This window comes from Ambystoma mexicanum, chromosome 9, assembly GCF_040938575.1.
Source record: "Ambystoma mexicanum isolate Mex_15411 chromosome 9, UKY_AmexF1_1, whole genome shotgun sequence".
Classification (NCBI taxonomy): Eukaryota; Metazoa; Chordata; class Amphibia; order Caudata; family Ambystomatidae; genus Ambystoma; species Ambystoma mexicanum.
The window spans coordinates 1,552,747,542-1,552,891,720 of NC_090931.1; the positions used below are offsets into that span (position 1 = coordinate 1,552,747,542).

The following is a 144,179-nucleotide window of genomic DNA, read 5'->3' on the forward strand; positions in this document are numbered from 1 at the left end:
TCCCGAGTCCCATCCTCTAGTCCATAGTCTCCCCGAGTCCCATCCTCTAGTCCATAGTCTCCCGAGTCCCATTCTCTAGTCCATAGTCTCCCGAGACCCATCCTCTAGCCCATAGTCTCCTGAGTCCCATCCTCTAGCCCATAGTCTCCCGAGACCCATCCTCTAGTCCATAGTCTCACGAGTCCCATCCTCTAGTCCATAGTCTCCCGAGACCCATCCTCTAGTCCATAGTCTCACGAGTCCCATCCTCTAGCCCATAGTCTCCCCGAGACCCATTCTCTAGCCCATAGTCTCCTGAGTCCCATCCTCTAGTATAAAATATGGGTAGCACAGTAAATTACTTGTTTTATTTTGTCCCTCCACCCGACTCAGCATATTATAGAAATATTCTTGTCGCTGCATTATAGTTAAGGTCTGCTCCTCGCTCCACAGGAAACCCGAAAATTGAATTGCTGATCACTTTTGGTGGCTTACAGGACGGATTCAGCTGCAGTCTGTATCAGCTATGCCACCCTAGCCCCCCTCCGGTCTGTAATGAAGGATTTGATTTTCGGTAAAACAGAGTTGATAGCAAGCTGCTACGTGTGGCTTGAAGGAGCGCTGGCTGCCCATGTGGTGGAGTCTGGAGTGGTACGGGAGAGGAGGAGGAGGAGGAGGAGGAGGAGGAGGAGGAGGAGGAGGAGGAAGAAGAAGAATTAGGCTGTTGTGGGGTTGAGTTTCAGATATGCACTGGACATTCATCCACGATTTTATCCGGATGCAGCAGTCCTTGAGCTGGTGGATGCGCACCTTAAGAACATCATCTCTGTAGAACCTAACCAGAACATGTGTTTTTACGATAAGGCCGTGAGAGGGCACATTGAGAGTACAGCCATTGTACATACAGATAAGATATCCCAGGATTCATTTGTATCCAGGCCATGTTCCTATAGGAATAGTGGTGACAGAGCCCCTGCACGGCAATTTACAAGCCCATGTGTAAAGACGGGGTCACTGTAAAAGTACCGCTTGGGTTAGGGGGCAACACCAAAACGTGAAATGTAGGGGTGTATATTGTGTAATCCTCCTACATGCACACAAACAACACAGGCTGCCAACGTGTTTTTAAAACTTGAACTCAAATTAAATTTAAGAAAAACAAATGCAAATTACCAAACAAATATTTAAAAAATAAAATGTATGAAAACATTGCGCCTCATTACAAGTTTGGTGGTATTTCAGCAGAAAAGCCACTGAAATACCACCAAACCAAATGGATGTACAGTTACCACCACTTGGCCGACAGAATAACCGGCTGGGTTAAATCCCCCTCCGGCTTGTGCAAGACTGAGCACAAGCCGGAGGGGGATTTAACCCATGACTTTCTGTTCTACTGAATTGAAGACTTTTGATTTGGAATATAGTTTTATCACCAGCCCTGATTTGAAAAAGACACTGGTGTGTCGAAACACGTGTTATCCAAAAGGGCATTATAATTAATAAATTTCAGTTTCCACAAAAACGTTGTGGCACAGTTCCTCAAGTCTGGAGCATCTTTTCTTCAAGAACCACTGTAACTCAGCCCCCCCTCCCCCTGTACTCTGATTCTTCACAGGATGACCGGTTGATGGAATAAGGTCTGAGGTCGCTTTTATCAGCCTCAGCCCTTGGTTCGCAGGGGTTGCAGGTTCGAGACGATCTCCAGTCAATGTCTTTGGCTGGTGCAAGGACTTTCAGTGGAAGAATTCAGCAAAACATAATGCAGGACCCCTCTCAGGACTGGACTCCACTCAGGCAAGCTGTTTGGAATGCCGGTAACAGCAGCAGGGTGATGCAAAGGAACTCACTTGTAGCGGTCAGACTTTCCCTCCTATCTCAGCTCCCCTTGATGCTAGGACTGAGAAATTTTGCTGAGGTAAGTCTTGTAAGACAAGCGGGGAATCCACCAAGTTCCAGGTCTCAACTCTGAACAGACGGCGTCAGCAACACGGTAGCCCAAACTCAAAGCTGATCAGTCACAGGGAGGTGTCGGGGCACTTCCAAAGGCTCTTCTTCGCAGGGTACCGACCAGATGTCAGGAATGGATGGTACGTCCACTCCAAGGGTCACAGCTCCCTCGCAGGACTGCTGGAGATCAACAGAAAGATAGGGTTCTTCCAGGACAGCAGCAGAAGTTGGTCACCAGGCCTCCTTCAGACAGGTCACTGGTCTCGTCACAGGTCTCACAGCTGGACAGGAGTCTTGGCTCCTTCAGGTATCTCCAGGATCTCTCCAGAGTGGGTGCAGGGGTCCTCTTTTTATCCCAAAAGCCAGGAAAGAGCAGAACCTTCCACTAGCATAGACTAGCCAATAGTATAACTAGCCCCCACACACCACAGCAGTGGTGCAATCAGGACCAGGTCCAATCAGGACCACTGGCGGGAACACTCATGCATATCACTCAGACACACTGAAACAAGTTTGTGGATTGGGACAGACAGTCCCAGCCCACAATCTGCCAGCAAACCCACACAGCCCTGCAGTAGCCCGCCAAAAGCTTCTACTTTCCCGGGCACTGGAAGTCCTTATAAGGATTTTCCTGGCCACTCAGGTCAGGAGGAAGGCTAAAGGACAAGCAAAAAACCATGTGGCACAGCCATGTTTGGGCACTAGCCACAGTTAGTAGCCAAACGTGGTAAGGCTAAAATGAAAAGCACCAAAGAATTGTTAAAAGTCACTGCTGCCACCTGCTTGTCCATTTAGCACACCTAGAGTAACCAAACATCCTCTGAGTGTTAGTCTACTGCAAAAACAAAAGTGTACCCCATTGTAAGATGCATGCTACTATGTTAAAAGTTACCAACGTAGTAACAAGCGTATCAAGGCTAAGGGAAACAATGTTTCCCAGTACTGACCGCCTGAAGGACAAGTCAGTTTCCCCATAACAGAGGAGCAAAAGCCAGTGTGGTGAAGGCTTCACTGCACTGCGCAACAGTAGGTCAGATTCAAAAATAAAAAGCCAAAAGTTTGGGGGTCCATTAAAAATTGAAGGAAAGGTGCAGTAAAGGGAAATCTTTCCTAACACCCCCTCCTTCCCCCTCCAGACTAAGGGACAGGGGGAACTAATCCACCCCTGGATGGGTGCTCTGTTCCAGTCGGTTATCCCTGTTGGACAGCCCATCAGAATTGCTAAATTTGGGGTCTGGCCTATGCCCAATAGTGAAGTTCAAGGACTGCAGACTCATGAACCACCTGAGCCACTTTGGATTCTCTCCCTTAACAACCATAAACCACTTCAAAGGCTTAGCGGGAGCATACACAGTGAAGTGAGTGCCATGGAGGTAAGACCTCAACTTCCTAAGGCACCATACAATGGAAAAGCAACTCTTCTCCACCTGGGGCCAACTGAGTTCTCCACTCCTAAACTGGTGGCTGACTAGACCTATAGGATGTTCCTCACCTTTGTCATTTAGCTGTGAACGTTTTCCAACTATCCCAGTGTCATAGGCATCTGTCTGCACTAAGAAAGGTCTCTTCCAATCAGGTGCCCTTAAACCAGGGGTCTGACCTAGGGATTCTTTCAGGCCAGTGAAGGCCTTCTCACACTCAGGGGTCCATAAGAACTCTTTAGGTCCCCTATGAGTAGTGAGGGCAGTTAGAGGAACAGCTATATTGCCATAGGCTGCCACTTTGCTCCTGTATTGCCCAGTGAGACCCAGGAAAGTCCAGACTTGGCCTTGGGTAGTTGGGGTTGCCCAGTTATGTACATGAAGTACTTCACTGACAAGAGGCTACTTCTTGTCCCCACATACACCAACTTTATGCTCAAGAAAGGCCAATGGCTCCTGTTCAGTTTGACACTTGGTTGTCTCCCTGAACAAGTTGGCCTGTTCAAGGTCCTGACACCCATGTTCTTGGGTTTGTCCCAGCTCCTTCCAAGCGGGGTTAGAATTTGCCACATCGGAGGGGCATGGCCAGTGACCAAACAAGATGGCCACATAATTAATGAGCTCTCAGACAGAGCTTCTAAGAAAAGGCTTTTTCTGCGCAGAACGTGATGAAGTTTAAGCTGTTACCTATGAAGAGCGAGATATGCGGGTGCTTTTCCCACATTGAACAGTTCAACGTGCCAGGAACTTTGGTGGTGTGTACTTCGCTGGATACCGGTATTAACTGCGAGGAGGATCAAAGCAGCTTTGATAAACACTGACACAGATTCTGTCCCGTTTGTGACCCGTCAATTTTGTTCATGGCAGTGAGTTGAATGAAGACAGCTAATACAGGTCTCATCGTTCATCTCCCTGAGGAAGTCCATTCAGCTAATCTGAGTTACTGATCCCTCCCACTGACCCCTATCAACGGGATTAAGCTGCGTCAAGTATAAGGTGAGAATGAGGCTTCCTGGTTTACAGCAGGCCTCTCGTGCCTGACATCAAGTGGCTAATGCTGGTATTGCACCTATTAAAACAGCATTTTGCTTTGAACTTTCATAACTCTGCATCACTTCGAAGATAATTTACAAACTTTGTAACAGATAAATAACTATGGATGCGTGGCCGGCGACTAAACAAGCTGGCTGCATAATTGGTGAACTCGCAGACACAGCGTCTTATAAATGGACATATTTAAATTTTATAACAAAAGTTACACACTTATTGCTGTGAAATCTACTGTGGATGCCTTACTGTGGGTTCTGGTGCTGTGTCTGCCTGTATACGTCCTGTTCGGTACTCGGAAACAGCGGACGCCTTTGAGCCTGGACATTCTTCATGAGGATTCACTACAACGCTGGTCTGAGGAATAAATGTTTCCATTACCTTGAGCTTTCTGGCTGATATTGCTTGAGTGAAGTGGAGAATACAGCTTTGGCAGCAGTCAGAAGTGTGAACGCGACCCACCTACGAACGTCTGGTGAGCAAACAAGGTTATTTTAATGTAGATACGTCACCTCCTCTGAGGTTGTAAATTCACATCACACTCTACGAGAGTCTGCAGCTTCAACCTTAATTGCTCTAATGGCAGCCCAAAATGCTTCTACAGATTTATCTTCCATCAACAACCGTATGGAAAAGATACAAGAACTCTCGTCCATCCAAACATCCATCTCTGTTTTGGACACAAGAACCATGGGGATTCAGGATGAATTGAATATTTAAAAATGATATGAAAACTATCAATTCCAGATTAACAGAGGTTGAAGAGTGTGTTTCTTTTACTGAAGACAGAATGGAAGGTCTAGAACAAATGCACAGCAGAATTCAGCACCTTGAAGTGGAAGTAGCGAACCTCGTAGATAGAAACAGGAGGGATAATTTAAGTATATACGGGTTCCCAGAAAATATCATATTAAAAGACCCCATTAAATTCCCCACTGAATGGCTTCCAAAAATGTTAAATCTCACATTCACGCCTCCTCTTGAATTTCAACGCGCTCACAGAATGAAACCTCGATTCACCTCACATAACTCACCCAGGTCCTAAATTGCTGTTTTATTACGACATCAATAAACTCGACTACTTCTCCTGATGGCAAAGAACATTTCACCTCGCACCTTTCAAGGAAACAAGATATTTATCCCCCCTGACTTTTCCAAATCCACACAAGATAAAAGAAGAAAATTCTTGGAACCAAGACCAGCACTGAAAAAACAGGATATTAAATATGGTTTGCTTGAACTGGCAAGAATGCTGATTACTCCTCCAGGAGGCATTACGAAAGAATATTTGAATCCTGAAGACGTATATGATTTTGTGAAATCCCTTCAATCTTCTGATATAGACACCATGTCCTGCGCTTCGACCTGCAAAGATCATAATTATTACAATCAACCTCCTTAACTTGCCCACAATCTACTGGTCCGGCAAAAACTCAAATCCGGTAAACTCTTCCACTCCAGGAATAGATCTGAACTTAACCCATCTGCCAAGGTGTTTGACAACCACGAAAAACAAAGGGATAAATTCAGGTCCCTGATTAAACATAGTGGGTTAGAAGTCGGTCCAACTTTATGAAGGTTTAATTCCTCCATTCACTACTCCTGGTTTATCTTTGCCCAGATGTTGTTCGTATTTACTTATTACTAATTAGCCCATCTTGTCATACATATAGATTTTACTTCGTCCGCCTCATTAATGCAATGTGTGTCGTCTTTCTACCTCCTACGGCAGCTCCTAACAGATTCCTGTTTGGTTTGCATTTCAAATTCAGGATCACTTATTTCTTTATGTTCTGTTGTACGGTTGTTACCATTTTTAGAATCAAATATTTTTTTGTTCTGGTTGTTACCTCTCCTCATGCGTTTTACTTACCCTCCTTTCATATGTATTATATCGAATATATTGTTATGTCAGAGGAGCTAACAACTAATCTATACAAACTGACTCCAATCGTTATTTCCTTATTTTTTCTATTTCATTTTATCATTTCTCTTTTTATGTCCTTTTTTAATATCACTACATAGCTTTGTAGCTATGAGTATTAAAGTCTTATCTTGGAATGTTAAAGGGCTTACCAACCCTATTAGACAATGAATCCTTACCCATGTATGAAAAAGTAACCCTGACATTGCATGTATTCAGGAAACACACCTAAATTTGATAGAAGAAAATAATAAAATGATTAAACTTTGGGACAGGCAGGTTGGAGTTAGTATCCTTATACATTAAAAAACATCTTTCAGTTAATTGATGAGCAACATGATTCCTCAGGACGATGGTCTATTATTGTTTCCATTATCAACAAGGTAGCGGTCACAATTCTTAATATCTATGGCCCCAATACTCCTGACCCACCTTTTTGAAACCATTTAAAACACACTATTTTCAGCAAAAATTCTGACTGTCTCATTATTTGCACAGATTGCAACCAAATTTGTGATTTTACCTTAGACCGTAAATCCAAATCCAAATGTATCAATACGAAAACACACAAACAATTCCTCAGTTTTATAGAAGATCACGCCCTTGTTGATACCCCACACAAATCATTTTCAAGAATAGATCATATATCTATAAACTCACCTCTTGCAGCCAACATTCTTCATTCTGAAATTGGCCCCATTATTATTTCTGATCATGCCCCTGTGTTTACTGTCCTGGAACGGGATCCCTTGGCTTTCTATTCATCCAGATGGATATTTAATTATTTGTTACTGGATGACCCAGATTTTATCCAACAAATGAATATCTTTATTACAAAATTATTGACCCTTAATAATCCCCTTGATACATCTATACATAAGAATTGGGGTGCCTTTAAAGCCACATTGCGTGGATTAATTATACTCTATACATCCTTTAAGAAAAACAAAATGAAAAGTTCTCCCAAGACCTTATTTGCTCCATCAAGTCATTAGAACAGGCGTACTTCAATAATACCACAGAGGACTCCTTCAAATCCCTTCTTGCAAAATGTACAGAATTCAACAAATACAGCACAAATAACGCCTGCTCCTCTTTATTAAGATCCAAAGCTACATTGTATGGCAGATCCAATAAATTGGGTAAATTATTAGCCACTTATCTAAAAAGAAAAAAAATGTCATAACTTCAGTAGTTAACCAACAAAATATCAGAGTTTCTAATTTGCAACAAATTTATGATGCTTTTCTTGAGTTTTACTCCCAACTTTACTCTGCAGATCAAACCATTTTTAACAATAATATTCTTAAATATCTCAGCTCTAATAAAAAGATCACTAAACATCCAATAGACATTTCATTCCTTTATAACCCAATTTCATTGAAAGAAATACAAAAAGCTATTTTGGATCTTAAAATCCGTAAAGCCCCTGGACCAGATGGTTTTCCTATAGAATTGTATAATTATTTTTCATCCCTACTACCTCCTAAACTTCTCAAACTGTACAATCATTTTCTTGCCTCGGGTTCTAGCACGGGATCTTTTAGAGAAGCACTTCTTATTTTATTTCCCAAACCAGACAAAGACCCCTCTTTAGTTAAAAATTACCATCCCATCACACTAATTAATTTAGAGTTAAAAATCTTAGCCAAGATAATTGCCTGCCGTCTGGACAGTATTATGCATAAACTAATTAACGTCAATCAAACAGGCTTCATTAAAGGAAGGTTTGCCTCCTTCAATACAAGAATTCTTTTCAATACTCTTATACATATACGCAAGATTCTACTGATCCTCTTCTCCTCCTTGCTCTAGATGCTGAACAAGCTTTTGATAGAGTCTCTTGACCCTTACTTTTTCAATCGCTCTTATGGCACGCGTTCAGCCCTACCTTTATCAAATGAGTGTCACTTAAATACTCATCTCCCTCAATCAGAATGTACATTAATAACACATTTACTAAAGCTTTACCCATCTCAGGAGGCACTAGAGAGGGCTATCCACTGTCCCCTACTCCAAAGTATCTCCGTCAATGATAGCATTAAAGGTATCACAATTAAAGATTTACTTTTAAGTTCATTGCTTATGCGGATGATATTCTACTTTACGTGTCAGATCCCAACTCTTCTCTCCCAGCACTTATGTCTTCTATGGATCAATTTGCCTGTGTCTCTGGATATAAATTAAACTATGACAAATCAGAAATGTTGCCCATTACAAATTCATGTACATTAGCGAACACACCTCTTTTTGGAATGAAATGGTGTACTTCATCTGTTTAATACCAATGGATCCCTATCGCTAATGACCTCGAGTCGATCCTAAACCTAACCCAGAATATGATTATTGATCAAATTAACTCATCCATTAATCACTGGTCTCCAATGTTCCTCTCTTGGTGGGGCAGACTAGGCTCTATTAAAATGACTCTTGGGCCCATTATTCTCTATTATCTCTCTATGACACCAGTACTACTCCCAAATTCACTCTTTAGAAAAATAGACACAATTCTAGTTCAATTCCTGTGGAAAGATAAATCTGCCAAAATTGCTCTCAATAAGTTGAAATCCAGTAAACGGTGCAGTGAATTTTCCAGACTTCCTTAAATACAAGAAATCCTTTTTACTACAACAAATTACCTTATGTTTAACTTCTGAACCCCAATGTATTAATAACCCCTCATGGATTATTTTGGAATCAAAACTCATTACTCTTTTGTCCTTTACTCACTTTCTCAAAACATCCTCATGGCCTGGAATCAAAAACACTCCCCTTCTATACTCCTTCAAAAAAGGATGGAATTCCTTAATTACAATAAGTGATCATATCCAGGATATCTACAGTGCCTTCTTGTGGTTTAATAAAGCCTTTTCTCATAAACTCAAATATGACAGCCTACATAAATGGTACTCAGCTGAAATGTTGCTAGTCTCACATTTATTTAAGAATAGTGTTCCCATACCTTTCCAAGACCTCTGTACTTGCTTCAATTTTAATGAATCAGATTTTAAAAACGTATTCCCGTTTCACTAAACGTATTGCTAAAGCTATTTCTCATTATACACCTCAAAATATTTAGAACACATTTTGTACTCTCACTCCACCAAAGCATCCAAATTCTATTCCATTCTCAATCAGCCCACTGATGCTACCATCAAACTCTATACCCTGTGGGAATCTGATTGGAACTTACAAATCACTCAAGAAATGTGGACAAAGATATGTCTGCAATGCTTTTCCACTTCTGTTGCTGCAAATGGAGCCTATCTTACACCACAAAGGGTTGCCAACATGTCTAACTCCAGGCAAAGTGTATGCTGGTACTGCCAGTCTTCTCCTGCAGATTTCATTCATTCATTCTTTAACTGTAATTTTGTTTTTACATTTTGGACTCATATGGAAATGCTTACAAAAAATGTTTTCATTTCAGGAGCCTCTCACATTATGTAATGTCATGATTGGAGCTGTAGCAAATCCCTATATGTCACATATTACTTCGTCTGATTTATTACATTTTCTGGTATATATTGCCTTCTATCTCATTGGGCCTCATTACAAGTTTGGAGGTAGCCATGCCCTTACTAAGGGCATGGCTACCCCCAAACTTGGGTCTGGCTCCGGGTCCCGTGAAATGGGAATTACCGGGCCATTCCGACCTCGGCGGGCCCAGTAATTTCCCTTTTGCAGGACCCAGAACCGGTAAGTCCCCATTCCCATTTGAGCCCCCATAGGGCTCAATGGGAAAGGGGAGGATGGTAGCAGCGGTACCGTTCATAACGGTACCGTAGCTACCGTCCTGTACTGCTCGCGGGTGCCGCTCTGCACGCCTGGTCTGCACGCCTGGTCTGCAGAGCGGCATCCGCAAGCAGAACTCGAAATGTGGCGGCATGGTAACAACGGCGCCAGTAGCACTACCGGCACCGCTGTTGCCTTACCGCTACTATTGTAATGAGGCCCATTGTGTCTAATTGGAAAAATGCTTGAAAATTAACTTAGAATTTATGGTGGAACTCTGTTTGCTCTTTTCACAGAATTGATCAAATGTATGCCTTATCAACAAAAACTCTACTAAGTTTCATAACAAATGGAATGCCTTTAATGATTACCTAACATAGAATGCTCCTTTCATTGCATGTATTGCTCTGCCCTCTCCCTATTCTTCCCTTAATGTTTCCTATCCGTCCTCCCCTGTATGTCCCGAACCATGCTATGATTTTACTTCATATTATTATGACATTTATTACATATTATATTGCATGTAGTTAACTACAGCATCACCTACCATAGCTATGATGTACCTCACTTTTCATGCAACTTGCTGAACTGTCTAATTATTCTTAACTTTCAACAAAAATCAATTAACTTAAAAAAAATAATGTGCCACATCATTCAGATGTGCATTCAGAACAGGGTCTAATCTCACTAGACAGGTGCCCGTTGCAGCCACCAATCCAGAAGTCCATACACTGAAGTAAGGAGCTGAAATGGCCGGAACTGCTGTCTCCTCCTTAGCATAGACTGCCAGGCATATGTTTCCATACCCTGCAGAAACATCAAAAAGGCTACTGTACCTTTCAGTACAGAGCTGATCCACCAAGGTGTTACCTCTTAGTGGGGAGTGTGTATCTGTCTTGGGGACAGAACACAGAGCTCTAGTGTCCATCCAGAATCCCACACTGGCTGTGCCTGTATGTCCCTCCAGAACATCAGAACTGGGCCCACGGCAGAGTGCTTAAACACCCCTTGTTCCAACACAGGGTGCATCTCACACCATCGCTCAGAACTGGGCCCATGACAGAGGGCTTAAACACCCCTTGTTCCAACACAGGGTGCATCTCACACCATCGCTCAGAACTGGGCCCATGACAGAGGGCTTAAACACCCCTTGTTTACACCAACCTGTTATCAGGGGTCTCAGTGACAAGGAGGGAGAATGAGCTCATCTTGCTGATGTGGGGTCAGGTGAGGAGACACTAGTCATCCTCACTGGAGCCATTAGAAGGGCTGTTTTGGCACAGGGCAGGGAGACACACAGATATATCTGGCTCCCTTCCTGTAACCATAAGCAGGGTTCCAACGCTATCTCTCAAGATGGAATCCTCCACACAATTCATAGGAAACCTTATGGTAACTTTTCCAGGTCCACCAATGCCTACTTGCCAAGCTGTGTAGCATGGCAAGGCCCAGACCACTTACTTGTGTTCAGGGATTTACAAAGTGAGTTTGACAGAAGAAGGTCCCACCCCCTTCTTTGGGGATCACTGAAGGCTCCAATCAAACGTAAGAGATCTTTGACAAGTCTTGCTCTCAGGCCGTCTTCCTGTGAGTGAAAGTTCAGTGACACTTGACAGGGCACGTCACCATCCTTCCACTTGGTCTGACCACAACTGACCACAGCAGAGGAGCTACCTCTAGGACTGCCATTTAGTAAGGTATCAATGACTGGCTTGGCACACATTCTCTGTGGGTTGGCACAACGACATATGGGATTGTAATCAGCAATCACCAATTGTAACCTATTGCCCGAGGCCTCCAGAGTCAAAGGGCTAATGCAATTAGGCCTTGCCTCTGGTAGCAAGGAGTTCACTCCTGAAAGTGAACTCTGGAGTAATTGAACTCCTCTCTAACTTCTGTCAACGTGGTGACAGAGAGTGAGACTCCTACATTGGTTTTCCTCTGGGACCCCCATCATGCGCCAGCAGGAATGATGTGTGTTAGACCACACAGGTGATATCCTGACACTAGGATGCATCACAAGGGGAATGTCACACACCAACTGTAGGAGGAAGGGCCGCACAACCTGAGCAACCTCCAACCTCTCAAGGTTTGCTCTGGTGGGCTAAGTGGGCTTACCTTTTAGTACCCCATTTTCGTGTTCGATTCTTTGTTTCTCAGGAGGGGCGTTTTCCCAATGAAAGCAGGCCTTTCTCCATAGCATGGTTTTCGTTTCTGTTGGGCCATACTCCTCTCTCCCCTGGGGATCTCCTCTACCAGCATGCTAGGTAGCTCAGGGGTCCTATAGGATCCAAGATTTTCTGGGAGTCTTTCTTTCAAACCTGGAATAGGGACTCTACCAACTACCTCAACAGATGTTGTAGGGAGGACAGGGGGAATATTCTCTTTCCATCTGCCTCTTCTTCTGACTCCTCTGGCCATGGGTTGCCCCTTAGGCCTAGGCTTTCCCTTAGGCTTGGCTAAGGCAGCCTGTTTCTGAGACCAAGTGTTTGAAGGGTCTGGTGAGTGTCCATCAGGACCTAAGAATGATCTCACCCAGAACTCTTCTAGGAACAGCCCCCCCCTAATATTGACAGATGCCCTGACCAGTTCACTACTCACAGCTCTACTGACAGGTGCTACTGGAACATTGAGAGCGGACCTACCAGTCTACTGGGTATCCCCCACAGGACTTCTGGCAAAGCTCTGGGGGTTTACCATGGAGGAAGCTACTTCAGTAGGACTGGGCCCAGTGTTCCTAACAGTAGAGGTACTTACACCTGCTACCTGAAGACTATCCTCAGACAACACATGACTAAGGGGCAGGTCTGGGATGGGAACAGAGGCTCCAGCACTACTATTTTCCAAATAATCGTATCTACCTTCAGACTCTTCACCTGTGGGGAAGGAATCTAAAGGGAAGGTCAGACTTGCAGAGTGGACCCCTAAGGTCTTACCCTTACACCTGGGGTGCCCCTTCTTATAGTCACTGGCTCCAGAAGTGTAACAGGTCTCTCTGTGTCATGACACATAGGGAGGCTTAGAGAAACCACTTTCATGCTTGGGAGGATTCGTCCCACTGACCTGGCTCTAGTGAATTCCCTGTATTAAACATTTTTGGGCCTTCTTGGACATAGTTTTATCAGTACCCCAACCCTCTGTCTCTGACCCCTCCCAACCTCACATGGTGGTCTCGCCCCACCTCCAGCCTCATACTTTCTTATACTTTTTCCCTCCAAATAGCTTTTTCAGTGCTTTTTGTTTTTGGCAAACCCTGATAACCCCGATATAACCGCGATTATCTCTTGCATCGAACAAAAAGGAAAGTGGCAGATTTGCATTTCTGGAAAGCCTCTCTTGTCCCAACTTTCTCTAGTTTCCAAGTACTCAAAGGGTGGTGTTGCATCATTAGCAGCCATGCGGATCGCCGCGGAAGAGATTCCTCTACTCCATCAAAACGTCTCGACACAGTTTTGTGATAGAAACCAAATCAATGTAAAACACCTTTTAAATGCATGAAAGATGGGACAAATTTATCCCAAGAATGATGAATGTGGAGCACAGAAACCTCCTTGAAAAGAGGATGCAATGGAATATGAACATTAAAATACTATCTTACAAACAATAATAAGAAGAATTAGTCCTGATGTAAACCTGTGAAAGGTTCAAACACGTGTCGGCTGTACCAAGCACAACGTGCTTTAAATAAATAATATTTAGTTAACAATCAGGAAGTTGAACTGTTGAATTACTATGGTTATTGGCGCAAGTGGGAGGTTGGACGATTGGAAACTATACACATCATCAAATGACACTGCACACGTGATCACATTATGCCCACACTCCTCAAACCACAACGGCTGCCAATACAAGCACAGATCACCTTCAAAACTAGCTGCACAGCTTACAAATCACTTTGCATGCTACCTCCTACCCAGCCAACAAGATCACCACCTATGGCATACAACACTCCACAAGAAACTAGGACCAGGTCAGCTTTTAGCTGCAATAAAAAGAATAAAACAGGAAAGAGTCATTCTCAGTCTGTGCCCTCAGGCTCTGGGACTTCCTATTGGTCCACATTAGAGTCGCACCCACTGGCATGGGATTCAGAACAGGGCTCAGAAGGAGTTCTTCTTCCACAATGACACTCCCAGCTGACCGCCCCCTCATCTCTAGTTACTGCTCCTGGTGCTTCATTGTGATGTAACACAGCCCTGTTGTAACTTTGTCATCCTCGCTATCAGGCAGCATTTCACCTGTTCCTGGCATTTCAACATGAGGCATAGGGGATCTGAAGCAGCCTGCAATGTTTCCCCACCACCTCGGGTCTGCACATAATCCCACACAATGGTAGCTCCAGGGATTTCATAATCTCATCGCACTCTTTCCAAGGGGAGGACAGAGCGATAACTAGGAACTCTTCTACTGCATACATGTTTACACAGTCGTTTGTCTCCAGGGCCTGGTGATTCACATGTACTCATAAAAAACCTCTGGGTCATCTTCGACTCCACACTCTCCTTCTCTCCTCACATCTCTGACGTCTCTAAGAAGTCTCACTACCATCTGCACTTTCTCAGAGGTATTCTTCCTTTCCTCTCCTTCCCCCTGAAGCTCACTGTCTCTAGAGCCCTGGTTCTCTCTAGGCTGGACTATTGTAACAGCCTCTATCTAAATCTGCCTGCCTCTACTCTCCGCCCTGTGCAACTTATCCAGAACAGGACTGTGAGACTTGTCATTGGCCTCAAGCCCAGGGATCGTATCTCTCCAGGACTGAAATCTCTGCACTAGATCTCTCTCTTCGGCAGGGGCCTCTCTCTGGAACAGCCTTCCTGCCTCCCTGAAACTTGAGGAGAACCATCTCCGGTTCCGGAAGCACCTCAAAACCTTCCTCTTTGCTTCTGCTTTCCCTCCTCCTCTCCCCTGCTGATTTCCTGGCTGAAACTGCACTGGTTACATGGCCACCCTTTCTGCTCTCGGGCCCAGGACCCCCCAGTTGCTCACCTGCACTGCCTCCCTGGCAACCCCTGCCCCTGGAGACTATTTCTGTATCCCTACAGTCCCCCTACCTGCACTTACCTTGCACTTGCCACCAACTGGCCGTTTTATTTATTCTTGTTTATCCTACTATCCCATATACTGCACTTTCCCCTCTCTCTTCCCCCTCACACTTTTCCCTTTCCCCCTTCCCATGCACTTGCGCGATCTGAATGACACCTGGACTAGTAGGATCGTTATCTGTTTTCCCCCTTTCCCCCTCCCTTGCCTCGTCGCGCCTCAAAACACTAGTGTATAGGTGCATTATAAATGCCATATCATACCATATCGAGACACAACGTCTGAGGCCACCGCAGAATCTGCACAGACGCATTAGCCTGTGCATTTCCCGCCGCCCTGACCCGATGTGGTCATGACCACATTCAGTTCTTGTGTTCATTCTTGATCTTCATTGCGCCGCGTCTGTATTAGTCCTTTGTATTTTCTGAAATACGTGAATTTAGTTTTGTAGTCTTCTCAGTGGGTACCTTTTAATAAGATTGATTTTCTTTCTACCATATGTATCCCTTCTCTTTCTTTTCTTTTTCTTCCCGTGGTTACTATCTCCTTGTTTTATTCATGTTTGTGTGCATTCAATGATAGAAGGGAACCTGATGAAAGGCACGCTGAGGTAATGGTGTGCGCTGTATGTAGAAACATGTCGGTTCCTTGTAACCTTTCTGTGTCCAGTGCAGATTGCAATCATACAGATCTAAAGGCACTGGATTCTATTTCACTCAGCTGTTGTAGGGCGATACACCAGGTATACTGGGGGCAAACATCACAGCACGAACATCCCCGCGGTATGTTCACATTCATGACTGATCAGAACACATGCAACTGTCTCAAAGCAACCATGGGTTATGTCCTATCCTCTGAAATGTCATTGTGTTGATGCACGCCTGGATGCCTACAGGATTTTGGCGTGTGGCAGATAAATAAACCACCTCAGATGGCATCTCCTGCCCTCCTGCCCTCTCAGGTTTGTTGCCAGATAAATGTGCTCACCACACCCCATGTACGCCTAAGTATTCTTCCCAGCGTGGGTCTTTCGGTGGTTGTACAGATGCGACCTTTGAATGAATCTGTTCCCACACTCTGTACACTGGTACGGTCTTTCTCCTGTGTGGGACCTCTGATGTCGCTTCAGTGCTGATAATGAAATGAAGTGCATTTCGCATTCTGAACACCCATAGGGTTTCTCCCCTGTATGTGTCCTCCGATGGCTGCTCAAAGATGACGAGTCAGTGAAGCTTTTCCTGCACTCTGAGCAACCGTAGGGCTTCTCCCCAGTATGGATTCTCCGATGGCATATCAGATCGTAGGATTGACTGAATCTTTTCCTGCACTCTGTGCATTCATAGGGCTTCTCGCCAGTATGGATCCTCCGATGTCTGCTCAGAGATGAGGAGTCATTAAATTTTTTATCGCACCCTGTGCATTCATAGGGCTTCTCCCCAGAATGGACCTTTTGATGTCTCAAGAGAGAGGACTTGTGAGTGAAGCTTTTCTCACACTCCGTACACTGGAAAGGTCTCTCGCCTGTGTGGGATTTCTTGTGCCTGTCTAGGCTATGTTTGTAACAGAAGCTCTTCTCACATGCACTGCATGTAAATGGTTTCTCCTTTGTGTGCGTCTTCAAATGCTTCTTGAGTTGGGAGTGTTGGGTGAAGCCCTGATCGCAGTATGTACATCTTTTAGGGTTGACTTGCAGGGTCTTGGTTTTGGGAATGGCCTCATTTTCTGTAGAAAGAAGCAGATTACAGGTATTATTTTCATTCACCATAAACTTCAATAGACCTATAATACAGCTGTGAATTAAGTTTCCAGTTTCTTAATAACGTACTGTGTGAGCTTTTGGAAATCTGTTTGTTTACATGTCTACCGAAATGAGATTTGCGAGTGAAAAAAGCAATATTTAAACCTAAAGGATATTGTACTAATCTTACAGAGATGCAAGCCTTCCAACAACAGGAAATAATAACAGAGAAACCGTACTCTCTGGGTGCATTCTGCAGGCAAAGGCCCAATGCAATCATTCCATTCCCTGCTCTACACCGCATTGCATTGTGGGGTGACGCTGTGAGAGTTTGGTGCACCTGCCATTATTTGATGCAGAATTCGCTTTATTTTACAAAATAAATTGAAGAAAATACTCTTAATGAAATGTGGAAGTTACAATTCTGTCAAAGATTTTTTGGGGAAGAAGACGTACTACCCTGTGTGCTCTCACATGTGAGCAGAGGGGGCTCAGAAGATGCACACCCATCAAGTCCGTTCTGAATAAGGTTTATTAATTATGAGAGAAATAAAGTGTGACATTAAAAGACTTTAACAACAGGAGACTTTAAAACATATTTCATATAAACTCCACATGGTGTTTCAGCACAGGGCGATGATTTGCTCCATGGCATTGCAGAGATTCTCACCAAGTCCTGTTTTTTTTTTCCTTCCCATTCTGGCGCTCGCTCTTTTCATTTCCCCGCCATTATGAATTCAGCAGCACAGGTCCCAGAAGACAAACACAAAGAACGGCGAAAGGAGCATCTTTGCACATGTGTGTTTGCATACACTGAAATTGGTCAAATATATGACATTAAAACGTGTAGTTGCCAGGCAGCGTTAAAGCCAGGTGGCACATGTAGTATTGTGGGAATTAGGGAGCACATGTGCTACTGGGAAGGAGTGAGGCAGCACATGTGCTACTGGGAAGGAGTGAGGCTCGCATGTTCTGCTGGGAAGGAGTGAGGCAGCACATGTGCTACTGGGAAGGAGTGAGGCAGCACATGTGCTACTGGGAAGGAGTGAGGCTCACATGTTCTGCTGGGAAGGAGTGAGGCAGCACATGTGCTACTGGGAAGGAGTGAGGCAGCACATGTGCTACTGGGAAGGAGTGAGGCAGCACATGTGCTACTGGGAAGGAGTGAGGCTCAACATGTTCTGCTGGGAAGGAGTGAGGCAGCACATGTGCTACTGGGAAGGAGTGAGGCTCGCATGTGCTGCTGGGAAGGAGTGAGGCAGCACATGTGCTACTGGGAAGGAGTGAGGCAGCACATGTGCTACTGGGAAGGAGTGAGGCAGCACATGTGCTACTGGGAAGGAGTGAGGCTCGCATGTTCTGCTGGGAAGGAGTGAGGCACCACATGTGCTACTGGAAAGGAGTGAGGCAGCACATGTGCTGCTGGGAAGGAGTGAGGCTCGCATGTGCTACTGGGAAGGAGTGAGGCAGCACATGTGCTACTGGGAAGGAGTGAGGCAGCACATGTGCTACTGGGAAGGAGTGAGGCTCAACATGTGCTACTGGGAAGGAGTGAGGCTCGCATGTTCTGCTGGGAAGGAGTGAGGCAGCACATGTGCTACTGGGAAGGAGTGAGGCTCGCATGTGCTGCTGGGAAGGAGTGAGGCAGCACATGTGCTACTGGGAAGGAGTGAGGCAGCACATGTGCTACTGGGAAGGAGTGAGGCAGCACATGTGCTACTGGGAAGGAGTGAGGCTCGCATGTTCTGCTGGGAAGGAGTGAGGCACCACATGTGCTACTGGAAAGGAGTGAGGCAGCACATGTGCTGCTGGGAAGGAGTGAGGCTCGCATGTGCTGCTGGGAAGGAGTGAGGCTCGCATGTGCTACTGGGAAGGAGTGAGGCTCGCATGTTCTGCTGGGAAGGAGTGAGGCAGCACATGTTCTGCTGGGAAGGAGTGAGGCAGCACATGTGCTACTGGGAAGGAGTGAGGCAGCATATGTTCTGCTGGGAGTGAGGCCAGTGCATTCTGGCACATTTGCTACTGGGAAGGAGTGAGGCAGCACATGTGCTACTGGGAAGGAGTGAGGCAGCACATGTGCTGCTGGGAGGGAGGCTCGCATGTGCTGCTGGGAAGGAGTGAGACTTGCATGTTCTGCTGGGAGTGAGGCCAGTGCATTCTGGCACATGTGCTGCTGGGAAGGAGTGAGGCTCGCATGTGCTGCTGGGAAGGAGTGAGGCCCGCATGTGCTACTGGGAAGGAGTGAGGCTCACGTGTTCTGCTGGGAAGGAGTGAGGCAGCACATGTTCTGCTGGGAAGGAGTGAGGCAGCACATGTGCTACTGGGAAGGAGTGAGGCTCGCATGTTCTGCTGGGAGTGAGGCCAGTGCATTCTGGCACACGTGCTGCTGGGAAGGAGTGAGGCTCGCATGTGCTGCTGGGAAGGAGTGAGGCTCGCATGTGCTGCTGCAAAGGAGTGAGGCTCGCATGTTCTGCTGGGAAGGAGTGAGGCTCGCATGTTATGCTGGGAGTGAGGCCAGTGCATTCTGGCACATGTGCTGCTGGGAAGGAGTGAGGCTCGCATGTGCTGCTGGGAAGGAGTGAGGCTCGCATGTTCTGCTGGGAGTGAGGCCAGTGCATTCTGGCACATGTGCTGCTGGGAAGGAGTGAGGCTCACATGTGCTGCTGGGAAGGAGTGAGGCTCGCATGTTCTGCTGGGAGTGAGGCCAGTGCATTCTGGCACATGTGCTACTGGGAAGGAGTGAGGCAGCACATGTGCTACTGGGAAGGAGTGAGGCAGCACATGTGCTACTGGGAAGGAGTGAGGCTCGCATGTGCTGCTGGGAAGGAGTGAGGCTCGCATGTTCTGCTGGGAGTGAGGCCAGTGCATTCTGGCACATGTGCTGCTAGGAAGGAGTGAGGGTCTCATGTGCTACTGGGAAGGAGTGAGGCTCGCATGTTCTGCTGGGAAGGAGTGAGGCTCGCATGTTCTGCTGGGAAGGAGTGAGGCTTGCATGTTCTGCTGGGAGTGAGGCCAGTGCATTCTGGCACATGTGCTACTGGGAAGGAGTGAGGCAGCACATGTGCTACTGGGAAGGAGTGAGGCAGCACATGTGCTACTGGGAAGGAGTGAGGCTCGCATGTGCTGCTGGGAAGGAGTGAGGCTTGCATGTTCTGCTGGGAGTGAGGCCAGTGCATTCTGGCACATGTGCTGCTAGGAAGGAGTGAGGTAGCACATGTGCTACTGGGAAGGAGTGAGGCAGCACATGTGCTACTGGGAAGGAGTGAGGCTCGCATGTGCTGCTGGGAAGGAGTGAGGCTCGCATGTTATGCTGGGAGTGAGGCCAGTGCATTCTGGCACATGTGCTGCTGGGAAGGAGTGAGGCTCGCATGTGCTGCTGGGAAGGAGTGAGGCTCGCATGTTCTGCTGGGAGTGAGGCCAGTGCATTCTGGCACATGTGCTGCTGGGAAGGAGTGAGGCTCATATGTTCTGCTGGGAAGGAGTGAGGCTCGCATGTTCTGCTGGGAGTGAGGCCAGTGCATTCTGGCACATGTGCTACTGGGAAGGAGTGAGGCAGCACATGTGCTACTGGGAAGGAGTGAGGCAGCACATGTGCTACTGGGAAGGAGTGAGGCTCGCATGTGCTGCTGGGAAGGAGTGAGGCTCGCATGTTCTGCTGGGAGTGAGGCCAGTGCATTCTGGCACATGTGCTGCTAGGAAGGAGTGAGGGTCTCATGTGCTACTGGGAAGGAGTGAGGCTCGCATGTTCTGCTGGGAAGGAGTGAGGCTCGCATGTTCTGCTGGGAAGGAGTGAGGCTCGCATGTTCTGCTGGGAGTGAGGCCAGTGCATTCTGGCACATGTGCTGCTGGGAAGGAGTGAGGCTCACATGTGCTACTGAGTAGGAGTGAGGCTCGTATGTGCTACTGCGAAGGAGTGAGGCTCGCATGTGCTGCTGGGAAGGAGTGAGGCTCGCATGTGCTGCTGGGAAGGAGTGAGGTTTGCATGTTCTGCTGGGAAGGAGTGAGGCCAGTGCATTCTGGCACATGTACTGTTTTATGGTCGGGTTGTTCATGTGGACACATATTTCAACCCTGGTGGCCTTGCTGCTCCAAAAAAAGGAATTCTCCTCAGGGCGAAGATTACAAAAAGTAACCCTTCTATCAACCCGGGGGGGGGGGGGGGGGTTCTATTTCATCTTTCACTTTATCTGACCCATCTGAGAGATAGCTCCCTGAATAGTTAAACGTAAAATTGTACTAATCCATTTGTAAAAATTCATTAAAAAAATGAACTGTGATCATTTGATCCTACCCACTTCCTCCAAACCATGCATCTTAATTAGGCCACGCTTCTGGTCACTTCCGTTTTGTGAATGGGAAGGATGTTTAGAAATGCGCTTTTCTTTTTCTTTTTTTATTTACATTGTAACAAGAACATTTCATCAAACAAAGCCACACGAATAGTAATAACAACTTCAAGCGTACCCCTGACCCTGTGCACGCCCCACCCTGCTTTCTCCCCTACCTAAAGTAACCGTCAATCCAAATCTCAATACAATGTTAAGAATCTTTCCCAAATATCTTCAAACAGTTTCGACTTCTTCCAAGTCCTGTAGAGAACCCTCTCCATCACAGACATCCTGTGCGTCTTCTGTATGCATGCTTCCACCGAAGGGCGGGCCGTAGACTCCCCCACCCGCTGAGAATCAACTTCGTGGCCACCTGTGGCCTGGAAAGATCCCCTGACAGAGAGCCTTTCCCCAAGGTCAAGGACTCAAAATCACAATCCCAACACAATCTCATAACTTGGTTAGAAATCAAGGCAAATCACTCCAAAAGAACCCACCTCTAGTGCACTCCCATAACATGCGTTCCAAAGCACCCGTCAAATGTGGGCAACCCCAGAAAGAGTCAGAATCAGTCAGCCCTCGCCCAGCCCTACAGAAAAGGGGTGTATAGGCCATTTCTACTCCCTAAGAATTGGCAAATCCTCTCAAACAAATCAAAATAGAGAGTAAAAATACTGCCAACAAAAAATAGGAAAAAGACAAGTAGAATCTTGCGCCCCTGCTTTCACTCTCACAGCTCCGTGGATATGTTTATACCAGTAGTGCACGTAGTACCACAGGAAGAAACCACTATTTTAACTGCCTGATTGGAAGAAGGAAACATTTATCTTTTAATGTCCATGAATAGCAAGATGCAAAGAATTATTACAAAAACATTACTGTTGCAACCTATTTTCACGGTGTTACCCAAATTGACCTTTTACAATTGACCTTTTGCACAATTGACCTAATTATAGTGATCCTAATTGACCTTCTGCACAATTGACCTTTATATTATTTTATATATGTATTGGGTTGGTTTTGGATTATAAATAATATAAGGAGATTGGGTGGAGAGTTGCAAGGGGTTTTGGGTTGTGGGGGGGTTTCCCCCTGCATATATGCCCTAATTGACCTTCTAAATTAGGTCAATTCTCCCGAGGTCAATTGTGAAAAGGAGTATACAACCATTTTGACTCGCTTATACAATACTCTCCTGGAGAATTGGACTTACATTTTTACTCCCTAAAAATCATTTTACTCACAATCTTAAAAATGAGGGTGTAAAATACGCCCACTTCCAAATCTTATCTGAAGCACAGCCCTGGCCTATACAGCCGTCCAGTACACCCTATGTAGGATTTATATCTGCCTAGCTCTCTCATAAGATTCAACGAAGAGAGGGCCTCATCCACAAATCCTCTTCCACCGCTCCTCAGTCATCTCCTCACACAGTCTCTTAGAACGACTCTCCAATAAATGTTTATTCCCTTCCCTGCCCCGATAATAAGTTTGTATATTTTAGAAGCCAAATGTTCTTCCGAAGCATTATTCACAATTAAATCTCTCAGACCACTCTCCTCAAATCCCTTACTAGGATCAACGGCTCTCTTGAGTATACAATAATCACCCAAAGTACAACAAAGCAGTCCCTTCTCCGGCCCTCAATTGGCTAAAGCTAGTCCACTTTCCATCCACAAGCAGATCACCAATCACCCTGATACCACTCAAGTACCATTTAGGCCAAAACAGAACTTTATTTCTCTCCTTAATTCCTGGATTGTACCAAATGGGCGCGTCCAACTTCCTGAAGCGGTTGCGGCCCAGGCTACGGGCAATCTTTACCTAGGCCTCTCTTAAATACTCTGTCAAAGTGCTATCAACGAAATGTCTTATTGTCTTAGTAGAGAACATCTTTGGTTCCAGTAGACCAATTTGACTAGACTCTGCAAGGCACCATTCATCTGGGGTTTCTTTTAGAAAAAGTGAAATGTGTAACCGCAAATGCCAGATGGGAGGCAACAAAATCAGGCACCCTCAGGCCCCCTTGCTCCCCAGCCACCTACATCTTCCATAGTTGAAAACATGGAGGCTTATCGTCTGGGTCTGTGCTCAGTGGACTAATGCATCCACTACAGGGGCCTGTAGTCGGCATCATGGTCACCGGTTCAAATCCAGGCAGGTCCACTCAGCCCTTCATCCTTCTGAGGTCGATAAAAATGAGTACCATTAAGTTGGGTAACAATAAACATCTGTTATCTGTCAATAGTGCCAAGAAGCCACTCTGGGTGTGAACGTGCGCCCTACAAATACACCCGTTATGTTATGTCCCGTAGGAACTCCTCGATCAACCTGTTCACCCCATGCCACACCCCACTCCTGCGGAAAAAGGGGATCATACTCAAAACATAATTTATTCTAGGTGTGCTTATCATTTATCATTCAAGGGTATGTAGCTCCCCCCACAAGGACAGGTTAAGATGTCTCCATCTATCAATGTCAGCTCTCTGCTTATCCTTAAGTGGCTCCATATTCTCGCCCATCATTTTGTCCACATCATTTAGAAGCTAGATTCCCAGCTACTTAAAACGACTGCCACACCGTTGAAGCTGCTGGAGGTCCGCCCTTAGACAGTTACTTTAAGCCAGCAAGACTTCTGACTTTGACCAGTTAACCTTATAGCCAGAGACCTTTGAAAATGAGTCAATAAGCTCTATCAAAGCTGGAAGGGAGCTATCCAAGCCTTTAAGAATCAACAAGTCATCCACATATAACCAAACCTTTTGGCATGCTCCCCCAACATCAACTCCAGCAAGACTGTCACCTCTCCTTAGTCCAGCAGCTAAGGGTTCCATCGCAAAGTGGTGATATTGGACAACCCTGGCGTGTCCCCTTCTACAAACTAATAGGATTGAGAACTTATCCCATTAATTGAGAAAAACGCAGTTGGCCAGGCATATAACAATTTAATCCAGCCCAAGAAACATTCACCAAAGGCCATCTTCTTCAGAAACTCGAACAATTAATCCCATGATCGAAGGCCTTCTCCGCATCCAGTGATAAGTTCACAGCTCTTTCCTTCGTACTATGTGCCTCATTTGTTGTTTGAAACAATCTTCTCATATTTGTTGCCACATTTCTGCCCTTTACGAATTGTGCCTTGTTTGGATGAAGCAAATGAGGCAGGACATCTTCCAACCGCTTAGCCAACACCTTTGCCAAAATCTTATTGTCAGTATTCATAGAGCTGATTGGTCGATGATTCCCAGGAGATGTTGGTGGTTTCTCTTTTTTCAGAAGGACTGAAATTACCACATAGCGCATGGATTGCAGATGAAGGCCCTTCTCCATGGATACATTTAACAACTCTTCCATCGACGAAAACACTTTGGCATTACTTTATAAAACTCCATAGGGAAACCATCCGAACCATGACACTTCCCAGCATTGAGGGCACGCATAGCATGCTTCAATTAATCACATTAGGTCTGCCTCCAAGGCAGTCTTTTCATGCTCTGTCTGCTCTGGAAGGTTTGAGGCGCATAGAAATTCCTAAACATCCTCCGACCTGACACCATCTGACAAATACAATTGTGCATAAAACTTCTGAAACCTTTAATTGATGTCCTTAGGATTAAAAGATGTGCCTTTGGACTCCTTTTCAATCTTTCATTAACTGCAGACGATGGGCCAACAAGCTGTCACATTTTTCTCCTTTCTCATGATAAGAACATTTGGTTCCAGAACAGTACGCACTCTGCCTTATCCAAGAGTAATTTGTTCAAGTAATATTTAACTTTTCTTAATAATCGTTTCATCTCATCTGCAGGCAAAACCATCACTGTACTTTCAAGCTCCTTAATTTCCATTTCCAATTTCTTGATGGACTAATAAGGAGCCCTGCATACTACACGTCAAGGCCTCCCACAACGTTCCAAACCTCCACCTCCCCAATTTAAAATTAGAATCACAAAAATGGAACCTCTCTCACAATCTTCTCCACCGTCTCGTCATCTAACAAAGAAGTATTCATTTTCCATAAATTGCTTCTGCCAACTGCGAAATCAATAACTCACATGTGCATGATCCGACATAAAGAATGTCCCTATTTTACAACTCAGAAAATTAGTTGAGGGAAGTCCAGAAATCAAAAACATATCCAATCTAGAATAAACTGCGCACACCTAGCGAGAGTACCAGCAGAGTACTGACTGCTCGCCTGGCCAGAACGCTGCTCCGTCGCCCTGCGGATTGAAGTCTTCACTTTCATCTACAAATCAACCTTACTGAACATTCTGGGTACTCCATCTAATACCCTGGACTCTAACCATCAAGTAGACTTAATTGGAAAAGTTAGTCTGAACGCTAACGCTGTATTTTTCTATTTAGCTCCTGTAGCCACGCCCACTACCACGTGACATCTACAAATTGAGCCGGCAAATGCACCAGCGTGCCGCACCTAGCGAGAGTACCAGAAGCGTACTGACTGCTGACCGCTGAACCGGGGTGCTGCAGTGCGGTACTCTGCTCAACTCTACGTCGGTGATTCCAAATCCTGAATTCTCTAAATACAACCCTAGGCCTTCCGAGCCTATCATTTAGTAAAGCAAAGCGGCTGTGCTATAGGAGTGCCCTAGCTCTTAATCCTCCTTTGAACACCCTGACCATGCTCCGCCTAACATCAGGCATGCCGCTGCCCCCCCTCGTCTTTGCCAACGAAATTCCCTACTGAAAATACCTGGGCAGCAACCCACCTCGACTGCTACAGCGTCCTCGAGGCCCAAAATCCGACAGAAACGTCCTTGCTCACAATGAGGATTTTCAGGCGGCTGCCTTCAGGACCTCCACTATGACGGGATTACATGTTCAAGCTGTTATCAACTGAGTTCCCAATCCACTTTGTCAAATGGATAGTGAAACAAATGCATTACTCTCAGAAATAACAATGCAAGCATGTGCTACATCAACTGCTCTGCCCCTCGATTCTGACTCCTTCCAAACTCCGAGTTACTTGCCTGGAAATCCCCATGAAGTAAGAGCCCCGGCCTCTATTCATATTTTGGACTCCCCAAACATCCCCATGTTATACTCTCAAGCTGTCCAACAGCAGTTTATGTCAAGTGAAGCGGAATCATTTTCGATGAATCTAAGCGCTAAAATGCTCAACTTGACCTTTGCCCTCCCTCTGCCACTTTCCCACTCGACCCAAAGCCCTCTCCCTCCTCAAATGGTGTGCGACAAAATCGCCTCCCAGCCCAATCTATTAAGTGCGGGGCAACCCAGACTCTCTAACTCCCCTGAATTATATCCCACAGACTGCCCGAATTACATAATTTCGCCTGCTGATTCAGAATCATCTATGGTTGCCTCATTTTTTAAACCCATCCCGCGTCCCACATTTGGCTTCCCCCCTACAGCAAATCCGTCACTCGATTCAGCCCTTACGGCTATTAATACTAGCATTTTCACATTGACTAAACTATTTGAAGTGCTTGACCTAAGGGTTTCCACTCAGGCCTCATCTCTAAACATTCTGACCAACAAATTAGACTGGCTTGTGTGGAACTTGCCAAATGTTTTGAAAAATCATTGTTGTAATGAGGATCCGATCATTACGGTTCCAGACTCCTCTGTTGATCTGCCTATGGAGATGCCACCGACTGAGCTGGGGGGTATTAACAACGTACATACCCTTTCCGTGAATTCCACCACAGAACCAATCTTCCCTCGTTCTACTCATTCGGATCCTCCTGAAGAGGAGCCCGGGTCTCGAGACGTGCTTGGAGCCCCTAATTTGGAAAGCCCTCTGTATGATGTTTTCTGCCGTGCTGCCCAAAACGAAACAGAAAACGTACTTCCCAAACTTGGCCTGACTCCAAAATTGAACAAAAGAAAAAAAGAAAATCTGCCTCTTCCGATAAAAAATAAAAATGCTAAATCTAAGACAAAAACCTTTGTAGCGAACATCTTGACCCTTCCAGCCACCTCTGAGGACATGGATGTAGGGGACAGAAACTCTCATCTTCACAAGCCTTCAACCAAGCCCCCCGAAATTACTTCCCCTCTCAGTATGTGTGTGGCATCATCCAAAGGTAGGAAATCTGCATACGTAACCTCTTATACTGAACCAATTGCTGATTAATCTGCTGCTGATTTAGTCACTGATGACAAAAGCATTTCAATCGATGATCTCATGAATATGTCAGTCTATTCCAATAATAACATCTCAATTTCTGAAACTGTACACCATAGTCTGCACAACGCTCATGCAGACCCTTCAATGTTCAGAACACTTGATCAAAAACGCAATGACATACTTGTACGAGCTTCCTCATCCAATGGGCCATCTAACATGAATATTGCTCCAAGCACTTCTGGCTCGATAGCGCCCTTGACTGCAATTACTAATCTCTCTGCCCCCATTGCTCATTTGGATCCAGCTCCAAGCAATAATGATTGCATTTTCTCTGCCCCCACCCCCGGGTACAAGCCCAAGTGTTGCTTGAAGAAAATCCCAAACATCTCAATGTTTATGAACCGGATCCTACGATATTACAAGACGAAACAATACGGATCACAATGCTTGATAGATTGCACTCTGATCCGTTCCCCAATCGATCAACATTGTTAACAGTCCTTAATTCCATCCCAACACTAAAACACATCAGCTCATCAGACATTCACTCTGTAAAATACCCTTTACCAGCTCACCAGGACATTGTTGAAGTTACCATTGCTTCTCAAATTGTAAAAAATCTAGTCTGAAAAGAAAGACATATGCTACATCTCAGAGGCCTCCGCATGGAAGCGATAGTGCCCCCTCCACCGATAGAACTTCAGCCCCAACAACAGAATCAACCCCAAGGGCCTCTTGATCCAAACATTCGCAAAAATCCAACATCTGCCGAGCAAACCTGCTGTAAATGCAATAATGATCTCCAAAGTCTCCCCCTGGCACCTGAATCCAAATGGTCATGGGTCACGTTAGCAAGGGACAAAGGCCTTCTTCCAATCTCACATTAGCACAACTGCCAAGCTACCACTCATGGCATGCTGGAATACGAGAGGTTTCTCACATTTAATAACTAAGAACCCCACAATTCTAAACAACTTCGGCTTAGTTTTACTCCAGGAAACCTGGATGACGATCACGCCCATCTGGCCTGATCATCAAATTGCTGCGCTAGCTGCCTCAAAAGCCGCCAGAGGGCACCCGGCTGCTGGCCTATTGATAGCCGCTCGAAATGGCTCCCACCTAACTCTGGAGCCGTGGTTATCGCCTGCCTGATGCAAGCATTGAAGCAGTTAAAATGTCATCATCAAATGGAATCCATCCTCTTTTCACGTTTACAGTAATTAGAAACATTTACTGGAATCCGGCATCCCCCACTGAAGCTCAGTTCACAGATAGAATTGAAGTGCTAGATCACATTTTGTTGGATCAGGACATCCAGACTACCATCATCGCAGACGATTTCAACATGAACTGTCTGCCCCCCCCCCCCATAGCCATCTCAACCCTCGAGCAGCAAAGTGGCTATCGCTAATGAAAATTAGGCAGCTCTCCATGCTAAATGACTCCTCTGATAAAGACTCTGCCCCGACCACCACATAGTCTCGAGGTATGAGCTCCTCTGTATTCGACTAGATTCATCACGACTGACTCGAATAAACACATATGGGCCTCATTACGACCCAGGCGGTAAGTTACCGCCTGGGTCGTACCTTTACCACCATGGCGTAAACTATGTTTACGCCATGGTGGTTGGCGGACTTACCGCCCCATTCCGAGTTTGGCGGGGCGGTAAGTCCCCAATCCCCATTTACCCTTCCCCATTCCCATTTTTGCCCCATAGGGCATAATGGGAGTGGGGAAGGCGTTAATTACGCCACCGTAAATTACGGTGGCGTAATTAACTCCATGGTCCCTTAGTGCCATGGATTTTAACACCTGCTAAAAGCAGGTGTTAAAACCTCCATGGCGCTAAGGGACCTCGTACTCAGGCGGTAAGGGTCGGCGCTGTTTACGGCGCCGTAAACCCCTTACCGCCTGAGTTGTAATGAGGCCCATAGCCATCCCTACAACCCCTAGTGACCATAATATTTTGGAAACATGATGGTCCCCCCACAAGCAAGGAAACTCCCACAATTATAAATATTCCCTTGAGTTAAAAAATACCAGAAACCGTCTTAGATGGAATCCTCGGCTCATAGCTTTACAAATAAAATAAACAAACAAACAAACATAGCTATCTTGCACCAGAAGCTCATTCAAACTGACCAAAATAACGAGGGAAAGGCTCAAATATTTTATTGCGACTGCATACAGATAATTAAACAAACCACTTCAGGCACAGCTCGTCCTGTATTTACACACAAGTATGCCTTGAACTCGGACGTTCAAAATGTCAAACACAACCTACGCCGAGCCTTAAGATCCCTCCCCTCTACAGCGCTTCCAACACTAAGATCATCACTGAAAAATAGATATAGAAACAAGGTTAAACACATTTTATTGGTCCAAAAACAAGCAGAGGCAGAGGCTATGCTAAAAGTTCTTGTCTCCAAATCCTGTGGCAAAATATGGCACGTCACTAATAACGTGCCTACTAATGCACATAAATCCCTTCAGATAAACATAGTATCTGAAACGACATGGACCAATCACTTTCAAAGTCTCCTTATGATTCCAGAGCCCCACCGTTGTCAGTCAACTGCTGGGAGTTTGTGCTGGTGCTCCTGTTACCAGTTTTTGACCTTTCCTGGAAATCCTCTTTTGGCCTTTAATTCCTGTTGTTGTTGATGCTTGCAGCTCGCTCTCCAGTCTGCTGCAGGCTTCTGCCCTGCTCCACTTGGGCTCCCACCTGGCGGCTCTGCCGCACTCCGCTGCCTTCCGCCCTGTTCCTTTGGGCACCCACCTGGCGGCTCTGCCACACTCTGCTGCCTTCCGCCCTGCTCCTCTGGGCTCCCACTGAGCGGCTCTGCCACACTCCGCTGCCTTCTGCCCTGCTCCTCTGGGCTCCCACCTGTACCTCCTGCCCTGCTCCTCTCGGCTCCCACCTGACAGCTCTGCGACACACCGCTGCCTTCCACCCTGCTCCTCTGTGCTCCAGCCTGACGGCTCTGCCGCACTACGCTGCCTTCCGCCATGCTCCTCTGGGCTCCCACCTGAAGTGCCACACTCTGCTGCCTCTTCTGTCTTTCTCCTCTGGGCTTCCCTGCCTGGCAGCCTTGCCACACTCCTCTGCCTTATGCCCTGTTCCTCTGTGCTCCTTGTCTTGCAACCTGCCTGTTCTAGCTTCTGATATACTATCCTGTCCTGTACCTGGTTATTTCTTTCAACACTGCTCTCTACTTGTATACATCTTGGTCCACTGTGGTGTCTCCACTTGAATCCGTTTTACAATGTGACCCTGGGTTGGTCTCCGTTCAGATCAGATAAGGGAAGACTTCTGTTGCCTTCACCTAGTCCGTTGAAGTCGTACCTGCCTAAGTATATGGTCTTTCAGTTTTACCCTTGCACTGAGTACAACAGTTTCCTCGGCACGCCCAAGTCATGACGTTGCTCTATGACTGTTGTTAAGAGTAATCTCTTGGCACCTATCCCAAGGGCTTTCCTTAATCCCTGGAGACCCCTTATCATATTCCAGTACACCCTTATTTCTGATCAATCCAAGTTGCCCAGTGTACTTGCTTGTCTTTGCCTTTTCTATGTCTCTTTGTTTACAGCCTGCTCCTGCAGTTCCTGAGAATACCTGTTTCAACTAACAGCTTGGTATGTACCTTTAATCTGTTATTTGCTAGCATTGTCTCTGGAATCTCCCTTAATCTACTTGCATACAGTGAGAGATAGCCTCTGCCCTGTGCTCTCCGCTTAGACTTGTGACAGAGAGGTCAACTTGATAGCGAATTTGTTTATAAAACATAATGGCAAGTTGCACATTGGTTGATAAGGAATCAGACATGATTTTATTCTAGTGTACCGTAATCCATGCCGCCATCTGCTGCAGCCTGCATTAGCTCATCTTAATATGCTTAGGTAATTTAAACGTTCCCTTCAGCTAAGTGGCCTTATCTTGCTTCAGATTGTTTACTCATTCGGATCTTGTTCTTATTCCTTGAGAGTCGAGAAAAGAGAAATTCTAAAAGGGACATCCCTGAATTCAATTCTAAATGTACTCCAACATAAGCCTTTCACTTTTCAATGGTCATGGCATACCTATAGATAATATGCAATTTGCTTCTAAATGCAATATTTATGTTAAACAGGTTTGCAGTGTTCTCTTATACAGGTCCTGCCTTTCCAAGAACCAGTCTTGTATTTGGATGCAGTGAAAAAAAATGAAGCTCTATGGCTGTAGATACTTCTAGGTGCTATGTAAATGCCAATTATAGTAACCACACTGTTCAAAATGGGGCTTGCTGATCCATTCATGTTGATTATAAAATGACACACTCTTTACTTCCTAACCATCCAGGTATTCTGTATACTGCTTGCTGTTCAAGTGTGGTATTTAGGGGCATCAAGAGCTTGCTGTTACCACAAAAACCGGTGAATATGTGTCAAGGCTGGGAGTCGGGTAGAGAGCATTTCTGGTGCATATACTGCTTTGCAGTCAGGATCCTCTATACTGCGAGTGATGTACATTGCATTCTGGAAGGTTTGCTGCTTTGTGGTCGGGATCCTCTATAGTGCGAGTGATGCACATTGCATTCTGGAACGTGTACTGCTTTGCGGTCGGGATCCTCTATACTGCGAGTGATGCACAGTGCATTCTGGAACGTGTACTGCTTTGCGGTCGGGATCCTCTATACTGCGAGTGATGCACATTGCATTCTGGAAGGTGTACTGCTTTGCGGTCGGGATCCTCTATACTGCGAGTGATGCACATTGCATTCTGGAAGGTGTACTGCTTTGCGGTCGGGATCCTCTATACTGCGAGTGATGCACATTGCATTCTGGAAGGTTTGCTGCTTTGTGGTCGGTATCCTCTATATTGCAAGTGATGCACATTGCATTCTGAAACGTGTACTATTTCCGTGAACGCGGACAGAATTGTACAGAGCTCGTTTTTTGAACATCGGAGGCTGGGATTTAACCCGTGAATCTTGTTTGTAATGCTGAAAAGCAACGTTCCAAATTGGCAATCAATAACATTGGCCCTGATTTGAAAAAGACGGCACAGTCCGTTGAAACACGTGTCATCGCAAAGGCCACCAGCTCTAACCAATACTAAATCGTATTTATCATATTCCAATTGAGTGGAGTTTTTTCTTTGATCCAGTTGGCGCATGAATGAAAGAGGGCAACTACTCTATTATTTTAGTTTAGTAAAACGGAGTTGAGGAGCCACAATTTCTCCGGGGTTGCAAAATTCATGCGACAATCAGTATATATTATTTTGTACAAAACGAAGGGCGCTGAGGTCTACCTTGAGAAGTGCCCATTTGAAAGGTTCCTCATCAGGAGTTGCATTTTGTACTATTTTGTGGTCAGGATCCTCCATACACCGAGTGATGCACATTGCATTCTGGAATGTGTACTGCTTTGCAGTCAGGCTCCTCTATACTGCGAGTGATGCACATTGCATTCTGGAATGTGTACGGCTTTGCAGTCAGGATCCTATATATTGCAAGTGATGCACATTGCATTCTGGAAGGTGTACTGCTTTGCGGTCAGGCTCCTCTATACTGCGAGTGATGCACATTGCATTCTGGAATGTGTACGGCTTTGCAGTCAGGCTCCTCTATACTGCGAGTGATGCACATTGCATTCTGGAATGTGTACGGCTTTGCAGTCAGGATCCTATATATTGCAAGTGATGCACATTGCATTCTGGAAGGTGTACTGCTTTGCGGTCAGGCTCCTCTATACTGCGAGTGATGCACATTGCATTCTGGAACGTGTACTGCTTTGCAGTCAGGCTCCTCTATACTGCGAGTGATGCACATTGCATTCTGGAATGTGTACGGCTTTGCAGTCAGGATCCTATATATTGCAAGTGATGCACATTGCATTCTGGAAGGTGTACTGCTTTGCAGTCAGGCTCCTCTATACTGCGAGTGATGCACATTGCATTCTGGAACGTGTATTGCTTTGCAGTCAGGCTCCTCTATACTGCGAGTGATGCACATTGCATTTTGGAACGTGTACTGCTTTGCAGTCAGGCTCCTCTATACTGCGAGTGATGCACATTGCATTCTGGAACGTGTACTGCTTTGCAGTCAGGCTCCTCTATACTGCGAGTGATGCACATTGCATTCTGGAACGTGTACTGCTTTGCGGTCGGGATCCTCTATAGTGCGAGTGATGCACATTGCATTCTGAAACGTGTACTGCTTTGCAGTCAGGCTCCTCTATACTGCGAGTGATGCACAATGCATTCTGGAACGTGTACTGCTTTGCGGTCGGGATCCTCTATAGAGCGAGTGATGCACATTGCATTCTGAAACGTGTACTGCTTTGCAGTCAGGCTCCTCTATACTGCGAGTGATGCACATTGCATTCTGGAACGTGTACTGCTTTGCAGTCAGGCTCCTCTATACTGCGAGTGATGCACATTGCATTCTGGAACGTGTACTGCTTTGCGGTCGGGAACCTCTATACTGCGAGTGATACACATTGCATTCTGGAACGTGTACTGCTTTGCAGTCAGGCTCCTCTATACTGCGAGTGATGCACATTGCATTCTGGAATGTGTATGGCTTTGCAGTCAGGATCCTATATATTGCAAGTGATGCACATTGCATTCTGGAAGGTGTACTGCTTTGCGGTCGGGATCCTCTATACTGCGAGTGATGCACACTGCATTCTGAAACGTGTACTGCTTTGCAGTCAGGCTCCTCTATACTGCGAGTGATGCACACTGCATTCTGGAACGTGTACTGCTTTGCAGTCAGGCTCCTCTATACTGCGAGTGATGCACATTGCATTCTGGAACGTGTACTGCTTTGCAGTCAGGCTCCTCTATACTGCGAGTGATGCACATTGCATTTTGGAACGTGTACTGCTTTGCAGTCAGGCTCCTCTATACTGCGAGTGATGCACATTGCATTCTGGAACGTGTACTGCTTTGCAGTCAGGCTCCTCTATACTGCGAGTGATGCACATTGCATTCTGGAACGTGTACTGCTTTGCGGTCGGGATCCTCTATAGTGCGAGTGATGCACATTGCATTCTGAAACGTGTACTGCTTTGCAGTCAGGCTCCTCTATACTGCGAGTGATGCACATTGCATTCTGGAACGTGTACTGCTTTGCGGTCGGGATCCTCTATAGAGCGAGTGATGCACATTGCATTCTGAAACGTGTACTGCTTTGCAGTCAGGCTCCTCTATACTGCGAGTGATGCACATTGCATTCTGGAACGTGTACTGCTTTGCAGTCAGGCTCCTCTATACTGCGAGTGATGCACATTGCATTCTGGAACGTGTACTGCTTTGCGGTCGGGAACCTCTATACTGCGAGTGATGCACATTGCATTCTGGAACGTGTACTGCTTTGCGGTAGGATCCTCTATACTGCGAGTGATGCACATTGCATTCTGGAATGTGTACGGCTTTGCAGTCAGGATCCTATATATTGCAAGTGATGCACATTGCATTCTGGAAGGTGTACTGCTTTGCGGTCGGGATCCTCTATACTGCGAGTGATGCACACTGCATTCTGAAACGTGTACTGCTTTGCAGTCAGGCTCCTCTATACTGCGAGTGATGCACACTGCATTCTGGAACGTGTACTGCTTTGCAGTCAGGCTCCTCTATACTGCGAGTGATGCACATTGCATTCTGGAACGTGTACTGCTTTGCAGTCAGGCTCCTCTATACTGCGAGTGATGCACATTGCATTTTGGAACGTGTACTGCTTTGCAGTCAGGCTCCTCTATACTGCGAGTGATGCACATTGCATTCTGGAACGTGTACTGCTTTGCAGTCAGGCTCCTCTATACTGCGAGTGATGCACATTGCATTCTGGAACGTGTACTGCTTTGCGGTCGGGATCCTCTATAGTGCGAGTGATGCACATTGCATTCTGAAACGTGTACTGCTTTGCAGTCAGGCTCCTCTATACTGCGAGTGATGCACATTGCATTCTGGAACGTGTACTGCTTTGCGGTCGGGATCCTCTATAGAGCGAGTGATGCACATTGCATTCTGAAACGTGTACTGCTTTGCAGTCAGGCTCCTCTATACTGCGAGTGATGCACATTGCATTCTGGAACGTGTACTGCTTTGCAGTCAGGCTCCTCTATACTGCGAGTGATGCACATTGCATTCTGGAACGTGTACTGCTTTGCGGTCGGGAACCTCTATACTGCGAGTGATGCACATTGCATTCTGGAACGTGTACTGCTTTGCGGTAGGATCCTCTATACTGCGAGTGATGCACATTGCATTCTGGAACGTGTGCTGCTTTGCAGTCAGGCTCCTCTATACTGCGAGTGATGCAAATTGCATTCTGGAACGTGTACTGCTTTGCAGTCAGGCTCCTCTATACTGCGAGTGATGCACATTGCATTCTGGAACGTGTACTGCTTTGCAGTCAGGCTCCTCTATACTGCGAGTGATGCGCATTGCATTCTGGAACGTGTACTGCTTTGCGGTCGGGCTCCTCTATACTGCGAGTGATGCACATTGCATTCTGGAACGTGTACTGCTTTGCGGTCGGGATCCTCTATAGTGCGAGTGATGCACATTGCATTCTGAAACGTGTACTGCTTTGCAGTCAGGCTCTTCTATACTGCGAGTGATGCACATTGCATTCTGGAACGTGTACTGCTTTGCGGTCGGGATCCTCTATAGAGCGAGTGATGCACATTGCATTCTGAAACGTGTACTGCTTTGCAGTCAGGCTCTTCTATACTGCGAGTGATGCACATTGCATTCTGGAACGTGTACTGCTTTGCGGTCGGGATCCTCTATAGTGCGAGTGATGCACATTGCATTCTGAAACGTGTACTGCTTTGCAGTCAGGCTCTTCTATACTGCGAGTGATGCACATTGCATTCTGGAAGGTGTGCTGCTTTGCGGTCAGGCTCCTCTATGCTGCGAGTGATGCACATTGCATTCTGGAACGTGTATTGCTTTGCGGTCGGGAACCTCTATGCTGCGAGTGATGCACATTGCATTCTGTAACATGTACTGCTTTGTGGTCGCGATCCACTGTACTGTGAGTGAGGCAAGTGCTTTCTGGTCAGGTCCTCATACAGGGAGTGAAGGAGTGGTCAGGTACTCTCTACTGGGAGTGAGTCTGAGTGCATTCTGGCACATATACTGCATTGTGGTCAGGTGCCCGATACTGGGAGTGAGGCAGAACACATTTTGGCACATACACTGCTTTGTGGTTGGGATCTCAATACTGGGAGCAAGGCAGAGTCATGAGCCACATGTACTGTTTTGTGACCGGGTTCTCTATTTATTTTATTTATATAGTGCTTATACACAGGTGAAGTGCTTCAAGGCAGGAAGGGAACAAGGGAAAGCAGTAATCTTTCTTAGGCCTTGAAGATTCTGACATTTCTCCTAGAGTAAGTGCGTGAAGTGTTACAGTTGCGGCCAATCTCGGGAGGGGAGACGAGAAACGGTGGGGCAAGGGGAGGCAGGACAGACAATTAACTGGTCTAGTACATTTAGGTAATGCATACGTACATACAGAGGTGTGGGGACGAGGGGAGAACAAAACGAGCCCGGTCCAGCAGGGCCCTGGAATAAGTGCTGATATAAATATCTTGTCAGAGGCAGAGTGCATTCTGACACATGCACTCCTTTGGGTTAGGGTACTCTATCCTTTGGGGTTAGGGTACTATATACTGGGAGTGATGCATAGTGCATTCTGACACATGCACTCCTTTGGGGCTAGGGTACTATATACTGGGAGTGAGGCAGAGTGCATTCTGACACATGCACTCCTTCCATTCTGACACATGCACTCCTTTGGGGTTAGGGTACTCTATACTGGGAGTGATGCATAGTGCATTCTGACACATGCACTCCTTTGGGTTAGGGTACTCTATCCTTCGGGGTTAGGGTCCTCTATACTGTGAGTGAGGCAGAGTGCATTCTGACACATGCACTCCTTTGGATTTAGGGTCCTCTATACTGGGAGTCGGGCAGTGTGCATTCTGACACATGCTCTCCTTTGGGGTTAGGGTACTCTATAAGCAAAGTGCATTCTGACACATGCACTCCCTTGGGGTTAGGGTACGCTATACTGTGAGTGAGGCAGAGTGCATTCTGACACATGCACTCCTTTGGGGTTAGGGTCCTCTATACTGTGAGTGAGGCAGAGTGCATTCTGACACATGCACTCCTTTGGGGTTAGGGTATTCTATACTGGGAGTGATGCATAGTGCATTCTGACACATGCACTCCTTTGGGGTTAGGGTACTCTATACTGGAAGTGAGGCAGAGTGCATTCTGACACATGCACTCCTTTGGGGTTAGGGTCCTCTATACTGTGAGTGAGGCAGAGTGCATTCTAACACATGCACTCCTTTGGGTTTGAGGTCCTCTATACTGTGAGTGAGGCAGAGTGCATTGTAACACATGCACTCCTTTGGGTTTGAGGTCCTCTATACTGTGAGTGAGGCAGAGTGCATTCTAACACATGCACTCCTTTGGGTTTGAGGTCCTCTATACTGTGAGTGAGGCAGAGTGCATTCTGACACATGCACTCCTTTGGGGTTAGGGTATTCTATACTGGGAGTGAATCATAGTGCATTCTGACACATGCACTCCTTTGGGGTTAGGGTACTCTATGCTGGGAGTGAGGCAGAGTGCATTCTTACACATGCACTCCTTTGGGGTTAGGGTCCTCTATACTGTGAGTGAGGCAGAGTGCATTCTAACACATGCACTCCTTTGGGGTTAGGGTCCTCTATACTGTGAGTGAGGCAGAGTGCATTCTAACACATGCACTCCTTTGGGTTTGAGGACCTCTATACTGTGAGTGAGGCAGAGTGCATTCTGACACATGCACTCCTTTGGGGTTAGGGTATTCTATACTGGGAGTGATGCATAGTGCATGTGTCAGAATGAGATATGCACTCCTTTGGGGTTAGGGTACTCTATGCTGGGAGTGAGGCAGAGTGCATTCTTACACATGCACTCCTTTGGGGTTAGGGTCCTCTATACTGTGAGAGAGGCAGAGTGCATTCTGACACATGCACTCCTTTGGGGTTAGGGTCCTCTATACTGTGAGTGAGGCAGAGTGCATTCTGACATGTGAACTCCTTTGGGGTTAGGGTGATCTATACTGGGAGTGAGGCAGAGTGCATTCTGATACATGCACTCGTTTGGGGCTAGGGTACTCTATACTGAGAGTGATACAGAGTGCATTCTGACACATGCACTCCTTTGGGGTTAGGGTAATATATACTGGAAGTGAGGCAGAGTGCATTCTGACACATGCACTCCTTTGGGGTTAGGGTACTCTATAAGCAAAGTGCATTCTGACACATGCACTCCTTTGGGGTTAGGGTCCTCTATACTGGGAGTGAGGCAGAGTGCATTCTGACACATGCACTCCTTTGGGGTTAGGGTACTCTATACTGGGAATGAGGCAGAGTGTATTCTGACACATGCACTCCTTTGGGATTAGGGTACTCTATACTGGGAGTGGGGCAGAGTGCATTCTGACACATGCACTCCTTTGGGGTTAGGGTCCTCTATACTGGGAGTGAGGCAGAGTGCATACTGACACATGCACTCCTTTGGAGTTAGGGTCCTCTATACTGGGAGTCGGGCAGTGTGCATTCTGACACATGCTCTCCTTTGGGGTTAGGGTACTCTATAAGCAAAGTGCATTCTGACACATGCACTCCCTTGGGGTTAGGGTACGCTATACTGGGAGTGAGGCAAGTGCTTTCTGGTGCACACCGTGCTTTGTGGTCAGCCCCTTCATACTGGGAGTGATGCAGAGTGCTTTCTGGCAAATGTAGTGCTCTGTGGTCAGGGCCTCAAGACTGGAAGCGAGACAGAGCACATTCTGGCACATGTACTGCTTTGTGATTGGGTCTTCTATACCAGGTGAGGCAGAGGGAGTTGGCTAACAGCCCATTAGGCTGCGATTACCCAATTACCCAGAAAGGCCAGCAACCTTTAGCAATTTTTGTAATCCCAGCAGTGTATATGTATGTATTGTAATTGCATATGATAATAAATTATATAGATAATTTAATGCACACCTCAGGAAGGGGGACAGGAGGCTTTCCTTTGATAAGCATGTGACTACGTCTGAAACATATACATTTTTTTTTATTTTTTTTTTATTTGTGTTTAATCAAAAGATTTTTACAATGTTTAAAGTATCTGTCTTTTGGGGTGTTGTGAAAAAATGGAAAATAAGAAAAGAAAACGGCTCTCTAAAAATGTGCCTTCGTTGGCCAGTTTATAATTTCCAAGATTTTGTAGGTGGCTATTTGCCATTGCGTTTTGTCGCCGCCAATCAGACGCAACCAACATAGTTCTTTGTCCGCGATGGTAAAGTCTGTGAACGTTGATTTTAATTATCGATTTCTTATATGTTGGTTTGAGGCACATTTTAGGAGCAAATGGCGGATTGTTTCCTTTTCTTTTGTTGCACAGAATCGGCAAAGGTTGTTCGCCGTATTGCCTCTTCTTGACAAAACCTTGTTTGTCGGCAATAAGTTCAGACGGGCCCTCATCAACATATCTCTCCCCTTCCTGGATGGGAACCTCTTTATGTACTCTTGTATTCATTGAGTTTTTTCGTGTTTGGTGGCAGGTGTAGAGTTAATTTGTTCTTTCCTGCCGTCTCCAAAGTATTTATCCAATCAAGTTCTTTAATTTTAGTGAAAATTCTTTTTGGGTTCTTTATTAGTTGTTCTTCGTCCCCATGTACCTGTTCTAGCAAACTGATGTTTTCTTCTTTCCATTTGTTGAGAGTTTTACTTGTGTTCCTTTCTATTTCCAGGTTGATGAGGTAGTATATGGATGGTGGCTCGGCCGTCCGGCATTTCCTGAACAGCCTTAAAGACGATTGTGAAACTGAACTTCTAAGAGATGGTAGGCTGAGCTGTCGTCGGATTGAGGCAATTGGGGTCGAGTTAGGGAGTGTAAGAACTTTGCGCCAAAACATTGCCTCAATTTTTGTCCAAATGGGTGGTGGTAGGTTCATCATTGCATCTCCCCCATAAGTTAGAGTCGGCATCACCTTTTTCTTGTAGTGTTCTAACACTGGGATCGGCGAGAATCTCACAAACTTTTTATCTATGGCTCTAGCTTGGGCTGCCAAGTTGTTGACTTTGGTCAGCAGGGCCAGTTGCATAGCTTTGTCTTGTGAAGAGGAGTCCAGAGTTACTCCTAGGTATTTAAAATCAAACACTCTCTCAATCAATGATGCTTCCAGTTTTAGTCTCAGTTTTTCTGTTTTCCTGGTCGATTTTTCTAATACTAGGAATTTTGTTTTCTTTACATTTATTTCCAGTTTGTTTTCTTGCATGTACCCTTGAAGCTTTGTCAATTGCCGCTGCAGGCCTATTGGTGTATGGTCCAATAGGACCAGGTCATCTGCATAAAGAAGTCGCGTTATAGGGGTTTTGCAGATTTTCGGAGGAAATGCTCGAATTTCTGTGTCCTCGTCTTGGATGTCTCCGATAAATGCCAGAAATAAGGCCGGAGCCAGTGGGCACCCCTGCTTCACTCCCAGCGCTGTTGGAATGGGTGATGACAAAAGGCCATTTTGGTCAAGTCGAATACGTATAGAAGTGTCGGTATACAGTGCCTTGATCGGGTTTAGTATGGAAGGTGGGCAATCCCAGGCTTCAAGTTTGGACCATAGACTGACCCGGTCTACACGATCAAACGCTTGGGTCAGATCGATGAACGCAACAAAGATTCTCGTTCCCCCTTCCAATACTCTGTTTTTCAGCACGTTTAGCATTAGGATGTTAGCTGTCGTGCCCAAGTTTTTTTTAAATCCCGTTTGGAAGGGGTCATTGCAAGGTGATTCTTCTGCCCAGATCTTGAAGCGGTCGAGGAGCATTGAGCCAAACACTTTACCTATAACATCCAGGAGAGCAATAGGTCTGTAGTTTGCCGGATCCTTTTTATCTCCTTTCTTGAATATAGGTACCATCGTTGCTGATTTCCATGAGGGTGGTATCGTTTTCAAGTTGGAGCATCTGCCGAAGATTTTGCTTAGCAGACTGGCCCACTCATTTTGATTCGTTTTTAAATCGACGTTCGTAATCCCATCGGGTCCTGGTGCACGAGAATTTTTTAAGGCCATGATCTTTAGTCGGATTTCCTCTGGGTCGTCTATGCTTACCCATGGCTCTGAATACTTTTCGCCTTGTGGCTTTGAGTGGATAGTTGGTGCCAGGTACATGGAAGTGTAATGTTTCGTCCACGTTGTTTCTCCAATCTCGCTTATGATAGTGTTTTCTTGCGTTTCGTTAACCGCTCTCAAAGTTCTCCAGAATTCTTTAGTATTTTTACCGCTTATCAGTTTTAGGATGTTTTCAGCGTCTTGTTGATAGAGGGACAGTCTGTAGCCTTTTACCCAGGCTTTGTAGAGTTTAGTTTCTGATTCCGCTGCTCTCGCAGCTGCTGGAGATCCTGAAGATTTTGCTTTGCGTTGTATTTTACGCAGCGCCCAGCGTTTCTCAACCAGTATTAAATCATACACATGTCTTGGTGGGTTTCCCCTCTTTGTTTTTGTTGTGCAACTCTTCTTGAACTTCGTCAAAAGTGGCGTGTAGTCCGTTTTATTTATGCCCAAGTGGTTTGGCATTGAACAGAATCCATTTTCTATTTCCGCAATGGAGTCGCTTGTAAGGTGTAGGCGATTTCCCTTCGTGTTTGACGACGTGGTGCTCATCGTAGTCGTTCCAGGGGCTTGTTGACATCCAGGTTGTTGACAGGGGGTTATGGTCACTTGCTGTTACTCGTGTAATTTCAAAGGCTTTCGTTATTGCCAGCATTGGTTCGGTGACAAAGATGTAGTCTATGGTAGCCTTCGATTCCTTTCTTTCCCACGATGGCGGGCGCTTCGCGTCTGGGAACGCATCGTGCAAGTTGTGAAGGTTTCTTGAATTCATCAATTTGACCCATAGTTTGCCACGTTGTTTGCCTGTTAAGTTTTGACCTTGATTCAACTCCCTTTCATCCAAGCCCATGCACGTGGTGTTCAAGTCACCACAAATGAGGAAGTATTTTACCAAGTGGTCAGCTAGCGCTTCGTCTATTGCGGCCTCGATTTTTCCTATATAGGTGGTAGGCTCAATGCTTGCTGGGTTCCAGTAGGTGTTTGCAATGATTAGGGTGTCTTTTTCGTAGGATTTTTTATCGGTTTTCTGACGGGTCCACGACGCCTTGACCATCAGAATCGCTTGGTTACTGATCAATGTTTCTTCCAGTTTGATTCCGCAGTCTTTTTTAGATGCGATCAGTAAACCCGATGAGGGTCTTCCTCGACACCCTTGTTTAGCTGGTGCAAGGATGACTTTGAACCCCCTTATTGCAGGGAATTCGGTCAGCCAGGTCTCTTGGAGGCATATTAAATCATATGACCCCAGGTCCATGTCGCCAGGAGACAGTAGGTGGATATGTCCTTTCGTATTCCACGAGCACATTTTTAATTCCTGCTTTTGGAGGGTCGAACGATGTCTGGCTTGAAAAATGTGCTTGTCCCTCACGGGTTGCTATTTTTGCTTTTTTTCCCTCAGAGTTTTGGGCAACCAGGACCATATACCTTTCATGGGTTCACATCTTTTTTGTGAAACTCTTATTATTGAGAGTTCTTCAGCTATTTCCGGGGTTGTCCTGGCACTGTTAGGTTTTTTTGTTTCTTTTGTCTTTGTGGAGTTTTCGTGGTTATTGTTTTCTTTGGGGGCTGATTGATTTTCCCCCAGTTTCTTTTCAGGTTCCAGGTGTCTTACTCTTTCCTTATTGTTTACGGGAGATTTCCCTCGACCAGTATTTGTTGTGGCGCTTTTTAGTTGTTTGACTGTTTGTTTTTCACTGTGCATATTGCGCCCTTTTTTTTCGCCTCCTTTTTGTTGTCTTCTGTGCTTATTGCTGATTGCACTTTAACCTCGTAGCCCATTTCATCCAGCTCTTCACTACAGTTGAAGATCAAATTTTTTAACGTTGTTGATGTTAAGTGGAGCACCATTTTTGCATTGGAATTTACGTGGCTGGGCTCTACCACAAGCAAGTCTTCTGATTTTATATGTTTCAACTTTTGAATGTATTTAAAAGGTTTTAACACCGAATTTTGATTCAGTGTTATCTCATCTCTATTTTCTTTCACTTGTGTCAGCTTTATGCGCCATTTTGCTTTGTCTACTTTTCTCGGTTTTTGGTTGTATTTCTGCGTTCTGGATCTGTAACGGAAAGTCGTTTCTCCTTTGTCCTGTGGTGAGCTAAGTCGCTTTTCTGCGTTGTTTTTGTTGTAGTTGTTCCTGGATTGAGTAAAGGGTCTCCTTGGTGATACACTCCTGTGAGCTTTTCTTTTGTGTTTTTGCTCCTCCCGTCTGTCTTCTGATCTCCTTCTTGATTTACTGTGTTCACCGTCTTTCTGTTTGAAGGAATTATGTCTTTGTTCTTATTTCCGATGTCTGGGGGTCTGGTTGTCTCTAGTTCTGGACTTTGACCTTTCTTTTTCTTTTTTTGTTTCTTTCATTGTCCTTTTTGAATTTATCTGTCTTTCTGTATCAGTTAATCTGACGCCCTTGTTCTTTATACTTTTCTCATTTTCCCTGGAATCTTTTACTGCTTTTCTCCAGTCACTACTTCGTGTCTTCCTACGGTTACTGTTTTTTCTTTTTCTGTATGTAATTGTGAGATTGGAGCTTCACTGGGGCTGTGTGCCTTTGAACTCGTAGGAGAGTTTTCTGGCGGGTATTGGCTCAGGTTCATCAGTTCTTCATTGTCAATGCGGTCGATTGTTGATGGAGATAGACTGGAGTTTCTTTTTTCTGAAGATTCTAGGTTTTTTGTTTGCCACAAATCTGGTTCTCTGGCTTTCCTTTGTGGTGTTTCCTTTTGATTTACTGGGCGTGTGAAAAATTGGAAGATTCCTTCTGCATTTTGGTTTCCAATTGTGGGTTGTCTAGGCGATAGCCTCTTTTTTGACTTTGAGTTTGTAGGAGCTTGGCTTACAGTTGATGTTGATTTCACCCCTTTATTTGCACACTCTTTTGGTAATTTGTTTGTTGTAAGATCAATTGTAGCGATAGTTTGGGTCCCTGTTGTTTTGCCCACCACTCTTTGTTCTTTTTCTCCATGATGCTCTTTTTATCGAGAGGACGAGCCATCATCGTTTGTTTTAGCTGTGTTTGTTTTTCTGGCTTCCAAAGCCATGACATATGCTTCTAGAAAGATGACTTTGCTGTAGATCATCGCTTGGATGCTTGTATGATCTTTCAAAGGATCAGCAATGGTTTCGTAAAGCTTCATGAATGGTGCCAATGCAAGGTTCACTGATGACATGATTGACAATAAGTCCATTTTTGTTTTTTTGTTTTTTTGTTTGGGGGGTCCGTCGGGCTAGTCAGTTGGTGTGCAGAAGCTCTTCTTGTGGGTGAGTCAGTTGACATTCTAGTCTGATTTGCCCAGTGGCCTCGGGGTGATTTTGCTGTTTCTGATGGGACTCGTTCTTTTCTGTTTCTATCAATTTGGGGGCTGTGGTTGTCGTTTCCCCCCATGTTCAGGTTTAGATTGATTTGAGATCTCAATGATTTGTCTCGGTTTAGTTTGTCTGTGCCTTCTATGGATGGCCTTTCTGTTATCGTGCCCTCTCTTCGGTGTTTATTAAGCCCTGTTTGATTAAGTTTTTCAGGCAACAGCGTTTTGTTTGGAGTTTTGTTAACTTTATCTGTATTTGTTTCTTTGGCGGTTTCTAGATTCAGGGCTAGACCCTCTGGGGGTGAAGGTATTGCAAAGTTTGACTTACAAGAGCCCTCTTCGTTTTCTGTTGTTGAGCCATTGGAGCCATCAATTTCAACTATTATAAGGCTCTCGTTTTGGGGGGTGTGGGACTTTCTTTGGCTCTCGGGCGTTTCGGCCACCGTTTCAGGCTCTTTGTCCGAGTTTCTCTTGTCTTCCCCATTATCGGAGTCATTTAGCGGGTCCAGATTTAACTGACCATTTGGTAAGTTTGTAGTACTTTTTTGGGGAGGCGTCGAAGTCGGTGTCTCCCCCTCTGCCCTCTCTTGATCGCTTGATTCTCCTTGTGCCTTCTTCCTGCCTTCTAGCGCTGATCTTTTGCTAAGTGTCAGATTTTCGTTTACATAGTGCTCAACTCTGCGTAGTTTGGCTACCGGTAAGCAATCATTTAAAGCTTCCAGTATTTCCAAGTCTGTAAGTTCCTTATGATAGGGCTCATTTGCTACTTTTTTCCTTCTGTTTCCCTGGAAGTAGTCTTTTATGGAATTTTTAAATGATCCTCCTTCCCCTCTCTGTGGCCCGTTTTCATTTGTTTTGTCCATCGTTAGCCGAGGTGTTTTTTGTGGTTGTTCAGGCTTCCGGGACATGGTTTTTGTTCTGAGGCTAGTCTTTTTTTTCGCTGTTTTGCAGCTCTTGTGTTTCCTAAAAGTCAATGATCTTGTTCTCTGTCTTTTCTTTTTGTTGGAGTTTAATTTCAGTTGTTCATCGTTTGTTTCTGAGACCGGGCTGATCTCTGCAGCCTCTTCTGCCATTTCCTCCGCCTCTTTGTGGATGAGTGCCGTCGTTTTCACCCAAGCCCACAGAGCCGGCGGTGGTGATCCAGGGGTATACAGCTCTCTATCAAGCTCCCCGTGCCCGCTCTCCTCAGGTGGGGGGTCCCGCCGCCTCCCCTTGCTCTGCTTCTCCAGAGGCCGTTGTTGCATCCTCCTCCTTTCCCCTCCCACCCTCGGCATCGTCCACACCTGGAAGTCCTCCTCCAAGAGCTGCCGTTGTGGGGCTGGGAATGCCCTGCGGCGCTCCGAGGGGGGAGGGAAGAACGGAGGACTGAGCCGGGCCAGCGAGCCTGTCTCCTGCTCCGTGGCTCGCCCTCTCGTCGGCTCCTCCGCCGAAGGCTCCAACCTCCTCCGCTGTGCCCTCCCGCCCCGTCAGCCCATCTTCACCGTCCCACGCGGGGGGTGGCCCCCCTTCGAGGGCCGTCTCCGCGGGGTCCTGCGTTGCCGCAGTGGCTCGGAGTGGCGACAGGGCAGATTTCCGGCGGGCGGGGGCCTCCGCTGGACCGGCTTCCAGGATCTTCGCCCGCAGCACCTCGACCGCTCCTCCAGGTAAGGATGGTCGACGCTGGGGGGCGAGTTGGACTGTGTTGTAGTCTTCCTGGGCCTCTTGCGGCTGGTAGTTTTTTCTTTTAGTGGGTTTTATCATTGTGATGGTCGCTTGATCTTGCCGCGTTGACTGCTTAAGGGGGCCTGCTTGAGGCAATCCTGTGTTTGCCACGGGGTGTTCCTTGCAGGTTGTCGCTTGATGTTTCTGTCCCAGCTGTATCTGGCTATGTTTGGCGCTTCTCAGGCGTCTACCTTCTTCTTCCATCTCTTCCTCTCTCGAGGAGTCGTTTTGATCATTGTCAATGTCAGTTTCTCGCATTTCTCGGTTTGCCCTTGCAGCCCTGACAGTCATGACTGCAGGACTGCCACTCTCCGTCCACTCCGCGTCCGCTCCGCGGATGTATGGGGGTTATGTAAGGGCCCTCCCCACAGCAGAACAGTAGAAATGGGTAACAGACTCTCCAGACTCTCCTGCAGGACTGCCACTCTCCGTCCACTCCGTCCAACATATAATTTAAAATGAGGTATTCCAGCTTCAATTAATTGCCAGTGGGATTTTTTCATATTATCATCGTTTTCACGCAGTCAGTCTCAAGTATTACTTTGCAAATTGCTTACAGGAGTGCCCAATACTAGCAACTACACCAAGATTCACAAGCCCAAGTCCTAATTTTACGCTGATTTCAGAATATTGCACTTTCTATGTTTTAATTATTTAGGTCACATTTCACACTTATTTATATAGAGATATGTTTTGCCTCACCAACTTGATGGTTGGTAACAGGGTATGTTATCCAGAAGTACTAGCAACATTATATATAGTCGTGGAGTTCGTGCTGACTTCAGTCTGCAGCAGTGAGGTCCAGTGAGAGGATCTGTAGCTACGGTGTGGCGAACTTTGACTTGTGCCTTTGGTTGTTGTGCCTTTAAGAAAACTAAGCCCAACTACCTTTAAAAGCTCCTGGAAAGCACGGAGCGCACGTGGATTTCGTGCTGAGTTCAGTCTGCAGCAGTGAGGTCCAGAGAGAGGAGCTGCAGCTACGGTGTGGCGAACTTGGACTTGTGCCTTTGGTTGTTTTGCCTTTAAGAAAACTAAGCCCAACTACCTTTAAAAACTCCTGGAAAGCGCAGAGCGCGCGCAGAGTTCATGCTGAGTTCAGTCTGCAGCAGTCCGCAGCTGACAGCAAGTAAGAGGGAACTTATGGCAGACAATGGGCCATTGATTCGCTTGAAGTCAAAACAAGCCCTGTCATCTTTCTCCTGTAATGTGCATGAAAACACAATGCCAATCGAATTGGAAGTGTCTGCCTTAACATGCGACCTGAGTGGGTACGACTGGTCGAGTGATCACTACGAGGAGTAACTGACTGGAGGGGTGGGCTCAGTTTTGTGTCCTTCTCTAAAACAAACAGCAATGGACAAATTATTGGTATTGTAACGCCCCATGTCGCAACGAGTTATTGTGGACTCGACAGAAAATACTGCTGCAGTGGTGGCGTTTGATTCCAATACTGAAGTTCAGCACGCACATATCCGTCCAGCATCGTCATGCCTGTCGCAACATTGTTTGGTGAAACTGAAAGAGTCTGCTGCGGCAGCGGTGGCGGAGTGTGAATTCACAGTGGAAGTTGATGTTGAAATTGATTCCCAACATACAGGGCTTGCTGTTTCTATAACAGGAGATGCCTGTGTCGGCGATGGAGTCGTTACAGCTTCAAATACACCTGCAGAACACACTGATGGCTCTGAGGTGATTGAAGTTAATGTTGAAGCCTTTCAATCTCCCTTTGATGTAACTGATACAAGCTGCTTGAGCTCGATGTGCCACGCTTGCCCCTATATACAAATTTGTTCAAATGTACCTTTCCTCAAGCAAGTGCTGGCTTGCTAAACTCTGTCACGGAGAATCAATTTATAGGGCAGGTGGGACGAGGAAATAATGATGTTGACATAGTCTCCCTGGAAAAAAACACGCACTTCAAGGTTGTCAGTCCAGAAAGAGTAGACACCCCCTCGATCGTAAGGTAATATATTTTGTTGGCCGAAGACTAACCGCCTCATGTGTTTTAGAATTAGAAAGGTGTAGTAAAAGCGTAACCACGGTGCGGCCATTTTAAGGTGATAAAAATCACCATTTTGTTTCCTTCTTGTTTTCTCTAACGTTGCCTTTTTGCTTTATGTAAAACTGCTTTGCTGAAATATTATTCTGCTTCACTGGTGCATAATGCAAGGCCGCGAGAGGCATGTTGAAACATAACGCAGTAACCCAGACAGAAATGCCCGCTTTCCTCCCTCACATATGAGAGTGAGCAGCAAGGCATTCTAATCAGTACAGCAGGTGCCAGCTAGTCTCGGTAGCACAGTAGAAATGCTAGAGCGAGCATTAAATAACTTGAATTATGCTCTTCTTTGTGGCCCCCCTTTCCTGAGCCCAGTACAGCCCTGGAGAGCAAGTTGACCCCAGCACATGAATAGAAACTAGGAGATAGCAAGGCCTGGAATGTGTCTCTCCCTACGCACAGCTTGGTTGCAGAAACAGAAGCATTGTGTTCTTTAAAACAGATACTTTTGTCTGTGGGCTTCCAAAATTGCAAACTGTTACTAAATGAATGTTTGAAGGTGTCATACTAGTCACCTTTCTCAATCATCGTGCCTAGTTCAAAGGAAATGCAATAGGGGCGGTATAGGTTGTGACACTACTGATTACTAGATGCTTGCTTTGTATATATGTAACTGTTGTACGAATTTCTCTCTCTTGCATCCCCCGATGTCTGGCAGACACACATTGCGGGGTGTGGGACCAGTTGGCCAACTGAGACCATTTGCTTTGCAATAAACCCAAGATTTTGGGAATACAACCTTGTGTCTGGCGTATCAGTTCGTGTGTGGTGATTGTGCCTTGTTTCCACAAACAAGGGTCCCTCAGGGGCCCCTTCAAGATGGCCCCCAAATAGGGACCCTCCCCCACTTGCTCCATCGTGTACGTTGTAAAATAAGGAAGGCGGAGAGAACAACGAGGACGGGACGATCGAGCCGGGATCAAGAGGTGTTCGGGGCGCCCCTGCGAAAGCGATGAGATTCCTTTGCAGATCTGCACACAACTGATCCCTGATCGACGTGCCCGGCCAGAGAACAAGGAGGCGAGGGTCCGGAAATGAGGCAGAGTGAGCCAAGAAACGCAGACACAACGTCATTGGTTGCGTCAGTATACGGACGAATTGTTTCTTGAAAAGACAACTTGATTGATCAGGTGAGTCGTGCCCCGATTCAAAAGTGATCCTGATATTCGTTGAGAGTTGATTTTGCAAAATCAAACACCCAGCGTTAAGTTGATTAGTCAAGGATAAGGTTAAAACATGCCTGGAGTATTGTCCACCCTAGCGGGATTTTTCCGCTGCAGCTGACAATATTTGGAAACTGGCCAGGTCGTGCCACCTATGGGAACGCCGGCGTATGACATGTATGTGAAGTATGGTGTGGCAGCGATAATGTTTTGTGAGATTTGGCATAAGCAAGATCTTCAGTGGCCGAATCATGGGAGTTTTGAGGTGACAAGAATAGATAATTTGGAGAAGGTGTTGATGAAAAAGAAAACACGCCCTGCAGCATTTGATATCCTTAGGGACTGGAGAAGGGAAGTGATGCTTCGCTGGAAAAGAAGAGAGAAAGATGCACGCAGGCATAAGTCGAAAGCAGAGAGAGTGAAAGAGAAGGAAGAGGAGGAATGGAATGATAGTTTGAAAAAGTCAAATAGACGCGAGCAATTGAGCATAGAAAAGATATACCCACAACGGGAGTTGCATTCATCAGACAAATTAATAGATAAAATATTGACAGACACAAAGCAAGGTCCAAGGAGAGAGACTAAAACGATTGCGTCAGTGGCTATTGCTCAGCCCCTTCCTGTTGCTCAGCCCCTCCCAACTGACCAAACACCAGCACAGCCACATACTGCACAAACAGCGCCTCCCATTAGCCAGTCAGCGCCGCAACCGTCATTTCCATTTTTCGTTGTCTCTTCCGCACCTCTCTCCCAAGAGATCGGTTCAGTCCCATCTGTCCCTCCCGTAATTGAACTTCAACTTGTTGAAGCAGAAGAAGAGGCTAGACAAAGGGGATGTACAATAGTAACTCGTAGTGCAATCAGTAAGGAGAGGAAGCGAGAGTTGCAAGAACAGGCCGAAATATATAAACGGAAATGATGAGACGTCAGCGTTGGCATCAATGTTTGACTTCAGGAGGAGCAACGAAAGACAGGTAGTGTTGGAATGCATGGGGGAATATTTAGTGGCGAGATGGAAACAGTTAATTGGGAAGCTGCCTCCGCAACGACTGTTGGATTTAAATGCATTGGCACGATGTAGAGGGAGGGATGAAGAGATAAGGGAACATTTAGACCGACTTTTTGAACTCAAAAATGAACTTGATAATGAATATGCTGCAATGTTTACCACACCTGGGTATAGGAGTGGAGATATTAGGAGAGATAGAACTGAAGCGGTGGAACCCTATATACAGCGGCGATATTTGCCATCGTCAAGACAGACAGGCGACACACTGAAAGTGTGTATACGAGTGGCGCTGAAATGGATTTCAGATCCTAGTATTCCCACAATGGAGATACATGAGATATTTGATGAATACCCCTTGCCAATGAGAATAGAAGCACTACGAACAATGGTTGGGGTGCTACTTCAGCAGGTAGCGGGACACAATAGAGGAAGAGGGAATGCCCAGGGCAGAGGTAATTCGAACATGCATGGAGGGCCACTGGGACTGAATCAATGTGCGTATTGCAGAGAGGAAGGTCACTGGCGAGCGCAATGTTCACACTTGCAAAATAGAAATGGGTATGGCCAGAGAAGACAGCATAGGGGGCATCAAGGAGCAAATGGGCATAATAGAAATAACATGCAGCAGCACCAAAATAGTCAAGGGAATGGTGCCCAAAATCAGAATCAAGGTCAGAATCAAACCTCTACTCAGAATCAGAGCCAGCAGAACATGCAAAATGGGAGTAGAGGAAGGGGCGGGAACATTTTTGATACTCATACGATTGTGTACTATAATAACAGCAGCGATTACACATCGGATGATGTGTTGTTTCCCCAATAGGACAGCCCAAGACAGGGGTTCGAACCGGTGTCTATACCCGTGAATCAGAAAGGACCCTACGTAGAAATGAAAGTCGGGGATAGTGAGCACAGATTCCTCGTGGATACGGGGGCACAAAAGTGTTCAATAGACCATCACTTGGTTCCAGAAATACCACTGTCAGGGCAAAGAAATATTTCAGTAGGGTGCGCAGGTACCCCAGCGATTAATCCGGTGTCCCAATCAGTAGCAGTAACATTAGGCCCATTCACTGAATACTGTCCATTTCTCTTAACAGAGAACTGTGGGGAGAATCTTTTGGGATTAAATTTATTGAAAAAATTTAGTGCAGTAATCCACTGTACACAAGATGGAGTATTTCTGACCATTTCACCGCAGAATGTACCGGTATCCGAATTTCTGTCCAAACCTTTGCCAGGCGAATTGATTGAAGTACCAACTTGTATATGGGCAATAAATGACAATGATGTTGGATGTTTGAAGATAGAACCAGTGAAAATTGCTTTGAAAGAAGGAGTAACGTTACAGCGTATTCCGCAGTATAAAGTATCTCAGTAGAAGGAGAGAAAGGATTGAAAAGTATTGTTTCTGATTTGGTAAAAATGGGAGTGATTGAAGAGATTACAGGCAGTACATGTAACAGTCCCATTCTTCCGGTGTATAAGAAAGGATGTAATGAGGTACCATACCGTTTTATAATTGATCTGCGTGCATTAAACAGGGTGGTAGATCCTCAATTCCCGTTGTTCCCAGACATTACCACGATTTTGACAATGATTCCTGCCTTGGCTGAGTATTTTAGTGTTATTGACTTGAAGGATGCGTTCTTTAGCATTCCAGTGGACAAGGAAAGCAGATATCTGTTTGCCTTCACGATAGGAGGACGATCGTTCACATTCACACGCATTCCAAAAGGCTACACAGAGAGTCCGAGTATTTACAGTAGAGCATTGAAAGAACAACTAGACATGCTAGAGTTACCAGCAGGATTTGTATTGTTACAATATATAGATGAATTATTGATCGCTGCAGATACAGAAGAGATTTGTAAAAAGAGTACTGTTTTACTATTAACACACTTGGCAGCACATGGCACAAAGCAAGCTTAAAGAAGTTCCAATATTCTCGAAAGGAGGTGACTTATTTGGGTTACGTACTTTCGAAAGAAGGGAGAAGACTGACGCCAAAAAGAATAGAAAGCATTTCTGGTATGCCTATTCCAAAAACACAAAAAGGAGTCAGAGCTATAATAGGCATGGCTTCTTATTGTCGGCAGTGGATCGTGAATTTTGCCCTAATTGTGAAGCCAATGGTGGAATTGACAAAGAAGGATGTTGTGATGCCTTTGCAGTGGAATGAAGAATGTCAGAGAGCATTTGATCTGCTCAAAACTGCATTGTGTTCTGCTCCAGTTTTGGGCACACCAAATTATGAAAAAATGTTCAGATTGTTTGTACACGAGAATGAAGGCTGCGCATTGGCTGTTTTGACACAGGAACAAGGTGGAAGAAATAGGCCGTGCGGCAATTTTTCTTCTGCGCTGGACCCTGTAGCGCACGCATTACTACGATGTTTGCGAGCTGTTGCTGCGGCTGCTGCGTCAGTGAAACAAATGGAAGGGATGGTATTGGGGCACACTTTAATTTTCATGGTGCCACATGCCATAGACGTTCTACTCAATAGAACGCAGACGCAACACCTCACCTCTGCTAGACTGACTAGATATGAAATTGTCCTCTTTGCACCACACATCCAAATTATGAGGTGTAGTGCTTTGAATCCTGCAGAATTAATGCCACTGCCCATGGAAGAACTTGATGGGAATGAATCACCTCCCCATGATTGTTTAATGGTTACTGAGGAAGAATCGAAGGGGAGAATTGATTTGACAGACACCCCACAAAAAGAGCCAGATGGAGAGTTATTTTGTGATGGCTCCTGTTTTAAACTACCTGATGGCACATCAACTGCTGTCTATGCTATCACCACGTTAAAAAGTATTGTGGAGAGTAAAAGACTCCCCTACAACTCTGCATCAGCAGCAGAGATAACAGCGTTGACCAGAGCTTGTGAGATTTCTGAAAATCTGAGTGTAAACATATATACTGAAAGCCAATAGGCCTTTGGCGTGGTTCGTAACTTTGGCCGACTCTGGGCAGAAAGAGGTTTCCCAACATCGCATGGGGCTAGAATCCAGCATGGCCCTTTGATTGTATGATTGCTGTCTGCACTTACGTGTCCAAAGCACCTGGCAATAGTAAAATGTGAGGCGCATAAAAAAGTAACATGCAAAGTGGGAGAGGAAAGCGCATTTGCAGACAGGATTGCGAAACAAACTGCCACTGACTTGAATACCAAAATGTTAACAGTACAGTGTGAAAAAGTACCCTGCATGATAGAGAATGGAATTGCCACTGTCAAAGAGATGCAGGCGGAAGCCACTTTTGATGAAATCCAAGGGTGGGCTGAGGGCTCTGCAGAATTAGATCTAGAAGGATGCTTGGTGGACAAAGGAAGTAGAAACTGGATGTTTCCCAATTCCTATGTAAATGCGATGGTCACGATGGCCCACAGCCCCACTCATATTTGTGCCAAAAAGATAGTCCAACATCTAGCCGCAGTATGGGAGAATGCACACATAAAGAAAAATGCAGAGAGGCTGGTCCAGAACTGTATCACGTGTCTACAACACAATGTGGGGAAGGGAACGGTGACTCCAACAGGCAGTTTTGGCCCTCCCTCTATGCCTTTTGAGGTAATCCATTTTGATTTCATAGAAATGGAGAGATGCCAAAACTTGAAGTATGTTCTGGTGGTCATATGTGCATTTAGCAAATGGGTGGAAGCATATCCATTAAAAGACTGCACAGCCATGAGCACGGCGAAAGTAATGTTAAAGGAATACTTCTTCCATTTTGGCTTGCCCTGTGTCATATGGTCAGACAACGGTCCGCATTTTGTGGGCGCAGTAATATTACAGATTTGTGCAGGTCACCGGATTGATAAACGATTCCATTGTTCTAGACACCCCATGTCTGCCGGTCTTATTGAACGCCACAATGGCATCTTGAAGTCCAAAATAAGCAAAATATGCGCAGGAAACAAGTTAAGCTGGGTAGATGCATTACCGCTAGCGTTACTGTGCATGCGCACATCTGTGCAGGCAAGAACTGGGCTCTCCCCGTACGAGATCATAATGGGGAGGCCGGCGAATGTTTGGTGTGCACCTCAGCCGAAAAGATTGAGGGAACTCGAATACCGAAACTCGAAAAGAGGTAGTGCTAATTTATGTAGGAGATCCTGTTTATATTATATGTGGAGAAAAAGTGTATCCCTGGTTACCTAGAAACTGGGGAGGTACGTGTTACTTAGGTTTCCTATTCCCTGGGGTGTTCCTTTCAGGAACAGCAGACATAGCCAAATTGGCCAGGTCACGACCTCAACGAAATGATGAAGGAGGTTTGATTGTAGAGGATATAGCTAGATCATTCATACCATTCTGGGATAAACTCTTATAATATAAGACGACTGTACAGAATATTAGAGGAAACAATAAATGGAACAACAGATAGATTATTTAATATGACCCTCGACGAAAAAGGACCCTCAACAAAATAAAATGGCTCTAGATATAATTCTGGTTGATCGTGGTGGTGTTTGCAAAATCGTGGGATCAGCGTGTTGCGTATTTGTAAGTGACTCCTCCCCCACAATTTTCGAAGCGAAAAGAAAGTTGCACGTTCTGAGCTCTGACCTTCACCCCTCTGAAGGAGGCTGAGAATTGAACGTAAGTTCCTGGTTCTGGGAAGTATTACGATCATGGGGATGGAAATTATTTGCGATCCTAGTAGCAGTACTAGGAATATTCATGACATGTTGTTGTTGCATACATTGCGTACCCATAATATGCACTGAGATAAGTGAAGAGTGTGTACACATGATAGGAAAAGAGAGCACTATTAAATCAAGTACTCACGGTAATGATGAATCAAAGACAGTATAAGAATTCATGTCAATTGATATTGATGACAATGAAGATGAGACCAGTAGTGTGCAAGATTCAGAATCTGGTTCGGATACTCGGTCAGAGGAGGATGCAAGGTATGGATGAGGCGTTTGGCATACGGCCAAAAGGAGGGTTTTGTCAGTCCACCCCCTCGATCGTAAGGTAATATACTTTGTTGGCCGAAGACCAACCGCCTCATGCGTTTTAGAATTAGAAAGGGGTAGTAAAAACTTAACCACGGTGCAGCCATTTTAACCTGACCAAAATCGCTATTTTGTTTCCTTCTTGTTTTCTCTAACGTTGCCTTTTCTGCTTCATGTAAAACTGCTTTGCTAAAAAATTATTCTGCTTCACTGGTGCATAATGCAAGGCCGCGAGAGGCATGTTGAAACATAACGCAGTAACCCAGACAGAAATGCCCGGTTTCCACCCTCACATATCCTTGGAGAGTGAGCAGCAAGGCATTCTAATCAGTACAGCAGGTGCCAGCTAGTCTCGGTAGCACAGTAGAAATGCTAGAGCAAGCATTAAATGACTTGAATTATGCTCTTCTTTGTGGCCCCCCATTTCCTGAGCCCGGCAGAGCCCTGTAGAGCAAGTTGACCCCCAGCACACCAATAGAAACTAGGAGATAGCAAGGCCTGGAATGTGTCTCTCCTTACGCACAGCTTGATTGCAGATACAGAAGCATTGTGTTCTTTAAAACAAAGACTTTTGTCTGTGGGCTTACAAAATTGCAAACTTTTACTAAACGTATGTTTGAAGGTGTCATACTCATCACCATTGTCAATCATCGTGCCTAGTTCAAAGGAAATGCAATAGGGGTGGTATAGGTTGTGACACTACTGATTACTAGATGCTTGTTTTGTATATATGTAACTGCTGTACGAATTTATCTCTGTTGCGTCCCCCGAGGTCTGGTAGACAAACGTCGCGGGGCGTGGGACCAGTTGGCCAACTGAGACTATTTGCTTTGCAATAAACCATAGATTTTGGGAATGCAACCTTGTGTCTGGCGTATCAGTTCGCATGTGGTGATTGTGCCTTGTTTCCACAAAGAGGGTCCCTCAGGGGTGCCTTCAAGGTGACAGAAATGAAAAGACAAGATTGACAGAGAGACTCCAAGCAGACTTTGAAAAAATTTAAGAAAAACTGTCAGAGAGCTTTTCCAAACCAAAGTATGGACACAACAAACGTCTTAGTGCTGTTATTTGTACTGATCAGTTCCATACTGCAGAAGAGGGTGTTTCTTTACCAAACAATAAAAACAGTGTTACAGTTCAAAAACCAACTGATGGCCGTCCGAGTGGGGCGGGGTCTGTATGCGACTTCTCACCCATGCAAGGAACTGATGCAGGTTCGCAATTAGAGCTTCATGAAAAACCAGGAAACGAATGGCTGAATCTTGCCAAAGGGGAAAGAGGCCATCAAACTGTTCAACGCCAACGAACCTGGGTGCGACGGGTGTAGCTGTGCACCAGACACAAAGGTGGAATAGCCCTCCTCCTTGTAGAGCCCCTGAGCAGAGATAAAAGAGTAACGGAAGTTCACGCAGTCCTGCTGCGAAAGAGGCCGACATAAAATCGAATCTGTCCACTGCCGCAGCGATTCAGATTCATAATAATGTGTTGGCCGCCACCTCTTTGGCATTAATTCCTTTCATAAAATTGTATGAAAATTTAAACGAAGCAATACAAAATAACGGAGCAGCCATTTAAATGAAAAAATAGCCAAAATTGAGCCTTTATTTATGGCGCTTCAATCACGACTGGAAATAGATGGTAGTCAATCTGAAGCACGGCTCAGTTCAATACACGAGGTACTCTCGAAAGAAAACAGCGAAAAAAAAATCATGTTAATGGAGGCCATGTTCGGCAATTTGAAACAGTTGACTGTGAATTCTAATCCGTCACCAACTTAAAAATCGAACACTGAGCATTGTGTTACACATGTTGCCACTCAATGTCGCATGGATGCAAACAAGTCGAACATGTCTGATGAAAATGATTCGACTGATCTTATGATCAAAGTGAATGGGCATTCTGGACTACCGCTTCCATGTGACTCCACGAGTATTGATGTGCCAAAACACCATACACCACTCGGCCCAGATGAGGGGATATTAACCAAAATTCCAACGTTAGTTGAAAGAACTTCTGAAGTGCTCCCAGAAGTATTAAATAGGGAGCACAAGATTGTGAATCTTCCTGAAAAGTCATCTGAAATTTCGCTTTGTCCAGTATCCAAAGTGTCGTATGGGATCTTTAGTGGCCCTGCAAAAAATCTGCCAACTAAACAGAACACAATGAAAATTCAAGCAGCAACAACCTGTTTCACAAAAAAAAAGGATAAGAAAAACATTTCCATTCTAACAAAACAGACCAGTAACTCAAGAAAATGTATAAGAAATTTAACTACACCAGTTAAACCTAAGCTTTTCATGAGAGAAAAATCTGATGCAACTAAGAAATCCAACAAAGCGGAAAGTTCCTCCAAATGTGTTGGAGAACCTATAAATTCAACTACAACAAATCCAAGAAAACAAATGAGAATTGACTCGGACGGGAGCTCTGCTCCCTCTGTGGGTTCAACTGTGGACTTATGCAATCTGTCTACATATTCTGAGGATTCTGTTGATTACTGTAGCTTGGTTTCTAAAGATATGCCTCAAATTGATTCTACTTGTATCTCGGAGATACCAAGACAGAGAATAAATGGAGAACAGCAGTCTGTGAATTCCCGAGACCATAATAACCAAAAAGGGTTTGAGCCGGAAGGAGAAAGAGCCCCAGTTGACTCTCAGAAAAAAATGCTCGATAGACATTTAAACATGATTCCTGATGCTAAACATAGATCACTAGCATCATTGAACTCGAAACAAACAGCTCAACAATTAAAAAAACTTCATCTACCTGCTGATACGTTCCAGGTAGACACTAATTCTCTCAAACGGAAAATAAGGATTGAAAATGTGTTCAGCGATGACATGGATGTCAATTGGAATCGAGGAAATGTCATTCGGTTGTTGCATTCTGTGCCGGTGTTAAGGACCATTAGGTCCGATGGCATCTGCATAGTTGAATATATGTCTGAGGACCGTGTCGATTGTGTCCTGGTGCACATAAAATCACAAGCAGTTCGTAAGATCTTGATGGCTGCGAAAGATGATCTATTGGGTTTGGGCTTTGATATCTCTGAAGAGGAGACAACTGCAAACTCAACTCAAGCTGGGGCAAAAGAGAGATCTGTCCCCAAGGCTTCCATCGAACAGCTACGAGATGAGATAAGGAAGCATCTGCATAGTGAAATATTCCCTCATCCATCGATTGGAAACATCAAACATGCGATGAGGAAGCATTAGCTAGAGATAACTGAACATGAAGGGCTTGCTACATTAATTTCCTGGAATACCCGTGGTTTTAGTCACTTGTACAATGACTTCCCAGTGGACCTGACTAACAATTTTGCTATTTGTTTACAGAAAACTTGGATGCGATCACCTCCAGTCAAGGATGGTTATTTGACTTTGATAAATCCGGCTGAGAAAAACTTGTTAGGTCACCCGTTTAATAACGATGCTGAAATCTGGTACAAACTGGGAAGTAATTGAAGAGAACAACCCAAACAGTCACGTCCAATCAACTTTGCCTCAACATTCCATCGGTCCAATACACAAAGTGCGAAACTTGCTCCTTATTAATGTTTATTGGAACCCCCTAAAGATCTTGTCTAAAATGTTCAGATCATCAGTGATGAGGATAATCGACAAAAATCAAAGTAGTCATCAAGATATAGCGATTATCGTGTGTGGGGACATGAACATTTCTTGGTTTGATGGAAACAAGGAGCTAATAGTGGACCAAAGTACAGATTTACACCTTCAGTGTTCTAGAAGATCTAGATGGAATGCTAAAATGGAAGCACAGGACTGCAGTATGATAAATGGTAATGTAATTGGCGACATACCTCCAAACTATACTTGGCACAACATGGGGCATGATAAGACCTTAGACTACATTTGGACATCAGGAAATGTGTTGACCAAAATTATTAAACTGAGTATTGTACCAACAGAAAATAGTGACCATGATGTGCTGGTAATGTCGTGGTCGATAAATCGCAAATTAGCAGCTGGCGAAACGAATCAAACTTTGGAAGTGAATTGCGGGCGCAATAGGCCCAGGCTAAAAGCAAAACAAATAATTAAACTGACCACAGTCTTACAGACTGTAGATAAAGAAACCTGTGGCCCGACAAACTATTCTGCACTTTTGCCATCTTTAAGTCTTGGAAACTCTCAGAACATAATGATAAAGAACACAACCACACTTGGAGCCGGAGTCTAAAGAAGGAAAAGAAGCAATTTAGGAAAGACATTCGCAAATTAAAATCTCGTTTTGGTGCAGCGGCCTTCAGATGGATCAAACAGAGAAAGCAGAAATATTGTAATTGGCTGAGAGCTTTCGCCTATCAGCGAGACCAAGAATGTGGGGAGGAGATGTTGTCTTTAATCAAAACGAAAAAAACAAGAGAGATTTGACAGAATTTCATTAGAGGGTCTGTAAATCAAACTGCTATGTTGGCAAATGGCGTTGCTGAGGGTGACTGGTTAAAGCACTTTTGCAAGGTGTTTTCAAAAACTTCAATGCCATCATTGAAGAAGACGGTCTCAGATGAAACCTGCTGGGACATATTGGTGACTAATGAAGATATTTGCAATGCCATCGCGAAGCTAAACAATTCAAGAGCCGCAAGACCCGATGGCATCACGGATGCGATGTTGAAAGGACACAAACTCGAGTGGTCCATATTTATTGAGAAGTTATTTTCTATAATAGCGGATCTAAGGAAAGTACCACCCTCATGGACTGAGTTAATAATAGTACCGATCTTCAAGAAGGGCAATCGGGCTGATCCGGCCAACTATCACCCGATTGCCCTTCTGGATACGATCGGCAAGGTATTTGCAATGTTCTTGCATAAAAAAATATCAGCATGGGCTATAAAAACTGAAATATCCGATGAAAGGCATACAGGTTTTACCAAGGGCGCAGGACTGAGATCAATTTGGCACTGGTAAACCTGTTGAAACTAGAAACATTAAAGAAGAAGGATAATCTTTTTTGGCGTTTATTGATATGCAACAAGCATTTGATACCATAAACCGTGACATGCTATGGCAGAAATCGGAAAAATGTACCAGTCCGAATACTTTGTTGCATCAAATAAAGGCACTACATTCAAAAACTTCAATCCGCATTAGGCTAAACAAAAAGGGAGATCTATCGGAAGCCATTGCCACAAACAAAGGAGTGAAACAGGGCTGTCCCTTGGCAGCAGCCTTGTTTAAGTTATATATTGCTGATGTTCCTGTTGCTTTAGCCAATGTGAAGTGATTCCCCCCAAAAGTAAATGGAAATCATATAAGCTGTGCAACGTACACTGATGACCTGGTCTTGGTTGATCTAACCCAAATAGGGCGACGGCGACTTCTTCAATAATTACAAACATACATGGTCGATAATGACCTAAGGATAAATGTGAAAAAAACAAAACTCATGACGTTCGGCCCCGCCAAAAGGTAACAGAAACAACAACTTCAAGTGGCAAATATGTAATAAAATGATCAATGAAGTTGTAGAAATCCGATACTTGGGGATAATGGTGAATACATCAATACGAGAATGGAGCTGGGTGAAAGATTTATACCAGCGCACTCGAACACTTGCCGTTCAAGGAGATAGAATACAGATGGAAAATTCACGTTAAACCCAATACGCATGTTCTACTTGCAGAAAGTAGTACCCGCAATAACATTTGGGGTGGAAGCAGGATGGAACATTGATCATAAAATCTGGCCACAATTTGAAGGAATTTTTTGGCAACGTGTTTTGAGACTGCCAAATTATATATCCATGACTATTATACGACACGAGCTAGCACTGGACGGTTTATACGGAGGGGTGATATGGAAATCAATGGCACTGCTGAGAAAGATGTCCATCTCCAATCCTGAACTAGCGTATAAAATACTTGCACCTCCAGATAATCATCTGTATGGAGGCATACTCTTGTCTTGGTCCCAAAAGGTGAAAGCTATTATGTAAGCAGCCAATATTTCGATGGACACGCTGTTGGAACATCCACAAATTGCGAAAAAAAAAGTTTAAACAGTGGTCTTGGACCCAAAATCTCCATAACTATGAAATGCTACCCACAGCTGTAGACCTTGGAACGACAATGAATAAACTGGACAAAATTCCTAACTACTTACAACAATTCCCCTCCAGATACCATTGTGACGGCTTCCCTCGATTACGGATAAATGCATACAAATCGAAACAAATGGTTGTTATGAGACATATTGAAAATGCAATGGACGACGTTTGTAGATATTGTTCATTAAAGACTGAATCAGTAAAACATCTACTAACTGAATGCCCAGCACTCAAAGATCAAAGATAACTACACTTGAGTAAATTTGCACCTAAAACAGACAATATGGACGATTTTTGGACCCGCGTTTTGAGTGGGAGTTCAGTGCATTTAACTTGCTCAGTAATACATTTTTTAGATAAAATTATAGACTGATGGCAGAAAGAAGTAATTGTTAGAAGTGGAGTTTAGTAAGTGGTTTGACGTAACCAAAAGTTTGTGATAAAAGTTTGTAATAAACTATATGTTACAATAATAAAAAAATTAAAAAAATAAAAATTATATATAGTCATGTCTTGGCTCAAGGGACAGTGATAGTTATATTCTGTTGCAATTGGCCACACGCTAGACTCGAACTTCCAGTGAAATGTGTAAGACCTCCTCAGTTGGCCTTTAAAACTCATTATTTTAGGTTTTCTTTTGATTTATTTCCAAGGTATGCCTTTTACAGAAGGGATCCGTGGCTTTAAGTAATTTTTGTAATCTTCTAATAACATGTCATTGCATGGATACAATGCACACCTCGGGGGGTTGTTCTTTCATTTGATAAGCAAGTGACTAGGTCTGCAACATATAATTTAAAATGAGTTGTGCTCTTAGGTATTCTCATTTTCATTTATTTTCGTTGGGACTCTTTCATATTATGGAGGTTTTTACCCAGTCAGTCTCAAGTATCGGTTAAACCGCAGCAGTCACACTAACATGTCCATCCCCAAAGATGGATGAAATGTTTATTTTTGAGTAATTTCAATTAGAGGGGCCATTTAACAGCGCAACTCAGCGAAATGCGCTCCCAGATACCATGTAGCTGCTGGCAGGCTGTCATACATTGTATGCAAGGGGGTTGGACAGTGCATCTGAACCTTCCAAGAGGTGCTGGACAATAGCATTTCTGATAATAGTGCAAAGCTTTTTGGAGAATCTAGCTACTAATGTTATTTAAAGTTATGTTTGATTGTATATTACATGCATGAAATGTTGTTTGTGTATGTACACTGTTTAACACCCGACATACATGGGCTGCTTATAGGTCAGTGCAAACTCAATGCTACTTAAAAAACTTGCTTTTGTTTAAAAATGTAGCAGTGTGTGCAACCCTTTCTGCTCCAAGATACACCACATCGTTCAGCGCCACCCTCTGACAATGGGCAATTAATGCACTTGCTTATATAACAGACCTCATTGCATAATATATTAATACTATACTTCAACGTTTTGTCTCCTCACCGGCAGATAAGTTTTCAACCCTCCTTATACCAGATACCTGACAATCTCACCTTCAGAGTTAAGTTCCTCTCCGACCTTAACCTTCACCCAATCCTCGGGGCTCCAACAATTCCTAGAAGAAGAATCTTCCTCGTCTTCAACTTTCACAAGGACAATGGAGCGTGGAACATCACTGGATGATGGAACATCATCTACTTCCACCTTCACCAAAGTGATGGAGTGTAGGCAATCACTGGAAGGTGGACCATCGTCTTCTCCAACCTTCATCAAAGTGATGGAGGGTGGACAATCACTGGAAGGTGGACCATCGTCTTCTCCAACCTTCACCAAAGTGATGGAGTGTGGGCAATCACTGGAAAGTGGACCATCTTCTTCTTCAACCTTCAGCTGCCAGTCACTGGAAACTGGACCCTCTTCAACCTTCACCTGCTTTAAGGTCTGTAGGCAATCATTGAAAGATGGACCTTTTTCTACTTCAACCTTCGCCCACTCCATGGAAACCTCACACTCCTGGGGAGAAGGTGCCTCTCCTTTGTTACTCTTCTTCTGGTCCACAATGTCCTCGGGATCCTTAGCAGATGGCTTAGATTCTTCTTCAATCTTCTGTGAATCCACACACTACACCAGTCCTTGAAAGAGAAGGATGGAGGAAAGGAGGGAGACACACAGAAAAAGAGTTATCATCCTAGTTTATTGCTCTGTTAACACCAACCACACATCACAAGCAGATCTATTCTTCCAGGGCAGTGACGGCAGAGCCAGCATGAGCAGCCAATTCTAACACCTCCTAACACCCTTTGCTCTGTGCAGTCTGCCGCAGAGGGAGACAGGAGACTGCTCATAGTCACACCTGCACCTTAAGCCCAGCGTAGCCCTTCTTTTGACCTAGCCACATAACTGTGCTTCTTCTTGTTTGGGTTCTCCCCCTTCCCCCTCAGTTAACAGTTTTATGATTGGCAATGTCTTCCTTGTCAGTCCACCTTTGTCTGTATCGTTCTGTTTGTGGTCCACTGTGGAGCTGTAGTTTTCCAAGGGCTTCCTTGGAGCACTTCCCATCATAAATTTAGCTCAATATGTCTTCCTGTTTTAATTGTATTGTTTTCTTATTATGGACAGTCCTTAATGTACTGTGAAAATAATACAAATTCAAAATCATATTTAAATGCAATTAATATATAGCCACAGGTAAAGTGCCAAATAAAGAAAATACAAATAACAGAAAATAGCAAAACATTTTTTAACAGTTATGATGTGCAAAAGGTCTGTGTTTGTCAAGGGGAACTACCCTTCATGCCCTCACCTACTCCACAATCTGAACCTCGGCTGACCCCTGCTTTCTACTTTACCTGTCATTGTACTTTTTGACGATGCAAAAACATGATGTCAACCCCAATATTCCCCACCCTGTCCACATTCCGCCTACCCACATTCCTGTGATATCTTGAACTGTGCAGGTATTGCCATGCCCCAACCTTCCCCAGACCTGTCCACGTCCCACCTACCCACATTCCTGTGATATCTTGAACTGTGCAGGTATTGCCATGCCCCAACCTTCCCCACCCTGTCCACGTCCCACCTACCCACATTCCTGTGATATCTTGATTGAACTGTGCAGGTATTGCCATGCACCAACTTTCCCCACCCTGTCCACGTCCCACCTACCCACATTCCTGTGATATCTTGAACTGTGCAGGTATTGCCATGCCCCAACTTTCCCCATCCTGGCCACGTCCCACCTACCCACATTCCTGTGATATCTTGAACTGTGCAGGTATTGCCATGCCCCAACCTTCCCCACCCTGTCCACATTCCACCTACCCACATTCCTGTGATATCTTGAACTGTGCAGGTATTGTCATGCCCCAACTTCACCACCCTATCCACATCCCACCTACCCACATTCCTGTGATGTCGTGAACTGTGCAGGTATTGCCGTGCCCCTACCTTCCGCACCCTGTCCACGTCCCACCTACCCATATTCCTGTGATATCTTGAACTGTGCAGGTATTGCCATGCCCCAACCTTCCCCACCCTGTACACGTCCCAGCTATCCACATTCCTGTGATATCCTGAACTGTGCAGGTATTGCCATGCCCCAACCCTCCCCACCCTGTCCACGTCCCACCTACCCACAATCTTGCAATATTTTGCACTGTGCAGGTATTGCCATGCCCCAACCTTCCCCAGCCTGTCCACATCCCACCTACCCACATTCATGCGATATCTTGAACTGTGAAGGTATTGCCATGCACCAACCTTTCCCACCCTGTCCACGTCCCACCTACCCACAATCCTGTGATATCTTGAACTGTGCAGGTATTGCCATGCCCCAACCTTCCCCACCCTGTCCACATCCCACCTACCCACAATCCTGCGATATCTTGAACTGTGCAGGTATTGCCATGACCCAACCTTCCCCACCCTGTCCACATCCCACCTACCCACAATCCTGCGATATCTTGAACTGTGCAGGTATTGCCATGACCCAACCTTCCCCACCCTGTCCACGTCCCACCTACCCACATTCCTGCGATATCCTGAACTGTGCAGGTATTGCCATGCCCACACATTCCCCACCCTGTCCACGTCCCACCTACTCTTATTCCTGCGATATCTTGAACTGTGCAGGTATTGCCATGCCCCAACCTTCCCCACCCTGTCCACATCCCACCTACCCACAATCCTGCGATATCTTGAACTGTGCAGGTATTGCCATGACCCAACCTTCCCCACCCTTTCCACGTCCCACCTACCCACATTCCTGCGATATCCTGAACTGTGCAGGTATTGCCATGACCCAACCTTCCCCACCCTGTCCACGTCCCACCTACCCACATTCCTGCGATATCCTGAACTGTGCAGGTATTGCCATGCCCACACATTCCCCACCCTGTCCACGTCCCACCTACTCTTATTCCTGCGATATCTTGAACTGTGCAGGTATTGCCATGCCCCAACCTTCCCCACCCTGTCCACATCCCACCTACCCACATTCCTGTGATATCTTGAACTGTGTAGGTATTGCCATGCCCCAACTTTCCCCATCCTGTCCACGTCCCACCTACCCACATTCCTGTGATATCTTGAACTGTGCAGGTATTGCCATGCCCCAACCTTCCCCACCCTGTCCACATTCCACCTATCCACATTCCTGTGATATCTTGAACTGTGCAGGTATTGTCATGCCCCAACTTCACCACACTATCCACGTCCCACCTACCCACATTCCTGTGATGTCGTAAAATGTGCAGGTATTGCCGTGCCCCTACCTTCCGCACCCTGTCCACGTCCCACCTACCCATATTCCTGTGATATCTTGAACTGTGCAGGTATTGCCATGCCCCAACCTTCCCCACCCTGTACACGTCCCACCTATCCACATTCCTGTGATATCCTGAACTGTGCAGGTATTGCCATGCCCCAACCCTCCCCACCCTGTCCACGTCCCACCTACCCACAATCTTGCAATATTTTGCACTGTGCAGGTATTGCCATGCCCCAACCTTCCCCAGCCTGTCCACATCCCACCTACCCACATTCATGCGATATCTTGAACTGTGAAGGTATTGCCATGCACCAACCTTTCCCACCCTGTCCACGTCCCACCTACCCACAATCCTGTGATATCTTGAACTGTACAGGTATTGCCATGCCCCAACCTTCCTCACCCTGTCCACATCCCACCTACCCACAATCCTGCGATATCTTGAACTGTGCAGGTATTGCCATGACCCAACCTTCCCCACCCTGTCCACATCCCACCTACCCACATTCCTGCGATATCCTGAACTGTGCAGGTATTGCCATGCCCACACATTCCCCACCCTGTCCACGTCCCACCTACTCTTATTCCTGCGATATCTTGAACTGTGCAGGTATTGCCATGCCCCAACCTTCCCCACCCTGTCCACATCCCACCTACCCACAATCCTGTGATATCTTGAACTGTGCAGGTATTGCCATGACCCAACCTTCCCCACCCTGTCCACGTCCCACCTACCCACATTCCTGCGATATCCTGAACTGTGCAGGTATTGCCATGCCCACACATTCCCCACCCTGTCCACGTCCCACCTACCCACAATCCTGTGATATCTTGAACTGTGCAGGCATTGCCATGCCCCAACCTTCCCCACCCTGTCCACGTCCCACCTACCCACATTCCTGCAATATCTTGAACTGTGCAAGTATTGCCATGACTCAACCTTCCCCACCCTGTCCACGTCCCACCTACCCACATTCCTGCAATATCTTGAACTGTGCAAGTATTGCCATGCCTCAACCTTCCCCACCCTGTCCACGTCCCACCTACCCACAATCCTGCAATATCTTGAACTGTGCAGGTATTGCCATGCCCCAACCTTCCCCACCCTGTCCACGTCCCACCTACCCACAATCCTGCAATATCTTGAACTGTGCAGGTATTGCCATGCCCCAACCATGTAAACTCCAATAAAGCCTAACTTGTTTGTTGTACAATGCTATCTGTTTTTTTTTTTTACTTTTTGGGGTTTTTGTCAATAGATAAATAGCAATAGTTCACATCTCACTCTTACACATTTTCCCCAATGTTTTTCAATATGATTAAATTGTTATTATGTTCACTTTAAAATTGCTTTAATTGTCATTTCAACCAAATGTATCTTGTCAAGAAAATACCCAGCCAACATTCATTAAAATGCAGACTGCTCATAGGTGAAGATTTGATCCCGAGATGATTTTTTATAATTTACAGCACTTTCAAATTGCCCTGGAACACTTACCCTGCAGAGGTCTGATGTGATTGCTATTGACACTACCCATCAATATCCATCCCATGAACACAAAGGGCCTCATTACACGGAAGGCGGTAATGGTTAACTGCCACCGTTAATGGTAACGGTGGCCGTTAACCATTACCGCCTCACTACGAGGTCCCTTAGCGGGTTGATGTTTTAACGCCGCTTTTTGCAGGCGTTAAAAACCAACCCGCTAAGGGACCTCGGAGCTAATTACGGCACCGCAAAATTGCGGTGCCGTAATTAGCGCCTTCCCCATTCCCATAGAGCCCTATGGGGCAGAAATGGGAATGGGGAAGGGCAATGGCGGAAGGTGGATTTACCGCCCCACCAACCTTGGAATGGGGCGGTAAATCCCCTTTCCGCCAAGGCGGTGCCGGTAATTTACCGGCCTGGTCCAGGGTGCTAATAGCACCCTGGACCACCGCCTTCCGTGTAATGAGGCCCAAAGTCTCATACCAATTCCTGATGGGGCCCGTAGTAAACATATTTATTTAAATACTCCAAAGTAATTAAACGCACCAGTGTGACGTGCACCCACATAAAGTGCAATCATTTCAAAGTCTTAAAAATCTCACTAGACCTGAAAGGAGAGTTAAGTAGTGAGCCTACTCTAGAGTAATGCACTTGCCCCTTGGTGACGATGGGCAAACATTTACCGGTGCTTTCTACCAAATGGTGCATGTCACCATAAATCCACTTCACATTTGGTGCAATGCTGCGACCCACAGGCCAGCCATGCACAGTGAAAATTTTATTTGACATTTACTGCAAACAAAGTCCAATAAAAGTTTTAAACATTCCCATACTCACCAGCAAGGTCGAGTACCTTTCTAATGGTACTCGCTGTTCATAAAATCTCCTTGCCAGCGCGAGTGGGCTAGTAAATTTTACAAGCCCTGAAAGTGCACAGTAGCAAGGGGCAACTTTCATACGAAATGAAAATGCAGTAGGATTGAAAACTCTGTTCTTCAGGACCAGAGCTGCCTGGTGACGCTCATAATTAAATCTGTGGAAGGGACAGGAAGATCCTCAATATTCACAAATGCAACACTAGACGAGCACAAGTATAAAAAATCTGGATCGCAACATGATGGCCATCTTGGGCTCAGCAAAGGTATAGCCCAAGCACTCAGTCTATCTGGTAATAGCAACGTTCGATGCACAGACATCGGCCAACCATATGCAGGACCGCAAAGCCCTATAGATATTCCACTGTTACTAAAACCAAAACCAGGAACAAATACATTCATACATTCAATAGAGATACATGACAAAACACTGGAATATACATGATCATCACTCTGTCTTCACAATTACCTAATACACAATTAAGTATACCTTCCGGGAACTATCATGGTTACAGAATGCCAAACCAGATGAATGTCTTGTGTGCTGGAACAGAAAAAAAAAATCACCCAAAACGCCTCATTGGTATGAAGACCATTTGGGACCAGACTACCTAATGTATTTGTCTACTTCACACAAACTCAACCTAGATCCCCTCCCCTACAATGAGGAAGTGAATTCTCAAATCCATAAAAATCATTCTAATGTAGGATCGAAATTGGGAATGTCACTAAAATGCACTGCCATTGTGTAAGAGATATAACCTTTATGCATTGTCCTGCTAGGTTTCAACATACCAGGTTTAAGACCAGTATTATGGATCCAATGACAGTTAAATAATGCGATCAATGGACGGCTGCCTACATTGTTTTTACTGAACCTCAGTTTAGGTTGTCATGTGAAACTGCCAGCAGGACCATGGCCACACTTATCAAACACCTTAGTTTTATCAGGCAGTGAAACATACTGATCGCAGGGGGCGCGTAGAAAACGCACTCCATGGACAACACAGCCCACGTCGGAAGCCTACTGTTCAATACTGAATGGTAGCCATCTAGTAAATTCCTTCATTTTGGGTAGGTTTTAAGGCTTGCATATAACACTGCTTACTTCTCAAGTCTGTTTATTTTACTTGGTACTACAGTCTGGTGGAGCCACTTCTTTGATACACTGCATCTTCATCTTTCTGTGTTAGACATCATTCAGCTCATGCCCTCTCATAAAGGAGACCACTCTTCCAGAAATGAGCAAGTGCTAATTCTGGATACCCTCTTTCCCAAACAATGAACTGCAATGCGGGCATTCACCTCATTCTTATTATCTCAAGTGCCCTTTTTGTCTGGATAGCCCCTTATCCGGCAAGTATTCCTCTCGGTACCTCTGGTGGCGAGCACTTGTATCACCCACCTGCTGAAGACATAATGAGGAGAGGGATCAGCTAGCGTGCTGCCGTGCTTCAGTGTACCTAATGTGGAAAGTACTAGTTTCACCTTTTCAACAACTCCTGACCAGTGCACCACTCAGCTTCTCTGTGCCTTTCACATCAAAGGGCTCACTTAGCCTGTCCAGCGCCTCATGAATTAAAAGCCCGCCTTGGCCCCTCCTCAATTCTTTCTCCAACTGCCTAGATACTCTTGCCACACTGTCAATTGACCCAAAGCATTGCATATGTCCATATTTGCAGTTCAAGATTTGATTTATTCAAAAAAGAACAATTTGGTAATATTTCAAGGCACACAAAATCCCAGCATTCTAAGCAAGAACAGGATTGGGTGGCCTTTTAACATGTGACCATGGGTAACCTGAGTGTTCTGCTTAAAATATAAGGAATAGACTGAAAATGCACCTGCATGACAAGTAAGTCGAGTTACCAGGTGCTGTATCGTCTGGTCAATTTCATCCAGTCGTGGTCTTTAAACATAGAACATGTTTATATACAATTACCTTGTTTAATCTTCATTTAGCAGGCTTCTGGGAAACGAGTATCAGTTGGGGAGGATATCCTCCGAAATGTGCAGGACTTAAAAGCCAACTGTATTGCGTATGCAGACGATCTAATATTATTACTTTTTAACCAGCTGGAATGCAGCGATCCTTGAATGGAGTGGCAGCATACGCAAGCAATAATACATTGGCAGGGTAATTCATGGAATTTCGCACAAAAGTGTCGCACGCGGCTGGCGCACAGCGTGCCCGTGCGAATGTCTGCGCCAGCCGCGTGCGCTAAAATCGATTTCCGCGCACAGCCTATTCATGGATTTTCGCATCCAAAACCAGCCATGGGGCAGCGTGGCGCAGCGACCCTGCAGCAGCGCCAGTTACGCCCCCAAGAACGCCCTCGAGCAAGGAAAAGCCTTCAAAATCCCCAAATAAATAACAAAAGGGCTGCGCTAACCCTGGACCAGTTCACAGGGCTGGCAAACAGCAAACGCCAAGCGGGGAACGTGTATTTCACTGGTTCACAGGAAGTTCCACACGCGATTGTCCTGTGTACGTGTGCATCAGGGGTGCGTGGGAAGTAACACACGCAAAAGCAGCAGGGTACATGTATTTCAGGGGTGCGCGGGAAGTATCACACGCGATTCCATCAGGGTACGTGTATTCCAGGGGTGCGCGGGAAGTATCACACGCAAAAACAGCAGGGTACGTGTATTCCAGGGGTGCATGGGAAGTATCACACGCAAAAGCAGCAGGGTACGTGTATTCCAGGAGTGCACGGGAAGTATCACACGCAAAAGCAGCAGGGTACATGTATTTCAGGGGTGCGCGGGAAGTATCACACGCAAAATCAGCAGGGTACGTGTATTTCAGGGGTGCGCGGGAAGTATCACACGCGATTCCATCAGGGTACGTGTATTCCAGGGGTGCGCGGGAAGTATCACACGCAAAAGCAGCAGGGTATGTGTATTTCAGGGGTGCGCAGGAAGTATCACACGCGATTCCATCAGGGTACGTGTATTACAGGGGTGCGCGGGGAGCACCACACGTGAATTGCACGTGTGGGTCCTCCCAGGTGTTCCCTCTACACCCGCCACGGCCCCTGCAGGTGGCCCACACCACAGGGGCCTACCCTGCACATGTCCTGCAGGCACCCCATCCACCATGGCCATGCCCCCCAGCCAACCCACATGTCACCTTGCACTACTGCCCACCAACGCATGTCCCCCTGCACCCCCAGCCACCAGGGGCAGCCTCCACCAGGCCCCCACCCATGTCTCCCATCACCCCCAGCCCCCAGCAGTGCAGGTGCAGCCTCCACCAGGCCCCCATTCATGTCCCCCATCACCCCCACCCCCCTAGCAGTGCAGGGGCAGCCTCCACCAGGCCCCCACTCATGTCTCCCACCACCCCCACCCCCCAGCCACCAGGGGCAGCCTCCACCAGGCCCCCACTCATGTCTCCCACCACCCCCACCCCCCGGCCACCAGGGGCAGCCTCCACCAGGCCCCCACTCATGTCTCCCATCACCCCCACCCCCCAGCAGTGCAGGGGCAGCCTCCACCAGGCCCCCACTCATGTCTCCCACCACCCCCACCCCCCAGCCACCAGGGGCAGCTTCCACCAGGCCCCCACTCATGTCTCCCATCACCCCCACCCCCCAGGCGCTGCCTCCACCAGGCCCCCACACATGTCTACCACCACCCCCACCCCCCAGCAGTGCAGGGGCACCCTCCACCAGGCCCCCACACATGTCCCCCTGCACCCCCACCCCCCAGCCACCAGGGGCAGCCTCCACCAGGCCCCCACTCATGTCTCCCTGCACCCACACCCCCCCAGCCACCAGGGGCAGCCTCCACCAGGCCCCCACTCATGTCTCCCATCACCCCCACCTCCCAGCAGTGCAGGGGCAGCCTCCACCAGGCCCCCACTCATGTCTCCCATCACCCCCACCCCCCAGCAGTGCAGGGGCAGCCTCCACCAGGCCCGCACTCATGTCTCCCACCACCCCCACCCCCCAGACACCAGGGGGAGCCGCCACCAGGCCCCCACTCATGTCTCCCATCACCCCCACCCCCCAGCAGTGCAGGGGCACCCTCCACCAGGCCCCCACACATGTCCCCCTGCACCCCCACCCCCCAGCCACCAGGGGCAGCCTCCACCAGGCCCTCACTCATGTCTCCCTGCACCCACACGCCCCAGCCACCAGGGGCAGCCTCCACCAGGCCCCCACTCATGTCTCCCATCACCCCCACCCCCCAGCAGTGCAGGGGCTGCCTCCACCAGGCCCCCACTCATGTCGCCCTGCACCCCCTCCCCCCAGCCACCAGGGGCAACCTCCACCAGGCCCCCACCCCCCAGCAGTGCAGGGGCAGCCTCCACCAGGCCCCCACTCATGTCTCCCACCACCCCCACCCCCCAGCCACCAGGGGCAGCCTCCACCAGGCCCCCACTCATGTCTGCCATCACCCCCACCCCCCAGCAGTGCAGGGGCAGCCTCCACCAGGCCCCCACTCATGTCTCCCTGCACCCCCACCCCCCAGCCACCAGGGGCAGCCTCCACCAGGCCCCCACTCATGTCTCCCATCACCCCACCCCCCAGCAGTGCAGGGGCAGCCTCCACCAGGCCCCCACTCATGTCTCCCATCACCCCCACCCCCCAGCAGTGCAGGGGCAGCCTCCACCAGGCCCCCACTCATGTCTCCCTGCACCCCCATCCCCCAGTCACCAGGGGCAGCCTCCACCAGGCCCCCACTTATGTCTCCCATCACCCCCACCCCCCAGCAGTGCAGGGGCAGACTCCACCAGGCCCCCACTCAGGTCTCCCACCACCCCCACCCCGCAGCAGTGGAGGGGCAGCCTCCACCAGGCCCCCACTCATGTCTCCCATCACCCCCACCCCCCAGCAGTGCAGGAGCAGCGTCCACCAGGCCCCCACTCATGTCTCCCACCACCCCCACCCCCCAGCCACCAGGGTCAGCCTCCACCAGGCCCCCACTCATGTCTCCCATCACCCCCACCCCCCAGCCACCAGGGGCAGCCTCCACCAGGCCCCCACACATGTCTACCACCACCCCCACCCCCCAGCAGTGCAGGGGCACCCTCCACCAGGCCCCCACATATGTCCCCCTGCACCCCCACCCCTCAGCCACCAGGGGCAGCCTCCACCAGGCCCCCACTCATGTCTCCCTGCACCCCCACCCCCCAGCCACCAGGGGCAGCCTCCACCAGGCCCCCACTCATGTCTCCCATCACCCCCACCCCCAGCAGTGCAGGGGCAGCCTCCACTAGGCCCCCACTCATGTCTCCCTGCACCCCACCCCCCAGGCAACAGGGGCAGCCTCCACCAGGCCCCCACTCATGTCTCCCATCACCCCCACCCCCAGCAGTGCAGGGGCAGCCTCCACCAGGCACCCACTCATGTCTCCCATCACCCCCACCCCCCAGCAGTGCAGGGGCAGCCTCCACCAGGCCCCCACTCATGTCTCCCACCACCCCCAGCCACCAGGGGCAGCCTCCACCAGGCCCCCACTCATGTCTCCCTGCACCCCCACCCCCCAGCCCCCAGGGGCAGCCTCCACCAGGCCTCCACTCATGTCTCCCATCACCCCCACCCCCCAGCCACCAGGGGCAGCCTCCACCAGGCCCCCACTCATGTCTCCCACCACCCCCACCCCCCAGCAGTGCAGGGGCAGCCTCCACCAGGCCCCCACTCATGTCTCCCATCACCCCCACCCCCCAGCAGTGTAGGGGCAGCCTCCACCAGCCCCCCACTCATGTCTCCCATCACCCCCACCCCCAGCCACCAGGGGCAGCCTCCACCAGGCCCCCACTCATGTCTCCCACCACCCCCACCCCCCAGCAGTGCAGGGGCAGCCTCCACCAGGCCCCCACTCATGTCCAACTCATGTCTCCCTGCACCCCCACCCCCCAGGCACCAGGGGCAGCCTCCACCAGGCCCCCACTCATGTCTCCCATCACCCCCACCCCCCCAGCAGTGCAGGGGCAGCCTCCACCAGGCCCCCACATATGTCCCCCTGCACCCCCACCCCCCAGCCACCAGGGGCAGCCTCCACTAGGCCCCCACTCATGTCTCCCATCACCCCCACCCCCAGCAGTGCAGGGGCAGCCTCCACCAGGCCCCCACTCATGTCTCCCTGCACCCCCACCCCCCAGGCACCAGGGGCAGCCTTCACCAGGCCCCCACTCATGTCCCCCATCACCCCCACCCCCCAGCAGTGCAGGGGCAGCCTCCACCAGGCCCTCACTCATGTCTCCCATCACCCCCACCCCCCAGCAGTGCAGGGGCAGCCTCCACCAGGGCCCCACTCATGTCTCCCACCACCCCCAGCCACCAGGGGCAGCCTCCACCAGGCCCCCACTCATGTTTCCCTGCACCCCCACCCCCCAGCCCCCAGAGGCAGCCTCCACCAGGCCCCCACTCATGTCTCCCATCACCCCCACCCCCAGCCACCAGGGGCAGCCTCACCAGGCCCCCACTCATGTCTCCCACCACCCCCACCCCCCAGCAGTGCAGGGGCAGCCTCCACCAGGCCCCCACTCATGTCCAACTCATGTCTCCCTGCACCCCCACCCCCCAGCCACCAGGGGCAGCCTCCACCAGGCCCCCACTCATGTCTCCCATCACCCCCACCTCCCATCAGTGCAGGGGCAGCCTCCACCAGGCCCCCCACTCATGTCCCCCAGCCAACATGTCACCACAATCTAGATCCCTGGCCCTTATGGTCAGCCTCCAAATGCCAAACACCCACCCGAGTATTGCATCCACCCACTTAGAAATGGCAAAAACATGATAGTACCACAATTGCAAGTTTGCAAATGAACACATGTCCCTCACATACACCCAATGGGTGTCAGTGAATGTCAAAACCCATATCATGATATGCATGAAACCAATGAGATGATACTACACATTGAAGTTTGAAGAAAAAATATGTATTAAACGCAACATAAATTGAATCAAAAATTAAGAAACAATAATTGAAATTTTTTCAAAATAAACCAGCAGGTACGTGAAATAATGTAATGCAAAACCACAAATCATAATGCAAACGAAAGGTGTCCAAAGTCACAGTCACAAAAGTTAATCCAATGGAAAATTAAAATCGAAAACCATTGCTCCATGGGGAAATCATAAAAAAAATGAAAATCCAAAAGTCAACTATATACAGATAAACAATCCAGGGTCCATGATCCCAACCGAAGAAATGAAACCTATCTAATAACACTACCTAAAAAAATAAACTATATACAAAAATGTGGGCCATTGTCCAAAAGGTCAAAAAAAAATGCTAAACCAAAGGAAACCTAACACTAACTATATGACTATTTACAAGGGCAGCGGGCTAGTCCGACGGCTCACTTCGGGATGTTCCGGGCCGGGGCATCATCGAACTCCTGCTCAATGTCCCGGAGGCGCTCCTCCTCCATGGCCCCGAGGGTCCGCAGGGCTGTACACATGTTCCCCCCAAACTCCCTGTGGATTGCCTCGAGGCACTCGGCACGCCTCAGGGCCCTCCGCATGGAGTTCTCCGCCCTGACCATCGTGAGCCGTGCCTCTTCCGCCCGCTGCCGCTCCGCATCTATGGCGTGGCCCAATGTTAGGGAGAATTCTCTGTTTAGGCTGAATTTCCTAACCTAGTGAGTCCCCCGGCAGCTTTGCTGGATTTCTGGAGTTTGTTTTTTCCATCCTGCCAAGAGTGAGACTCTTTTTCTCCCACTCTTGGACATGAATGTGTGTAATTCCTTTGAATGTCAATGTGTTCTATGGGCTATGGGGTCTTTTACTCCATAGGGTCTCATATGTTTTGCTATGTGTGTTACACTGCACCCTACGTGCCGTAACACTGGGGCGTCCTAGCGGACCTCCACCATAGACTCCATACCCGGGGACTGATTACTGTCTCCCCGGGCATGTAAAGTCACCATTGGCTTTACTAGACCTAAATTTACTAACAGAACTAGTACAAACCATCCTATTGTGGAAGTACTAGTAGGGGTAATTCGATTACTCCTAGGTCTGTTATTCGAGGGGGCACTGTCCCGTCCCCCCTCGTCGAGTTTTGGCTGGTGGAAGTGGAAACTACTTGTTATGTTCGACCCCGGACATAACCCTATGGGATTCTTCCCATTGTTGGAGATTGATACTTTTCCTCGTTAATCTCTAACATACCATCAGTTTACTTATCTTAAATAAATTTACCGGATGGTATTTTCTGCCAGAACTCGGTTTTTAAAATGGCGTCTGTGTTCATCTCTGTGACTCCTAAACCAAAGGTTGAGCCCTTTGTTCCACTTTTGGCGGGCTTCTGTAGAGAGACCCTCCAAAGTGGTGCCATTCTGTCTGGGTTACCACAGGGGTGTTGGAGGGGGTTTAGGCACCCTGGACCGAGTTGCCTTGCCAACTCCGGTCGCACTCTGGTGTGATTGGCCCAAGTGGTGAGCATCCCCGCTCACCACTTAGCATGTGTTGATTGATAGCTAGGCTGAATGAATGGGGGTTTTCTGCATAAAAGCAGGGCTTTTGGGACTGGATCTTTAGAAGTCGCCACAGGACCTAAGAATCCGCCGAGGGTAACGCTGAGCCGACCTGCACGACGACACCTCCGGTGGAGCCCTGCGGAACCGACTCACCACTTCCCGACGACAGAGGAGATCTCCCAGCCGGAGAGTCTCTTCCCCTGACTGACCTCGCTCCAGGACGCAGTGGTCGAATTGCCCGTGCAGAGCACCTTGGCAACCGGATAGCCACTACCCCTGTATCGCGACCAAAAGGTGGTGCCTTGTGACAGAGCACTCCGCGGCTGGTCTCTTCCCTGGTGGTGCACCGGACTTCACTTTTCTTCGACGACGAGATCATCTCTACTCTTGGCAAAGACCCGACGTGCATCCACCACCAGGAACAACTGACCCCGCCGGAGCTGTCTCTCCACAATCAAGGTACCGTGTCCACATGGCTTCCCTTTCTGCTGGATCGAGTGGGGTGTCTTAATCCTCGCCTTTCCTTTGGGTCGCCTCCAAGCTTTCTTTAGCGTGTTGTTCTGAGCTGGTCCAACCTTCCGATAACAATTTGCTACAAAGACTCGAACGCATTTCCACTAAGAGACTTTTTGGGACATATCGCCTTGCCTCCCTCCGAGTGGGCCTGGCCTCTGAACTTTATGATCTATTGTGGTTCTTGTCTTCTTGCCTTGCATTTTTCCGTGAAGTATTGAACTGTGTTGATTTCGTAACCTACTTATTTTTCTCTCCCGTCCTAACGAATACTAGAGTGCCATCTAGGTTGAAGCATACACCTCTGTCTGCAAATAAGTGATGCTGGTAGAACCTAGACTTGTCGAACTATTATTAGGGGGATTGAACTGTTTTCTTCATAGAGTAATTGTAATTGAAGTGTTTGCCGTGATAGTGCCAGAGTGTTTTCTATAGATGTTTCGTTATAAATAAATACCTTTATATCTTTACACCGAAGCCTTGTTGCGTGTTTGCTTGTCTTACTGTGTAGAATTGCCCTATATTGTATACTCCACATACTGCCTAACTCTTCTTGAGGGAAGTCTGACTGCTCAGCCACAGCTACCAAGTGAATCTGTGTGGTACAAACTGCTACCAAATGGGTTTACTGCCAAACACCTGTAGTCCTAAATCTTTTGCAGTGGTCCCAGGGGGAACTGCACAGGTTTCTGCCTAACACCCAACCGCTGCCACACGGAAGACACTTCCCGTCCTGGGTCCTCCTGCCCTCCGGCCGATGCCTGCCCCTCCGATGTCGAAGGCCCCGAGCCATGTTGCTGCTGCTGCTGCGCCTCTGCCCGTGCACTGCCTCCTGCTGCCTGCACATCCTCCGCTGGCTGGGGTGCAGTCGTTGATGTGGCCACCCCTGCTGGACGTCCGACTCCCGACTGTGGCAGGGATGCCTCCTCCACCAGCCTGGCCGCACCGTCAGAGGCAGCTCCACAGGGCACCCAGGTGACTGATGGCTGGGAAGATGGCACGGAGGACGACTGGCGCATAGGGGGTTCAGTTGAGGAGGGGGTCTCAGCAAGCCCCATCAAACGGAGGAATCCTGCCTGGGTGACCTGTCCCAGTAGGCCGACGCAGTCAACGAGCCATTCGAGATGACGTGCAGTCTCCTCATGAAAAGACTGCAGGTCACCTCGCATGGCCCGTTGACGCAACGCCACACCAGTCAGGACAGGCTCAACCCGGACCCGGATAGACACGTCCGCAGGCAGAGGAAGGCCAGTTGTCGTGAGCTCATCCCCTGCCTGAAAACGGGTCTGGACGTAGGCATCCCTGCTGGTGCAAGATGATGCAGTGACAGGATCAGGGACAGGATTGCACACAGGCACCTCCGCGGCGACCTGTGCTGCCTCCTGTCCCTGGTCCTGCACTGCACCACTAGCACCAGTGGAATCCCCACCTCCAGACCCTGCCTCTGTTGCTTGCACGGCCTCCTCCTCCACCAAACCCCCCCACCAACCTGGATGACTCCGTGCCATCTTCCCCCGTTGGGCCCTGTGGGGTCCCAGCTGCCCCTTCTGCTGCTGAGGAGTCCAACACCGACCTCCGCCTCTTGGTCCTCCCCCCGGCAGCTGTGGCCTGGGACACGGCACCGGACTCCTCACTCCCCGACGAGATCACAACCTGGGAGGGGAGCCGGGCCTTGCGTCTCCGGCTGGCGGTGCGATCCCCGCCGCTGTGCTCCACAGCACCTTCTCCGCCCTCTTCATCAGTTGACGCTGCAGACAGGGAGAAATGAAACACAGGCATCAGGGCACTGTACAATGGACACATACACACATGACAGTTGCACATGAGTGGCATTGGCAAACCTCAGACATGGCATCACAATCCCCAACACACATGTCATTACAACTTGCACACATGAGCCATACCACAGCCACATCGCAACTGGCAACACCATCCATACACATACAACAGCATGAGCAGGCAAAGGTGAGCCAGACATCACATGCAACACAGGGAGTGCACTACACATGCACGCACACCACCACACTTGCATGCATGTGTATACCTCAACCAACTGTCGCAGTGTTCCGATGGGCATCCATGTCACATCTGCCAATCAGGCTTCCACATCCCGCTGTCACATGCATTCATGTTGCATCACTGTTGCACCCTTGTCAAATACACACACATGCACATGTACACAGTGCTGATACATGCAGCTGAAAACAATATACATGCGTGACATCACAACCATGCCCACTTACATACACATTCATCCAAACATGTGTGCCCACGCAACTGCATTTGGCATGCAAGCCTACACACACAAATACCATCCATGTCTCACACATGACAGCCCTCGCATGTGTTAGCCGCACGGCCCTGTACACCCCCACCCATACTCGGCCCCATAAAAACATATGTGCAACCGGCACACTACTGGCACATCACCACACGCACAGCTTACAATCATGATGCATGTACACTTACCGCTCGACTCCAGACGGGTCTGCCTCTCAAGGACCTGGACGTGGACGTGGAGCGCTGGGGATATGCGTTCCAGGACCCTCATCTGATCTTCCGACAAGTGGCCCCGGCGCCCCTTAGCATCCGCTGCCTTCAAGAGGCGCCGGGCCTTGTTCAGGGTCCTGGACCTGAAGTCCTCCCAGCGCTTCTTGACATGTTGGAAGTCGCAGACTGCCACCCCCTCCGCGTTGATGGCAGTCACGATGTCTGTCCCGATCCGAGTCCGTCCTTTGTTGTCGGCGCGCACACTTCCATAGAGGGCATCATACTGCCCCAGGACTTGCTCCACCAGGACACCAACTTCCCTGGCACTGAAGCTGGTGCCCCTCTGCCTCTCTGGCCGGGGGTTGTCAGTGGTGCCAGATGTTGCAGTGCCCGACTTGACAACCCCAGAGGCAGGAGTGGCTGGGCAACTGGGTCCTGGGGCTGGGCTGTGGAGCGATGGAATCCCAGTCGGGAGTCTTCAGTTCCAGCAGGGGTGGTCACAGCAACAGCACCCCTGGCTGATGTGCAGGCAGCAAATGGCAGGGCACGTGGGCAGCAGGCAGTTAGGCAGCAGCAGATGGCAGGTGGGAGCGTGCTCGGGGCTCTGGGGGGCAGTAATTCGGCCTTGTGGGCAGGAGCGTGGTCTCCGTGTGCTTACACATGGCCAGCTTGATACAGAGTGATTTTGCACGTGAAAATCCTGCACGTCTGCGTGTAAATCGAGGAAAGGCCCTTATCGCGTATGCACGTCAGCACGCATATGCGATTTCATTGGACCAAAGGCCCTTAGCGCGTAAGCGCGTCTGTGACGTGATGCGCGCGGGTGTTTCCCTCATTACACGTGATGACAGAGCACACGTGGATTTCCACCAATCGCGTGTGAAACTTCCTGCGCACCCCAGAAATACACGTACCCAGGCCAATTGCGTGTACGCTCACTTCCCTCCGATTACACGCGATGACACTCGGACGTGCAGTTTCACCATGTGTGCTCGCATATGCGATTTCATTGGCCCAAAGGTCACCATGCGCAGCTGTGACGTCACGCGCATGGGCGTAGAGAATGGCGCGTGTAAAAAAAAAGAGATACACGTCCGAGTGTCAAAGCGCGTAATTGGTGGAAATGGCCTCATCGCATATGCGCGTCTGTGACGTGTGTATAAAAGGTACGTGTAGAATGCCATGTCCTTGTACGTGCTTTTCGTGGAGAGCGAGTGGGTGGAATCTGTACTTCTTGTCGGTTCACACGCGATTTACTTCACTGCGTTTCCAGTTCGTACTCCCTGTTACCTCTGACAGCTTTTTCTCTTTTCCTCTTTTTCCTGGGCCTGTTTCCTCAAACAGCGTTCCCTTCTACTGTTGTCCTGTCTCCTCAGACAGCTTACAATTCTTCTTGTGGCGGGGGTGTTGCCAACGCGCACACGTGCATATTTTTCACGTTTTTGTTCCTGGCAGACGGTGAGTCGCGCACGTATTTAACATCTGTGCTTGCCCCGTGTGTCGCGTACCCCTTCAGAGGTCATTCTAGGCTGCGTGTGACACGCATACGTTCATTCTTGTGTTTCTGGGTGCCACAGCATAGTGCAGGTTTATTTTTCCACACACGTGGTCTAGGAGGGGTTGCGTGCACCTTACTTCCCTTTTTTGGGGTGCCTGTGCGTTGCGTGACCCGTCATCTTTCCCCAGGGGTGACATACAGCCTTGCTAGAGCACTAGGGTACGATTACCATCTGGTACCAACCCCTTTGACCCCCAATTGCCCAGGACAATAGTTCACATCGACTCCCATTCGCACAATAACATCAGTGCCATGGCTGGGAGGCGAACAAGCCGTAAGGGTGGCAAAGGTGGCCGAGCCCCAAGTGGTGACCGTGGTGGATCCGGTAGGGGGCGTGGCCGTGACTTGCAAGGTGCCCCTAGCCCCCCCATGTGTGGAGGAGCAGTCAGGGACACCCATGCCCCCCCCGTTTGAGGTTAACGTGGCTGACACCATCCATGCTCAGCCCTTGTTGGACCAGCCCACTGTGGAACCAGACCTGGCACAGGGTGACTCCATGGCTGACTTCCAGGTCAGCAGGTCTAGGCCACGTGCGCTGGTGAACGTTGGTGTCATCAGGCCACGTGGATCAGGGGCAGCTAGGTCATCTGCTGCCCCGTGTAGGCAGGCTGGGGAGGCTGCAGGGGCAGCTGCGGCTCCATCCACCCCACCTCTCACACACCCAGCCAGGACAGTGTTGGTCCAAGTCCATCATGCTGACATTCCCCCTGACACCATCACACTTGAGCTAATGCCTGCACCAACTCCCATGCTGAGTGTGCAATACCATACTCCTAGTACAGAGTCCACCGGGGCTCCTGCCCCTAGTGTCCAGAGCGGCGTAGGACACTCGGGATCCCCACCACCTTCCAAGCGGAAGAGGAAGAGTGCTCGTCCAGTAGAGGCTGATGCCCCAGACACGGCTACACAGTCCGGCCCGTCAAGGAAGCCCAGCTTCAATGAGGCCGAACTGAATGCACTTGAAGAGTATGTGTCCGCACATGACCGCGAAATGGAGATTGTTGCAGGATCCAAGACCACACCTGCACAACGTCAGGCACACTGGCAGACCATTGCGGACATCATAAGTGCCCTTGGAATCGTGAGGCGCACAGCTACTGAATGCTACAAGCGCTGGAATGACCTGAAGCGCAGAGCAAAGAATAAGCTGGCCTCAAGTCATGCCGCAACTCTAGTGACTGGAGGTGGGTCTCCAGCAGACGACATAGAACTCACTCCACATGAGCAGGTTGCTGGGACCTACGTCATGCAGGAACAGATCCAAGGCGTGGGAGAACTGGCAGATTACGAGGCATTGTCCGGTGAGTGCACATGCATGTGTGTGTCATCCATGTGCATGGTGTGTGTGGGAGGGATTCTGTTTGGGTGCCAGGTGAGGGTGTGTGTGCCTGAGTGGTTTGGGTCACCCATGTGCCTCTTCCTATACATTCTGCACACCAGCATTTGGGTATCGCAGCATCCCTTCTGCCAACATTAGACATCCAGCCCAACACCACGCCAGTTGCCCTTGGAGTGTCATCTTGCCACAACATTGTTGCTTATTTACCTCTGTTTATTCAGGCAGATTGTTTGCATACCACCACTTTTACTCGGGATTTCTCAGTCCTATTGTCACATGTCTGACATGGCTATGGTACAGTGGACTGGCTTAGTTTCCTGGACATGATTTGTTTAGACATGTCCCTGTGCTATAGGAACATTTTGGACTGGCAACTGCAGGTTAAACATTTGAACCATTTCAATGAAAAAATCAATTTCATTAGCAAACTGGACTGAATGAACAATTGGTGACCTCCTCTCCCTCTTCACTTCATGGCTAGGGTACATGCCATCTGTGTGATGGCATGTGTATTTGACCTGCCAATCACTGGCCAATGTGTGATGCCACTGCTAGGCAGCATGCAGCAAATGTGTTCATCTTCCATCTTGGTGTCATCAATGTGTGCCATCTGCCTCCCCTTCACACGCAGTGAAGGTGCATGCATGGGAGGGTTTTAGTCATGTGGGACATGTGTCAATCAAGTACTGTTTCTGTAGCCTCTCAGCCCTAATTGTGTGCCATAGTGCTAATGCCTGTTTCCATTTACTTTCTTTTATATCTTTGCAGGGGATGACGCACTTGATACTGCTGGGGTTGTGGAGATGGTGCAGACCCAGGAGGGGTCTGAGGGCCGACCGACCACCAGTGAAGGAAGTGGTGTGGTGGGTGAGAACCCACAACTGCTGCAGGTCGTGCTCTCAAGGGGTGTCTCTGGCTGCACCTCCCCCGAGCTGTATCCAGGTGTCGATTCGGATGATGAGACCTATGTGCCGTCGCAGGTGAGTGTTCCTGGGAGGGATTCTGTTCTGTCCGACCCACCTGCACCAGGGTTAGAACCCTCAATGGGGATGTCAGTGTTGGCAGGTACGCCTTTGGTGGTTACGGATGCAGGGTCACACTCCGCGACATCTGATCCTGTTCCTGGGCCAGCAGATCAGAGGGGGAATGCAGTCCTGCAGCCTCAGGCAGTGCCGGCACAGCAAGGCGCAGTTCGCCTTGCCCCAGACAGGTGTGGTGCCCGCCGACGTGGTGGCCGTCAGCCACCTGGCAATACCGCATGGGAGCAATCCATATACGGTATGGCAACCCAACAGGCAGTATCATCAGAGATGATGGCTCAGGCCATGGATAGGGTGGCCACTTCCATTGTCCCCCCCGAAAGGCTGATGGAGCGACTAAAGCAGGCAACCGACTCCATCTGCCAGTCACACAGGGAGGACATGTTGGCGTCCGACAGGGACAGGCGGGCGGCACTGGCGACTCTGCAGGAAGCCATTTCCATAGAGTCCCAGGGCCACAGGGAAGCCCTGAGGGTGGAACTCCTTCACCTCAGGACGACTCTTGTTGAGCTTGAGGCTTCAACAAACAGAAGGACAGAACAGCAGCTGGAGCGTCTCACACGTACGCTCTCAGCTGAGATGCAGGCAACTAGGGCGGAGGTCCGGGCATCCCGTGAGTTGTTGCATGGGGACCTCCGCACACTTATCCTCCAGAACGAGACCTACCACACCCGCATGCTTGCAGCCATGGAGGAACAGACTCGGGCTTTGCGTGGGCTGCCTCCCATAGTGCCACCACCTCCTGATGCAGCTACAGAGGGTGAGGAGAGCGACAGCAGTGATACTCCCACAATAGGGTAGCCGTGTAGGCCATGAGCCCATGGAGGTGTTTTTTTTCGCAGGATCCACACAGGTGGGTTTTGGTGTGCACCCTGTCCTCGGACCTCCTGGGTGGACTCCCCCACCCCCCCGGGCCCAGTAATGGCCATTTTTGATATTTTTATTTTTTTATTTTTGGGACAGTGTGTTGCCTTGTGTGGCTCCCGTGGGCATACGCTGCATTGTGGCTGGGCACATGCAGGCTTGTCATGAATTTGGTTCAGATGCTTGGGTTTTTGTGACACACACCCCTCCTGCTTCCCGTTTCCATGGGCTTGCAAAGGGTGTGCCCAAGTGACATTGACGTACATGGTGACATTGGACTCCCATTCGATGTGTGGGCAGTCTGTAGTCAATACTGTGTATACATTCATAGTGCATATTGTGGTTGTATTGTACACTGCATGGTGTATTGATATGTGCCTCTGCATCCATCTCATCCTCCTAATTTGCAGGTCCATTCCTCATGTCTTCACAATGCGGTCCACCTTGGAACTGGAGTCCATGTTGTAAGCAGTGCACCTACACTCTTGTGTGGCGCTAACACTGTATACCTGGAAGTGTTCGGGCTGGCATCATCAGGTAGTGAGGCTAGCAAATGTTTAAGTCTGTAATGTCATGTTTAAGGTAGGTTGGAGGTTGTGTAGGTGATTGGTATTCTTGGTAAGTATTTGGTAATGTGTGTTGTAGGTCCTCCATTACTGTGAGCATTTCATGTGTGGCCATGTTTGTTAGGCGGAAACCTGTGCAGTTCCCTCTGGGACCACTGCAAAAGATTTAGGACTACAGGTGTTTGGCAGTAAACCCACTTGGTAGCAGTCTGTACCACACAGATTCACTTGGTAGCTGTGGCTGAGCAGTCAGACTTCCCTCAAGAAGAGTTAGGCAGTATGTGGAGTAAACAATATAGAGCAATTCTACACAGTAAGACAAGCAAACACGCAACAAGGCTTCGGTGTAAAGATATAAAGGTATTTATTTATAACAAAACATCTATAGAAAACACTCTGGCACTATCACAGCAAACACTTCAATTACAATTACTCTATGAAGAAAACAGTTCAATCCCCCTAATAATAGTTCGACAAGTCTAGGTTCTACCAGCATCACTTATTTGCAGACAGAGGTGTATGCTTCAACCTAGATGGCACTCTAGTATTCGTTAGGACGGGAGAGAAAGATAAGTAGGTTACGAAATCAACACAGTTCAATACTTCACGGGAAAATGCAAGGCAAGAAGACAAGAACCACAATAGATCATAAAGTTCAGAGGCCAGGCCCACTCGGAGAGAGGCAAGGCGATATGTCCCAAAAAGTCTGAAAAATTCTCTTTGGGGAAATGCGTTCGGGTCTGTGTAGCAAATTGTTATTGGAAGATTGGACCAGTTCAGAACAACACGCTAAAGAAAGCTTGGAGGCGACCCAAAGGAAAGGCGAGGATTAAGACACCTCACTCGATCCAGCAGAAAGGGGAGCCAGGTGGACACGGTACCTTGATTGTGGAGAGACAGCTCCGGCGGGGCAGTTGTTCCTGGTGGTGGATGCACGTCGGGTCTTTGCCAAGAGTAGAGATGATCTCGTCGTCGAAGAAAAGTGAAGTCCGGTGCACCACCAGGGAAGAGACCAGCCGCGGAGTGCTCCGTCACAAGGTACCACCTTTTGGTCGCGATACAGGGGTAGTGGCTATCCGGTTGCCGAGGTGCTCTGCACGGGCAATTCAACCACTGCGTCCTGGAGCGAAGAAAAAGCAAAGGGGACTGGTTGTTCCCACCAGTCAGGGGAAGAGACTCTCCGGTAGGGAGATCTCCTCTGTCGTCGGGAAGTGGAGAGTCGGTTCCGCAGGGCTCCACCGGAGGTGTCGTCGTGCAGGTCGGCTCAGCGTTACCCTCGTCGGATTCTTAGGTCCTGTGGCGACTTCTGAAGATCCAGTCCCAAAAGCCCTGCTTTTATGCAGAAAACCCCCATTCATTCAGCCTAGCTGTCAATCAACACATGCTAAGTGGTGAGCGGGGATGCTCACCACTTGGGCCAATCACACCAGAGTGCGACCGGAGTTGGCAAGGCACCTCGGTCCAGGGTGCCTAAACCCCCTCCCACGCCCCTGTGGTAACCCAGACAGAATGGCACCACTTTGGAGGGTCTCTGTACAGAAGCCCGCCAAAAGTGGAACAAAGGGCTCAACCTTTGGTTTAGGAGTCACAGAGTAGTTTCCACTGCCACCAGCCAAAACTCGACGAGGGGGGACGGGACAGTGCCCCCTCGAATAACAGACCTAGGAGTAATCGAATTACCCCTACTAGTACGTCCACAATAGGATGGTTTATACTAGTTCTGTTAGTAAATTTAGGTATAGTAAAGCCAATGGTGACTTTACATGCCCGGGGAGACAGTAGTCAGTCCCCGGGTATGGAGTCTATGATGGAGGTCTGCTAGGACGCCCCAGTGTTACGGCACGTAGGGTGCGGTGTAACCCACATAGCAAAACATATGAGACCCTATGGAGTAAAAGACCCCATAGCCCATAAAACACATTGGCCCTCATTACGACCCTGGCAGAAAGTGACTGACCGGACCGCCACAGCGTAAATAGCGTTTCCGCCATTGCACGATGGAGCAAAGTGCGGCCCATTCCGACCCATCGGGCACGAGCACCACGCCATGGCGGAAGTGCAAAGTCCGCGATGGCGGAAATGACCCCAAAACGGCCCACACCGCCGCCGTACGGCGCCCTAGGTGCAATACCGCCACCCATCTTAGCGGACACCGCAGTGAGCGCCAACCGGAAAGTACGGTGACCGTAAATATACGGAAACGGAAGTAAAAACATGGTCCCGGAACGGGAAACATCACGCCGTACACCTATAAAACCACAAAATCCACACAACCACTAAAAACACTACCCTGAGACACATCCCAACCCGTCATCCACCCTAGTGAAACCAAGAAAAATGGGAAAAGTAGCGAAGAAAGCGTGCGACCGCAAGCGGCAGGTCCACTTCTCCCGTGAGGAACTCACCGTGCTCACAGAGACCCTCCAGGAGAATGCTGCCGCCGTCTTCTCCACGCAAATGACCAGGACGGCACTTGCGAACAAGAAGGCCATATGGGCCCTGGTGGCACAGCGGGTAAGTGCGGTGGGGACCGCACCCCGCAACCCACAGCAATGCAGAAAGCGATGGGACGACCTGCGGATACGCGTCCGTAGCATACTTTCTGCCAACCGCAACATTGCCACAGCCACCGGGGGAGGATCGGAATCACCCATCAAGTTGACCCCCTGGGAAGAAATCTGTGCCTCCACCATTGGAATGGAGAGTATAGAGGGAGTCGGAGGGATGGAGAAAGGAGTGCAGACATCCGAAGAATCCGGTAGGTGGCCCAAATAAAACCATGCCAAATCCACAATGTCCAATCATGTGAATCACCATGTGTCCACATAGCGCAACAGTAACACATGTCCAGGAGAACGTCCACACACATTGGCCTGACAGCGCACTTTAAAACTCACAATAAATACATAAATAATTAAAAACCCCAAAAACACCCTCTACACGTGCAGCAGGCACACCCTAACTGCAGGCTGCCAAACAACTGCACCCTCACTCCACACACAAATGAAAGCACCTCCAAGGCCCCGACCCAAATCACCCTCAGGTACCACCCCAATGCATGTGATACATTGCCATTCCAATTCCCACAGACCCATTAATAACGCTCGCCCTCCTTTACTCCACCACAGGGTCCGATCCAAATGACGAGCTTCAGGACACCCCTACCAGCACACCTGCAAAGAGGGCCAAGACCAACGGCCAAAGACCCTCCACCTCAGCTGCACGCATCAAGACACGGCAGCAGCACAAATCAAGTGGCAGCACACAGGAGGGAACATCAACAGGCACCCCAGCAGCCAGCATGCCCACAACAGCACCACCACAGGTCCCCCCAATGGATGCCACAGAAGGCACTGCCTCTGGTGGCAGCAGCACCATAGGTGACACTCCATTAATGGCAGCATGCTCCGACACAGAAGACGGGGATGTCGAAGTCAGATCCATCCATGACCTGTCCCAATCCCCCTGCCTGTTCCATCCCGTACACCATGAGGATACCACGCAGGGGCACCCACAAGACGACGACTGGCCATCCCCCACAAGCCCTGTGGCAGGGCAACATGAGGCGAACAGCCACTCTGTGACACCACCGCAAATGGCCATGGCCCAGCAGAGGCAACAGTCCCTCGACCAGTTAATCGTGCAACAGCAGCAACTGGCCACGCTCCTCAAGGACCATGCCGATGAATGTGGGGGCACTAAGGCAGACATAGAAACATCAACTGAGACACTTAGGGCAGAAATGGAGAGAAGTACAGAGACACTAAGGGCACAAATGGAGAGTAGCACCGAGAGCCTGAGAGTCCAAATGGAGAGAAGCACCGAGAGCCTGAGGGGGGAACTGCATGCGACGTCCAAAGACGTATGTGCCGAACTTGCCGCAGTGCGCCGTGTGCTCACTGAGCTCTCACAAACCCTTAGGGACATGCATGGACGTGAGCAGGCAGAGACATCATCCGTTGCAAGTTCCGTCCAGGGCAGCCCCCAACGTAGATCTGGGAGGAACCTGCGCTCCACAGGCAGGGGTGCCCCTGATACCCGCAGAGGGGGCTTGCAATAGCGACTGCCCACTGACAATGAGCATCTTTGGACACTGGTGTTCGGGGGGGAGGTAGGAGGGTGGAGGGGGTGTGTTGGGCTCACTTGGGTGGTGGGTCGATAGGGTGTTCAACATGATATCACATATGCCATAAACAATGCACGATCAACCAATGAGATGTGTGGACATTGATCTTTGTGTACGAGGCCATCATAGGCGTACAGTCCATATTGTGCATGTACCAGACACACACAGTGCCACGAGTCCCGTGTCCATGTATCAGCCACCAGGCGTGAGTGCTAGAAGCATGCATCTATGAGATGCTGACGAATGTCACGGCCCTCCTGTGCCTCGCAGACTCCTTGAGGTGCTGCCACATCCCCACCCTCATCATGACCATCTTCAGGTGCTTGCAGTTCTGCGTCAGGGGGCATGGGCACATTTCTACGTACGCACATGTTGTGTAGCATGACACATGCCATCACCATCTTTGCAACCTTCACATGGCGGTACAGGAGTGCCCCGCCAGACCTGCTGAGGCACCGGAAACGAGTCTTCAGTAGGCCGAATGCCTGTTCAATGACTACACGGGTACGTGAGTGGGCATGGTTGTAGTCCTCCTCATGCTGGTCCCGTGGGTTCCGGACTGGTGTGAGGAGCCATCTCTTCAGTGGATATCCGGCATCACCTGTATGTGGACGATAAACGAATAATGTGGAATGCCATTGCTACGTACGCACCCCCCCCCCCTTCCTGCCAGGTCATTGCCGCATCACATACCCCACATCAGCATGCATGAAATGAGACTCACCGAGTAGCCAGGATCTGTTCCCTGCGTGTCGCTCCATGTAGCGTGGTATTGTTGAGTTCCTCAAGACCATAGAATCATGGGTTGATTCAGGGAATCGGGCACAACAATGTGTAATGATCCTGTTGGAGTCACACACCATTTGTACATTCAGTGAATGAAATTGTTTTCGGTTGCGGTACTGGGCCTCCATGGCATGTGGGACGACCAATTCCACCTTCGTGCAGTCGATGGCACCAATGCAACCCGGTATGCCGGCAAGTGCATGGAATCCCACTTTTGTGTTGGTAACTTCCTGCTCCGAGCATGGTAGAGAGATGTAGTCGTCTGCGTGCTGCAGGAGGGCATCGAGCACTTGCAATAGTGTCCGTGAGAACAGTGGCTGTGAGATGCCACGCAACTGTCCGACTGTGTGCTGGTAGGTGCCTGTGGCCAGGAAGTGGAGTACAGACACCACCTTCAGTAGGGGTGGGTTGGCGGTTGGGCTATCTATCATGCTGACAAGGTCAGCCTGTGTCATGTCCACAATGGCGGCTATGGTGTCCCGGTCCAAACGGTAGAGGGTGTGGATCTGCTCATCAGTGAGGTTGAACGGATGTGCTCGGAGGCGTGGGATTGCGGGCTGCCTGCGTGGTGGTAGTGGCTGTGCTGGCGGCCCTTGCTGGCCCTGCCTTGCCCTCCTCCTCCTCCTGCGTCTCCTCCGTGCGGCCGGTTGTAGTTGGTGTTCGTCTTCTTCTTGGAGTTGGAGTACTTGCAGTGCTATCAGGTCCCCCAGGGCCAACATCGCGAGTCCTGCCGGTAGCATTTCGGAGTGGGTGTGGTTGTGGGAGGAGACTGGGTGTGCTATTTATGTGTTTTCAGGCTGTATGGCCTCCACCTGTGGTGATTCATTCCACCTGTGCAAGCTGCTCTCCCCTTTCGGCGAGCACGTCCCGCACACAACGCTGCAATTCGAGGAATGGCATCTTGCTATTACAATCATGTATTTGTACCCGATGGCAGTGTAACATTGGTTGATATGTTCATTCGGCTATGGTCCCATTGTTTCACATACTATCTTAGCAGTCGCGAACAGACTTGTGAAGGGTCAGTGGAACGTAGTACTCGAGTAACGGTGGACCCTCATGCATCACTGTACCGAGTTTCAACGACGGGCGGGGCGTCCCATTTGTGAGTGAAGGCAGTTGCCATTTACACACACAGCCGCACTAGATGGATTAATTTGTGATTTCAAGCGGCCACAGATGCCTTTTCGACGTGATGTTGCAAATGAGGAATTCGAAGGGCGGCGCTTTCGGTTTTCAGCTAGCGGCGAGGAGATGCCCACAGGTCTGACTGCAAATATAACGTTCTATTGTTCAATGTCCTTGGGACAGGGGCCATGGCGAGGATGCAATGATTGATATGAATAGTTTGGGATGCGCAATAGCGAAGTGGACGATGAGGCCGGACGTTCCCAAATACATGTTACTTCACAACACTGGAATTACGGGCTGGGGCACAGTGGATTATGCAGGCTGCATAACGCACAGACTCAATGGAATTTTCACATGTTATGTGAGTATGGAAACAGGCGTTATCATTACGGGATGAGGGAATGATGAATGGATGCATGGACAGATGATTTGATACAGAGTTTGCCATGTACAGGGCTTCTTGGAATCTGTCCGCCTCCCCTGCGCTATGTGATGCAGGGCTGCCATAGTGGGACCATCGTCTATCTGGCCTTGTTGAGCCCTCCCTGTCTCGACGCGCCTTCAGACACTTGTGTCCATGCACGTTACCAATCCCATCTGATGGATTCTGTTTTAACAGACGCATGCACAGGTACACTCGTTTGTGATGGTGTTTTCACCTCGATATAGATAGTTATGAGTCGCAAGTGGTTTTTGGGTGGTGATGATCCTTTGGAGTGGGCTAGCATGCATATGGCTGTGGATTTGGTGTGATCATTGAAGTGAGTTATTCTTATGTAGTTCTGATGGCCATTCTATTCTTTTTCTTTTCATTTGGTTGACAGGTATCTCCTCCCCTTTTGCCACTGCCATCTGTATGCCACTCCTGCAGATGGATTTTACTCCCGACACCTGCTGCTTCATGTTAATCAGTGGAGCAGCATTACGATCTTATGGGACGATCGCCAATGGGCCACATGCCCTTACGCAGTACTAGTGGCTCGGAGCAACATTTCGGCCTTTCAGCTGGACTAGTGCCTCCCCATTGGGTCGGCCCTGCGGTTCTGGGCGCTTCCATGTTGCCTTTTCGTACGAGAATGTGGCCCTGTGTACCATGAAGGAACAGGGCATCACACAAGAAGTAGCTGGTCATTTATTGCGGATGCAGCCCACAATGGTGAAATGTGTTTTGGAGTTCATGGCCTAATGGCTGTATGGGCTTGGTGAATTTGTTGTGCATTAAATTTCTATTCTGATATGGGCCGTGTAGCGTTCTTCTTTGCAAGTGATGTGGCATATTCCTATTTGGGGAGCGATGTATTGTGAGGAGATCTGCATTGGGCTCCAGCTTCGGAGTATAGTTGCGTGGTACTGTGCTGGGCGCGTTTGCCTACGAAGCCCAGTGAGGTCAGGGATAAGGGCTGCCAATATGACTGTTTGAATGATGTCATGCTCCGGGGCGGGGGATTAGGTTTTGTGTAACAGATGCCGGTCAGCCAGGTGGATTGGTGGAATGATGTGATTTTCTGAATATTGCTGGTCACAGGTGCCTGTGTTTGCGTGCGTTTCTTGGTGGGAGACTGAGGTCATGTCCATTGGAATAGCTTCTGTATTCGTGCCATCTGTGCCCTGCAGCTCCCATTGGCCCCTCTTGAGATTCTTTTGTTCGTTGGCATGCATGGGTGACTTGTACATTTCACTGGTTGCATTGTGACTTCATTGCACCTACGGGGAGTTGTACAATGTGGCCAGGGAGCAGTGTACAGGCACTCAGTGGGGCCGTTTACGGTTGGTTCGCGATGCCGTACTTCTCACCATGGCGGAATGGTACTTTCCGCCGTGCTTGATGGCGTTAGGTGCATGTCCGCTAGGGTCAGAATTCGCGTACCGTTGCGCCATGGTGGTATTTACGGTTTGGCATGGCGCGCGCGCGCGTACTTGGTGCAGTTAGCATTGGCGTTCACTACGGTGCCGCTAATGGCATCGTACTTTGCGGTGACGGGTCATAATCGCACCGAGCGCTATTCGATGGCGGTATTGCATTTCCGCCATCGTTTTTCGATTTCCGCCAGGGTCGTAATGAGGCCCATTGACATTCAAAGGAAGTACACACATTCATGTCCAAGAGTGGGAGAAAAAGAGTCTCACTCTTGGCAGGATGGAAAAAAACAAACTCCAGAAATCCAGCAAAGCTGCTGGGGGACTCACTAAGTTAGGAAATTCAGCCTAAACAGAGAATTCTCCCTAACACTCGCCCCCACCCCCCCAGACTAAGGGACAGGAGGATTTAATCCACTCCTGGATGAATCTCATACCTCTAGTCGATGACATACATCCTAGGGAGACCATCAGCATTTTGGTGGTGACATCCTGACCTGTGCTCAATGGTGAAATCAAACCCTTGCAGGCAGATCGACCATCTCAATAGTTTTGGGTTTTCCCCTTTCATTTGCATTAACCATCTCAAGGGTTGGTGGTCAGTCTGAATGACAAAAGTAGAACCATACAAGTATGGCCTAAACTTCTTCAGAGCCCACACGATAGCAAAGCACTCTCTTTCGATTGTTGCCCACCTTGTTTCAGGATCCTTCAGCTTGCGGCTGATGAAGCAAACGGGGTGCGCCCTACCTTTCCCATCCAGTTGACTGAGTACGGCACCTATCCCTACATTTGAAGCATCTGTCTGCACAATGATGTGTTGGCAGTAATCAGGAGCTCTGAGTACTGGGGCTTGGCAAAGAGCCTTTTTCAGGTTTTCAAAAGCCTGATTGCACTCCTCGTTCCATCTAACCTTTTTAGGAAATTTGGGCGAGGAGATGACATTCAGTGGAGAAGCTATGGTCCCATAGTTCTCTATAAAATTCCTGTAATACCCAGTGAGGCCTAGGAAGGCTCTCACTTGGGTTTGAGTAGTAGGTGTTGTCCAATTTTGCACAGCGTCAATCTTACTGAGCAAAGGCCTTATTTCTCCACCTCCTACCTCATGTCCAAGGTAGACTACCTTATTCTGTCCAATTTGGCATTTACTCACCTTTATGGTCAGATTGGCTCGTCCAAGAGCCTGCAAAACATCTGTCAGGTGGGTTACATGTTCTTCCCAGGAATTGCTGAACACTGCGATGTCATCCAAGTATGCCATGCAGAAGTCCTCCATCCCGTTCAGAACCTGGTTTACCATCCGTTGAAACGTAGCAGGTGCATTCTTCAATCTGAAAGGCATTACCTTAAACTCGTATAGGCCAACGGGGGTAGAAAATGCCGTTTTCTCCTTGGCATGGTCTGTCAGGGCTATTTGCCAATAGCCTGACGTCAAGTCAAATGTGCTGAGGAACTTGGCGGCGCCAAGTTTATCCACCAACTCATCTGTTCTTGGCAAAGGGTGGGAATCAGTCTTGGTGACTGCATTAAGGGCTCTATAATCCACGCAGAATCTAAGCTCTTTAGATCCGGCCTTTGGTACTAACACAAATGGGCAAGACCATGGACTAGTAGAGGGCTCTATTACCCCGAGATCAAGCATCTTGCTGACCTCACCTTTGATATGGGTTCGTACGTGTTCTGACATTCGTTATCCTCTGCTTTTGACTGGCAGACAGACACCAGTGAGTATGTCATGCTGGCCGCAAGGGGTCAAGCCTGGTGAAAGCGAGAACAGAGAGGCAAACTGATTCAACATGGATTTGCACTCTTCTTGTTGCTCGGGTGTCAGATTGGAAGAGAGATTTACTCCTTCAATTTTTTCGTCCAAAGGCAAGCCTCTGAGGAGATCCGGAAGAGCTTCACTCTCTTCTTCTTCCACGGATGATGCTAGAAGCAACGCTCCTACATCAGGTCGTGAGACATACGCTTTGAGTCGGTTGGTGTGGAAGACTGTCGGAGCCTCCTTGGGATTGCCCAAGTCCACCAGATAGTTAACCTCTCCAAGTTTACCCACAACTCTGAAGGGTCCCATCCATTTGTCTTGCAAGGCCCTCTGCCTTGTTGGGATCATAACGTGAACGAGCTGGTCTTGAGTGAACTCAACCATGTTAGCCTTTTGATCGTGCCAGTGCTTGATCAATGCTTGTCCAGCTTTCAAGTTATCACTTGCTTCTGTCATCATGTGCGACATTCTCCTCCGGAGACGTATCACGTAGTCAGTCACTCTGACTGGCTTGGGGGAAGGAGCACTCTCCAACCCCTCCTTAATCAGGGCCAATGGACCTCTGACGGGATGACCATAGAGAAGTTCGAAGGGAGAATAACCTACTCCCTCCCGAGGGACTTCTCTATAAGCAAAGAGAAGGCATGGCAGTAGAAGGTCCCACTTACACTTAAGGGGTTCCTCTAAAGCACCTATCATGCTCTTCATGGTTCGGTTGAACCTTTTAACCAACCCATTGGTTTGTGGGTGGTAAGCTGTTGAGAACTTGTAAGTAACTCCACAAGTTTTCCACATGGCTTTCATGTAGTGGGACATAAAGTTTGACCCCCTGTCAGAGATTACTTCCTTAGGAAACCCGACCCTAGTAAAAATACCAAGGAGGGCCTTAGCCACAGCCAGAGCTGTAACAGTCCTCATAGGAATTGCCTCAGGATACCCAGTAGCATGGTCTACTACAACAAGTATAAACCTGTTGCCTGAGGAGGTGGGAGGATCAAGGGGACCAACAATGTCAATCCCTACTCTCTCAAACGGGACTCCCACAACTGGGAGAGGCACTAAAGGTGCCACATTCTTGGAGCCAACCTTACCAGAGGTCTGGCAGGTGTGGCAGCTCCTGCAGTGTTTTTCTACTTCGGCCCCCATCTTTGGCCAATAGAAGTAGAGCGAGAGCCTTTCCTTAGTCTTCTTGAAACTCAAGTGACCAGCCAAAGGAATCTCGTGGGCTAACTGCAAGAACTGTGGTCTGTTCTCTTGGGGTACTACAAGTCGTCTGTAGTCTCCAGGTGCAGACTCGGTCGGTTCACTGTAGAAGAGGCCATCTTCCCAGTGCAACCTGTATTTCCCAGGCTCTTGCCCTTCAGCCTGAACTTCTGCCTGGTGGCGAAGACCTTCCAGAGTTGGACATTCTCTCTGTCCCTTACTGAAGTCTGCCCTGCTGGGTCCACCTTCTGCCAGTAAAGACTGCAGCTCAGGATGGTCAACAGGATCCAGATCTCCAATGAGTTCCTGGCCTTCCATTAGCTCTTCCTCAGAGTCTAATTCTACCACAAAGGGTTGTACCTCCCTCTCAGCGTCAGCTGGAGGTGGAGTTACGGGTGTAACTTTGGACAAGCGCGGGGAAGTCCGTGTTGGCTGCACTGAAATGCTGGCTGCGGGTTTCGGGGGTCGAAGTCTTAGGTTTCCCTTTCGCTTCTGATTTCTTCGATACCGCGGCCGACAATTCCAGTGGAGCAGGAGTGATTTCTTTCTTCATCATCTCCTCGAGAGTACCGCGCATGGTCCTCTCTCTTGCGGGTCTGGTTAGCTCCTGTAACCGTTTACTAGGAGGTCTGGGAGTATGCAATACAACTCCTAGAGTTTTCAAATCGTTACCCAACAGTACGCGTCCTGGTACCTCACTCTGTATGCTGACAGGTATCTTCACAGTCATGTCGTTACACTGGATGAGAACTGGTAATTGGGGAAGCATCTGCACAGGCCCTCCAGCTAACTTGGTGAGGCGTTTGGGTGCCTTCGCAACATCCTCAGCCTGAAAAAAACGATTTATCCACCACAGTTATGCTGGCCCCAGTGTCCCTAATGGCAGGAGTCTCCTGACCATTCACCTGGACACTGTCCTTATAATACTCTTTAGTATTATCGGGGATAGAATTATAGACATCTAAATTCTGTTGTTCCCACAACCCCAGAGATACTAAAGAAACGCTGGCTGAGACTCCAATGGGTTCGTCAGCTAGCAGTAGAAAGTTTCCACTTGCCATTTGGACTTCCTCCTCTGGGGCGAAGGCTAAGGAGACAAGCTGGACCCCTGAAGGTTTACCCTTACATCTGGGATCTACTTTCACGTGGTCAGTCGAGCCACAAACAAAGCATTTACCGAATGCTTTTTGGAATGGTGGCTTGTTCTAGCCCCCTTCCGGTTTGACACCAGAAGACACACTATTCTGCTGCGGTTTTCCTTGTGGCTTACCCTTCTGGTTTTGTTTGGGGCCCTCTTTGGAATTTGAGTTATTCGAATTCTCTTTTGAGTCTTTTTTAGGCTGTTTTCCCTCATCCTTCTTCTGAGTTGCCCCAGAATCCTTATGAGTAGCCCTGTTGGCAACCCATAAATCAGCAGCCTTAGCCAGCTTCCGGGAATCCAATTCCTTCGAATCAGCCAAGTGCTGTCTGAGCTCAGGAGAACAGGCATCATAAATCGACTCCAATATAAAAAGATTCCTCATACCCTCATAAGTGTTCACTTTGTAACCCTTAATCCATCCCTCTAAGTTTTTCAACCCTTCACTCACCCAGGTAGCCCAAGGGGTACCATCATGCTTTTTGAGGGTTCTAAACCTCTTAAGATACTGGGAAGGGGTCTTCCCTAATCTAGCTATTAAAGCTAGTTTCACACTTTCGTAATCCGTCTTATCCTCCTCCCCCAGCTCCATTACCACATCAGTCGCAACAGGGGGGAGCCTAGAGAACAACCAGGGAAGTAACTCATTCCCGGTGATGTCCTGGAGCCCATGATTGTACTCAAACAGTTTTAACCAATCCAACACATCCAATCTCGGTTCATACATACCCACTAATTCCTTCGGCATCCGGAGTCTTTTGGAACTGGAGCTCCTAGAGGAACCAGAGGAGAGAGAAGCATTTTCCACAGACAACTTTTTCATCTCTAACTCGTGATTAAGTTCTATTTCCCTGAGTCTTAACTCAGCTTGCTTCTGCTCAGCCTGGGCATTCATCCGTCTGAACTCGAGCTCTTGGTTTCGTTCAGTTTGAGCCCAGAACCGTTTGTATTCTAATTCGAGCTTCATTTTTTCAAGTTCAAAATAAGCAGGGTTACATGTGGGACCTGGTATGGGCCCCGTAGGCACAGCTGGTAAGGCAGGTAGAGGAGCAGGGGAGACAGTTTCGTTAGCCTCTCCTTCCTCTTCAGCCTCTTCATCACTATCATCACAATCACGATTTAGATCAACACCATCACTGTTATCTACATTCGCTGGAGAAATTGGTTCCTCTGAACCAGTACCCAGACTTTGGTTTTCCAGCAATCTCGCTATAAGTTCTAACTTCTTGCCTCTTACAGAAAGATTCTCTTGTCTACAGAGAGCTCGTAAACTCTCAGTATTTTTACCAGACAAGGACTCTTGACTGTAAGCTTCCATAGTAGACATGTTTTTGAAAGTTGCTTTTTAGTGCGAAGCTTTGTGGTTAGTTATCCTAAAGTGTCGAAAAGCACTCTAAACGGTATACTCGATACAAATTCCACCGCTGTACACCAGTGTTAGGCGGAAACCTGTGCATTTCCCTCTGGGACCACTGCAAAAGATTTAGGACTACAGGTGTTTGGCAGTAAACCCACTTGGTAGCAGTCTGTACCACACAGATTCACTTGGTAGCTGTGGCTGAGCAGTCAGACTTCCCTCAAGAAGAGTTAGGCAGTATGTGGAGTATACAATATAGGGCAATCTACACAGTAAGACAAGCAAACACGCAACAAGGCTTCGGTGTAAAGATATAAAGGTATTTATTTATAACGAAACATCTATAGAAAACACTCTGGCACTATCACGGCAAACAACTCCAGTCATAATTACTATACGAAGAAAAAGATCAATCCCCCTAACAATAGTTTGGCAAGTTTAGGTTCGTTGGCATCACTTATTTGCAGACAGAGGTGTATGCTTCAACCTAGATGGCACTCTAGTATTCGTTAGGACGGGAGAGAAAAATAAGGTACCGTGTCCACCTGGCTCCCCTTTCTGCCGGATCGAGTGAGGTGTCTTAATCCTCGCCTTTCCTTTGGGTCGCCTCCAAGCTTTCTTTAGCGTGTTGTTCTGAACTGGTCCAATCTTCCAATAACAATTTGCTACACAGACTCGAACGCATTTCCACAAAGAGACTTTTTGGGACATATCGCCTTGTCTCTCTCCGAGTGGGCCTGGCCTCTGAACTTTGTGATCTACAGTAGACCCTGCCTTACTTGCCTTGCATTTGTCCGAAAAGTATTGATACCGAGTTGACTTCATAACCTGCCTTATTTTTCTCCCAGAGGGAACTGCACAGGTTTCCGCCTAACAATGGGCTGTGTTGTATCTTACCTCTGGAGGTGTGATGGGGTTCCGAATTGGCGTCATCATGTGGGTGCTCAGAGGGTAGGCACTGTCCCCTGGTGAGGAGGTGATGGGTATCATTAGTGGGGTAGTGACATAACTCTGCATCTGACATGCATGCATGTGCAGTGGCATTCATACTCACCAAGCAGCCATGTATCGCCATGCCGCCCAGCTTCTAGGTCCCGGCTTAGGGTAGACATTCGGTAAATGAAGCTGTCATGGATAGTGGATAGTTGGCATATACTGAGATGATGATTCCCTTGGCATTACATACTACCTGCACGTTGATGGAATGCCAGTGCTTGCGGTTCCTATAGATGTGCTCAGATGCCCTGGGGGGACGTAGTGCCACATGGGTGCAGTCAATGGCACCTAGCACTTTTGGGAATTGTGCCACACCGTAGAAATCGAGGGTGGCATCCTGTCTTTCTGCAGGTGTCCTGGGCAGGTATATGTGCCTACGGACTGATGGGCGTGCAGTGATGATGTTCAAGACCTGGTGTAGGCAGCGTGACTGCGTGGCCTGTGACACCCCACCCACTATGGCACTTGTCTGCTGAAATGATCCTGTGGCCAAGAAGTGCAGTACATTGAGGACCTTCTCCAGAAGGCCGAGTGCTTGGAAGCACAGGGTGGGTGATGTGAGGTCATCCTCTCACTCACTGACCAGGTCCAGTATTATGTGTGGTGGAAACCTGTACCTCCCATACACCTGGTCATCAGGCATCCCAAAAAGGCTGGTTCTGGGAGTGAAAATTCGGGCCCTCACTATCCTCCTCCTCCTCCTCCTTTGGTAACCCACGGCCACTGCTGCTAGGAACGGTATATTCATCCTGGCGTATGAGCTTGTTTGTTGTTTGCGCGCACTTTTATGCTGCGCGGGTCGACGTACGCCTGCTTCATGCTGGCGTACGTGTTTCAGGATTGGACCATTTATTTTTCGGCGCGTCGTAGGCGAATGTGTGAATCTTACCGCCCACCCCAGGAATACACGTAGCACGCTCTCCCAGGCCCAGTCGTGAGTAAATATTCCCGCCCACCCCTGGAATACACGTACCCCACTCTCACAGGCCCAGTCGCGTGTGGAAGTTCACGCGCACCCCGTAGTACACCTACCCAGGCCAATTGCGTGTGGAACATCCCGCGCACCCCGTAGTACACGTACCCAGGCCAATCGCATGTGGAACTTTCCGCGCACCCCGTAGTACACATACCCAGGCCAATCGCGTGTGGAACTTCCCACGCACCCCGTAGTACACGTACCCAGGCCAATCGTGTGTGGAACTTCCCGCGCACCCCGTAGTACACGTACCCAGGCCAATCGCGTGTGGAACGTCCCGCGCACCCCGTAGTACACGTACCCAGGCCAATCGCGTATGGAACTTCCCGCGCACCCCTTAGTACACGTACCCAGGCTAATCGCGTGTGGTACTTCCCGCGCACCCCGAAGTACACGTACCCAGGCAAATCGCACAGCTGGGGGGTGGGGGTGCAGGGGGACATGAGTGGGGGCCTGGTGGAGGGTGCCCCTGGTGGCTGGGGGGTGGGGGTGGTGGGAGACATGAGTGGGGGCCTGGTGGAGGCTGCCCCTGGTGGCTGGGGGTGGGGGTGATGGGAGACATGAGTGGGGGCCTGGTGGAGGCTGCCCCTGGTGGCTGGGGGTGCAGGGGGACATGTGTGGGGGCCTGGTGGAGGCTTCCCCTGCACTGCTGGGGGCCGGGGGTGATGGGAGACATGGGTGGGGGCCTGGTGGAGGCTGCCCCTGGTGGCTGGGGGGTGGGGGTGCAGAGGCACATGTGTGGGGGCCTGGTGGAGGCTGCCCCTGCACTGCTGGGGGCTGGGGGTGATGGGAGACATGGGTGGGGGCCTGGTGGAGGCTGCCCCTGGTGGCTGGGGGGTGGGGGCGGTGGGAGTCATGAGTGAGGGCCTGGTGAAGGCTGACCCTAGTGGCTGGGGGGTGGGGGTGCAGGGAGACATGAGTTGGACATGAGTGGGGGCCTGGTGGAGGCTTGCACTGCTGGGGGGTGGGGGGGTGGGCGACATGAGTGGGGGCCTGGTGGAGGCTGCCCCTGCACTGCTGGGGGGTGGGGGTGATAGGGGACATGAGTGGGCGCCTGGTGGAGGCTGCCTCTGGTGGCTGGGGGGGTGGGAGACATGAGTGGGGGCCTGGTGGAGGGTGCCCATGGTGGCTGGGGGGTGGAGGTGCAGGGGGACATGAGTGGGGGCCTGGTGGAGGGTGCCCATGGTGGCTGGGGGGTGGGGTACAGGGGGACATGAGTGGGGGCCTGTTGGAGGCTGCCCATGCACTGCTGGGGGGTGGGGGTGCAGGGGGACATGTGTGGGGGCCTGGTGGAGGGTGCCCCTGGTGGCTGGGGGGTGGGGGTGGTGGGAGACATGAGTGGGGGCCTGGTGGAGGCTGCCCCTGCACTGCTGGGGGGTGGGGTGCAGGGGACATGTGTGGGGGCCTGGTGGAGGGTGCCCCTGGTGGCTGGGGGGTGGGGGTGGTGGTAGACATGTGTGGGGGACTGGTGGAGGCTGCCCCTGCACTGCTGGGGGGTGGGGTGATAGGGGACATGAGTGGGGGCCTGGTGGAGGCTGCCCCTGGTGGCTGGGGGGTGGGGGTGGTGGGAGACATGAGTGGGGGCCTGGTGGAGGCTGCCCCTGCACTGCTGGGGGGTGGGGGTGCAGGGGGACATGAGTGGGGGCCTGGTGGAGGCTGCCCCTGGTGGCTGGGGGGTGGGGGTGATGGGAGACATGAGTGGGGGCCTGGTGGAGGCTGCCCCTGGTGGCTGGGGGGTGGGGGTGGTGGGAGACATGAGTGGGGGCCTGGTGGAGGCTGCCCCTGCACTGCTGGGGGGTGGGGGTGGTGGGAGACATGAGTGGGGGCCTGGTGGAGGCTGCCCCTGGTGGCTGGGGGTGGGGGTGATGGGAGACATGAGTGGGGGCCTGGTGGAGGCTGCCCCTGGTGGCTGGGGGTGCAGGGGGACATGTGTGGGGGCCTGGTGGAGGCTGCCCCTGCACTGCTGGGGGCCGGGGGTGATGGGAGACATGGGTGGGGGCCTGGTGGAGGCTGCCCCTGGTGGCTGGGGGGTGGGGGTAGACATGAGTGGGGGCCTGGTGGAGGCTGCCCCTGCACTGCTGGGGGGTGGGGGTGGTGGGAGACATGAGTGGGGGCCTGGTGGAGGGTGGCTGGGGGGTGGGGTTGGTGGGAGACATGAGTGGGACATGAGTGGGGGCCTGGTGGAGGCTGCCCCTGGTGGCTGGGGGATGGGGGTGGGGGTGGTGGGAGACATGAGTGGGGGCCTGGTGGAGACTGCCCCTGCACTGCTGGGGGGTGGGGGTGGTGGGAGACATGAGTGGGGGCCTGGTGGAGGCTGCCCCTGGTGGCTGGGGGGTGGGGGTGGTGGGAGACATGAGTGGGGGCCTGGTGGAGGCTGCCCCTGGTGGCTGGGGGGTGGTGGGAGACATGAGTGGGGGCCTGGTGGAGGGTGCCCCTGCACTGCTGGGGGGTGGGTGTGGTGGGAGACATGAGTGGGGGCCTGGTGGAGGCTGCCCCTGCACTGCTGGGGGGTGGGGGAGTTGGTAGACATGGGTGGGGGCCTGGTGGAGGCTGCCCCTGGTGGCTGGGGGGGTGGGGGTGCAGGGAGACATGAGTTGGACATGTTTGGGGACCTGGTGGAGGGTGCCCCTGCACTGCTGGGGGGTGGGGGTGCTGGGAGACATGTGTTGGTGATCAGTAGTGCAAGGTGACATGTGGGTTGGCTGGTGGGCATGGCCATGGTGGATGGGTTGCCTGTGGGACATGAGCAGGGGTGCAGTCCCCTGTGGTGTGGGCTGCATGCAGGGGCCGTGGAGGGTGTAGAGGGAACACCTGGGAGGACCCACATGGCCAAATCACGTGTAGCATTCCCCGGCACCACCGAAATACACGTACCCTGCTGAAATCACGTGTGAATCTTCCCGCGCACCTCAGAATACACGTACCCAGGCCAATCGCGTGTGGAACTTCCCGCGCACCCCGAAGTACACGTACCCAGGCCAATCGCGTGTGGACGTACCCAGGCTAATCGTGTGTGGAACTTCCCGCGCACCCCGAAGTACACGTACCCAGGACAATCGCGTGTGGAACTTCCCACGCACCCAGGAACACACGCACACACTATTTTTCACACAGTGGGTGTCCGTGTTTGTCGGTACCCCTTTGCACCTCATTTGTCCTAGAGGGCCACTGTATGGCCCATTCATCATGGCTGTATATGGGTGCTTTTTGTTAGCGCACATTTTGGCGCACATTTTTTTCAGTCGCAGGGGCGCTACCGCCTGCTTTCTTGTGGCGTACTTGTTTGGCCCTGTGCGCCTCTTTGACCGTGCGCTGGTTTGCCCTATTCGATTCCATGAATACTGGTTGTAGGCGAGCGTGTGGGCGTTCCGCGCACTTGCCTCCTGTACTTCCCCCATGCCGCCCATATTTTCACGCGTTGTTCCCCATTCCGAGTGTTACGCCCCGTGTTCCGCCTACTTTTGTGATGTGCGCCGCGCTATGTGCGATTTCGCAGTGGCCGTGGCGCACGCTGTTGGATGACCTGTGCGCCGGCGTGCGCGGCGCACATTTTTAGCGCACATCCAATGTTTTTATCGCGCACGGACTTCCATGAATCTATGTGCGCTGGTTTCCCTGCGATTTTCGCACTTGCACTGCGATTTTCGCACGTTTTGGCACCCCTGCGCGGGAATTTTTGGCGCACATTATTTCCATGAATCGACCCCTGAAGATCAAGTCCAAGGTGGGGGAACTCCAGGCATTTAAATACTTGGGCCTCCCCTTTTCGGTGGGAGACAGGTTGAAACTCAGAATTTGAGTTTGGAAACTAAGGTGAGAGCATGTATTACCTTGAAGAAGGTAATAAAAAGTAAGCTATGTGCTTATTCACGTATACCTTTTATTGAATTTTACTGTCTAAAGGTCACCCCTATGGTTCTATATGGAGTGGGGATGGTCACGTTGAGCACTAGAAAGTATTTTGACAAGTTGGAAGGTAGACCTCTGAAAGAAGTTTTAGGTCCTCCCAGATCTACAGCCATTAGTATCACACACTTGGAAGTAGGTTTGCAATCGTGGTGGGCATAATATCTTAAGAAAAGCATGTTGGCATATAAGAAGATGGTGTCTATGGGCCTCATTACAACCCTGGCGTTGGACCATGGTGCTATCAGCACCATGGTCCATGCCGGATTCCGCCATGGTGGATGGCGGATTTACCGCCCCATTCCAAGGTTGGCGGGGCGGTAAATCCCCATTCACCATGGCCCCTTCCCCATTCCCATTTTTGGCCCATAGGGCTCAATGGGAAAGGCGCTAATTACGGCACCGTAAATTACGGTGCCGTAATTAGCACCAAGGTCCCTTAGCGGGTTGGACTTTAACGCCTGCAAAAAGCAGGCGTTAAAGTGTGAATCTGGCGTTAAGGGTTTAACGGCGCCGCAGCCTTTTGAGGCGGCCTTAACCCCTTAACCCCAGGGTTGTAATGAGGCCCTATCACTTTCCCACACTTAGGATCATACTTAGGCGGAGATGACGGAGAAGGGGGTAAGATTAGTGTTGCACAAAGTTTATGGCGGCCCCATATATTGTAATCTTGGAATCATACGAGAGTATGAAAAAGAAAAGAAAATGTTGGGTCAAGCTAACTGATTAGGATAAAGATATATCGCAATAATGGGATTTTTTATGTTCCAACTAAAAATGGTAGGATATATTTGAGGACATTTCCAGCACAGAAGTCTTGCATGTGGTATTTAGAACCAATTGCCTTCCCACATTGTAAATCATTGGTCCTTGATTGGAGTCATGAAGGAACTTCGTCACTGTAGGCGCTGTAAATTCGATTATTTAGAGACTATCATTTGGTTATGGAATGTACTGTGGCAGTCTTGCATCGAATTTTATTCCGTAGCCCATTTGTGCACTGAATTTCCACAGTGGTAACTCCAGATCTGTGGCAGAGATTGAGGACAACTGAACAAGTATCCCTAACAATAGCTTTAGGAAAATGTTTGAACATTTTTAATTATTTACAACATGTAATAGATACGACAGGGGAGTTGCGTGCGATTCTGGAGGAGGGTTACAATTTGTCATCTGACTTGAGGACCAACATGTCTAGGAAATGGAGGAGTGAGTTTGCTTGGTAGCTTTTACACTATACATTTACATTCTTCTTTCTATGGGCCTCATTACACGGATGGCGGAGAACCATGGCGCTATTAGCGCCATGGTTCATGCCGGTAAAATACCGGCACCGCCTTGCCGGAAAGGGGAATTACCGCCCCATTCCAGGTTGCCGGGGCGGTAATTCCCCCTTCCACCATTGCCCTTCCCCATTCCCATTTTTGCCCCATAGGGCTCAATGGGAATGGGGAAGGCGCTAATTACGGTACCGCAAATTGCGGTACCGTAATTAGCTCCCTGGGTCCCTTTGCGGGTTGGTTTTTAACGCCTGCAAAAAGCAGGCGTTAAATCCCCCAACCCGCAAAGGGACCTCGTAGTAAGGCGGTAAGGATTTACCGGTACCGGTATTTTACCGGTACCGGTAAATCCTTACTGCCATCCGTGTAATGGGCCTCATTACGACCCAGGCGGATTTCGCGGTGCTAAATGCACCGCGAAGCATGGCGGAAAGCCGCCGATAGCGCCATGGGGGTTGGCGGATTTACCGCCCCATTCCGACCTCGGCGGAGCGGTAAATCCCCAATCCCCATTCTGCCCTTCCCCATTCCCATTCTTGCCCCATAGGGTATAATGGGAGTGGGGAAGGAGTTAATTACGCCACCGTAAAATACGGTGGCGTAATTAACAACGAGGTCCCGTAGCGCCATGGTTTTCTCCGGCTGGTAAAACCAGGCGGAGAAAACCTCCATGGCGCTACGGGAACTCGTAGTATGGCGGAGAGGTACGCCATGCACTACGCTGGCGTAATACCCTCTCCGCCAGGGTCCTAATGAGGCCCAATGAGTTTTAAGCATTTATTAGTGACAAGCTGTTGGTGGAAAGTTTGTTGCATTTTAGATTGAATTATAATGTAATGATGATTCTAAAATGAAATACTTTTCTCTTGGTGTTATAAATTGTGTACGGTATTATATAAAGTAAAAACACAAATACAATTATTACTATGTGACTGAAGTTAGCAGTGATGTATCGACCTGGCAGGATTTAGACCTGCAGATCTGAGCAGCAAGCGCTGAACCTGCAGAGCCGATCTGAGCAGCAAGTGCTGAACCTGCAGATCTGAGCAGCAAGCGCTTAACCTGCAGAGCCGATCTGAGCAGCAAGTGCTGAACCTACAGACCTGAGCAGCAAGTGCTGAAGCTGCAGAGCCGATCTGAGCAGCAAGTTCTGAAGCTGCAGAGCCAATCTGAGCAGCAAGTGCTGAAGCTGCAGAGCCCATCTGAGCAGCAAGTGCTGAAGCTGCAGACCTGATCTGAGCAGCAAGTGCTGAAGCTGCACACCTGAGCAGCAAGTGCTGAAGCTGCAGACCTGCGCAGCAAGTCCTAAACCTGCAGACCTGAGCAGCAAGTGCTGAAGCTGCAGACCTGAGCAGCAAGTCCTAAACCTGCAGATCTGAACAGCAAGTGCTGAACCAGCAGATCTCGGCATGCTGAACCTGCAGATCTCAGCAACAAGTGCTGAACCTGCAGATCTGAGCAGCAAGTCCTAAACCTGCAGATCTGAGCAGCAAGTGCTGAACCTGCAGATCTGAGCAGCAAGTGCTGAACCTGCAGACCTGAGCAGCAAGTGCTGAACCTGCAGATCTGAGAAGCAAGTGCTGAACCTGCAGAGCTGAGCAGGAAGTGCTGAACCTGCAGATCTCAGCAGCAAGTGCTGAACCTGCAGACCTGAGCAGCAAGTGCTGAAGCTGCAGATCTGAGCAGCAAGTCATAAACCTGCAGATCTGAGCAGCAAGCGCTGAACCTGCAGATCTGAGCAGCAAGTCCTAAACCTGCAGATCTGAGCAGCAAGTGTGGAAATGTCGATTTTATCTGTTATATCAGTTCATAACAATATGACTTAAAGGAGAGCCTGCTGCAAAACATAATCTGCTAGGGGCCGATTACAAACAACATTGAAAAGATTAGGCCTCCTTGCTTTAACACACGAAGCTAAAACATTAGGCCACACGTTAGAGGTCCCTGCTTAAAACTGCACAATGCATAAAACTTGCTTACGCTCGCTAGAATTCAAGATAAACAGCATGACCTCTCACCGAGATATGCGTGTTGAAAGTACATTAGCTCATCCCAGATGTGAGAAAATTCCACTGACATTAATGAGAAATTTACAGTAAACCATTTTATTAATACAACGAGACCAGCAGAAACACGTCCCTTTTTCTGCTGCTTTTAACCTTTGTACACAGTAAACGTTTGCGCTGCTCGCTTTCCTTCCTTATTTTACAAATAGCATTTGCTTTCAGTAACATGAGATGTGATGTATTATGACAAACGACTGCCTTTTTACTCTCTGCATATACCGTTCTCACCCATTCTGGGAAATTACCACAGAAGTGACGGAGGAGTGATTGATCTGCCACGAGATGTCTAGGCACGTATAGTGTGGGAGTGATGTCTGGTATCTAGCTATATAAACATGGTCATTCTGTTTTGAAAATTGTCAGCAGCTGAGGAGTGCAATGACTTATGTTTTTCTCCGTCATTGTAATCTTTCTTTGCTCACCCACTATAGGGTTATTCGTAATAAATGTTTGCAATTGTGAAAACCTCTGTGTCGGAATCTGTATGTATCTGATGTAAAAGCGTTTATTCCATTTATATTTCAGACTGGCCGAACCACAAATATATCCATTGTAAATTCCCTTTTTTACAATTTGGCGACTCTGGTGGTGAGACTTCGGTGACAGATGGATCCAGCTTCGATTTTTTCCAGCGGTTGACCAGTGTGGGATTTTCGGTTTGACGAATTCACCGTGGAGGCCTCTGCTCAGAAAGGACATTGTGCTCTAGCAGCCACAGGAACTCAGACCACATCCGCAACTAACTGCTCAACAGGATGATCCATTTGTGACCAAAGTTTTTTCCCGTCTGAACAACCCTCTGAGGACCAGTGCAACGTTTGCTGAGAGGTTCTGACACAGAAGTGCGTGTGTACTGGCGAGATAGATGACATCTGAAATCCGGTGAGAATATTTCTAGCTGTTGAAATGACTATTTGAGAAATGAAAGTCGTGTAATTTATTTTTTCACTTTTTCTTTAAGTTTTATTTATTTATTACATTTTTTGTTTTGTTTGCATGTAGTATTATAACATGGGGAAATACTGCACTTAAGTGTGCCCTAGGGGTTATAATCCTCGTGATCACGAGTTAAGTACAGAAGTTACTCAAGGTAACAGAGATTAGCGAACAACGCTAGGCGCGCCGATAACAGGTAATTGAGTAATGATGGGAAATACATGTACAAAAGTGAATTGTTGCGCAAGTAAGCGCTTGAATAAACTAGAACAGCACGTACCGACACCGCCGAAGGGCAGTCCGGGTTGGGAATTGATGGTAAAAAAAGGGTTAGGCACAGTTTTGTTCTTACGAGAATGGCACAAATATACCTCCAAAGCCAGTGATCCTACCCTGTCTTTTCCGATTTATGGCTCTTTTGATTTAGCCCGAATTGCGTATCTCAGGGAAGCACTACTGGCAGAAGGAGATAAAAAGATAAGACATCTTCAGTGGGAAACTTATAAAATCTGGGAGGATTATGCCAGACAGAAATCTATGAGAGAAGCACACCTTAAGGATAAAAAGCCACAATCAGAGAGGGATAAAGCAAAAGCCTATGAGCTCCGGAAACTAAAGGAAGGAAGGGAACAGGATAACAGATGCAGACAGATGAAGAGCCTGATCCCTTTTTAGAATGTCTTCTCTCCACTAAGAGAACTCCTCCGCCTCCTTATACTCGCCCGGAAGGGAGTGGGGAGTCAAAGGAGACCCCTCCTCCACCAGGTATCTCTGGATACCAGACTAGAAGCATAACTACATCCCAGAAGGATGAAGCAAAATGTTTTGCAAATGCATGGATAGCCAAAAGTACGGAAGGCATTAAAATAGCTACGGATAATGCACCTCAAGTTGAACAGCCAGTGGCAAATGAAATTGTAAATTACTTATGAGACAAAGTATGGTCGGCCTATAAATTGATTAATAGGAATGAAGCATATGATCTTCCAGACCACTACAGGGAAATGGATGTGAATAGCCAAAAAGGTATCATTTCCATAGAGGACTGTTCAGATATTATAGTGCCATTGCTTATGTAGCTTGAAATAATTCCCTTTAAAAAAATCAGTAACGCACCAGAACCCTATGAGGAAAGCACCAGGCTTTGATAGCAGCAACCCCACACATCAGGTTCATGTGCCTTGGAATCTAATGGAATTATTCTCTTTTACCAAGGATTTTCCAGATATTAGACAGAATCCAGAGCAATGGTATAGTCAAACTAACCGGGTGCTAAAGAGTGGACCTCTCACAATAAATGACATTGATCAGTTGTTCTCATGTATATTACCCCCAGATATTTGGAGACAATGGGCCTCATTACACGGAAGGCGGTAATGGTTAACGGCGACCGTTAATGGTAACGGTGGCCGTTAACCATTACCGCCTTACTACGAGGTCCCTTAGCGGGTTGGTTTTTAACGCCTGCTTTTTGCAGGCGTTAAAAACCAACCCGCTAAGGGACCTCGGAGCTAATTGCGGTGCCGTAATTAGCGCCTTCCCCATTCCCATAGAGCCCTATGGGGCAGAAATGGGAATGGGGAAGGGCAATGGCGTAAGGGGGATTTACCGCCCCACCAACCTTGGAATGGGGCGGTAAATCCCCTTTCCGCCAAGGCGGTGCCGGTAATTTACCGGCATGGTCCAGGGTGCTAATAGCACCCTGGACCACCGCCTTCCGTGTAATGAGGCTCATTACAACTCAGGCGTTAAGGGTTAACGCCACCGTTAACCCTTAACGCCTGATTCTGATTTTAACGCCTGCTTTTAGCAGGCGTTAAAATCCATGGCGCTAACCCGCCATGGTGCTAATTACGCCGCCGTAATTTACGGCGGCGTAATTAGCGCCTTCCCCACTCCCATTATGCCCTATGGGGAAAAAATGGGAATGGGGAAGGGAAAATGGGAAATGGGGATTTACCGCCCCACTCACCTTGGAATGGGGCGGTAAATCCGCCATCCACCATGGTGTACACTCTGTTTACACCATGGTGGTAAAGTTGGTGCACTTAGCACCAAGGTTGTAATGAGGCCCAATGTAGAAAACGGGATAGTGAAGAACCTCCCATTAAATGGACTGATTTAGAGGATGAACAAGTGACCAAATACAGGGATGGGCAGGGTTCTTTACACAAAACTATTCTGGCCTTGCCAGAATACATAATGAGAAGGATAGAACAGATAGTACCCCGAAAACAGATGAACTGGGATAAGTTAACTCATTGGGCCTCATTACGACCCTGGCGGAGATCGTGGTGCAATATGCACCATGGAGCACGGCGGAAAGCTGCCGATACCGCCATGGGGGTTGGCGGATTTACCGCCCCATTCCGACCTTGGCGGGGCGGTAAATCCCCATTCCCCATTTTACCCTTCCCCATTCCCATTTTTGCCCCATAGGGCATAATGGGAGTGGGGAAGGCGTTAATTACGCCACCGTAAAATACGGTGGCGTAATTAACAACAAGGTCCCGTAGCGCCATGGATTTCTCCGCCCGGAAAAACCAGGCGGAAAACGCTCCATGGCGCTACGGGAACTCGTAGTAGGGCGGAAGGGTCCGCCGCGAATACCGCTGGCGTAAAACCCACTCCGCCAGGGTCGTAATGAGGCCCATTGCATACAGAATGAAGGAGAATCAGGTGAAAATTATTTTACCAGGAAAGAGCAGGCGTTTAGCTCTTTTAGCGGAATGGATTTAAGTACGACCGAAGGACAAAAGGGATTTTGCTCCCACTTTGTATAAGGGCTCCTTTCTTATCTTAAGAATGATATTCAAACGTATGAATCTACATGGCCAACCCAGAATGCTGCTCAAATATTGACCATGGCCAGATATTATGCAGATAGACAAAAGAAAAGATTGAGAAAGATAGAAAGCTTAATAGTTTAAAAACTAGAGTATTAATGCAAAAAGCATTTCCAGAGAGAGGAAGGGGACAGATGCAGACAGCAAGAGGTATGTTGAGAGGAAGACAGGGAGGAAGTGCACCCCCATCCAATGGAAGAAGTGGTATAGGTGAAGGATGTCACTATTGTAAATCGAGTAATCATTGGATTAGGGAATGCCCTCTAAGACCAAGGGGGAGAGGGAGATCAGTGGGGCGGGGTTTTTCCAGAGGACAGATGAGACAAGGTAACAGTGAAGAGGTAAAAACTATCCAAGAGCAGCAGAATTATTTCGATCCTAGACAAGGCCAATAGTATTCAGCAAGAGATTACTATGAAGATGACACACATTCAGATGATCGTGTAGAATAGGGCTGCTCAAGAGAGGAAAAAGTGAAAATTGGCATTTAAAAATGCAAAGCTAGGAAAAGTGAAGTTCTTACTTGACACCGGGGCGACCCTTACACCCATCTCCCATAAATTGATACCTACTGCACCCCTCTCTGGGAAAGCAAATACATCAGTAGGGTTTTCAAATACCCTTATTCATAGCCCCATTTCAGAGCCTATCCAGTTCTCTGTAGGACCTATTTCATGTCTTGCTCCTGTTGTGGTTACTAACAAATGTGCATTGAATCTATTGGGAATGGATCTGCAAAATAAATGGCATGCTACAATTTATTGTACCCCTGATGGTGTCTATCTCACTTGCATGTCTGATTACTTACAAAAAGGCTGTGCTTACAATGCTATTACCACAGAGGTACTTCCTGATGAATTACTAAATGTTGATGAGAGGGTATGGGCTAAAGGTAAAAATGATGTAGGGTGTCTCCAGATAGCACCTGTTTGCATTACATTAAAGGATAATGGGCCTCATTCCGAGGTTGGAGGTAACCATGGAGTAAATAGCTCCATGGTTGGCAACCATGGAGCTATTTACTCCATGGAAATCCGGCATGGTGAATGGAGTAATTACCGGTCCATTCCAAGGTTGGAGGGACCGGTAATTCCCCATTCACCATACCGGTTCCCCATCCCCATTCCTGCCCCCATAGGGCTCAATGGGAATGGGGAAGGAGTAAATTACGGCACCGTAAATTACGGTGCCGTAATTTACTCCAAGGTCCCTTTGCGGGTTGGATTTTTAACGCCTGCTAAAAGCAGGCGTTAAATGCCAACCCGCAAAAGGGAACTCGGAATATGGTGGTAAGTGTTAACGGTCACCGTTGCCATTAACGGTGACTGTTAACCCTTACCTCCAACCTCGGAATGAGGCCCAATGTTCTTTACCCAAGAATACCCCAATACAAAATAACACAACAAGCACTAGAAGGAATACGTCCAGTCATACAAGATTTATTAGCTAAAGGCATTGTCAAACAAATTGCAGGCAGCCCCTTTTACAGCCCTATACTTCCCATTCGGAAGAAGGTTAGCGAGAATGCAACACCTGAATGGCAATTAGTTATTGATTTGCGCCGTATTAACAAGATAGTACTGCCTCAATTTCCAGTTGTACCAGACATGGGGCCTCATTACACGGATGGCAGAGAACCATGGCGCTATTAGCGCCATGGTTCATGCCGGTAAAATACCGGCACCGCCTTGGCGCAAAGGGGAATTACCGCCCCATTCCAAGGTTGGCGGGGCGGTAATTCCCCCTTCCACCATTGCCCTTCCCCATTCCCATTTTTGCCCCATAGGGCATAATGGGAATGGGGAAGGCGCTAATTACGGTACCACAAATTGCGGTACCCTAATTAGCTCCCTGGAGCAAAAAGCAGGCGTTAAATTCCCCAACCCGTAAAGGGACCTCGTAGTAAGGCGGTAAGGATTTACCGGTACCGGTAAAATACCGGTACCGGCAAACCCTTACCGCCATCCGTGTAATGAGGCCCATGGTTTCTCTTTTTACAATGATCCCACCTGCTGCCCAGTATTTTACAGTAATATACTTTAAGAACGCATTTTTTAGTGTTCCAATCCATGAGGATAGCCAGTATTTGTTTGCTTTTAATATTGAAGGAAGGTCTTATACATTCTGTAGAGCTCCACAAGGTTATACAGAGAGTCCAAGTATTTACAGTCAAGCTTTAAAAGCACAGCTAGATTGTTTTCCACTTCCTGGTGGCACAGCCCTCTTACAGTATGTAGATGACTTGCTTATAGCTGCTGACACCAAAGAACAATGCATAAACTGTACAGTCCAATTACTGAATTTCTTAGCACCATTGGGTCACAAAGCTTCCCAGAGTAAGTTACAGTTTTGCCAAAAGCAAGTTACTTATTTGGGTCATCTCCTATCAAAGGGAGAAAGGAGATTACATCCACAGAGAATACAAGCTGTATTCAATACAGTAGCTCCAACCACACAGCAAGAAGTGAGAGGATTTCTGGGAATGACGTCATTTTGCCGCCAATGTATTCCCAATTTTTCTCTCTTAGCAAAACCCTTACTCATTCTCACTACCAAAGAGACACCAACTCCAATGCCATGGTTACCAGAACACCAAGCAAGCTTTGATATGCTAAAACAGGCTTTATGCGACTCCCCTGCTTTAGGGAACCCTAATTATGGTAAATGTTTTTCCTTGTTTGTGCATGAAAGGTCTGGGTGTTCGTTATCTGTATTAACTCAACTCCATGGAGATAAAAACAGACCTTGTGCCTATTTTTCTTCAACCTTAGACACAGTGGCTAGGGGTTTACCTAGATGCCTAAGGGCAATTGCAGGTGCTGCACTTTCTGTGAAACAATCTGAAAGTATCGTGCAAGGACATCAACTGCTAGTGATGGTGCCTCATGTTATTGATATACTGATGAACAAAACACAAACTCAGCATATGACTACTGCTAGGTTGGCCAGATATGAACTGATTTTACTTGCACCACACATAGCGATAAAAAGGTGTCATTCTCTGAACCCAGTCCAATGCTACCCCTCCCTTCTGATGACCTCACTGTATTGCATGACTGTATCCTAACAACAGAGGAGGAGACAAAGGGAAGGGTAGATTTAACTGATATACCTTTAAGTGAACCTGATGGAACCCTATACGTGGATGGCTCGTGTTTTAAATTGCCATGCGGTATCTCCACAGCTGCCTATGCTATTACTACAATGAAAACAGTGGTTGAAAGTTGCAAAATTCCACAGCACTCTACCCAAGCAGCAGAAATCATTGCATTAACTCGAGCATGTGAGCTCAGTCTTGATTTAAGAGTAAATATATACACTGACAGCCAGTACGCCTTCGGTGTGGCGCATAATTTTGGAAAATTATGGGCTCAGTGAGGTTTTCTTACTTCTCATGGTACCAAAATCCAGCATGGAATGCTGATCACAAGATTGTTGAATTCACTAGTAGCGGCTAGAAAGCTAGCAATTATCAAATGCAGCACTCATAAGAAAGTGACAAATGATGTGGGAATAGGTAATGCATTTGCTAACAGGACAGCTAAATTGACTGCCCAAGCACCTGCCACTTTAACCTATGCATCAGTAAATGCACCAGTAAATATTGAATTTGATAATTCTCTTGAATGTGTCAGACAAATACAAGCAGATGCATCCAAAGAGGAACTTGAGAAATGGAACAGTGAAGCCACCCTTGATGATGGTTGTTATGTATACCAATCTGATAGGAGATTATGGATGTTACCAGACAAATGTGTCTATGGTGGTCACAATGGCACATGGACATTCCCATATATGTGCAGATGCAATTGTAGCCTTACTAGGAGAAGTATGGTATAACACAAACATTCGGAAAACAGCTGTAGCTAAATGTAAATATTATATTACCTGCTTAACACACAACATAGGAAAGGGTACACCTGTCCCTAGAGGTCATTTCAGACCACCAGAGCTACCATTCGAATGCCTTCAAATGGATTTCATAGAAATGCCTCTATGTCAGAGATTTAAATATGTACTAGTTGTAGTATGTATGTTCAGCAAATGGACAGAAGCATTCCCTATGGTGGATAATACTGCCTTAAGCACTGCAAAGGCTTTGGTAAAAGAGTATTTTCCAAGATACGGACTGCCCCATACAATTTGGAGTGACAATGGTGTTCACTTTGTTAATAAGACAATGAACCTAGTGTGTCAGGCTTTGGGAATACGACAACATTTCCATTCCATTTTTCATCCGGCCGCAGCTGGTTTATGTGAACGTTTCAATTCCACCCTGAAGAGCAAATTGGTAAAAATCTGTGCCAGTAGCCCCCTCAAGTGGGTAGATGCTTTGCCCCTGGCCCTAATGTCCATATGTACTGTCCCACATTCAGGAGTAGGTTTGTCACCATATGAAGTTGTAATGGGACGACCAGCAAATATATAGGGAATCCCAAGTCCAAGAAAACTATCAAATGTCCCTTATCCTTTGTTGAGCGATTACTGTTTGGAGCTTACTAAGAGGTTGTCTATTATTCATAAACAGGTGAAACATTTTTTGCCAAAGCCTCTTGAAGGTTTCGGCCACGCCATACAGCCTGGTGACTGGATTTTTACCAAGAACTTTCAGCGATCATCCAGTCTACAACCACGGTGGAAGGGCCCAGTTCAGGTCCTACTGGCCACCCAGACTGCTGTCAAGTGCGAAGGACATCGTAACTGGATTCATGCCAGCCATGTGAAGCGGGCTCCTCCATTTCTGGCTGGGAATACGTCTACAGAGTTACTGTGGGAAGAATCTGTGCCGCAAGGGACTGATAATTCCCAAAGACTACCTCTGTGCAACGTTTCCCCAGGTATCGTGCCTCCCAAAGACATCACAGGAGTGACAGAGGGACCACGATATAATCTCAGGCCACGAAAACTAAAGTAACTGTGCTGATTGATGCTTGCTTCTTTTCTTGAATTGACTTTGCTGCCTTCTCTGCGGATTGTCCAGGGCGGTGAATACCAGCATCTTTAACGAACTGTCTTTGGGGTGAAGCATATGAACACTCCTGAAACTCCTATAACCCTTGTCTTGCCCTAGCCTGTTAGAGTATTTCCTTTAAGAAACTTTCTCATAATGCCAAACAGTATCTATGACACACCTACTCCTGAATCCAGACCTTGGTATCGCTCCAAACCCAAGGTTCTGTCATTTCCCTTTTCTAGTGATGTCACTGAATATGTTTCACAGACAGCTGTCCAGGATGAGGAGATATATGAGGCGGTTCTGTAACTTTAGTGTAGCAATAATGTTGAGCTGATTAACAAAAGGGCTGTCTGTGGAAATCGATTTTATCTGTTAATCAGTTCAGAACAATATGACTTAAAGGAGAGCATGCTACAAAACATAATCTGCTAGGGGCCAATTACAAACATCATTCAAAAGATTAGGCCTCCTTGCTTTAACACACGAAGCTAAAACATTAGGCCTCACGTTAGAGGTCCCTACTTAAAACTGCACAATGCATAAAACTTGCTTACGCTCGCTAGAATTCAAGATAAACAGCATGACCTCTCACCGAGATATGCGTGTTGAAAGTACATTAGCTCATCCCAGATGTGAGAAAATTCCACTGACATTAATGAGAAATTTACAGTAAACCATTTTATTAATACAACGAGACCAGCAGAAACACGTCCCTTTTTCTGCTGCTTTTAACCTTTGTACACAGTAAACGTTTGCGCTGTTCGCTTTCCTTCCTTATTTTACAAATAGCATTTGCTTTCAGTAACATGAGATGTGATGTATTATGACAAACGACTGCCTTTTTACTCTCTGCATATACCGTTCTCACCCATTCTGGGAAATTACCACAGAAGTGACGGAGGAGTGATTGATCTGCCACGAGATGTCTAGGCACGTATAGTGTGGGAGTGATGTCTGGTATCTAGCTATATAAACTTGGTCATTCTATTTTGAAAATTGTCAGCAACTGAGGAGTGCAATGACTTATGTTTTGCTCCGTCATTGTAATCTTTCTTTGCTCACCCACTATAGTGTTATTCGTAATAAATGCTTGTAATTGTGAAAGCCTCTGTGTCGTAATCTGTATGTATCTGATGGAAAAGTGTTTATCCCATTTATATTTCAGACTGGACGAACCACAAATATATCCATTGTAAATTCCCTTTTTTACACAAGTCCTAAACCTGCAGATCTGAGCAGCAAGTGCTGAACCTGCAGAGCTGAGCAGCAAGCACTGGACCTGCAGATCTGAGCCGCAAGCGCTGAACCTGCAGATCTGAGCCGCAAGCGCTGAACCTGCAGATCTGAGCCGCAAGCGCTGAACCTGCAGATCTGAGCCGCAAGCGCTGAACCTGCAGATCTGAGCCGCAAGCGCTGAACCTGCAGATCTGAGCCGCAAGCGCTGAACCTGCAGATCTGAGCCGCAAGCGCTGAACCTGCAGAGCTGAGCAGCAAGCGCTGAACCTGCAGATCTGAGCAGCAAGTGCTGAACCTGCAGAGCTGAGCAGCAAGTGCTGAACCTGCAGAGCTGAGCAGCAAGCACTGAACCTGCAGATCTGAGCCGCAAGCGCTGAACCTGCAGATAAAGCGCTGAACCTGCAGATCTGAGCCGCAAGCGCTGAACCTGCAGATCTGAGCCGCAAGCGCTGAACCTGCAGATAAAGCGCTGAACCTGCAGATCTGAGCCGCAAGCGCTGAACCTGCAGATCTGAGCAGCAAGCGCTGAACCTGCAGATCTGAGCCGCAAGCGCTGAACCTGCAGATCTGAGCCGCAAGCGCTGAACCTGCAGATCTGAGCAGCAAGCGCTGAACCTGCAGATCTGAGCCGCAAGCGCTGAACCTGCAGATCTGAGCAGCAAGCGCTGAACCTGCAGATCTGAGCAGCAAGCGCTGAACCTGCAGATCTGAGCCGCAAGCGCTGAACCTGCAGATCTGAGCCGCAAGCGCTGAACCTGCAGATCTGAGCCGCAAGCGCTGAACCTGCAGAGCTGAGCCGCAAGCGCTGAACCTGCAGAGCTGAGAAGCAAGCGCTGAAACTGCAGAGCTGAGCAGCAAGCGCTGAACCTGCAGATCTGAGCAGCAAGCGCTGAACCTGCAGATCTGAGCAGCAAGCGCTGAACCTGCAGATCTGAGCAGCAAGCGCTGAACCTGCAGATCTGAGCAGCAAGCGCTGAACCTGCAGAGCTACATCTGCGGCATGGCAAAGCTGCTGCGAGAAGCGAAACTGTAACCTGTGGCGCCCGGGGCCGGGTGGGTCTCGTGCCGTGGGTCTAGGGGCAGCAATGGCGTGAACTCACCGCCTCTGAGCTTCCCTCCCGTGACGGCGGCTGGATCTCGTCTCAGTAATCCCCGGGCGGTGGATCTCCTGGAATCTCTCGCAACACCCTCGGGTATGAGGAGGAGACCAGGGTAGCTGGAACCTCTCCCGGTGTCGCTAGGCTCGGCACTGCGGCTGCGCCGAGCAAGGGACGCTGCTGCGCAGACAGCAAGGCATCGCTCCTGGGGAAACGATCACTGCGGCTGCGCAAAGTAAGTGATACGCTGCGCGGACCGCGAGGCACCACTCCAAATACACGTATCACTGCGGCTGCGCAGAACAAGGGACGTACCTGCGCAGACCGCGAGGCACCGCCCCTGATGCACGTATCAGTGCGGCTGCGCAATGTAAGGGACGCACTGCGCAGACCGCGAGGCACCGCCCCCTGATGTACGTATCAGTGCGGCTGCGCACACCACGGACCATGGAGTGACCCTCCTGAGACACCGACCACCACGCATGTGCAAAGCGGGGACGTCATGTGCACACTGCGAGGCACCGCTCCTGAGGCGGTTATCACTGCGCATACGCATGCTGGCAGGACACGCGCGAGGTCAGTCTGCGCATGTGCACGAGTTCCAGGAAGTCCTTGTCATTGTTATAGGATAACGGTTGATACTAGTTCTCATCCGAGAAACGGACCATCGGTTGTTAGGGCCATTTCTCAGATGGGAAATAACTGCTTCAGTGTCAGTGGGCTAGTTCCCATAAGAGAAATGGCCCTGTTGCCCCTAGTGGCCAAGTCCTGCTAGTTCCCATTAGAGAAATGGCCCTGTTGCCCCTAGTGGCCAAGTCCTGCTAGTTCCCATTAGAGAAATGGCCCTTTTTTGCCCCCTAGTGGCCAGGTCCGGCATAATAATGGGAACTAGCCCACTCAAACAGAGAAGGCTAGTTCCCATTAAAGAAATAGTCCTTTTTGCTCCCCTAGTGGCCAAGTCCTGCATAATAATGGGAACTAGCCCACTCACACTGAGAAGGCTAGTTCCCATTAGAGAAATGGCCCTTTTTGCTCCCCTAGTGGCCAAGTACTGCATAATAATGGGAACTAGCCCACTCACACTGAGAAGGCTAGTTCCCATTAGAGAAATGGCCCTTTTTGCTCCCCTAGTGGCCAAGTACTGCATAATAATGGGAACTAGCCCACTCACACAGAGAAGGCTAGTTCCCATTAGAGAAATGGCCCTTTTTGCTCCCTTAGTGGCCAAGTCCTGCATAATAATGGGAACTAGCTGTAGTAAACTCTTGCACAGATGACAGGAGGCGTGATTAATGGCTGGATGCCTTTTATTGTATAAGGGACATCTGCCGCGAACATGTAAGTATTAAAGAGCCAAGCGGCTAGGCAAACGTGCCTAAGAACTGCTGCAGGGCTATGGGACTGAAATGTCTCGTAGTGTAAGCCCCCAGGCCCCAATCTCGGAGGAGCCGGCAGGACGCGTTTTGCCGCGTCCTCTGCTGCTCCCGTAATGCGCGCGAAGCGCGCAGGGGCGGTCCTCGCTGCCGTGGCGAGATCTCACGAGAGTTGGTAACTCTCGCGATATCTCTACACACCTCCCTTTGGTGAGGCAAAGGAAGTTCATTGCAAAACATAGTCACTGTATCTCACCGGTCTTCTGTGCTCTCTTCTAGGTCGGTCACCCTTTCCAGTGCGATCTTCCTGTTGCTCCTGTTCTGGTTCTGGCATGGGTGATTCCGGTTCCATCTCTGTTTCTTCCCTTTCTCTGTAGCTTCTCTCGGGCTCACGTTCTTCCCTTCGCTCATTGTCTATTCCTTCTTCAGCATGTGATCTCTCTGGGGTTCTTGCTCTTTCTTGTCTCTTCTGATATAGGGCTACTCTTTCCAGATTCCATGTGCGCCCATCCTCGGTGCGGACATGGTTTGTTCCCCTGTGAATCACTTTGGTGGGTCTGCTGAACCGAGAGCCCGTGATTTGGTCTTTTTTCGGTAGTCTTATTTTGACCCAATCTCCCCCTCCAATGTCTGACGCTTGCCTGGTTCTTCTTCTTTGGTCACTCCACGTTTTCATGCGTGCCTTGCTGTTTTCAATTCTCCACACCACTTCTGACATGTCCACTGCTTCATCTTCTCTTACTTTGGATAACCATGGTGGTATGAGCGTGGAGGCTGCACTCCTCCCTCTCAACATTCGAAACAGGAATATTTGCGTGATTCAGTTTGGAGTGAGTCTGTGGGCCGCTATGGCCTCCTTAGTGGTTTTTAGGGGGTCCATTCCAGAGGCCATGGCTAGTTGGATTGCTCCCTTAATGAACCTGTTGGCCCTTTCAACAAGCCCATTGGCTTGGGGATGATACAAGGCCGCCTTCTTTTGGCCTATATTGTGCTTTCTCAGGAATTGTTCCATGTCCCGTGAGATCAGTTGTACCCCATTGTCTGTTACTACTTCCTTGGGGAGGCCTTCCCTTTGAAAAATTTCAGTGAGGACTTCAATTACAATCGCGGTGGTAATGTTTGGGACGAACTCAGCCTCGACCCACTTGAATAGGTAATCAACCAGCACTATGCTGTACCGATGTTCTGGTGCCATCGCTTCCAGGGGTCCTATAAAGTCTATGCCCACTTTTGACCACACCGCTTCTGGTACTTATGTGGGAATTAGGGGTACCTGTCTGAGTTTCAAGCTTTTGTCGCTATTGAGGCACTCATGACACCGCTCTATCATGGTGCGAATCTCTTGGTCCATGGACGGCCACCAGTAGGCTTCCCGGACTCTGCGACGGGTCATCGTGTTTCCCAGGTGACCAGCGTGGGCTCTGCATAGAATGGTGCTCCTCATGCCTACGGGTGGGATTATCTGGTCCGTCTTCATTATTATTCCGTCCGTTTCAGATATCTCTTCGGCCACCTTCCAATAGGGTCTCATGCCTTCTGGTATCGTTTTTTCACCTGGCCACCCTTCCTTGATCCACTCACGGATTTTCACCATAGCCGGGCTTTTCCGTCTTCTTCCAACCAGTGTTTCTCACTGAGTTCCATATAATCAGGTGCTTTTATATCGGTGATGGATGCCACGATGAATTCTCCTTGTAGAAACGTGGTGGCCTTGTCTTTACCTTCTGGCAATCTTGACATGCAGTCTGCCTGCGAATTCTTCCATCCTGAGATGTGCTGCACTTAAAACGTGTACTCCTGCAGTTTTGCTGCAATGCGTGCCAATCTGGGTGTGGACACTTTAGTACCTCCCGGGCTGAGCATGTGGATGAGGGGTTTGTGGTCTGTCACCAATTTGAATTTCGTGCCCCACACATGTGTTCTAAAATGTTCTACCGCCCATGCACATGCCAACATTTCCTTTTCTATGGTAGAGTAGTTCTGTTCTGCCGAGGCAAAGGCTACCACATGCTCCGTGTCCCCCTTCTTCTGCGTGAGAACTGCTCCTAGTCCGTATGCACTGGCATCCGTGGTGATGACTGTATCCCACTCTGGGTTAAATGGCTGTAAACACGGCGCTTCCATGATGTGCCGTTTTATACTTTCAACCGCCTTTTTCTGGGGTTCTTGCCACAAAAATTCCGAACCTTTTTTGAGGAGGTCACGGAGTGGTGCTGAGGTTTCTGAGAACTTGGGGATAAATTTTGCGTAATACTCCGCCAGTCCAAGAAATGATCTTACTTCGTCTTTGCTGGTGGGTTCCGGTGCTTTTATGATTGCAAATTTTGTTTGGGGCTGATCCCTTTTTCTGAGATTTTGTACCCCAAGTATTCGACTTCTTTCGCTTTGAATACACATTTTTCATTGCGTAGCCTCACCCCTGCTTCTTGCAGCTTGATCAGGACAGTTCTCAATGTGGCATCGTGCGTTTGTTCATCCCCTGCGTACACAAGGATGTCGTCCTGGAAATACGCGACATTTTTGACCTTTCGTAGCAAGACATCCATCATGCGTTGAAAAGCTGATGCTGCCGACGATAAGCCGAATGGCATCTTGGTGAACTGATAGGTGCCAAACGGTGTGATGAATGCTGTGAGGGGTTTCGACTCTTCATGCAATTGTTTTGGGTGATATGCGTTTCTCATATCCACTTTTGAGAAAATTTTGGCTTCCTTCATCAACAGAATGAGTTCATTTATGCTCGGTAGTGGGTAGTTGTCAGTGATGACCTCTACGTTTAAACTGCGAAGGTCAATACACTCCCTTAGCTCTTGTGAGTTCGGTTTCTTTATAAGCACGACTGGGCTCAGCCATTCTGACGCTTCAACTTCTTCAATGACACCCTCCGCTCTCATTTTGTCCAATTGATTCCTGAGAGTGTCTCTTGCGGTTGCTGGCACTGGCCTCACTCGATGTTTGACTGGGACGGCATTCTTTTTGAGCATTATTTTATGGACAAAGCCCTTGATGTGACCCGGCTCCTCCGAGAAAGGTTTTGGGTAGTCACTCTTGACAATGGGCCCATTCCTCGCGCAGACAGACAGTACCTGGTCTTCTGTGCTGGGGTCCAGTTTGATTTTTAGCTTGTCTTGGTCGTCCCATCCCAGTACTGCTGGGCCTTCGTGGCTGAAATAAACTCTGGTGGTGGTTTCTCTTCCTTTAAACTCCACTTTCCCTTTGATATATCCCAGTAGTTCAACTGACTCCCCACCAAAAACGGTGGGTTTGTGTCGTGTGGTGAGAACTTGGACCTTTTCTTTTCCCACCATTTCCTTGTATGTCCGTAGGGGTATTATGGTGAGGTCCGAACCAGAGTCGCCATAACTCTTGTTTCTCGACCGTCAATTTTGATTGTGCAATGGGGCTTTTCTCTTCTTGCCCTTGTGCTGTTTACCATAATGACTGTGGGTATCCCCTCATTTTCTGAGGACGATTCTCGCTCCCTGTTGTGATCCGTATTTACACTGGTAACTTTCTTGTTTCTCCACCGACACACCAACGAGAAATGGCCAATGCGTTTGCAGATGGAGCACTCTTTGTCTCTGGCTGGGCACTCCCTATCGAACGCCAGGTGTTTCGTGCTGGTGCACCTGTGGCATTTCAGAGGTTCTTTCTTACCTCCTCTCCCCTCTCTCGTGTCTGGTGTCTGTCTTTCTTTCTTTGAGTGGAATGTGACTGCTTGGATTTCAGCGGAACTCTGGGTTCCCATGAGTTCTTTTCGTCTTCCCGCTGTTTCTTCGACCGCTCTGGCAATTTCGATCGCCTTCTCTAGTTGTAATTCTTTCTCCACAATGAATTTATCTTGTACTTTTCTGCTGTTGATGTGGACTGTCAACATATCGCAGATGAGGCTCTCAGCATTGTTGCCGAAACTGCACAGCGCCGCCAGTTCCGCAGCTTGGTGACGTAGTCGTCGACTGGTTCAGATATTTCTTGTCTGCGGGTGTAAAAGCGTATTCTATGCAACACCGTGTTTTCTTTACTGGCAAATCTCTTCACTATTCTCCTAACTGCCTCCTTAAAGACTTCATCGTTGTCCCCTGCCACCGGGATCGGGGTGAGACTCTCAAACACCCTCTGCCCTTCCACTCCCAGGGCATTAAGTAACATATCCCTACGCCGTGCCGCTGAAAATCCTGCCCCACCTAGCGCCTCTACATACGTTGTGAAAAGGGGTTGCCATTGCGGCCACGGGATGGCAGGTCTACCTGGAGTTTGCAGGAAGGGGGGTGGCGGCGTCGCTCCTTGCATGTTCCCACGTGGGTTGCAGTGGTGATCCTCGTCGCCAATTTATGTAGTAAACTCTTGCACAGATGACAGGAGGCGTGATTAATGGCTGGATGCCTTTTATTGTATAAGGGAAATCTGCCGCGAACATGTAAGTATTAAAGAGCCAAGCGGCTAGGCAAACGTGCCTAAGAACTGCTGCAGGGCTGTGGGACTGAAATGTCTCGTAGTGTAAGCCCACAGGACCCAATCTCGGAGGAGCCGGCAGGACGCGTCTTGCCGCGTCCTCTGCTGCTCCCGTAATGCACGCGAAGCGCGCAGGGGCGGTCCTCGCTGCCATGGCGAGATCTCACGAGAGTTGGTAACTCTCGCGATATCTCTACACTAGCCCACTCACACTGAGAAGGCTAGTTCCCATTAGAGAAATGGCACTTTTTGCTCCCCTAGTGGCCAAGTACTGCATAATAATGGAAACTAGCCCACTCACACAGAGAAGGCTAGTTCCCATTAGAGAAATGGCCCTTTTTGCTCCCCTAGTGGCCAAGTCCTGCATAATAATGGGAACTAGCCCATTCACACTGAGAAGGCTAGTTCCCATTAGAGAAATGGCCCTTTTTGCTCCCCTAGTGGCCAAGTACTGCATAATAATGGGAACTAGCCCACTCACACAGAGAAGGCTCATTCCCATTAGAGAAATGGCCCTTTTTGCTCCCCTAGTGGCCAAGTCCTGCATAATAATGGGAACTAGCCCATTCAACCTGAGAAGGCTATTTCCCATTAGAGAAACGGCCCTCCGACCTGGAAAGGCAAAAAGGACCTCTCGTCTAATGGGAACTAGCCCACTCACACTGAAGCAGCTATTTCCCATTAGAGAAGCAGCCCTCCGACCTGCAGAGGCAGAAAGGTCCTCTCGTCCAATGGGAACTAGCCCATTCACACTGAAGCAGCTATTTCCCATTAGAGAAACGGCCCTCCGACCTGGAAGGCAAAAAGGTCCTATCGTCTAATGTGAACTAGCCCACTCACGCTGAAGCAGCTATTTCCCATTAGAGAAATGGCCCTCCGACCGGGAAAGGCAGAAAGGTCCTTTCGTCTAATGGGAACTAGCCCACTCACACTGAAGCAGCTATTTCCCATTAGAGAAACGGCCCTCCGACTGATAAAGGCAAAAAGGTCCTCTCGTCTAATGGGACCTAGCCCACTCACACTGAAGCAGCTATTTCCCATTAGAGAAGTGGCCCTCTGACCCGGAAAGGCAGATAGGTCCTTTTGTCTAATGGGAACAAGCCCATTCACACTGAAGCAGCTATTTCCCATTAGAGAAACGACCCTCCGACCTGCAGAGGCAGAAAGGTCCTCCTGTCTAATGGGAACTAGCCCATTCAAACTGAAGCAGCTATTTCCCATTAGAGAAACGGGCCTCTGACCCGGAAAGGCAGATAGGTCCTTTTGTCTAATGGGAACTAGCCCATTCACACTGAAGCAGCTATTTCCCATTAGAGAAACGGCCCTCCGACCTGGAAAGGCAGAAAGGTCCTCTCGTCTAATGGGAACTAGCCCATTCACACTGAAGCAGCCATTTCCCATTAGATAAGCGGCACTCCGACCTGGAAAGGCAAACAGGTCCTCTCGTCTAATGGGAACTAGCCCACTCACACTGAAGCAGCTATTTCCCATTAGAGAAACGGCCCTCCGACCTGCAGAGGCAGAAATGTCCTCTCGTCTAATGGGAACTAGCCCACTCACACTGAAGCAGCTATTTCCATTAGAGAAACGTCCCTCCGACCTGCAGAGGCAGAAAGGTCCTCTCGTCTAATGGGAACTAGCCCATTCACACTGAAGCAGCTATTTCCCATTAGAGGAATGGCCCTCCGACCTGGAAAGGCAAAAATGTCCTCTTGTCTAATGGGAACTAGCCCACTCACACTGAAGCAGCTATTTCCCATTAGAGAAACGGCCCTCCGACCTGCAGAGGCAGAAAGGTCCTCTCGTCTAATGGGAACTAGCCCACTCACACTGAAGCAGCTATTTCCCATTAGAGGAACGTCCCTCCGACCTGCAGAGTCAGAAAGGTCCTTTTGTCTAATGGGAACTAGCCCATTCACACTGAAGCAGCTATTTCCCATTAGAGGAATGGCCCTCCGACCTGCAAAGGCAAAAATGTCCTCTTGTCTAATGGGAACTAGCCCACTCACACTGAAGCAGCTATTTCCCATTAGAGAAACAGCCCTCCGACCTGCAGAGGCAGAAACGTCCTCTCGTCTAATGGGAACTAGCCCACTCACACTGAAGCAGTTATTTCCCAGTAGAGAAACGTCCCTCCAACCTGCAGAGGCAGAAAGGTCCTCTCGTCTAATGGGAACTAGCCCATTCACACTGAAGCAGCTATTTCCCATTAGAGAAACGGCCCTCCGACTGATAAAGGCAAAAAGGTCCTCTCGTCTAATGGGACCTAGCCCACTCACACTGAAGCAGCTATTTCCCATTAGAGAAATGGCCCTCCGACCTGGAATGGCAGAAAGGTCCTCTCGTATAATGGGAACTAGCCCATTCATACTGAAGCAGCTATTTCCCATTAGAGAAATGGCCCTCTGACCTGGAAAGGCAGAAAGGTCCTCTCTAATGGGAACAAGCCCATTCACACTGAAGCAGCTATTTCCCATTAGAGAAACGACCCTCCGACCTGCAGAGGCAGAAAGGTCCTCTTGTCTAATGGGAACTAGCCCATTCAAACTGAAGCAGCTATTTCCCATTAGAGAAACGGCCCTCTGACCGGAAAGGCAGATAGGTCCTTTTGTCTAATGGGAACTAGCCCATTCACACTGAAGCAGCTATTTCCCATTAGAGAAACGGCCCTCCGACCTGGAAAGGCAGAAAGGTCCTCTCGTCTAATGGGAACTAGCCCATTCACACTGAAGCAGCCATTTCCCATTAGATAAGCGGCACTCCGACCTGGAAAGGCAAACAGGTCCTCTCGTCTAATGGGAACTAGCCCATTCACACTGAAGCAGCCATTTCCCATTAGATAAGCGGCACTCCGACCTGGAAAGGCAAACAGGTCCTCTCGTCTAATGGGAACTAGCCCACTCACACTGAAGCAGCTATTTCCCATTAGAGAAACGGCCCTCCGACCTGCAGAGGCAGAAACGTCCTCTCGTCTAATGGGAACTAACCCACTCACACTGAAGCAGTTATTTCCCAGTAGAGAAACGTCCCTCCGACCTGCAGAGGCAGAAAGGTCCTCTCGTCTAATGGGAACTAGCCCATTCACACTGAAGCAGCTATTTCCCATTAGAGAAACGGCCCTCCGACTGATAAAGGCAAAAAGGTCCTCTCGTCTAATGGGACCTAGCCCACTAACACTGAAGCAGCTATTTCCCATTAGAGAAATGGCCCTCCGACCTGGAATGGCAGAAAGGTCCTCTCGTATAATGGGAACTAGCCCATTCATACTGAAGCAGCTATTTCCCATTAGAGAAATGGCCCTCTGACCTGGAAAGGCAGAAAGGTCCTCTCTAATGGGAACAAGCCCATTCACACTGAAGCAGCTATTTCCCATTAGAGAAACGGCCTTCCGACCTGGATAGGCAGAAAGGTCCTTTCGTCTAATGGGAACTAGCACATTCACACTGAAGCAGCTATTTCCCATTAGAGGAATGGCCCTCCGACCTGGAAAGGCAAAAAGGTCCTCTCGTCTAATGGGAACTAGCCCATTCACACTGAAGCAGCTATTTCCCATTAGAGGAATGGCCCTCCGACCTGGAAAGGCAAAAAGGTCCTCTCGTCTAATGGGAACTAGCCCACTCACACTGAAGCAGCTATTTCCCATTAGAGAAACGTCCCTCCGACCTGCAGAGGCAGAAAGGTCCTCTCGTCTAATGGGAACTAGCCCATTCACACTGAAGCAGCTATTTCCCATTAGAGGAATGGCCCTCCGACCTGGAAAGGCAAAAAGGTCCTCTCGTCTAATGGGAACTAGCACACTCACACTGAAGCAGCTATTTCCCATTAGAGAAACGGCCCTCCGACCTGCAGAGGCAGAAAGGTCCTCTCGTCTAATGGGAACTAGCCCACTCACACTGAAGCAGCTATTTCCCATTAGAGAAACGTCCCTCCGACCTGCAGAGGCAGAAAGGTCCTCTCGTCTAATGGGAACTAGCCCATTCACACTGAAGCAGCTATTTCCCATTAGAGGAATGGCCCTCCGAACTGGAAAGGCAAAAGGGTCCTCTCGTCTAATGGGAACTAGCCCACTCACGCTGAAGCAGCTATTTCCCATTAGAGAAACGGCCCTCCGACCTGCAGAGGCAGAAAGGTCCTCTCGTCTAATGGGAACTAGCCCACTCACACTGAAGCAGCTATTTCCCATTAGAGAACAGGCACTCCGACCTGCAAAGGCAGAAAGGTCCTCTTATCTAAGGGGAACTAGCCCATTCACACTGAAGCAGCTATTTCCCATTAGAGAAGCGGCCCTCCGACCTGCAGAGGCAGAAAGGTCCTCTTGTCTAATGGGAACTAGCCCATTCACACTGAAGCAGCTATTTCCCATTAGAGAAACGGCCCTCCGACCTGGAAAGGCAAAAAGGTCATTTCGTCTAATGGGAACTAGCCCACTCACGCTGAAGCAGCTATTTCCCATTAGATAAACGGCCCTCCGACCTGCAGAGGCAGAAAGGTCCTCTCGTCTAATGGGAACTAGCCCACTCACACTGAAGCAGCTATTTCCCATTAGAGAACCGGAATCTCCGACCTGCAGAGGCAGAAAGGTCCTCTCGTCTAATGGGAACTAGCCCATTCACACTGAAGCAGCTATTTCCCATTAGAGAAGCGGCCCTCCGACCTGCAGAGGCAGAAAGGTCCTCTTGTCTAATGGGAACTAGCCCATTCACACTGAAGCAGCTATTTCCCATTAGAGAAACGGCCCTCCGACCTGGATAGGCAGAAAGGTCCTTTCGTCTAATGGGAACTAGCACACTCACATTGAAGCAGCTATTTCCCATTAGAGAAACAGCCCTCCGACCGGGAAAGGAAAAAACATCCTCTCGTCTAATGGGAACTAGCCCACTCACACTGAAGCAGCTATTTCCCATTAGAGAAACGGCCCTCCGACCGGGAAAAGCAAAAAGGTCCTCTCGTCTAATGGGAACTAGCCCACTCACACTGAAGCAGCTATTTCCCATTAGAGAAATGGCCCTCCGACCTGGAATGGCAGAAAGGTCCTCTCGTCTAATGGGAACTAGCCCATTCACACTGAAGCAGCTAGAGAAATGGCCCTCTGACCTGGAAAGGCAGAAAGGTCCTCTCTAATGGGAACTAGCCCACTCACACTGAAGCAGCTATTTCCCATTAGAGAAACGGCCCTCCGACCTGCAGAGGCAGAAACGTCCTCTCGTCTAATGGGAATTAGCCCATTCACACTGAAGCAGCTATTTCCCATTAGAGAAACGGCCCTCCGACCTGCAAAGGCAGAAAGGTCCTCTCGTCTAATGGGAACTAGCCCATTCACACTGAAGCAGCTATTTCCCATTAGAGAAACGGCCCTCCGACCTGGAAATGCAAAAAAGGTCCTCTCGTCTAATGAGGACTAGCCCACTCACACTGAAGCATCTATTTCCCATTAGACAAGCGGCCCTCCGACCTGCAGAGGCAGAACGGTCCTCTCGTCTAATGGGAACTAGCCCATTCACACTGAAGCAGCTATTTCCCATTAGAGAAACGGCCCTCCGACCTGGAAAGGCAGAAAGGTCCTCTCGTCTAATGGGAACTAGCCCACTCACGCTGAAGCAGCTATTTCCCATTAGAGAAACGGCCCTCCGACCTGCAGAGGCAGAAAGGTCCTCTTGTCTAATGGGAACTAGCCCACTCACACTGAAGCAGCTATTTCCCATTAGAGAAACGTCCCTCCGACCTGCAGAGGCAGAAAGGTCCTCTCGTCTAATGGGAACTAGCCCATTCACACTGAAGCAGCTATTTCCCATTAGAGGAATGGCCCTCCGACCTGGAAAGGCAAAAAGGTCCTCTCGTCTAATGGGAACTAGCCCACTCACGCTGAAGCAGCTATTTCCCATTAGAGAAACGGCCCTCCGACCTGCAGAGGCAGAAAGGTCCTCTCGTCTAATCGGAACTAGCCCACTCACACTGAAGCAGCTATTTCCCATAAGAGAACCGGCCCTCCGACCTGCAGAGGCAGAAAGGTCCTCTCGTCTAATGGGAACTAGCCCATTCACACTGAAGCAGCTATTTCCCATTAGAGAAGCGGCCCTCCGACCTGCAGAGGCAGAAAGGTCCTCTTGTCTAATGGGAACTAGCCCATTCACACTGAAGCAGCTATTTCCCATTAGAGAAACGGCCCTCCGACCTGGAAAGGCAAAAAGGTCCTTTCGTCTAATGGGAACTAGCCCACTCACGCTGAAGCAGCTATTTCCCATTAGAGAAACGGCCCTCCGACCTGCAGAGGCAGAAAGGTCCTCTCGTCTAATGGGAACTAGCCCACTCACACTGAAGCAGCTATTTCCCATTAGAGAACCGGAATCTCCGACCTGCAGAGGCAGACAGGTCCTCTCGTCTAATGGGAACTAGCCCATTCACACTGAAGCAGCTATTTCCCATTAGAGAAGCGGCCCTCCGACCTGCAGAGGCAGAAAGGTCCTCTTGTCTAATGGGAACTAGCCCATTCACACTGAAGCAGCTATTTCCCATTAGAGAAACGGCCCTCCGACCTGGATAGGCAGAAAGGTCCTTTCGTCTAATGGGAACTAGCACACTCACATTGAAGCAGCTATTTCCCATTAGAGAAACGGCCCTCCGACCGGGAAAGGCAAAAACATCCTCTCGTCTAATGGGAACTAGCCCACTCACACTGAAGCAGCTATTTCCCATTAGAGAAACGGCCCTCCGACCGGGAAAAGCAAAAAGGTCCTCTCGTCTAATGGGAACTAGCCCACTCACACTGAAGCAGCTATTTCCCATTAGAGAAATGGCCCTCCGACCTGGAATGGCAGAAAGGTCCTCTCGTCTAATGGGAACTAGCCCATTCACACTGAAGCAGCTATTTACCATTAGAGAAATGGCCCTCTGACCTGGAAAGGCAGAAAGGTCCTCTCTAATGGGAACTAGCCCACTCACACTGAAGCAGCTATTTCCCATTAGAGAAACGGCCCTCCGACCTGCAGAGGCAGAAACGTCCTCTCGTCTAATGGGAACTAGCCCATTCACACTGAAGCAGCTATTTCCCATTAGAGAAACGGCCCTCCGACCTGGAAATGCAAAAAAGGTCCTCTCGTCTAATGGGAACTAGCCCACTCACACTGAAGCATCTATTTCCCATTAGAGAAGCGGCCCTCCGACCTGCAGAGGCAGAAAGGTCCTCTTGTCTAATGGGAACTAGCCCATTCACACTGAAGCAGCTATTTCCCATTAGAGAAACGGCCCTCCGACCTGGATAGGCAGAAAGGTCCTTTCGTCTAATGGGAACTAGCACACTCACATTGAAGCAGCTATTTCCCATTAGAGAAACGGCCCTCCGACCGGGAAAGGCAAAAACATCCTCTCGTCTAATGGGAACTAGCCCACTCACACTGAAGCAGCTATTTCCCATTAGAGAAACGGCCCTCCGACCGGGAAAAGCAAAAAGGTCCTCTCGTCTAATGGGAACTAGCCCACTCACACTGAAGCAGCTATTTCCCATTAGAGAAATGGCCCTCCGACCTGGAATGGCAGAAAGGTCCTCTCGTCTAATGGGAACTAGCCCATTCACACTGAAGCAGCTATTTACCATTAGAGAAATGGCCCTCTGACCTGGAAAGGCAGAAAGGTCCTCTCTAATGGGAACTAGCCCACTCACACTGAAGCAGCTATTTCCCATTAGAGAAACGGCCCTCCGACCTGCAGAGGCAGAAACGTCCTCTCGTCTAATGGGAACTAGCCCATTCACACTGAAGCAGCTATTTCCCATTAGAGAAACGGCCCTCCGACCTGGAAATGCAAAAAAGGTCCTCTCGTCTAATGGGAACTAGCCCACTCACACTGAAGCATCTATTTCCCATTAGAGAACAGGCCCTCCGACCTGCAAAGGCAGAAAGGTCCTCTTATCTAATGGGAACTAGCCCATTCACACTGAAGCAGCTATTTCCCATTAGAGAAGCGGCCCTCCGACCTGCAGAGGCAGAAAGGTCCTCTTGTCTAATGGGAACTAGCCCATTCACACTGAAGCAGCTATTTCCCATTAGAGAAACGGCCCTCCGACCTGGAAAGGCAAAAAGGTCCTTTCGTCTAATGGGAACTAGCCCACTCACGCTGAAGCAGCTATTTCCCATTAGATAAACGGCCCTCCGACCTGCAGAGGCAAAAAGGTCCTCTCGTCTAATGGGAACTAGCCCACTCACACTGAAGCAGCTATTTCCCATTAGAGAACCGGAATCTCCGACCTGCAGAGGCAGAAAGGTCCTCTCGTCTAATGGGAACTAGCCCATTCACACTGAAGCAGCTATTTCCCATTAGAGAAACGGCCCTCCGACCTGCAGAGGCAGAAAGGTCCTCTCGTCTAATGGGAACTAGCCCACTCACACTGAAGCAGCTATTTCCCATAAGAGAACCGGCCCTCCGACCTGCAGAGGCAGAAAGGTCCTCTCGTCTAATGGGAACTAGCCCATTCACACTGAAGCAGCTATTTCCCATTAGAGAAGCGGCCCTCTGACCTGCAGAGGCAGAAAGGTCCTCTTGTCTAATGGGAACTAGCCCATTCACACTGAAGCAGCTATTTCCCATTAGAGAAACGGCCCTCCGACCTGGAAAGGCAAAAAGGTCCTTTCGTCTAATGGGAACTAGCCCACTCACGCTGAAGCAGCTATTTCCCATTAGAGAAACGGCCCTCCGACCTGCAGAGGCAGAAAGGTCCTCTCGTCTAATGGGAACTAGCCCACTCACACTGAAGCAGCTATTTCCCATTAGAGAAACGGAATCTCCGACCTGCAGAGGCAGAAAGGTCCTCTCGTCTAATGGGAACTAGCCCATTCACACTGAAGCAGCTATTTCCCATTAGAGAAGCGGCCCTCCGACCTGCAGAGGCAGAAAGGTCCTCTTGTCTAATGGGAACTAGCCCATTCACACTGAAGCAGCTATTTCCCATTAGAGAAACGGCCCTCCGACCTGGATAGGCAGAAAGGTCCTTTCGTCTAATGGGAACTAGCACACTCACATTGAAGCAGCTATTTCCCATTAGAGAAACGGCCCTCCGACTGGGAAAGGCAAAAACATCCTCTCGTCTAATGGGAACTAGCCCACTCACACTGAAGCAGCTATTTCCCATTAGAGAAACGGCCCTCCGACCGGGAAAAGCAAAAAGGTCCTCTCGTCTAATGGGAACTAGCCCACTCACACTGAAGCAGCTATTTCCCATTAGAGAAATGGCCCTCCGACCTGGAATGGCAGAAAGGTCCTCTCGTCTAATGGGAACTAGCCCATTCACACTGAAGCAGCTATTTACCATTAGAGAAATGGCCCTCTGACCTGGAAAGGCAGAAAGGTCCTCTCTAATGGGAACTAGCCCACTCACACTGAAGCAGCTATTTCCCATTAGAGAAACGGCCCTCCGACCTGCAGAGGCAGAAACGTCCTCTCGTCTAATGGGAACTAGCCCATTCACACTGAAGCAGCTATTTCCCATTAGAGAAACGGCCCTCCGACCTGGAAATGCAAAAAAGGTCCTCTCGTCTAATGGGAACTAGCCCACCCACACTGAAGCATCTATTTCCCATTAGAGAAGCGGCCCTCCGACCTGCAGAGGCAGAAAGGTCCTCTTGTCTAATGGGAACTAGCCCATTCACACTGAAGCAGCTATTTCCCATTAGAGAAACGGCCCTCCGACCTGGATAGGCAGAAAGGTCCTTTCGTCTAATGGGAACTAGCACACTCACATTGAAGCAGCTATTTCCCATTAGAGAAACAGTCCTCCGACCGGGAAAGGCAAAAACACCCTCTCGTCTAATGGGAACTAGCCCACTCACACTGAAGCAGCTATTTCCCATTAGAGAAACGGCCCTCCGACCGGGAAAAGCAAAAAGGTCCTCTCGTCTAATGGGAACTAGCCCACTCACACTGAAGCAGCTATTTCCCATTAGAGAAATGGCCCTCCGACCTGGAATGGCAGAAAGGTCCTCTCGTCTAATGGGAACTAGCCCATTCACACTGAAGCAGCTAGAGAAATGGCCCTCTGACCTGGAAAGGCAGAAAGGTCCTCTCTAATGGGAACTAGCCCACTCACACTGAAGCAGCTATTTCCCATTTAGAGAAACGGCCCTCCGACCTGCAGAGGCAGAAACGTCCTCTCGTCTAATGGGAACTAGCCCATTCACACTGAAGCAGCTATTTCCCATTAGAGAAACGGCCCTCCGACCTGCAAAGGCAGAAAGGTCCTCTCGTCTAATGGGAACTAGCCCATTCACACTGAAGCAGCTATTTCCCATTAGAGAAACGGCCCTCCGACCTGGAAATGCAAAAAAGGTCCTCTCGTCTAATGAGGACTAGCCCACTCACACTGAAGCATCTATTTCCCATTAGACAAGCGGCCCTCCGACCTGCAGAGGCAGAACGGTCCTCTCGTCTAATGGGAACTAGCCCATTCACACTGAAGCAGCTATTTCCCATTAGAGAAACGGCCCTCCGACCTGGAAAGGCAGAAAGGTCCTCTCGTCTAATGGGAACTAGCCCACTCACGCTGAAGCAGCTATTTCCCATTAGAGAAACAGCCCTCCGACCTGCAGAGGCAGAAAGGTCCTCTCGTCTAATGGGAACTAGCCCACTCACACTGAAGCAGCTATTTCCCATTAGAGAAACGTCCCTCCGACCTGCAGAGGCAGAAAGGTCCTCTCGTCTAATGGGAACTAGCCCATTCACACTGAAGCAGCTATTTCCCATTAGAGGAATGGCCCTCCGACCTGGAAAGGCAAAAAGGTCCTCTCGTCTAATGGGAACTAGCCCACTCACGCTGAAGCAGCTATTTCCCATTAGAGAAACGGCCCTCCGACCTGCAGAGGCAGAAAGGTCCTCTCGTCTAATGGGAACTAGCCCACTCACACTGAAGCAGCTATTTCCCATAAGAGAACCGGCCCTCCGACCTGCAGAGGCAGAAAGGTCCTCTCGTCTAATGGGAACTAGCCCATTCACACTGAAGCAGCTATTTCCCATTAGAGAAGCGGCCCTCCGACCTGCAGAGGCAGAAAGGTCCTCTTGTCTAATGGGAACTAGCCCATTCACACTGAAGCAGCTATTTCCCATTAGAGAAACGGCCCTCCGACCTGGAAAGGCAAAAAGGTCCTTTCGTCTAATGGGAACTAGCCCACTCACGCTGAAGCAGCTATTTCCCATTAGAGAAACGGCCCTCCGACCTGCAGAGGCAGAAAGGTCCTCTCGTCTAATGGGAACTAGCCCACTCACACTGAAGCAGCTATTTCCCATTAGAGAACCGGAATCTCCGACCTGCAGAGGCAGAAAGGTCCTCTCGTCTAATGGGAACTAGCCCATTCACACTGAAGCAGCTATTTCCCATTAGAGAAGCGGCCCTCCGACCTGCAGAGGCAGAAAGGTCCTCTTGTCTAATGGGAACTAGCCCATTCACACTGAAGCAGCTATTTCCCATTAGAGAAACGGCCCTCCGACCTGGATAGGCAGAAAGGTCCTTTCGTCTAATGGGAACTAGCACACTCACATTGAAGCAGCTATTTCCCATTAGAGAAACGGCCCTCCGACCGGGAAAGGCAAAAACATCCTCTCGTCTAATGGGAACTAGCCCACTCACACTGAAGCAGCTATTTCCCATAAGAGAACCGGCCCTCCGACCTGCAGAGGCAGAAAGGTCCTCTCGTCTAATGGGAACTAGCCCATTCACACTGAAGCAGCTATTTCCCATTAGAGAAGCGGCCCTCCGACCTGCAGAGGCAGAAAGGTCCTCTTGTCTAATGGGAACTAGCCCATTCACACTGAAGCAGCTATTTCCCATTAGAGAAACGGCCCTCCGACCTGGAAAGGCAAAAAGGTCCTTTCGTCTAATGGGAACTAGCCCACTCACGCTGAAGCAGCTATTTCCCATTAGAGAAACGGCCCTCCGACCTGCAGAGGCAGAAAGGTCCTCTCGTCTAATGGGAACTAGCCCACTCACACTGAAGCAGCTATTTCCCATTAGAGAACCGGAATCTCCGACCTGCAGAGGCAGAAAGGTCCTCTCGTCTAATGGGAACTAGCCCATTCACACTGAAGCAGCTATTTCCCATTAGAGAAGCGGCCCTCCGACCTGCAGAGGCAGAAAGGTCCTCTTGTCTAATGGGAACTAGCCCATTCACACTGAAGCAGCTATTTCCCATTAGAGAAACGGCCCTCCGACCTGGATAGGCAGAAAGGTCCTTTCGTCTAATGGGAACTAGCACACTCACATTGAAGCAGCTATTTCCCATTAGAGAAACGGCCCTCCGACCGGGAAAGGCAAAAACATCCTCTCGTCTAATGGGAACTAGCCCACTCACACTGAAGCAGCTATTTCCCATTAGAGAAACGGCCCTCCGACCGGGAAAAGCAAAAAGGTCCTCTCGTCTAATGGGAACTAGCCCACTCACACTGAAGCAGCTATTTCCCATTAGAGAAATGGCCCTCCGACCTGGAATGGCAGAAAGGTCCTCTCGTCTAATGGGAACTAGCCCATTCACACTGAAGCAGCTATTTACCATTAGAGAAATGGCCCTCTGACCTGGAAAGGCAGAAAGGTCCTCTCTAATGGGAACTAGCCCACTCACACTGAAGCAGCTATTTTTCCATTAGAGAAACGGCCCTCCGACCTGCAGAGGCAGAAACGTCCTCTCGTCTAATGGGAACTAGCCCATTCACACTGAAGCAGCTATTTCCCATTAGAGAAACGGCCCTCCGACCTGGAAATGCAAAAAAGGTCCTCTCGTCTAATGGGAACTAGCCCACTCACACTGAAGCATCTATTTCCCATTAGAGAAGCGGCCCTCCGACCTGCAGAGGCAGAACGGTCCTCTCGTCTAATGGGAACTAGCCCATTCACACTGAAGCAGCTATTTCGCATTAGAGAAACGGCCCTCCGACCTGGAAAGGCAGAAAGGTCCTCTTGTCTAATGGGAACTAGCCCACTCACGCTGAAGCAGCTATTTCCCATTAGAGAAATGGCCCTCCGACCTGGAAAGGCAAAAAAGGTCCTCTCCTCTAATGGGAACTGGCCCACTCACACTGAAGCATCTATTTCCCATTAGAGAAGCGGCCCTCCGACCTGCAGAGGCAGAACGGTCCTCTCGTCTAATGGGAACTAGCTCACTCACACTGAAGCAGCTATTTCCCATTAGAGAAACGGCCCTCCGACCTGGAAAGGCAAAAAAGGTCCTCTCGTCTAATTGGAACTAGCCCATTCACACTGAAGCAGCTATTTCCCATTAGAGAAACGTCCCTCCGACCTGCAGAGGCAGAAAGGTCCTCTCGTCTAATGGGAACTAGCCCATTCACACTGAAGCAGCTATTTCCCATTAGAGGAATGGCCCTCCGACCTGGAAAGGCAAAAAGGTCCTCTCGTCTACTGGGAACTAGCCCACTCACACTGAAGCAGCTATTTCCCATTAGAGAAGCAGCCCTCCGACCTGGAAAGGCAAAAAGGTCCTCTCGTCTACTGGGAACTTGCCACTCACACTGAAGCAGCTATTTCCCATTAGAGAAACGGCCCTCCGACCTGGAGAGGCAGAAAGGTCCTCTTGTCTAATGGGAACTAGCCCATTCACACTGAAGCAGCTATTTCCCATTAGAGAAACGGCCCTCCGACCTGGATAGGCAGAAAGGTCCTTTCGTCTAATGGGAACTAGCACACTCACATTGAAGCAGCTATTTCCCATTAGAGAAACGGCCCTCCGACCGGGAAAGGCAAAAACATCCTCTCGTCTAATGGGAACTAGCCCACTCACACTGAAGCAGCTATTTCCCATTAGAGAAACGGCCCTCCGACCGGGAAAAGCAAAAAGGTCCTCTCGTCTAATGGGAACTAGCCCACTCACACTGAAGCAGCTATTTCCCATTAGAGAAATGGCCCTCCGACCCGGAATGGCAGAAAGGTCCTCTCGTCTAATGGGAACTAGCCCATTCACACTGAAGCAGCTAGAGAAATGGCCCTCTGACCTGGAAAGGCAGAAAGGTCCTCTCTAATGGGAACTAGCCCACTCACACTGAAGCAGCTATTTCCCATTTAGAGAAACGGCCCTCCGACCTGCAGAGGCAGAAACGTCCTCTCGTCTAATGGGAACTAGCCCATTCACACTGAAGCAGCTATTTCCCATTAGAGAAACGGCCCTCCGACCTGCAAAGGCAGAAAGGTCCTCTCGTCTAATGGGAACTAGCCCATTCACACTGAAGCAGCTATTTCCCATTAGAGAAACGGCCCTCCGACCTGGAAATGCAAAAAAGGTCCTCTCGTCTAATGAGGACTAGCCCACTCACACTGAAGCATCTATTTCCCATTAGACAAGCGGCCCTCCGACCTGCAGAGGCAGAACGGTCCTCTCGTCTAATGGGAACTAGCCCATTCACACTGAAGCAGCTATTTCCCATTAGAGAAACGGCCCTCCGACCTGGAAAGGCAGAAAGGTCCTCTCGTCTAATGGGAACTAGCCCACTCACGCTGAAGCAGCTATTTCCCATTAGAGAAACGGCCCTCCGACCTGCAGAGGCAGAAAGGTCCTCTCGTCTAATGGGAACTAGCCCACTCACACTGAAGCAGCTATTTCCCATTAGAGAAACGTCCCTCCGACCTGCAGAGGCAGAAAGGTCCTCTCGTCTAATGGGAACTAGCCCATTCACACTGAAGCAGCTATTTCCCATTAGAGGAATGGCCCTCCGACCTGGAAAGGCAAAAAGGTCCTCTCGTCTAATGGGAACTAGCCCACTCACGCTGAAGCAGCTATTTCCCATTAGAGAAACGGCCCTCTGACCTGCAGAGGCAGAAAGGTCCTCTCGTCTAATGGGAACTAGCCCACTCACACTGAAGCAGCTATTTCCCATAAGAGAACCGGCCCTCCGACCTGCAGAGGCAGAAAGGTCCTCTCGTCTAATGGGAACTAGCCCATTCACACTGAAGCAGCTATTTCCCATTAGAGAAGCGGCCCTCCGACCTGCAGAGGCAGAAAGGTCCTCTTGTCTAATGGGAACTAGCCCATTCACACTGAAGCAGCTATTTCCCATTAGAGAAACGGCCCTCCGACCTGGAAAGGCAAAAAGGTCCTTTCGTCTAATGGGAACTAGCCCACTCACGCTGAAGCAGCTATTTCCCATTAGAGAAACGGCCCTCCGACCTGCAGAGGCAGAAAGGTCCTCTCGTCTAATGGGAACTAGCCCACTCACACTGAAGCAGCTATTTCCCATTAGAGAACCGGAATCTCCGACCTGCAGAGGCAGAAAGGTCCTCTCGTCTAATGGGAACTAGCCCATTCACACTGAAGCAGCTATTTCCCATTAGAGAAGCGGCCCTCCGACCTGCAGAGGCAGAAAGGTCCTCTTGTCTAATGGGAACTAGCCCATTCACACTGAAGCAGCTATTTCCCATTAGAGAAACGGCCCTCCGACCTGGATAGGCAGAAAGGTCCTTTCGTCTAATGGGAACTAGCACACTCACATTGAAGCAGCTATTTCCCATTAGAGAAACGGCCCTCCGACCGGGAAAGGCAAAAACATCCTCTCGTCTAATGGGAACTAGCCCACTCACACTGAAGCAGCTATTTCCCATTAGAGAAACGGCCCTCCGACGGGGAAAAGCAAAAAGGTCCTCTCGTCTAATGGGAACTAGCCCACTCACACTGAAGCAGCTATTTCCCATTAGAGAAATGGCCCTCCGACCTGGAATGGCAGAAAGGTCCTCTCGTCTAATGGGAACTAGCCCATTCACACTGAAGCAGCTATTTACCATTAGAGAAATGGCCCTCTGACCTGGAAAGGCAGAAAGGTCCTCTCTAATGGGAACTAGCCCACTCACACTGAAGCAGCTATTTTTCCATTAGAGAAACGGCCCTCCGACCTGCAGAGGCAGAAACGTCCTCTCGTCTAATGGGAACTAGCCCATTCACACTGAAGCAGCTATTTCCCATTAGAGAAACGGCCCTCCGACCTGGAAATGCAAAAAAGGTCCTCTCGTCTAATGGGAACTAGCCCACTCACACTGAAGCATCTATTTCCCATTAGAGAAGCGGCCCTCCGACCTGCAGAGGCAGAACGGTCCTCTCGTCTAATGGGAACTAGCCCATTCACACTGAAGCAGCTATTTCGCATTAGAGAAACGGCCCTCCGACCTGGAAAGGCAGAAAGGTCCTCTTGTCTAATGGGAACTAGCCCACTCACGCTGAAGCAGCTATTTCCCATTAGAGAAATGGCCCTCCGACCTGGAAAGGCAAAAAAGGTCCTCTCCTCTAATGGGAACTGGCCCACTCACACTGAAGCATCTATTTCCCATTAGAGAAGCGGCCCTCCGACCTGCAGAGGCAGAACGGTCCTCTCGTCTAATGGGAACTAGCTCACTCACACTGAAGCAGCTATTTCCCATTAGAGAAACGGCCCTCCGACCTGGAAAGGCAAAAAAGGTCCTCTCGTCTAATTGGAACTAGCCCATTCACACTGAAGCAGCTATTTCCCATTAGAGAAACGTCCCTCCGACCTGCAGAGGCAGAAAGGTCCTCTCGTCTAATGGGAACTAGCCCATTCACACTGAAGCAGCTATTTCCCATTAGAGGAATGGCCCTCCGACCTGGAAAGGCAAAAAGGTCCTCTCGTCTACTGGGAACTAGCCCACTCACACTGAAGCAGCTATTTCCCATTAGAGAAGCAGCCCTCCGACCTGGAAAGGCAAAAAGGTCCTCTCGTCTACTGGGAACTTGCCACTCACACTGAAGCAGCTATTTCCCATTAGAGAAACGGCCCTCCGACCTGGAGAGGCAGAAAGGTCCTCTTGTCTAATGGGAACTAGCCCATTCACACTGAAGCAGCTATTTCCCATTAGAGAAACGGCCCTCCGACCTGGATAGGCAGAAAGGTCCTTTCGTCTAATGGGAACTAGCACACTCACATTGAAGCAGCTATTTCCCATTAGAGAAACGGCCCTCCGACCGGGAAAGGCAAAAACATCCTCTCGTCTAATGGGAACTAGCCCACTCACACTGAAGCAGCTATTTCCCATTAGAGAAACGGCCCTCCGACCGGGAAAAGCAAAAAGGTCCTCTCGTCTAATGGGAACTAGCCCACTCACACTGAAGCAGCTATTTCCCATTAGAGAAATGGCCCTCCGACCTGGAATGGCAGAAAGGTCCTCTCGTCTAATGGGAACTAGCCCATTCACACTGAAGCAGCTATTTACCATTAGAGAAATGGCCCTCTGACCTGGAAAGGCAGAAAGGTCCTCTCTAATGGGAACTAGCCCACTCACACTGAAGCAGCTATTTCCCATTAGAGAAACGGCCCTCCGACCTGCAGAGGCAGAAACCTCCTCTCGTCTAATGGGAACTAGCCCATTCACACTGAAGCAGCTATTTCCCATTAGAGAAACGGCCCTCCGACCTGGAAATGCAAAAAAGGTCCTCTCGTCTAATGGGAACTAGCCCACTCACACTGAAGCATCTATTTCCCATTAGAGAAGCGGCCCTCCGACCTGCAGAGGCAGAACGGTCCTCTCGTCTAATGGGAACTAGCCCATTCACACTGAAGCAGCTATTTCCCATTAGAGAAACGGCCCTCCGACCTGGAAAGGCAGAAAGGTCCTCTCGTCTAATGGGAACTAGCCCACTCACGCTGAAGCAGCTATTTCCCATTAGAGAAATGGCCATCCGACCTGGAAAGGCAAAAAAAGTCCTCTCGTCTAATGGGAACTGGCCCACTCACACTGAAGCATCTATTTCCCATTAGAGAAGCGGCCCTCCGACCTGCAGAGGCAGAACGGTCCTCTCGTCTAATGGGAACTAGCTCACTCACACTGAAGCAGCTATTTCCCATTAGAGAAATGGCCCTCCGACCTGGAAAGGCAAAAAAGGTCCTCTCGTCTAATGGGAACTAGCCCATTCACACTGAAGCAGCTATTTCCCATTAGAGAAACGTCCCTCCGACCTGCAGAGGCAGAAAGGTCCTCTCGTCTAATGGGAACTAGCCCACTCACACTGAAGCAGCTATTTCCCATTAGAGAAGCGGCCCTCCGACCTGGAAAGGCAAAAAGGTCCTCTCGTCTACTGGGAACTTGCCACTCACACTGAAGCAGCTATTTCCCATTAGAGAAACGGCCCTCCGACCTGGAAAGGCAAAAAGGTCCTCTCGTCTAATGGGAACTAGCCCACTCAAGCTGAAGCAGCTATTTCCCATTAGAGAAACGGCCCTCCGACCTGGAAAGGCAGAAAGATCCTCTCGTCTAATGGGAACTAGCCCACTCACGCTGAAGCAGCTATTTCCCATTAGAGAAACGGCCCTCTGACCTGCAGAGGCAGAAAGGTCCTCTCGTCTAATGGGAACTAGCCCACTCACACTGAAGCAGCTATTTCCCATTAGAGAACCGGCCCTCCGACCTGCAGAGGCAGAAAGGTCCTCTCATCTAATGGGAACTAGCCCATTCACACTGAAGCAGCTATTTCCCATTAGAGAAACGGCCCTCCGACCTGCAGAGGCAGAAAGGTCCTCTTGTCTAATGGGAACTAGCCCATTCACACTGAAGCAGCTATTTCCCATTAGAGAAACGGCCCTCCGACCTGGATGGGAACTAGCCCACTCACACTGAAGCAGCTATTTCCCATTAGAGAAACGGCCCTCCGACCTGGAAAGGCAGAAAGGTCCTCTCGTCTAATGGGAACTAGCCCATTCACACTGAAGCAGCTATTTCCCATTAGAGAAGCGGCCCTCCGACCTGCAGAGGCAGAAAGGTCCTCTCGTCTAATGGGAACTAGCCCATTCACACTGAAGCAGCCATTTCCCATTAGATAAGCGGCACTCCGACCTGGAAAGGCAAACAGGTCCTCTCGTCTAATGGGAACTAGCCCACTCACACTGAAGCAGCTATTTCCCATTAGAGAAACGGCCCTCCGACCTGCAGAGGCAGAAAGGTCCTCTCGTCTAATGGGAACTAGCCCACTCACACTGAAGCAGCTATTTCCCATTAGAGAAACGCCCCTCCGACCTGCAGAGGCAGAAAGGTCCTCTCGTCTAATGGGAACTATCCCATTCACACTGAAGCAGCTATTTCCCATTAGAGGAATGGGCCTCCGACCTGGAAAGGCAAAAAGGTCCTCT

At 48.7% G+C, this 144,179-nt stretch overlaps 1 protein-coding gene across 1 annotated transcript; it reads right to left on the minus strand.

The window, feature by feature from the left end:
- Positions 1–7,398: 7,398 nt before the first annotated feature.
- On the minus strand, positions 7,399–119,391 carry LOC138489510 (zinc finger protein OZF-like). The gene is made up of 3 exons (XM_069617252.1): positions 119,251–119,391; positions 63,203–63,781; positions 7,399–16,815 (listed from the first exon to the last, which is right to left on the minus strand). The coding sequence occupies exons 2-3, from the start codon at positions 63,645–63,647 to the stop codon at positions 16,097–16,099; spliced, it is 1,164 nt and encodes a 387-aa protein (XP_069473353.1). The 5' UTR covers positions 63,648–63,781; positions 119,251–119,391; the 3' UTR covers positions 7,399–16,096.
- Positions 119,392–144,179: the final 24,788 nt, after the last annotated feature.

Excerpts from the sequence above, each read along its gene's own strand:
- LOC138489510 (XM_069617252.1), bottom strand. The coding sequence starts at position 63,647 with ATGGAGTGGGCGAAGGTTGAAGTAGAAAAAGGTCCATCTTTCAATGAT. Across the intron at positions 16,816-63,202 it reads AGAGGAACTTAACTCTGAAG|AAAATGAGGCCATTCCCAAA; the intron begins GTGAGATTGTCA and ends TTCTTTCTACAG.